At 44.3% G+C, this 144,179-nt stretch overlaps 1 protein-coding gene across 2 annotated transcripts; it reads right to left on the bottom strand.

The window, feature by feature from the left end:
• Positions 1 to 45,607: 45,607 nt before the first annotated feature.
• On the bottom strand, positions 45,608 to 132,463 carry TAPT1 (transmembrane anterior posterior transformation 1). 2 transcript variants are annotated; one of them, XM_056855336.1, is made up of 13 exons: positions 132,335 to 132,463; positions 118,017 to 118,135; positions 86,789 to 86,951; positions 75,947 to 76,082; positions 74,699 to 74,796; positions 74,440 to 74,509; positions 64,696 to 64,776; positions 57,317 to 57,426; positions 53,653 to 53,712; positions 52,493 to 52,561; positions 51,855 to 51,931; positions 49,500 to 49,660; positions 45,608 to 45,992 (listed from the first exon to the last, which is right to left on the bottom strand). In XM_056855336.1, exons 1-13 carry the CDS (start codon positions 132,359 to 132,361, stop codon positions 45,775 to 45,777), a joined length of 1,389 nt encoding a protein of 462 aa, XP_056711314.1. In that variant the 5' UTR covers positions 132,362 to 132,463; the 3' UTR covers positions 45,608 to 45,774. The 2 variants fall into 2 exon arrangements, with proteins under 2 accessions (XP_056711314.1, XP_056711315.1); XM_056855337.1 differs by lacking the exons at positions 118,017 to 118,135; positions 132,335 to 132,463 and adding exons at positions 106,257 to 106,280; positions 111,152 to 111,219.
• Between the last annotated feature and the right edge of the window lie 11,716 nt (positions 132,464 to 144,179).

Here is a 144,179-nt window from a genome sequence, read left to right as displayed (position 1 = left end):
GAGAGCTGATCAGGGCAAGGCCTCCTTATATGCAAGGAAGCCGGATCTTAGTGGAAACACCCAGGTCCGACAAGGCCGGCAAGGCTGCCCATGCATCACAGTGCGAGGAGCCAGCCTGTGGAGCCTTGGTTCCATTTCCAGCTGCTTCCCTCAGTTGCGTGGGGCCTCCAGGCCACATGAGTGGCTGCGGGCCCCAAGGAACTCTGTCTGAGCCACCTCCCTCACCTGGCACTGGCATGCCCATGCCCCCACCCCCCAATACCAACCAGCAAGCTGGAACTCTGCGATGTAAGGCAGAGCCATGCTTCTAATTTTATCTCCCCCTGTTTAGCAGGCATCCTGGCAATTCAAGTCCAGGAAATATTGCTTATAGATTAAAATCCCCAGGTTATGGCAGGGATGGCAAAGTTTTGTGCAGCAGCCTATAAAATCCAACAGACGCTGTTGAGAACGCTGGTATGCCAACAATTTTATTGAGTAGTATAAATAGTTTATAATAATTGTGCAAATAACTCTTTTACAATTTGTGTAAACCTGTGGTTAGAGTGTAATACTAAGGGTTTCTGATGGTAAATTGTGAATAGCTGTGCTGGTCTATGATTGTTTTAATAAAGAGTGATTGAGTGTGACTGATGTTAGGGAATAGGATGGGGAAACAGGACACATATTGTTAAATTTGTCCCTCAGAATACTTACAGAAGTATGTGTCTTCCGTTTTATTTATCTGAAGAGTCTTGGTATCAGAAGAGGCTTCCTAGGCTATCTAGGTCAACCCCTGAGGAATTTAGGAAGCCCAAAGCTGGAACATCACTAAGACATGGCTGTCCAGCCTGTGATGGCAACTTATAGTGAGGGAGAACCATTCTTTTCATTTAGAAGTTTTTCCTAATGTTCAGCTGAAATCTACCCTTCAGTAGCTTAAGCCTGTTAGATCTAGTCTTGCCCTCTGGAGTAGTAGAGAAAAGTCTTTGCCCTTCAGCGGTTTCAAGAATGCGCTCCTGTCTGCTTCAGCAATTCTGAGAGCCAGCATGGTGTAGTGGCTAAGAGGGGTAGTTTGGAGTGGTGGAGTCTGATCTGGAGAACCAGGTTTGATTCCCCACTCCTCCACATGAGTGGCGGAGGCTAATCTGGTGAACTGGGTTTGTTTCCTCACTCCTACACATGAAGCCAGCTGGGTGACCTTGGACTAGTCACCCTCTCTCAGCCTCTCAGGGTGTCTGTTGTGGGGAGGAGAAGGGAAGGCAATTGTAAGCCGGTTTGATTCTTAAGTGGTAGAAAAAGTCGGCATATAAAACCAACTCTTCTTCTTCTGAGCTCCAGGCTAAACATACACAGTGCCTTCAACCTTTCCTCACAGGACTTGTCTTCTAGACCCTGGCCATCTTCATTACCCTGCTCTGAACCAACTCCAGTTTGTCAACATCTTTCTTAAAGTATGGCACTAAGAACTGGAGTATTCATCCCTTAGAGCAAGGGGGGGGGGGTTGAACTCATTTGTTATGAGGGCCGGATGCGACATAAATGTCACTTGGTCAGGCCGGTCCATGTGTACCATAAAATTTAATGCCAGGTTCCAGAGATACAAACTTTATAGAAGACACAGGCAAAGCCAATTAATGATCTTATTTTTTACTTTTTTAAAACTAAAAATTACAAACCTGCTTAAAACAATAACACTCTTATTTTCTTTTATTTAACAGTATTTGATAATTGACACCTCAGGATGGCTGCCTCGGCTAGTGAGCCTGCAGCGGGCTCACTAGCCCAGATCAGGACTTGAGGGAGGAGGTGGCCTGCCTCACAGGCTGGATAACAGCTCTCAAGGGGCTGAGTCCAGCCTGGGGGCCATATGTTTGACACCCCTGCCTTAAAGAGCTGAGAGCTAAGTACATGGGCCCCCCAACAGTCTCTATCCACTTGTTGATCCAGTGTCCAGACACCCACTTATCTTCAACAATGCTACAGCAGCAGTTGCGCCTAATATTATATGTTGTAGATGAGAGGACCCAGAATACATTCTCATTAGACCCCACACCCTTCAATTCCAGATGTACAATATGCTTAAAGCAAATTGGGCGGAGGAGTAAAAGTCTTTAAAAAGGAACTGCACAATGAAGCCAAACAATTGCTGTATATTATTCACCAGATTTGAAGAAGGTAGGAGAATACGGAATCCCTCTGTGAAACACATAGAGTGGATTTACTGGTATCAGAGCTAACTTGCGACCTGCCAGCATATTGTGGGATTAACCTGACAGAGCTCCTCTGAGCTCCAGTTTCTATCTTTAACAGCCTTGCAAGTCTCCCAGAATGAGCTGCCTAAATCTGATGCAAAGCAAGAGATGTGAAGACCTGGGACGGGAGGTGGGGGAACAAAATTTGGGGGAAAGTTTCTGTGGTATGAAGATTTTAATGTAGGACAATCTACAGCATTGGGGAACAGTACTTCTTGTATGGACTATAAACATACACACTGTTTTCAAGGGCTTGTACTTTGTTGAAATGTGACTAATTTTGTCCACACAATATGCTAGAATGTCTACCTGATGATAGACAGTTGAATATTTCAGTGGCTTTGGGCTGGCTGAGAAAGGGAGCAAGGGGTCCTTTTGGACTACAAAATATCTGTACTGAGGATCATGGGAGCTGCATGGGCACAAACCATGTGGGACCAGGGTGGTAGTAATGAGGGGAATTATGTGAGAAGGAGTGAAAAAGCTGGCTAATGTTTTCAGTGTTTTCTGGTTACAGATGGGGGCATGGAATTGCAAATGGGCTGCAGGTAGGCAGGGACGACATTCACACACTGCTATCCCTGTGCCACGACTGGCTGGCACCCCCTGCCCCCCTCACGGCATTGGTGCAGAAGCACCAGGATGATCAGAATTTTGAAAGGCCATCCTGCACCCTTTCCCCCAACAGGTGAGAGGCAGCTCACAGCTGTTTAGGGGGGGACATGTTGGATTTAACGCTGGGGCCTAGTATGATTGGCAGGGGGCTCTGTGCTCCTGTGGAGTCGGCCCCTCCCTTCAGGTGGCAGTTAGTTCTAACGGACTTTGCCAACTGTCACTCAGTCGGATTCACTCAGCACTCAGTCTCAGATGTTTTCAGTTAGAAGTCTCACTCTGTATAACTCTGTGTTCGCTCTCTGCCTCACACACTATGAAGAAGTAACACTGTTTCAGTTAATAGAAGAAAAGTAGTACAAACCCCTTAAGAAAATGTTGTTTATTTACAGAACCTTATAAACTTTTATTAAATACAGTTTTCTTCATTCTAAATATGTGTGCTGTTAATGTTCCTCCACAAAGCTTTTGGCTGTTTTTAACTCTGCTGATTTACACAGGTAAATCCTGCAACAAGTGAGTGCTGGGATATTGTCAGGCCTTTGCTGCTAGCAGGGGTAAAGGCTCTTGACATGAGCAGGCCAGCTTCTGGCTACACACCAAGTCCTTGGTTCCCATTCCTGTAAACTCTGTGTACAGTTTCACTCTTTTTCATTAAACACATCTGCAAACTGGGCGTATTCTACAGGCAGTTGGGGGGGGTATAGGATCCCAATTCTTTGCAGCCATGGCGCATCCCCGAATGGCCACCTCTCTTCAGTGTCGGTGGCACTGTGGCTGGGTGAGAAACCCTGTAAGAAACTCAGTGAGAAGTATGTGGGGCCATTCCCAGTCTTACGGCTCATTAATGAAGTCACCGTGGAACTCAGCCTTCCGAAATCCCTGCAGGGCATCCACCCAGTGTTTCATGGTGGTTCCGGTGGAGAGGACGTAGGAGGCTCCTTATCACAGCTCCGCAAGTTTCACTTTTAAAATCTCATTTTAAAGGCCTTTTTATGTGTTTTAAGTTCTTCCTTTGGGGGAGTAAACCTGAAGGCTTTTAATTAAGCCACAATGGGAGCAAGTAAGAGGAGGAGAGAAAAAGAAAATGGGATGGAAGGGAGCGACGATTGAGTCTGGCCTCCTGCCAGTAAACAGTAAAAAATAATGGATTTTTTCACCAGAAAAGATGCTGTAACATACAGTGTCTCAGTAAATAATCAGTATGCCCCCTTAGATGAATGTCGGGACTTATTATCAAAGCTAGAACTACCAAGTGAAAGAAGTACTCACACTCTGGATAAGCAGCGGAGTGAGGGGTGTGTTCCAGCTGGAATGTCTGAGGAGTGTGGGGAGGACGTAACAAGCAATTATGCAATGTTAACGGCAAAAACAGTCTCCCTGATTTTTGACATGATAAAGGAAATGCAAGCTCGTATTGAGACACTCTCAAGGGGAATGGAAAAAATTAGTTAAAGGAGCCAGGATATCAGCGTCTTCAGAACAATCTTCAAATAGTAACAGAGTGGTTACGCCAAATGTAAAGTCTTCTAATGAGGAGAAACAGCCACACCCTGCAACTAATTACCTTTCCCAAAAGCTTACATTGCAACAAAATCAGATATGCTTAACAGTGTGCCCATTTAGAGGGCAACAAATCTCCTGGAATACTAGAGGAGAAGTTATTAAGCATCTGTCCTGTCTCCTCAGGAGAAGAGTTTTTTCTTCAGACCTGTTGCTATCGAGCCTCTGAATTGTATAAATCAGACTCAAAAGGTGTTACTCTCTTTTAAGTCTTCAGTGCTTCCTGTACTAGTGTTGAGGCAAAAAAGAAGATTAAAACAGATGGGGATTTTCCCCATGCGAGTATTTAATAACTCCATTATAGCGCCACTGTTTGCAAAAGCTTTTTTTGCTGAGCACCTGGCTCCACCCAAAAATTTTTTACCCGAATCCACTCAACAGGTTCTAAGTAGTGTGCCAATTCATCTAGCATCAGCCATGCCTGGAAACATCCACTTGGATAATTCAGTGGAGGAGGACCTACTGCAGTCCTTTAAAGACCTACTTGTGGCGGAACAAACAGCCATGACTAACACTGTTTCATGTCAGTTTGCTAAAGAGGCACGTGCCTGCATCAGATTGGCACCCCGGTCCTACTCTCGAGCTCCCGGTGATGGTAGGGGGGGGGAGGAACATTTTGAAGTGTGCAAGATCCTTGATTCCCGGATCCGCGGTAAAGTGCTTTACTATCTGGTGCATTGGAAGCACTTAGGTCCTGGACACAATGAATGGGTAGCTGAACACCATGTCACCGCCCCCCGTCTGGTGCGCCAGTTTCATGATGCTTACCCCCAGAAACCTCGCCCGATTGCTGGTAAGGGAGGGGGGCCTTAGGGGGAGCAGAATGTCAGGCCTTTGCTGCTAGCAGGGGTAAAGGCTCTTGACATGAGCAGGCCAGCTTCTGGCTACACACCAAGTCCTTGGTTCCCATGCCTGTAAACTCTGTGTACAGTTTCACTCTTCCTTTCTCCCACAGCTGCGTTGATGTTTAGTCTGCCTGTCCTGGGAATAGCTTACCTTGGGGATGCTTAGCCATGTTTACCATCATAGCCTGTAATGCTTTTAAACATGTACTCTGCCAATGTTTCGCCATTACTAGCCTTACCTGCGTGTAAGGCAGTCAGTTCTTTAATCTGTCTTTTTTCTCCTAATAAAGTATTACTGCTTCAGGACTACCTGCCTGGCTGAGTTTGCTTATGGGATGCTAGGGACAAACGCCTGATCCTGACAGATATTGCCACACTTAAGGGACTAGATTAATTTCCATTTCCCCCACTACAGGGGAACCCCATTAATGAGATGAAGGAAGGAATGTAGCCTAGCACTTCCATTTGAAAGCTCTGCCTCCTGTCACCACTTGGCTGCAGTTAGAACTCTCACATGGAGGGTTAAAAGGGAAAGCCCTGGGAGCCCCACAAACTCTGCTCAAAAACAACCTGGCTGTATGTGGAAGCTCCTAAGTATGTGGAAGCTCCTAAATAAAAGGGGACCATGATGGCAGGGACAGACTAGAAGGAAAAGGGCCCCATCCGCTGGCCCACCCCCATGAGGGAGGGAGAAGGAGCCAGCCAGCAGGGCACCCCACATGGCTCACCCAGGCTAAGAGCCGCCTCCCCTGGGCTGGGCACTAACTGCTCTGGGCTGGGCCAGCCCACCAGGAAATTCCCCCATGGCTGTAATGGCCAGTCCTCCCCTGCATGCCGTGTTCCATCTAGGGCAGGGGTGGGGAACTTTTTCCCCGCCAAGGGCCATTTGAATATTTATAACATAATTCGCTGGCCTTATAAAATTATCAACTTAAAAATTAGCTGACCAAGCAGGCGGCTGCCCCAGATAACCCCCCCCCCCATGTGCGGGCAAGCAGGCATCCAACCAGTGGCACACTCGCCCACCTGGTGGCACAGGATGGTCTGTAGCCATCCAGCCACATGCTGGAATTACTCTTGCTCCACATGGTCGGGGCCGGATTCTACAGCAGGCTCCTGCTACCTCCGCCTGCAGGGATGAAATGAGGACACACTGGCTAAGAACTCCCCCACCCCGCACATTCTGGCCCTGCCACATTGTTGCCACTTCCGCCCCCAGCCCTCTTGTAGTACAGAGGGAATACATTTCTCCATGGCCCAGGTGGGAAAAGGTTAACACAGTTTCTTGGGTGGTCCTAGCAGCTCCATAGCTAATGACTCTTCTGCAAGGGGAGGAAAAGGTTCCTTTTCTCGGCAAAACAAACTCACATCTGCCTTGAATAAAGGCTATTCCTGTCCGCGGGAGGGGGTGGATCTCCAGTCTTCGATCCTTCTGAGCTAGAGATTTGCCAGACTCATAACACTTCCTAACACTCTTCCTACAAGCACTAATTGTTTGTTTATATTCCTCTTTGGTTATGTTCCTCCTTCCACTTCCTAAATGAGTCTTTTTTATTTCTCAGATCTTGAAAAGGCTGTTTATGGAGCCACCCTGGCCTCTTTAGACTCCTCTCATTTTTTCTTCTCATAGGAATGGTTTGTGATTATACCTTTGTCAGGCTCTCACCAAACACATTTTTCCTACCCTCATGAGGTGCAAACCTGTTGGTTTGCACCTCATGGTTTGCACCCAATAGAAGAGCTTCTTCTTGAAAGTGTAAGCCATGGTCCAGAAATCCAAACCTTTCTTTATGACACCATCTATGCAGTATTTGTAGTATTCTTCTTTCCCCTCATAAGCCACGACCTTCAGCAGGCAGAACTGATGAAAACGCAACCTGCGCCCCCACGTCCTTCACCTTCTTACCCAGCGCCGCATAGTCTCTTTTAATACGTTCTGGGCTGTGTTGGACAATATCATTTGTTCCCACATGAATGAGCAAGAAAGGGTAATAATCTGTAGGCTTGATGAGTCTTCCTACCCTTTCTGTCACATCCTGGAATGCTTACACCTGGTAGACAGCAGACCTCTCGAGTCGACAAGTCCGGTCGGCACACTTTAGATTCTACCCCTCTCAATAGGGAATCCCCAATTACCAGAACATGCCCCTTCCTAAATTGGGGAGCAGAAGCTCAAGTCCTCTCATTCGCAGGAGTCTGAGAAATTTCTTTCAAGCTTTGGGGGTGGGGTAGCCCTTGTTTCAGTGGTCCAGAATTAGTATCTATGGGGAGATCCTGGAACCAATTGCTGAGCAACAGAGGATCAGAATGAGTCCTGATTTTCCTGCTCCTGTGGGTCACATTCTTCCATGTACCCTCCTCCTGTGTTGGTTGCACCTCTATTTGTTGAGATTCCTTACTCTCCTCCTCCTGTTGCCCCCTAAAGAGTGCTTAATGCGTTCTGTCCATGAACTCTTCACCAGCCTTTATGCTTTCACTCTGTCTTCTGTCAGACTTTATCCATTTTCACCCAACAATGGGCCTATGGCCGTCTATCCCAATTCTTAACTAGCACTTCCCAAATCGGGTTGAAGCCAATAGCTCCAAATCTATTTACTTTTATTTTATTTTTAACAAAATTTGTTTTCTCTTTTCACCTTTTACTTTTTCCTGCCTCTCAGTGCAATCCTGTGCAGCATTACTCTTGTCTAATTTCATTAAAATCAACATGCTTAGCTCTGCATGAGTAGCTCTGCATAGGATTACACTGTTGGGCATACTTTGAAATATGGCAAATAGTATAATTGTATATGCTCAGTTGTAAAGAATATGTTTTATGTACTTAAAACTTTAGAAACTAAATATTGCATATATTTCATGGCCCTCTAAAATTCCTGTTTCACTCCCAATGACTCCGCAATTTCCATAAATTTTACATGTCTATAAAGCAGATTTCCCCTCTTTATTTTATGGGGCCATTCTTTTAGGAACATTTGCTTCTTGGACTTCAAAAATTCAGGAAGCAATCAAGAAATTATAAATAGTTTTTATTGTGATTTACAAAGGTATATTTTCTTCCTGCTCTTTAGCAGCATGGGAATAGGACAAATAATAGATTTCTTGAATATGAATACAAACAAAAAAGCAATGTATAACTTTAAAGGCTCATACGGAAAGCAGATACTATAAAAATCAAAGCAAAAGCCAAAACAAAAAGCCTCTCTTGTCTTACTGTATGTACTTTCCTCCTCAACATGCATTCTGTTTCTGTACTAGGTCTCTGCATGGGTATAGTAGCTTGGCTGTATATGGTGCACGAAGGTTTGGTGTGCCTATTAGGGTTGCCAACTTCCAGGTGAAGTGTGGAGATCTCCCTGAATTACAGTTGATTTCCAGATGACAGATATCAGTTCCCCTGGGAAAAAATAGCTGCTTTGGAGGTTAGATTCTGAGGTCCCTCCCCTCACCCACTCAGACCCCACTCTACCCAGGATACATCTTCAAATCTCCAGAAATTTCCCAACCCCGAGTTGACAACTGTCTGTGCCTTGTAGCTTTGCCAGTTTGACAGGCCACAGGCAAAAAACGACGACTGTGGTGAGAACTGGCAATCTAGTATAATATATTACATAATCATAAAGGTCCACTGTGCAAGCATCTGGTCATTCCTGACCCATGGGGTGATGTCACATCCCGACGTTTACTAGGCAGACTTTTGTTTATGGGGTGGTTTGCCAGTGCCTTCCCCACATGTAATCATAGCATAGCAATAAGTAGTTCCTGTTTGTTCAAATGAACCTATTTGTTCAAGTTTGTTCACATTGATCTTGTACTCTTTTTGGAAAAATCACTGCAAGACAGAGGCCATTTAAGCATAGCTGTTTCCTTGTGGTCTCCCCACCGACTACGTCGGGTCTTTGCTTGGATTATGCTTGCATTTTCCAACCGTCAGAGGTTGCCTCCCTCTCCCTGCACATTTCCATGCATTTCCCCCATGTTTTCTGGGTGCTGGCTTAACATGAATCCAGAAAATGTGGCCAAAACGTGCAGAAATGCACGGGGAGAGCGAGGCAACCTCTGACGGTCAGAAAATGCAAGCATAATCAGAGCAAAGCCCCAAAGTAATCCTCGGGGTAACTGCAAGGAAACAGCCATGCATAACTTGCCTAACAGATTCCCCTGAAATAGCCTCTTGGCAAAACACGTAGGGAATTTTGGGAATTTTAACTGAGTTATAAAATATATTGATGCCTTATTTTGCATCATTGGCCTTGGTCTTATTTTTTTATCTCCTCTCCTGTGACTGCTGCAGCCGTTTTATTTTTCCTGACTATGCAGTTGCCCTATAGTCTAGGTGCCCTAATCTCCATGTGTTAGAATGGCAGAAGATCCCCACCCCAGCTCCACCCCTAAAAACCTCCTGCTGGAGGAGAGGGGGGACCTGGCAACCCTATGTCAGGGAGCAGTGAAACCTTTTATCCTTTCAAGTTTGACTGAGCAGGAGTCAACTTCAGATGTGTCTGCAAGGGCCCGTTTACAGAAAGCAGGCCAGACAGAAAGAGATATGGGTGGATGACACATTTGGTGGAGGCAGGGTATACCTGGTTTCTGGCTTAGGACCCAGCTGGGAGCCCCATGGGTTTGGCTGGTGGGGTCCAGCAGAGATCATGGTGGATGCACATGGCAGAGTTGTGGAGTACCTACAGTCATCACCTGGATCAGGGTCCCTGACACAACCACCTTGCTGCTTTGGGTTGGCAGGGTCTTGCATGGATGTGGGCCATGCTGCTTTCAAGGGGATCTGCAGCATGGCCTCTTTCGGGGGCAGGGGTTGACCAAGCAGTGAGGTAGTCCCCTCTTGTGGCAGTAGCAGTGCAGGTCAAGTTGCTTGAATGGTATTCAGTATACCATTTAGATGGTGAAGGTTTAACCCTTATACCAGGGCTGGGACCTCAGTGCCTTCATAGACCTAGGACAGGAAGCCCTTCAGGGGTGTCATTATCTTCAACCTATAGACTCTGCAGCTAGGGGGACAGGAAGTAGCACACCTCCCTCAAGCATCATGAAGGCTTGGCAAGGAGGAACCTGAGCTGTATGTATATGATGACTCAAGACTCGGAGCTGGGGTGGTCTTACCCATATATACAGGGATGCACAAACAAGAGGCAGCCTGACTCTTCTGCAGCACACACTGGAAATGGTTTTGGAATGGGGGTTTGGCCTGCAGATGCCACAGATCCCCTTTGATCAATGTAAATGAATGAATTAAATAAACTTGGCCCTTTTTCTTACCCAACTGAAGGTGTCGGCTGTCCTTATTCCACATCTGCAGGAAATATGAAAGAGGCAATGCTTGAACTGGAGACTTTCTCATTCCACAGCATTAGTAGGAATGTAAGAGGAAACGTTATCATCTTGTATTGGATAATTAGGAAGAATTAAGCAAGCCTGCCTCACTGCATACATGTTTTGTTTAGTGAAAGAAATAATCAAGTTGGCTGGCAGCTCAAAGCGCCTCTGCCTCTTGCATGAGAGAATCTTTATCCCCACAGTCCATTCCGGGAAGGCCTGTAATGTCATTCTTGATTGGCTTTTCCAATACCTCTAAGAGGTTTACAAAAGCTTGTTTTTAATCTAAGTTAACCTTCAGGTCCCCACACTGCAGTAGAAGCATGTGAGTGTACATGGTGTCACTGCTTGTAATCGGCTGGGACAAAATTGAGTCCCGATTCATGGTTCCTTGGGTCACAATAGAATTATTAAATTGTTGTGAACCAAACTATGTCCAAAAGTAAACTATCTCCCAACTAATTGGCTTCTTATTAGCCTAATTGGAGGATTTTCTCTCTCCCTTCTGTAATGTCAACTAATTACATTAATATTACTAATTCAACAAAAATAGGCTATGAGATGCGTGAAAAACTCTGATATTTGATCAACACTTCCTGTATTATAAGAGGTGCCTTCCTGATCAGACCAGTCTTTGTGCAGCAGCCAACCAGTTTCCATCCTTCCCCCAAGAAACTCAGATTGATTCACATGGGAATTTCCACATTTTTCCATCATATCAGACCTGTGCAGCTTTTTAGGCTGAGATACCATGGCTTTGCAGCTGAGCAGACAGTTGAACCTGGCTCTTCACAACAAGAAAGGAAGAACAAGAGATCTGTTCCACAGGATCCAAGAAATCAAAGGGAAATTTAAAGCAATTTTAGAAAGTGAAGTGAAAGCTGCACTGAGAGCAATTAGGAGAAACAAATCACCAGGAACAGATGGGAATATCAAAAGAGCTACTCAAAGCCACAGAAACAGAGTCGATCAAAATCTTGCCAACAAATATGGCCCATGGACTGGAAACGGTCAGTTTACATTCCAATTTCAAAAAAGGAGACATCAAAGACTGTGACAACTGTCAGACCATTGCATTAATTTCTCATACGAGCAAAGTGATGCTCAAAATCTTACAACAAAGACTGTTACCATATATGTAACAAAAATGCCAGATGTTGAAGCTGGATTCGGAACAGGAAAAGGCACTAGAGATCATATTGCAAATTTATGTTGGCTACTGGAGCATATGAGAGAATGTCAGATGAAAAGCAGCTTGTGTTTCATAGATTACACAAAAGGCTGTACTAGCACAATTTTCAGTGTATATAATGGGTGACAGGAGAGGAGGCCAGGGCCTCACCATGGACCCTGCTAAGATACAATCTGTGCTTGATTGGGCTCATCCCTCCACCTGCAAGCAAGTGCAGCAGTTTCTTGACTTTGCCAATTTTTACCGTGGTTTCATTCCCAACTTTGCTCAAGTGGCACTGCCACTCACCGACCTCCTAAAGACCAAGGGTAAGGAGGTCTCTGCCACGTTGCCCACCGCTAAGATTCATTGGACAAATCAGTGTCAAACTGCCTTTACAACTCTCAAGCAGCTTTTCACTTCAGGAGATGGAACGAAAGTCGGGGAGAACGAGGGAAAATCATAGCCCCCGGGGTGTCGGGGGCATGTGCCAGATTGTGCCCATTCGGCAGCCAAGCGTTCCTTCTCCTCCTGTTCAGCCCGAGCCTTGGCCGCGGCATCCGCCGCTGCCCGCGCCTGATCTTCAGCCCTCTTGCGTTCCGTCAAGGCCTGGTCGGCTGCAAGCTTAGCGGCGAGGGCTGTAGTAATCAGTGGGAGAGCCTCCAGTTCCAAAGCCAAGAGGAGTTCAGAGGGATCGGTAAGATCCAACATCGGTTGAATCTGCACCGCCAAGGCCGCCGCACCAGCACCGAAGCCAGGGGTCAGAAGCTTTGTGATTTCAGCCACAGAAATCGTCGCCGAGGTCTTGTCCTGCAAGAGCACAGCCACCCGTGTTGCCACCGCTTTTGCCTCCGTTTGGCAAAGCTGGGGGTCCAGTGTGGCTGGAGTCACCATGCCTGGTGATGCAGCAGGACTGATCGGGACCCCTGCCTGATCCAACTGCATGTCACTGGAGGTTAGTCCCGCCAACAGGCTAGTTAACAACTGTAAATCCTCCGCCGCCAATCGAGCGTCCTCCACCAACCAGTCCAAGGTGTGGAGGTCTTGGCGGGCACTGGCGTCCGCGACTTCAGACGTCCAGGGAACCGTTGCGGCCAGAGAACGCCACTGAGTTCGAACAAGTCCAGTCAGGCGGTTGACTTCCGCGTCAGTACGATGTATCTCAGCTAAAACGTCCCGTGCAAAGTTGGGGTCGTCGTCAGCTGTCCCCAAGGGAAGGAACCAAGGATGGGAGCCTTCCAGGGCTCCGGGCAGGAACCCACCACCCGGGGAGCGAATCTGCTCCCACCCGGGTCCCGGGCGAACCGCACGGGGCTCCAGCCACGGGTAGGTAACTCGGAGAGCACCGTCCCAGCTCCAATCCGAGCGCCAGGCAAACCCTCCGGGGCTCTAGCCTGACAGGTGAAAGAGAAGGGATTGCTGCCTTAATGTAAGCACTTGTTCCATAGAATTCCCAATAGCCACACCAGGAGACTTAGTGGTCCAAAAGAATTGGTTTATTGGTAACACAGGTAAGCAGAGCTTAGAAATCGAAAGGCAGCAATGAGGGGGAAATGGCATGCACTTGATTATATGAGAACACTAGAAAAGCAGGAGCAATACAGTCTCGTGAGATAATACCAAACAGCTTAGAAACACCAAGGCTTCCACGGGCACCCGCTAGCTTCAAAGGGAACAGGAATGCGATCGTTAGGGAAACAGACCTTGAACAGGAGTCTGTGAGAAAACAAAACTATCTCAGACACAGAGAGCAGGCCTGACAGAGGGACCAATGTGTATAATGGTTGCCATGAGAGTGGGACCAGTGTGTATACTGGCTGCCATGACAGGAGAGACTAGTGTGTATAATGGCTGCCATGATAGGAGGGACCAGTGTGTATAATGGCTGCCATGAGAGTTGGGACCAGTGCCACAATAGGAGGGACCAGTATGTATACTGGCTGCCATGAGAGGAGGGACCAGTTGTCACGGTCTCTGACATAATTATGGTATTTTGTGTACATGTGCAGAATTAATTCCATGTAGAGCTTGAACACAACATACAAACTGAACCACAAACTGCAGAGGTTTGTGTAATGAAAAGCCTGGCAACAGCTTGCAAAATGCAAATGTCCTTAGAACAGGCTGACTGAATTCTCTCAAGGTCTGAATTCTTTCAAGAGCTAACTAACTTACCCTGGTCTTGTCCTTGAAGGGAGAAGAACAGAGTCATTCTTCACTATCTGCCAGAAAGGTGTATCTGAAATTACCCTTCCTGATTCAGCTGCCAGCTGTCAGCTGCTCATGTCTCAAGAGCAGAAAAGTCCTGCTATCCTCAGACCTTGAGAAGGTCTACTCAAAGACCTCAAGGCTATAAGTGCAGTAAGCTTTTTGCTTTCTATAACCTTGCTGAAGGCTATATTTCCTACTGACCAGATGGTTACATGTTACAATGTGAGCAATAATTGTGTTTTATGATTTATATAGTTATATATTGTATTGTAGATTTCTAAAGTCTCATTTAATGCATATTGTACGCATTACAATGGTATGAAAATTGAGTATATGGAGTGATCATGGAGCTCAGAAATGATTGTTTATACTTTAAGCAAAATAGACTGAAAGGAAAGGAAGCCCATATTTGGTCATGGGGAGAAGCTAATAACCTGAACAGCTGCAACTGTACGTTATTGCACTGCTCATGCTATCTGAAAGTGGGGAGGAAGATATCCCTCCTGATGGTAAAATCAACACTCTTAATGAGTCTGAAACAGTATAAATACAGCCACAGTAATCCCAGAGAATCAGAACCTTCCAAAGGCTCTCAAGAACAGGCTGACTGGTATGTATGGCTTAAATACATTATGAATTAGATACTTTGACTATGAATTAGATACTTTGAACTGAATCAGAATAATTTGACTGTTATTTTAGAAGTTGGATTTTGAAACTGAATAGTATGCAAGACTTGCTTGCTTTTACTTCATACATTGTAAATACATACATTGTACTTTGACAAGTTTTTATAGAAGTGTTAAAGACTTGATAATCTGCATTTACACATATTTTACTAGAAGTATATCAATAAAAAGACTTGCTTTTTAAAAGTAGGTAAAGTTGTTGAGTCCTGCTTACCCGATTACTGGCTGAATAAGATAACTTCACTTCTCAGTAAGTGATACATTCTAAGAGCCTGTCATCTGAACAGCACGACCTGCTTCACAGTGTGCATATTGGCTGCCATGAGTGGACAGACCAGTGTTTAAAATACCTTCCAGGAGAGGAGGGACCAGTGAGTATAATGGCTGCTGTGAGAGAAGGGATAGGTGTGTATAATGGCTGCAATGATAAGAGGGACCAGTGTGTATCAAGGTTGCTATGAGAGGAGGGACCAGTGTGTATAATGGCTGCCAGAGGGGAGGGACCAGTCTGTATAATGCCTGCCATGAGAGGAGGGACCAGTGTGTATCATGGCAGCCATGAGAGGGGAGACCAATGTGTATAAGGGCTGCCATGACAGGAGGGACCAGTGTGTATAATGGTGGCCAGGAGAGGAGGGACCAGTTTGTATAATGGTGGCCGGGAGAGGAGGGACCAGTTTGTATAATGGCACCCATTACACGAGATACCAGTGTGTATAATGGCTGTCATTATAGGAGGGACCAGTGTGTATAATGGTGGCCAGGAGAGGAGGGACAAGTTTGTATAATGGCTGCCATGAGAGGAGGGACTGGTGTGTATAGTGACTCCCATGTGTGGAGGGAGCAGTGTGTATAATGGCGGCCATGAGAGGAGGGACCAGTGTGTATAATGGTGGCCAGGAGAGGAGGGACCAGTTTGTATAATGGTGGCCAAGAGAGGAGGGACCAGTTTGTATAATGGCTGCCATTAGATGGGGGACGTGTGTATAATGGCTGGCATGATAGGAGGTACCAGTGTGTATAATGGTGGCCAGGAGAGGAGGGACCAGTTTATATAATGGTGGCCAGGAGAGGAGGGACCAGTTTGTATAATGGCACCCATGACAGGAGATACCAGTGTGTATAGTGGCTGTCATTATAGGAGGGGCCAGTGTATATAATGGCTGCCATGAGTGTAGGGACCAGCGTTTATAATGGCTGCCAAGATAGGAGGGAGCAGTGTGTATAATGGATGCCATGACTGGAGGGACCAGTGTGTATAATGGCTGTCCTTATAGAAGGGAAAATGGTGAAGGGGGGAGTGAGGTGCAAAGCATGGGAGGGACAAAGAAATTGCTAGTGAGGAAGGGGACATTTGTTTGGAGGTGATTTCCCCTCCCCTGGGGGTCCTTGAGCACTCCCTTTTAGTTACCATCTTTATTAAGAACATCTCAGAAGCAAAAACCGATCTCCAATTTAGAAGATTCAAAGCAACCCAACAGCTGGCTAATGCTTATTTCTGTAAATTAGTTGTACTAATTAGACTTTTACTTAAGGCTCTCCACTCTCATGTTTTAATTTGCTCAAGGACTAAAAAGGAAAGGGAAACAAAATTAAAGGAGCAACATTTTGAAAAATGGGTCTGCTGCTAATATTGCCATTGGAGAACAACACACATTTGCAATTACAGCAATCTGTTTATTATTGTCAGGTTTCTCGGTTATTATCTCGGTTTCTCTGTTGCCTCTCTTCCTTGGCTGAACCATTCAGACTTCAAGGACAACTTCACATACCAAAGCCTGGGAACGGTACTTCCTGGGAAAGTGTGCTCTGTTTATGCTTTGTGTGTTCTGTAATCACCCGCCTTTTTCAAGCCTTATATTGCCAACTAACGAGCAAGACCCTCATAGCTGTCATTTTATTCTATATGCACTGTAATACCTTTTTGACCAGTAAAAGCCATCTGCTTGGACTCTGACTGTCTCTGTGGTGATTTCTGGTTCATTGGGTCAAGAGCTGACATTATGACAGCTATCCCCTACAATTCTTCTTCAACGATCCCCTAGTCAGGCTAGAGCCCTGGAGGGTTCGCCTGCCACTCGGATAGGAGCTAGGAGGTCGCTCTCCGAGTGAACCGGGACTACTACTTCCTGGAACCCTGGAGTCCTCATGTGGGGATCCTACCCTTCTACAGGACATAGTCGCTGAACTTTTTAGGACTACTCTAGAGGCTTGCCGCTTGGAGGGACTAGTACAGACACAGTGGCAATCTCTAGTGACAGTTCTCTGGATGTTAACCTCGGATGATACTAATACTCGTTTAGATCTCCAGGATTTTGATCAGTTGCTGGATGATGCCCGGCTGGCAACTGAGGACTTACAGGTACTAACCGGATTATTGGACGAACTTATTGCCCGTGAGTCTCTCCCATTCACGGCCCCTACTACCCGGGGAAAAGGTACCATGGCAGGAGCCTCAGGTCTTTCCCTGATACCCGATGCAGCTAGTTGTCAAGCTGAAGCCAAGCGGGTCGCTGTCCAGACGGCCCTCCTCTTTGCGGATTGTACAAAGGATACTACGGTAGCCACCTTGGCCCAACGTTTGGCCTCGACATTTGGGGCCGACGCACCCGCTATCGCTGTTCGGATACAACCATTGCTGGGCGGGGAACCCGACCCCATACTCTTGCTCCTGGAAACAGAACTTTTACCGCACGTTACCGCAACTGAAGCTCTGAAACTCGAAGCCCGAAAGGTTCTCGAGGATAAAGAAGCTGCAGAAGCGGCTAAGGCAGCGGCCGAAGCCCAAGCCGCAAGGGATAAGGAGTTACAGTTGGCTGCGGATCGTGCGCGAACCGGCGGTCGCCCTAAGGACACTGTAAAGAGCGGCCCTCCGTTAGGTCTGTCTTTCTCCCCGGTGTTTGCCCCGTCACGCACGACCCAACGCGCACGCCGCCTTGCAGACCGACGCCAAGACTCCGGAGAGTCTGCAGACGAGAACCTATATGGGGACAGTTCTCAATGGGCCACGAGTTTCCGGACAAGTAAACCTCATCGTACCGGCGGCCCAGGAGAGGATGTTCACCTGTTACGAGCCCAGAATCGAGAGTTATCCGACCGTGTCGATCAACTCCAAGAGTTAATGGAACAAATGCTGCAGGACAACAGGCAGTTGCAGCAAGCCCTGATAGCCCAAGCACAGCCCGTCCCGGGTCAGGGGGGTCCAGTCCAACCTCCTGCACCACCTCCACCTCCCAGAGCTCCCGTTCTACCTGCACCCGGAGCTCCTGTGCAACCGGGTCAGCCTGTGCCACCGGGTCAACCCATACCCGGTCCTTGGAAACAGCTCAAGTTGAAAACTACGTATGATGGATCTCTTGAAGCTCTCCCCTGTTTCTTGCACCAGGTGGACAGTTATATGCGAGAACAGGGACAATTATTCCCTACCGAGGACAGCCGGGTGCGCTACGTAGCTTCCCTTCTGACAGGCAAAGCGGCCGACTGGATAGTGCTCCAATTCGACACCCGATCCCGCTCTATCCGTTCCCTCAACAATTTCATGACTGCTCTACGTAGGAGGTTTGAGGACCCCTTTCTGGGGGAACGGGCAAAAACCGAACTGCTACAACTAAGACAGGGCTCTACTCCAGTCCGAGAGTTTGCCGATGAATTTCAAAGACTGGCGAGCAAAATTGTGGGCTGGCCCGAAGCCACCCTAATTCACCATTTCAGAGAAGCCCTACACCCCGACGTCCTGAACTGGTCGTACATGCGGGGCGATCCCGATACTCTCGAGGATTGGATTCTATTAGCTGAAGAAGTAGAAAGCCGCCGGCGCTTCGTTTTCCTTGTCCGCCAAAAACACAAGGAGAAAAGCGCCCCAAAGCCCCAACCCAAGGCACCACCCCCGCTATACGGAAGCCGACGCGTCCACTCCAGGATCGCGAAACCCGATTTCAAAGGGGTGCCTGCCTCATTTGTGGAGAACAGGGCCACTTTGCAGCGGTCTGCCCTTACCGCCCTGAACCTTTTCGTCCCAGCACGGCAACTCGAGCTAGGGGACGACCGCAACGCAGAGGCACCGCGGCCACCCGCAGCGCAGCGCCGGGAAGACCCACACCCTCTGCACTTCACACTGGAGACTCATCCGTTCTGCCTGCATCAACTGACCCAGCCGGGTCTCGGATTACAAGTGCCCCATTGGGGGACAACTTTCCCTCTTCGGACGAAGAGAACCCATGGACCTCTCCTGCTTTAAACCTAGAATCTCCCCTTGACTTGTCAAAAAACGGCTCCGGTCTGTGGTGAGTGGAGCGTCTCCACAGACCTCTGCAGATTCTCCTGCTAAACCGACAGCTCCCACTAAAGTAAAGGAAGTAGAAACCACCGTTTATGTAGATGCCATTCTACAACATCACGAAGGTGGCCCCCAACTACCCGTTAAAGCACTTATTGACTCTGGTTGCAGTCGCACTCTCATAAGTGCAGCCACATTTGCAGCACTCAAAGTCGAGTCCGAGGCTTTACCAGCTCCCGTCCAATTTTCCCAAATGGATGGGAGCCATTTCAAAGGGGGACCAGTTGACCATCGCACTATAGGGGTGGCAATGGGAATTGGCTCCCACTAGGAACAAATCGACTTTACCATAGCCCCTATTCGATTCGAGGTGGTCCTGGGAATTAACTGGATTAAAGGTCATTGTCCCAGCATCGATTGGGACACGAACACAATTTCCTTTAACAATCCCAAATGCGATCAACACCGACAACAAGTTGCGATGCTGTCTCCACCCGCTCCGGCATTACTCTCCGAGATCCCATCAACACCAGCCCTCCCTGAAATATGCCAAGACTTCGCGGATGTTTTTAACATTAAAGAATGTGATGCCTTACCCCCTCACCGGGCTACCGATTGTGCAATTGAAGTGGTGAAAGACTGCACATTAACCAAAAGTAAAATCTACCCAATGAGCACTTCCGAGCGCACTGTGCTTCGGGACTTTTTGGACAAAAACCTTGCTAGAGGGTTCATTCGCCCATCGAATGCTCCCAACTCAGCCCCCGCATTTTTTGTTCGAAAGAAGGAGGGCGACCTACGCCTTTGCATTGACTTCCGAAAACTCAATGCAGTTACTCAAACCAACGCCTATCCTATACCATTAATTTCAGATATCTTGGGACAACTACAAGAAGGACGTATTTTTTCTAAATTGGACCTGGTAGAAGCCTACTATCGCGTCCGCATCCGAGAGGGGGACGAACTACTCACTGCCTTCTCTAGCTGCTTTGGAATGTTTGAATTCCTTGTGATGCCCTTCGGGTTAAAAGGGGCCCCGGGGGTCTTCATGCAACTCATCAATGAAATCCTTCATGATTTGCTGTACCGCGGGGTGGTGGTTTATTTAGACGACATTCTCATTTATTCAAAAACCATGGACGAGCATGTCACATTGGTCCGAGAAGTTCTACGCCGTCTACGCACCCACCAACTCTTCGCAAAGCTGGCTAAATGCGAATTTCACCAAAGCAAAATAACTTTCTTGGGATACATAATCTCCCACCATGGCCTTAGCATGGACCCAGACAAGGTCCGTTCCGTCCTCGAATGGGCACCTCCCTCCAACCGCAAGCAAGTACAACAATTCCTGGGCTTTGCTAATTTCTACCGCGGATTCATTCCAAACTTCGCCCAAATAGCACTGCCCATCACCGACCTTCTAAAAACCAAAGGTAAAGAAAGCTCGGCCACATTGCCCTCCGCTAAAATACTGTGGACTGATCAATGCCAAGCCGCTTTTGTGGCTCTCAAACGGCTTTTCACATCAGAACCGGTGCTAAGGCACCCAGACCCTAATCGAATGTTCATTGTGCAGGTCGATGCCTCCGACGTAGCCTTGGGGGGGGGGGCCTGCTGCAAAAAGGACCTAATGGTCTCCTTCATCCTTGCGCTTATTTCTCTAAGAAGTTTGCGCACTCCCAATTGAACTGGCCTATTTGGGAGAAAGAAGCCTCAGCTGTTCACCATGCTCTTACCCTTTGGCGACAGTTCCTGGAAGGGTCCAAAGTCCCCTTCGAAGTTTGGACCGATCACAAGAATCTGGCCGCTCTCACAGGAACCCATAAATTATCCGCAAAACAACAACGTTGGGCGGAATTCTTTGCTCAGTTTCGTTTTGTCCTGAAGCATGTCCCAGGAAAACAAAACGTTCTCGCGGATGCTCTCTCCCGATTGCCTCAATACCCAGCAAAACTCGATCGGCCAACAGACTCTCTATTTACGCCCGCACAAAGAGAAGCCCTGCCCGTATTGGCTGTACAAACCCGATCTCAAACGCTGCCCCAGCGACAACACACAGTTACCAGCCGGCAAACTCCTCCAACCCTTCCGGCCACTCTCCTACCTCCGCGACGGGACGCCACGATGGCCCCGGCTCCGACTCCTCCAACTCGACCGGCCGCCCGGCCGCCTGAAGTCTACGCACCGCAACACGTAAGCATTTCCCCCTCGCCAACCCCCCTACCTGCTCCGACTACTATGTTAAACGAGGGGGGGGGTTCCCATCTCTGATTCTTTCATGGAGTCCCTGCGGGACCACTGCCTTATGGAACATTCTAAACAAACCCTGCCTCCTGGTGTTATTGAACAAGGGGGCTCTTGGTACAAAGACTCAAAATTGTATGTACCCAAAGCGCTCCGTAAAGACGTCTTACACTTGGCCCATGGAATGAAAACCGCAGGGCACTTTGGGTTTCTAAAAACCCTTCACTTGTTGCGCAGACAGTTTTGGTGGGGGGGAATGCGTTCTGATATTGACTCGTTTATTCGCAGCTGTCCTATTTGCGCCACAGTCAAGCGATCTCAAGGCAAGCCCCCAGAACTACTGCAACCGCTTGAAATACCCTCCAAACCCTGGGAAGTGATTGCTATGGATTTTATGATGGATCTCCCTCTCAGCGGGGGAAAAACTGTACTATGGGTTATCACTGACTTATTTTCCAAGCAAATACATTTGGTTCCATGCGCAGGGATCCCCTCCGCTCAGAAATTGGCCCGCCTCTTTGTGTCACATGTCTTTAGACTACATTCGTTTCTGCGCAAAATAATCTGCGACCGCGGCAGTAGCTTTGTTGCAAAGTTTTGGAAAGCTTTTCTCAAATTGGTGGGGGTGGAGCAGGGATTGTCTAGTGCATACCATCCCCAAACGGATGGCCAGATCGAACGTGTTAATGCTGTACTTGAATGTTATTTGCGCTGTTATGTCAATTACCACCAAGATAACTGGGTAGAACTGTTACCTTTTGCAGAATATGCTTATAATAATGCTGTACATCAGTCCACTGGTTTCAGCCCGTTTTATGCGATCTATGGACAGGACTTCGGTCCTATCCCCCCTGTGGAGGATGTGGAAGGGGAGGGGGATGCCGACATTGCCTCTTGGGCACACACCCTCCGCACTACGTGGCCCTGGCTGATTAGCAATCTTGCCCGAGCCAATCGCTTATACAAAGCACAAGCCGATAAACATCGGTCCCCCGGTGGGGATCCACAAGTAAGTGACCTGGTCTACCTATCCACCAAGAATTTGCGTTCCACCCGACCGTGCCATAAGCTCAACGCTAAGTACATTGGCCCATTTCCTATCACTCGCATCATAAATCCTGTCACAGTGGAACTATCTCTCCCCAAAACCTTAAGACGTGTGCACCCCGTTTTCCACATCAGCCTCCTGAAACCCCATATTGCTTCTCCGCAGTGGCATCCAGAACTGCCTCCCGAGCAGCCCATAATGGTGGGGGGGGGGAGAACATTTTGAAGTATCCAAGGTCCTAGACTCCCGTATTCACCATGGAATTTTACAATACCTAGTTCGCTGGAAACACTTCCCCCCTGCCTATGACGAGTGGGTTCGTGCACGAGATGTCTCCGCCCCCAAGCTCGTCAACGCCTTTCACGTTGCCTACCCAGACAGACCAGCCCCCTTGCAGGATGGGAGGGGGCCTTAAGGAGAGCAGGATGTCAGGCTGTTATCTCGGTTTCTCTGTTGCCTCTCTTCCTTGGCTGAACCATTCAGACTTCAAGGACAACTTCACATACCAAAGCCTGGGAATGGTACTTTCTGGGAAAGTGTGCTCTGTTTATGCTTTGTGTGTTCTGTAATCACCCGCCTTTTTCAAGCCTTATATTGCCAACTAACGAGCAAGACCCTCATAGCTGTCATTTTATTCTATATGCACTGTAATACCTTTTTGACCAGTAAAAGCCATCTGCTTGGACTCTGACTGTCTCTGTGGTGATTTCTGGTTCATTGGGTCAAGAGCTGACAATTATGTATACAGAGTCACCTCGTCATAGACTGTAGCATTCTGTTTTCATTAGACAATTACCCCAAATTAAAGTGGAGGATGGGAAATCCTTTTCCTTCCTTTTGATGAATGGGGTTTTTGGGGGAACCTTGCGTAGCTTATTGGGTTGGTGACCATCATTACTAAATATTATCATCTGTATAAATTCAACGAGGCTCAGCTTTGCCAGGGTTGTTTGACTCATCCAGGAGTCAATGCTGGTGGAGAAAAAAGGCTTCAAGATCCTCCCTCCCTGGAATGCCCCATGCCCTCATGACCTAACTTTGGACTCTGGATGTAGATGGACTTCAAGATTTGTTTAATGCAGAGTTGCAAAGTATACGCTATATATAGTTGGAATGCAAGGTTTGTTTAATGCAGAGTTGCAAAATATACTCTGGATTTTGTTGGAATACAAGATGTTGGGTTGTAAAGTATACTATGGGGTAAAGTATACTACAGGGTTGTAAAGTATACTATGGGTTTAGTTGGAATACAAGTTTTGCTTAAATGCAGGATTGTAAAGTATACTCTGGTTTTAGTTAGAATACAAGTTTGTTTAAATGTAGGGTTGTAAAGTATACCAAGGTTTTAGTTGGAATACAAGATTTGTTTTAATGCAGGGATTAAGTTGAAACACAAGATTTGTTTAATACAGGGTTCCAAAGTATACTCATTCCATGTTCTAACATAGTTATTTTGAAATAACATACAATCCTTATCTGTCAATGTAATACCAAGATATTTCACCGTTTTTCGACTTTAAAACCTGTTTCCCCCTCCAATTCCCTCTGTTGTTGTGAATTCATATTTTGTTATTAACTCTCTCATTTTCTGTCTATGAATTTTAAATCCTGCCACAGCACCAAATTCATTCAATTTCATCATTAGAGGCCCCGCTCCCATTAATGGGTTCTCTAAAAAGATCACTAAATTATCTGCAAATGCTCTTGGTTTGTATGTCTCCTTCTTAATCTTAATACCCTCAATTCTGTCGTCTGATCTTACATTTCTGTTGAATACTTCTAATGCTAAAATAAACAAGAGTGGTGAAAGCGGGCAACCCTGTCTTGTTCCCTTCTGTACTTTACAGGGTTTTGTTAAATCTCCATTGACTATAATTTGGGCTGCCTATTAGGGCTGTGCAGTCAGTAAAACCAGAACCGAAAAATACCGAAAAAAGCCATTTTGGTAAATTTCGGGTTCGGGTTTACCAAGTCCACAAAACCATGGAGGTCGGCAAAGCCAAATTTGCAAACCCCGAAAAAGCCAGAATGGCTTTCCGTGGCTCCTGGGGGGCATTTTTGCAGGTAGAGCCCCCAGGTTTTCAGCATGGCTCTAAGGGACTCTCCTTGCAAGAACCCCCACGTTTGGTGAAGATTGGGTCAGGGGGTTTGGAGTTATGGGGACTGGAAGGGGTCGCCCCCATCCTCCTCCATAGAAAATAAATAGCAAAGTGGCTGCATTCCATTTCCAATGTGATCTTCGCTATGTATCTCAATGGAGGAGCTGGGCTTTAAACAGTGGGAAAGTTCACCCCGCTCCTCCATAGAGATACAATCTATCCGGATGGGGGCTCTACCTGCAAAAATGCCCCCCCAGGAGCCGCAGAAAGCCCCATAGGCTTTATTGGACCTGAATTTTTTTGGAAACCTAGAAAAAAGCCGAATTCCAATATTTACCAATATAAGAATTCGGCTTATTTCGGGTTTTCTGAAAAAAATTGGGACCAATAAACCCGAACCTGAATTTTGCCAAAAACCCTTTGCACAGCCCTAATGTCTGTATTGAATAGATGGATTTTACCCATTTTATGAACTTCTCTCCAAAGGCCATATTTTTCAGAAGCTTAATCAAGAAGGGCCCATTTAAGTTATCAAACGCTTCAACAATGTCTAAAAATATCAATACCGCTTGTTTTTCATTATGTTTCTCTAGGTATTCCAAAATGTCCAGCACCATTATCATATTGTCTTTTATTTATCTCTTTGGTAAAAATTCACTTTGATCCTCATGTATAAATCCTTATAATATTTTCAATCTATTTGCTAGAATAGCTGTGAATAATTTATAGTCACTGGTAATAATGATATTACCCCAATTATCCTCTTTGGTGTTGCCATCTGGATAACAGTCATCAATGAATCTATAGATCGTCCACTGCTTTAGTTCTTACGAAAACTCCTAAATGCCCCTCAATGTGTTGCTGGCGTTACTCTTCGTTCCGAGTTTGGCCAAATGTCACTTGAAGCTAGGGCGTGGTTGGCCGCCTTTAAACTACACCTTAAACTGTGCTTTAGCACTGAGGGGTTCCTAGCTTCTCTGAAGCATGACCCTTTCAAATCCTCATGGCAAAAAATCTTAGATGAGAAACTGGCGTTGCTGGGCTTCTCGCAGGATATAATATCAGATCTTGGGAAAACTGAAGCTTTTACCAAAATTAAAAAGCGCATTAAAGAGCTCGATTATACCAGCACTACTTTTCGTGCTCGTTGCGTCTGTTCATCCCAGTTCTTTGGAATACCCTCTCCACATGGTCTACCTGCCTATACATATTATCTGACAACTCCTCGTCTCTGTAGAGCTTTTTGCTTGGCTAGATTGAATGCTAACCCTTCTATGGTAATGCAGGGCAGAATTCTGAATATACCATACTCAGACAGGATCTGCCCTTGCTCTTCTGGCTCTATTGACTCATTAGCCCATGCCCTTTTGGAATGCCGCTTTTACGAGGAACTTCGATCGCACTATATTTCCCCCCTTTTAATATACAAATCCAATGCCTCTGTGACTGACATAATGCCTTTTTTACTAAGCGATAGGGATCCCAAGGCTACATTGTCAGTGGCAAGATTTGTTTCAATCCTTATATCCCTCCAACACTAAATATATACTGCTCAAGATCAATTGATCAAGGAGCTTCTAAGGGATAAAAGGAAAAGGTAATAATGTTTTGGTCTACAGTTTTGTCAACATTAAATCTTGGCCTTCTTTAAGAATTAGTGTAATATTAGCTTCTTTCCAGGAATCCGGCATTCCTGGAAAGAAGCTAATATTACACTAATTCTTAAAGAATGGTACTTCTTTTGTTTGTAAGTAAAGGTTACTCCTTCCAGTTTTCCCCATTGAAACATACATTTTTTGTTTTAATTTATCAATAAGGAAGTTGTAGTCTTTTCTTTTAAGTAAGATTCTAGATGGAATTTCTTTCCGGATCATTATATCCATGTTATCTATTTTCAACTTGGAGATGAAGTGATGTTGCAAAATTGAATCTCTAATTTTCTTTCTGGTAAAATGAATCTCTCTTGGTACATTACTCTTTGAAGTGAACCTAGAATTGATTCTGTAAGTGCTGTCAATCTCCCTTTCCATCTCCTCCTCTAAAATCTCCACAGATTCTTTTTAAGGTGTGGTGACCAGAACTGTACACAGTATTCCATGTGGTTTCACCATAGATTTGAACAAGGGCAGTAAGCAGCAGTTTTATTCTCTATTCCTTGTATAATTATGGCCAGCATGGAATTTGCCTTTTTCACAGCAGCCGCACACTGGGTTGACATCTTCATCGAGCTATCCACTTACCACCCCAAGATCCCTTTCTTGGTCTATTGCTGCCAGCACAGATCCCATCAATGTATGTGTCAAATAGGGATTTTTTGCCCCAATGTACATCACTTTACACTTGTTCACATTGAATCTCATTTGCCCATTCCTCCAGTTTGTAGAGATCCTTTTGGAGCACTTCATAGTCCAATTTTGTTTTAACCACCCTAAATAACTTGGTATCATCTGAAATCTTGGCCACCTCACTGTTCACCCCGAGCTCCAGGTCATAGATGAACAGGTTGCAAAACACCAGTCCCAACACAGATCCCTGAGGGACCTTACTGCTCACGTCTCTCCATTGGGAGAACTGATTCCTATTTTTCAGCCAGCTCTCAATCCATGAGAGGTTTCGTCCTCATCCCATGACTAGGAAGTTTGCTTCATCGAAATCAGAATAGACTACCACACCATCAAATTACAGTAACAATAATATTTATCTGCTCACGATAATATGAGAAATATACATGTATCACATATCTATAGTTTCCTACAACCTAAACAATGTGTTCCTAAATTGTACAATTTTTAACACAATGAAAAAATCATAACATCCTTAACTCATGCTGAATGCATGTACATTTCACTTCACAGCCAAACAGACATATAGTCATATTTCAACTTCGTTATTGAAGCAAACTGGAGAGTCTTCTTGTCAATCTAGATAAGACCATAGACATCCTTTTCACACACAGAGAAACGGTTCTTCTAGATATGACACTGTTTCGAGAAGAAACTTCTTCAGTGTGCTAATTCCATGCTTATCTTTACAATAAATAAAAATATAACTACACCAATATATGCATATACAATATTATTTTTATAATCAAACCGTAACATAGGCTTACCTCACCATCTCCTATTCAGCTCATGCAAAAGTGAAACTGACAAGCACTCCATGCATTCAAAGGCATATGAAAGCTAAGGATTGGTTCATCACTTAACTTCTATATCATTTGCAGGTGTGTTCTAACAGAGCATCAGAGTACCTAATCCTGAAGTAACTTATAAACCTATACTACTTACAGAAATCAAGAAAAATCTATTTCGGCATTGAGCCTGTGAGGGCTTACCATATTCAAAAGGTGAATAAAGAACGCCTCCTTCTGAAGAAGTACATGTTCCACATCGATATGCCTAAAGGGTTTATCAACCAAATGCCATAAAATAAAAAACCTGATATCCAAATCTCTATGTTTGTGATGTATAAAGTGTTGTACCAAAGGGGCTTCTATATTTTTCTGCCTGATACAGGATCAGGGTTCAATGATTCAGGTTCTTACTGATCTCTGAATGAATCCGATGTACATCTTGTTACATGGGCACAAAACACAATACATAGCCCGTTTGGTACCGCAGTTGGTAAAGTTCTTCAATTTGAACCTAAACTCTTGAGTCTGTCCGCTGAAATGCTTTGACTTGTAAGACCAAGGGACAGACTGAGCATCCGTGACATTTATAATGACCGGCTGGTAAATTCGAAGCTTCACTCTGCATCAAGTCTGTACTTACTAAGCTGTCCCTAAGTGATGAAGTCCTGTGCATCCCAATCATGGGTGGTTGCTGGCATCCTGGAATATCTTGCACCACATGCCAGTGTCTCCTTATCACCAGTTGTATATGATGGGACAAATGGGTGTATTCAAATGAGCATACTATAGTGTCTCCGAGGTTTCAAAGTCTGTGTGAGTGTTTGCCTTCTCACAGTACGCCTCGCTCGTGTTTCAGCTAATTGAATGATAGGGCTCTTGTCAATTCCCTGGCTGCAGACTCAAAATCAGATGAGTTAGTGGAATTACATTTCAGCCATAGAAATTGACCATATGGTAAATTAGATCTTAAGTGTAATGGATGAAACGAAAAATAGTGGAGCAAGGAATGTATAGCCATGGGTTTTCTATAGGGTCAAACTGCCAGACCTCCCATGGGAAGCTTATACACATTGACATCCAATAAAGCAATCTTTCTGTTGTTAAATGTGCCAGTAAACCTAATTGATGGTGAACACCCATTCAACCTCTGAATGAAGGGTTCAAAATTGGACTCATGGTCAAAAATAAAGAATAGGTCATAAATAAAACTTCTGTACCCTAGGATGTGAGCTGAAAATGGATTATTGTTAAAAAAATAAATCTTTTCTCAAATGAAACATAAAAATAATCACTATGGATGGTGCTCAGCAAGACCCCATCACTATTCCTTTTGTCTGCAAAAAAAAATTGATCAAGAAACCTAAAATATATTTTTGAAAACAATATCTATCAAATCCATAAGAAAGTGAGTAGGAGGATTCAAGTTGGGGCGCAAATTTAACAAACTCTCTATTATTGCCCGTGTCTCCATTAAAGGCACATTTGTATAGAGTGCTGTCATCATCATCATCATTTGTTTATTACGGTCCAAGACCAGCCTGCACAAAAAGAAATATCATAAGTAATTAAAAACAAAATGTCTGAAATTTGCGCAATAAAACGTAAATTTAGTTACATCAGCTCTTGGTAAAATAGTCTGTTTAACATGAAAAGTCATTATAACAGCTTCTTCTGCCTTATAGCGCATGCCCTGGCACAGAATCTTGCAACCTGATATCTTTAACAGAATCATATAATAATAAAGAAGTATAACTAACTCTGTCTCTATCTGGGAAGCTAGACAAAATTGGATCAATGAGCGTTTTACGTATGTCTTGATAAAATGGGCAGTGTAATAGAACATGTGCAACTGTTTCCACCATTCCAGATTGACATGGACAGAGGTGGAATTCGTAAGGGAGACGGGCGTATCTCCCATCAAGAAGAGCGGATGGAAGGGCATTAAAACGGGCTAAAGTGAAGACTCTCCGTTATTTAGGGTGATCTAAGGCATAAAGATAATTTGGGGGAACCGAAAATTTAATACGGTTCTAGAGTGCTGTCACATCCATAGTGGCTAGCACACAGGTAGATGGGACCTGAATATTCTCAACAAAGTTTATAAAGTCTACTGTATCCTTGATATATGAATCAGTCTCACTACTATAAGGTCTCAAAAAAGAATCTAAATATTTCATGAGGGGGAGTGGCCTGGTTTGTGTACCTTAAGCAAGGTATAAAGAAAGTCCAGGATTGCCTCCGCTCTGGTTAGGTCCATGACCAACCAGAGGGTCATTAAGGATGTCTAGAAATTGTATATATTTGGCTTGACTGGCGCATGAATTTAACCAGTCAATATGAGGGTAGTTAAAGTCTACCATTATTACTACTTCATCACCTTTGGCTGCTTCCCTGATTTCATTCTCTATCTCTAGATCACCCTGAGCCTTTTGGTACCCAGTGCTAAATAACTTTGGGGCCTGGAATCATCACCCACAAGGATGCTGTGGATGAGTTTGCCCTTTTTATGATTTCTGGTTTATTAGACATGCCTTCCTTGATGTTCATAGCAACATCCCCTCCAATAGGTCCTTCCCTGTCTTTTCTATAGAATTTGTATCCAGGGATGATTGTATACCTTCCACCAGATTTCTGTAATGCTCACTATATCTATGTTTTCCCTTAAAACCGTGCTCTTGAACTCCCCCATTTTTGCTTGGAGGCTTCTAGCATTAGCATAGAAACACCTCCACACTGTCTCATTGTCTCTTTCTTTCGAAGAAATACCTCTACACACCTCCACACTATCTAGCTATGGAAACCATAGAGTTTTAGGACAAGCTCTAGAGCATTGCCCCAATGCAATGCCAGTGCTTCTGGCTCATGCCAGAAGTGATGTCATCACACAGGGACAACAATAGCAGCCCCCTCCAGTGCTGCCAGCCTGTTTCTGCCTGTTGACCAGCTAAGCATCAGCAGGCAGCAGCAAAAATTGCCAGGAGTTTGCCTACAAAAGGCGAGCATCTTCACAATGTAAAGGTGTCCGGGGTCGCCCTCCCGCCCGGGCTCCCGGGCCATCCCAACCTCCCCAGCCCCTGGCAGCAACCCCCAAGAGGGAAGGGAAGGGCTTGGGGAGCCCCACTTACCGGGGAAGGGGGTGAGAGGGGCGGCATGCCGAGGCGGGCCCAAGCCTTCCCCCCGCGCCTTGGCAAACGGGCCGGATGCCCCTGCAGCCGCTGACGGCCCCGCGCATCAGCTGGGGAGCGGGAGGAGAGGCGCAGACAGACCCCGCCCAGTAACCGGCGCAGGTTGGCAGCCGTGGCGCTATGAGGGGCCCGGGCCAGCCAGAGAGCCGGGGCCCCAGGAGAACTCCCGAAACCCCGCCCATCAGCTAGCCGGCAGGGGGAGGGCCACGGGAAACGGAGCCCCTAGGGCAGCGCACGGGCCAACGCGACTCCCGGCCCAGAGCCTGAGGGGAGTCGGCGGAGGAGAGGGGGAACAGAGCGGGCACGGGGGAGGAGAACTGGGGAAGAAGGCCCACCCCGAGCACGACCGGCTCAGGGCGGGCGGAAGAGCCAGGGCAGGGCAGAGACAAGGGCTGTGCCCGCAGGAGGGACTCTCCGGCGGAGGAGGGAAGAGGAAAGTGGGAGGTGTCATTTGTAGCCTCGGGTTGAGGCGGATGGGATGGAACACAGGTGGTGGCGGGGTATAAAGCAGCATGGGTGGAGGCCAATGAGAAAGGCTGGTGTATCACACTCCCTGCTTACGGAGAGCGAGCAAGCTGGCCAGCTCGGGGGAGGAAGGGTCGTCCTCCTCCTCTGAGTGGTCTGAGGCCGAGGAAACCTTACCTGCCCAGAGAGGGGTTCAGTCAGGCGGTGCCTCAACAGGGGAAGTCCCACCCAAAGGGGCCGCAGCCTCGGCCGGGACGCGACAAAAGGTCTTTATGAATGACTCAGCAGAAGATCCATGATCAGGTCCCCAACGTATGTCCCTGTGGTTTAGGGGAGATTGAAATTATGGAACATGTTTCACTTCGTTGCCTTTTATATCAAGAGGTTCATTCTAAGTCTATTCTTCCCTTGCTTAGTAGGCACCTCGGTCGATCAGACAGTTTATGCCTGTATGTTACTTATCAATGAAAAACCACTGGTTTCGGCATGAACTGCGAAGTTCTGTGCAGCAGTTTGTAAAAAATGCCAATCATATTTAAACTGTCAGTTTAAACTTTTAGTTATATATTATAGAATTTTAAAATAACCCCTACCCTTTTTTCTCTCCTGTTTTGAACTTTGCTGTAATTTGTGCTGGTCTATGACCAGCTTAATAATGATTGCTGATTGCAGGTCCCCAAAGCCTTTTTTCAAAATACCAGCCACAGCACATAGGATTTAGGCCACAGTACTATAGAGTTTTTATTTGTTTTATCAGCTTCATTTATTTTATTTATCTTCAAATGTAGTAGGTCCTCCTCATCCTCCTCTTCCTTCTCCTTGAGTGTTTTGCACAATCCATACTAGCAGTGCCTGCCAAATCTCCAGTCTCTGCCAAGACATGTTCAGTAGTGGACCACTCAGTTCAAGATTTTTTCTATGCCTTTTCCCTATTGCATGAGTAATTGCAGTACTTGCCTAGGTTTGCCAGCTTGGGAAATATTTGGGAATTCACAGGTGGTGCCTGGGGAGGGCTCAGCAGGGATGTGTCAGGCCCCGGCCTGGTACTGAGTGGCTTGGTAAGCCAGATGGTATCTCAAGGTCGAACTGTCTAAGGTTGTTATGTCTGCCCTCCCCTGAGAAAGATGCAAATAAAACAGTAGTAGGCAAAATTGAATGAGGCAATAGGCAATGGATAGCAGGCAGCAAAACAGCCAAGGCTGTAACTATATTACAAAGAAATTAATATCCAAATAAAGCTAAGCAACAAGGGTTACAAAGCAAGGAAATAACAACGTCAAGAAAAAAATCAGCTGGAGTTGCTGATAATGAGTGCAAAAAGGTTCATATAAGACAGAGTCATATTATAGTCAATTTCAATGTCAATGTGTCTTCAGGCAACGGAGATAGATGGTAACGCGGCTCCGGACGTATTCCAGCGTTTTCACTACAAAAGTAGCTTCATCAGCCTGATTTAAAGATATATACACACATCTAGCTCAAGTAGAAACAGGTGCAGAGCAAAGCATGGCTCTTAAAGGTATATTCAAATGAAACAGGACTAATCAAACTCTGTATTTAATCCTTTTGGGGTAAGGGTATTAAATAAAAAAATGAAGCACATTTCATTCTGTAAAAGAATCTTATGAACATCGCTGGCATTGTGAGGGTGGTCCCTATAAACCCAGAGGACAAAGATGTTCTCACAGTCATTCCCACACAAGATTTATCAAGATAGCAGCCCATCAGGGAGCTCCACTTTAATCCTAGGAATAGTAATATTAAGCCTTTTGGTAAGTTGCACGTTTATGCATATTGTAGTTTATTATAGAGGTTCTTTTGTATTTTTGTAATTTTGTATTATTGTGTGTATATATCTTTAAATCAGGCTGATGAAGCTACTTTTGTAGTGAAAACGCTGGAATACGTCCGGAGCCGCGTTACCATCTATCTCCGTTGCCTGAAGACACATTGACATTGAAATTGACTATAATATGACTCTATGTCTTATATGAACCTTTTTGCACTCATTATCAGCAACTCCAGCTGCTTTTTTCTTGACGTTGTTATTTCCTTGCTTTGTAACCCTTGTTGCTTAGCTTTATTTGGATATTAATTTCTTTGTAGTATAGTTACAGCCTTGGCTGTTTTGCTGCCTGCTATCCATTGCCTATTGGCTCATTCAATTTTGCCTACTACTGTTTTATTTGCATCATTACTATTTACAGTAGAGTGAGTTATTGGCATAATTCCCCTGGGACAGGGCAAGTCCTATCGAGGGGTTGCTGTAGCAACCAGGAATCCTCCCGAAGATTCATTCTCCAGAATGTTCACCCTTACTATATATCCTCTGTACCCTTAGAGTTTTCCCTCATTAGTGTCCTTGCTTATTTACATGTCAATTTCTGCATCTCGCTGTATATTTCTGAATAAATCATCTTTCTACGGAAAACCTGCCTGGAGGGTGATTTTTGGGTTTTGTCAAGCGAGCCCCAGACTCGACATTAGGACACTAATCACAGTTTCCTTTTGTACTTTTATTTCTTTGATTTGTTTTGTGGGGAATGGGGCTTGTGCCTCTTTCCTAAGATCTGCATGGCGGCAGCGGCTGAACTCCCCCATTCCTCGGGAGAGGGGATGGCAGGTTGTCCCAGGAAGAGAGACCAAGAACAGCTACTGCCAGAGAAGTACTCCGCCAACTCCTCCGGGAGGAGGTTAGGATACAGACCCTGCGCGCCCAAGAGGAGGCAGCGGGAAGGGGCCTCCAGTGACCCATCCTGGAGGAAACGTCCTTGCAGTGGGCTGTGATCACGAGAGAGGCCGCAGTCATGGAGTCGGATTGCTGGTGGTGCCAAAGCCTTGACAGGAGCTCCCGGACCCCACAGTGGAAGGAGACCTGCCGGCAGCGCTGCGCAGAGAGGTTGAGGGACAGCAGGGACAGACTGTTGGATTGTTACCACCACGTAGGTGAGAATGCAGCCAGAGTAAATGAGACTTTCCTGGGGGGACCCAATCCCGTACCCTTCTCCCTCCTGGAGGAAAGATTGGAGACAGCAAGTTCTACTGAACCCTGTTTTCGCCTGGAGGCAGAAAACACCACCGCCAAAGCGGTCTTGCAGCTACTTGATGTACCGGCGGGTACAGCCACCGATGCCATGGTCCTGCAAATTCTTGAGCCTTGTTTTGGTTGCCCTGTATCCATAGAGCTCGCGTGGCGGGTGATACCTTTGCTCCCTAGTCGCGGAAAACTTTTACTCTTGCTGCAACAGGAGGCGGAACAACTTTTCACTGCAGCGGCCGATGCTCCGGCCGCTGAGCTAGCAGAGGCGTGTGCGGCTGAGCTCACGGCGGCCGCGTCTGGAGCACGGCCCAAAGTTCTTGCAAGACCTGACAGGGATGAGGAGGATTGGTCTTTACCCTCCCTACCCTCATTTTACGAACTCCCGAACAGAGCGACGACTCGCCTTTTGCAGCTGGCAAGAGCTGATCATCCCAGCAATTTTCCACAAGACAGTGGGGATTACCCGCCGAGGAAGACCTCAGTGATTGGATTACAAATGTCCAAGAGCCTCGACCCGGGGGGCCACGGACGAAATCCAATGTCTGCAGGACCGCAACCAGGCGTTGGAGGAGCAACTAGCTAGGATTCGAGATCAAATGGATGTTATGTGGCGGGAGTTTGACAAGCTGCAACGGGCACAGCAACAGCCTGCACTGCCCCCGCCGCCCCCAGGGCAACCAGTCCAGCCAGGACAGCCTGCCCTGGGTCAACCCGGTGCCCCCGTTCCAGGGGACCCAGGGGGACCCGCGCCGCTACCGGTATGGCCTGCTCCGCAACCGCACCCATACACCCCGCAAAGAGACTTACGAGCAACATTTGACAGGTCCGCAGAAAGGCTGCCTTACCTTTTGCATCATGTGGACAGTTTTATGAGAGAGCAGGGACCCACCTTTCCCACGGAAGACAGTCGGGTCAGATATGTGTCATCCCTACTGGAAGGAGAGGCAGCAGAGTGGATGATTCAACAATTTGACACATGGGCCCGATCCGTACAAACTCTAAATGAGTTTATGCGAGCGTTACAGAGACACTTCGAAGGTCCCTTCCGGAGTGACTACTATCCTACAACTACTAAGACTACTATCCTCCAACTGCGCCAGGGCACTAAGTCAGTCAGGGAGTACACAAGTGAGTTTCAATGGCTTGCCAGTACGATCGAGGCCACACGAGTACAGTATTTTCGGGAGGGGCTGAATCCTGAAATTCTGTATTGGAGCTTTATGCAAAGAGACCCGCCTAACCTTGAGGAATGGATTCTGCTGGCAGAAGTAGAAAGTTGTAGGCAACTCCTCTCCATCTCCAGGCGCAGGGCCAAGGAGATGGGGCCGCAACAAACCCAAGCCGCCCCAAAAGCATCCCAAAAGGTACCCGCTCCACCACCACAGAAACCGGCGCCTGAAACAAACCGAGCTAAACAGTTCCAAAGCGGAGCCTGTCTCATTTGTGGGATGGTAGGCCACTTTGCCGCGGCTTGCCCGTTGCGCCTGGAGAGGCCAGTACCTACCCCCCGCCCTGGGAATACGACTCGGGTGGGCGGAGACAGCCGGCGGAGAAGCATGGTTACCGGGCGCACTGCGAGACAGAAGGGTCCCTCCACTCTCAACCTCCATGCAGAAGTCCCTCCAATGGATTTCACCGCCCCACTACCCGGCCCCTCAGGGTCTCGGATTACAAATGCCACCACCCAGAGTGAGGACAGCAGACCCGGCTCATCAGAGGAGGAAGAGGATTGGGAAACCTCAGCGCTGAATTTGACATCCCCTGACCTGACAAAAAACGGACTGGGTCTGCGGTGAATGGAGCACCACTGCAGACCCTTGCTCCTGTTCAACCTAAAGCTCCACTAATGGTGAGCGAAGTGGGGGACACGGTTTTCTTAGATGTTATTTTGCAACATCACAAGGGGAGTCCCCAGATATGTGTTAAGGCCTTAGTAGATTCCGGTTGCGCCCGTACCTTAATTAATGAAGACACCTTTAAGGCCTTAAAAGTAAAGTCAGTGCCTTTGCCCCAACCTGTTCAGTTTGCCCAAATGGATGGTAGTGATTTTCGGGGGGGGGGGGTCCTGTAGACCATCACACCGGCAGAGTGGCCATGGGTGTGGGCCATCACTGGGAACAGATACGATTCACAATAGCACCGGGCATAAGATATGCAGTGGTCTTGGGGATGAATTGGCTGCATGGACATAGCTCCACTATTGATTGGGCAGCCAGAACCATTCAGTTCACTCAGCCACAGTGCGACCGTCATCGCAAAGAGCTAGCAGTTAAGACACCTGCCATGGCAGCGCTACCCGACAGCGCCTCCAAACCCCCCCCCAACTCCCTCGTGAATATATTGACTTTGCTGATGTTTTTGATGTGAAAGAGTGTGATGTAGTACCCCCCCACCGCCGGACAGACTGTGCTATTTAGGTAGTTGGGGAAGGCAAATTACCCAAGAGTAAAATTTATCCAATGAGCCCCAAGGAGAAGTCTGTGCTCAGAGACTTTCTACACATGAATTTGGCTCGTGGATTCATTCGACCCTCCACTGCACCTAATTGCGCCCCAGCCTTCTTTATATGAAAGAAAACAGGTGATTTACGCTTGTGCATAGACTTTCGCAGGCTCAATGCAGTCACCCAAACCAACGCGTATCCCATCCCCCTGATCTCTGATTTACTGAGTCAGCTGAAAGGAGGGCACATTTTCACCAAACTGGATCTGGTTGAAGCGTATTATCGGGTGAGAATCAAGGAGGGGGACAAGCCTCTGACTGCCTTTTCCAGCTGTTTTGGGATGTTTGAATACCTAGTGATGCCTTTTGGATTAAAAGGCGCCCCGGGGGTCTTCATGCAATTAATTAATGAAATCCTGCATGACCTATTGTTTAAAGGAGTGGTGGTTTACTTAGATGACATTCTGATTTACTCCAATACTTACGAAGAGCATGTTGCCATGGTCAGAGAAGTGCTACGACGCCTCAGGGAGAACCAACTCTATGCTAAGGTCTCCAAGTGCGAGTTCCACCGAGACCAATTGACTTATCTGGGATACATAATCTCTCACCAGAGACTGGCTATGGACCCCGAAAAGGTGCGAGCAGTGGTAGACTGGGAGCCGCCCTCGACCCGGAAGCAAGTCCAGCAGCTTCTCGGGTTCGCAAATTTCTACAGGGGTTTCCTCCCCAACTATGCCCAAGTGGTGTTACCCATAACCGACCTCCTCAAAACCAAGGGAAAGGGGCGTTCGGCAACCCTGCCATCCGCTCGGGTGGAGTGGACGCCGGAGTGTCAAAGGGCTTTTGACACACTTAAATAGTTGTTTACCTCTGAGCCTGTGTTGAAGCATCCGGATTGTGGCCGGTCTTTTATCGTTCAGGTAGATGCCTCTGAGGCCTTTTGCAGCGGGGGGAGGATGGTCAGCTACACCCCTGTGCTTATTTTTCCAAAACAATTTCCTAATCCTAGCTGAACTGGCCCATATGGGAAAAAGAAGCTGCCGCAGTGAAACATGCTTTAATGGTGTGGAGACATTTTCTAGAGGAGGCAGACACCCCCTTCGAGGTTTGGACTGATCACAAAAACTTAGAAGCCCTAACGGGGGCTCGCAAACTTTCAGCCAAACAAGTAAGATGGGTGGATTTCTTTTCTAAATTTAAATTTGTGCTATGCCATGTTCCCGGGAAGCAAAACCAGCTGGCGGATGCTCTATCCCGCCTCCCCCAATACTCAAGCAAAGTGGAGTGCCCCACGGAGTCCCTTTTCACTCCAGCACAGAGGGGTCTGACGCCTACATTAGCCGTACAGACCCGTGCCCAAGCACAACGGTCCCTCGAAGTTGTGGACGTGCAACGCTCCAGTGAAATGCTTGCACCCCTCCCTCCGCCACAGCAGACTGAAGTGTCAAGGGAACCCGCGAGTCCTACTTCTGAGGAGCCTCCGGATTCCCCACTTCCTCTCCCAGAGGGGCTACCTGATTCCTTCAGAAATGCGTTGACCTAGGGTTACCAAACGGAACAGTTATCCAATGCCTTTCCTGCAAATCTTGTTGGGGGGGGCTGTGGTTTAAAGACACCAAGTTATATGTGCCTGAAATGCTTAGGGGGGAGGTATTGGGGCTTGCTCATGGGGCGAAATCAGCAGGACATTTTGGTTTTCGTGAAGTCGCTACACCTGCTCCATAGACAGTTTTGGTGGCCTAAAATGCGATTGGACTTAGACGCCTTCATACGCGGTTGTCCCACCTGTGCCATCGCCAAACGGTCCCTGGGAAAGCCCCACGGGTTGTTGCAGCCCTTAGAAACACCTTCGAGATTGTGGGAAGTTATTGCCATGGATTTTATGATGGATCTCCCTCTCAGCAGGGGAAAGACAGTACTCTGGGTGGTTACTGATTTGTTTTCCAAACAAGTACATTTGATTCCTTGCGCAGGCTTATCTTCCGCCCCAAAATTGGCCCGTTTGTTTGTGTCACGTTTTCAAATATCACGGATTTCCACGCAAGGTGGTCTCGGACCGCAGGGTTCAATACGTTGCCAAATTTTGGAGGGCTTTTCTCAAATTGGTGGGGGTGGAGCAAGGGCTGTCAAGTGCTTTCCACCCTCAAACCGATGGACAGACTGAACGAGTAAATGCTGTTTTGGAGTGTTATTTACTGTGTTATGTTAATTACCATCAAGATGACTGGGTTGACCTCTTGCCTTTTGCCAAATATGCTTATAATAATGCTGTGCATCAGTCTACAGGTTTTAGCCCGTTCTACGGAGTGTATGGGAGAGAGTTCGGTCCCGTGGGCAGTGTTGACGTCTCGGGGGAGGAGGGAGGTGCCAATATTACAGAGTGGGTCCAGGCCATTCAAACCACTTGGCCCTGGTTACAAAAGAATCTAGAACGGGCTAAACGGAAATGCAAAATCCAGGCAGATAAGCATCGTTCGCCTGGTTGGGATTTTAAGGTGGGGGATCTAGTATACCTGTCCACAAAAAACCTCCGATCCCTTCGCCCGTGCAGGAAACTTACTGAGAAGTTTGTGGGACCTTTTCCCATATCCAGAATAATCAACAAAGTGACTGTAGAACTCTCCCTCTCCAAAGCTCTGAGAAAGGTCCATCCGGTGTTTCATATCAGCCTCCTGAAATGACATATGCCCTCGCCCGAATGGCATCCAGAGATTCCTCCGGAGGTACCTAACATGGTGGGGGGGGGGAGGAGCACTTCAAAGTTTCAAAAATTCTTGATTCCCATATCCACAGGGGGGTGCTCCAGTACCTTGTTCGCTGGAAGCGCTTCAGTCCTGCTTACGATGAATGGGTGGCTCACCACCACGTCTCCGCCCCCCGACTGGTCCGCCAGTCCGCTCCCCGACTGGTCTATGTGGCATACCCGGATAATCCCTCCCCGTTGGACATGGGAGGGGGAGGGGGGCTTTAGAGGGGGCAGAATGTCAGGCCCCGGCCTGGTATGGAGCGGCTTGGTAAGCCAGATGGTATCTCAAGGTCGAACTGTCTAAGGTTGTTGTGTCTGCCCTCCCCTGGGAAAGGGCAAGTCCTATCGAGGGGTTGCTGTAGCAACCAGGAATCCTCCTGAAGATTCATTCTCCAGAATGTTCACCCTTACTATATATCCTCTGTACCCTTAGAGTTTCCCCCCATTAGTGTCATTGCTTATTTACATGTCAATTTCTGCATCTCGCTGTATATTTCTGAATAAATCATCTTTCTACGGAAAACCTGCCTGGAGGGTGATTTGTGGGTTTTGTCAAGCGAGCTCCAGACTCGACAGGATGCTTCTTCCATGGGAGAAATATCTCCTAGAGCCTCTACTCTCCGAGACCACTCCAGAACTTCCATTTCTCTGTTCTACAAAAACAAGAAAGATCTCTTCCTTGCCCCAACCTGACCACCCCAATCTACATGGATGATAAAACACAATGACTGAACTAACGAACAAACAAACGGTAACAAGGATTTCTCCTAGGAAATGTCCCTATGGAGGAAAGTCATTGTAAGTTGCAAGCCAAACTTTCAGCATTCTACTTCCAAACAAAGATCCCTGTCAGTACTAAAAAATGTTATAGACCATACAAAGGCAGAAGTAAGAAGCTTAAAACACTTCGTTGTTATTTGTTCTTGTCATTTTCCTCTAAAGGAAGTGTTCCAGCCACTTCCTCTAGAGGAAAAAAAAATACTACATTTCCTTTCATTATTACATTTTCCTGTCACTTCCTCCAAGCAGCCTGACCAATGCAGCCTTGTCATCAAACATGTGTTTGATGTCCTTAAGACTCACACTGAGGTCCCTGAGGTCCATAGACTGACACTGTGGAAATTATCTGAGCATTAAATCTGTAAATTGGGAGAAATTTTTAGTGCACCAGGCAAGTCCAGAGGCTCCTTACACCAGTGTGCTCATGTTTAAAGCTACAGGTAGCTCCAAAGGTGAGATGCCTTTGCAGTCCTGGCAGCTGGTTTTCCACCTCCATTATCAATCCATTATTAAGTGTTTAGACAAGGTTTCTTTCTGTTGTCACAGGTCAATTTTGCACAACTCTAAGAGTAATACAAAGAAGTGACCGGATTAAGAATGGGTTAGAGGAAGTTGGGGGGGAGTACAAATTGATATATGTATTTTACTATGAGGATATCCATTCAGCATTGTACTATTATTGTTTATGTATGGAAAAATAAGCTAGATGGTATATCGAATGGGATTATTGTATCAACTTTATGGAAAAAGCAATAAAAAATTTATATATAATTTTTTTTTTGCACAACTCTGTTCTGTGGGCAGAAAGAAGCTAAAAAAGTTGCTGATTTCTTGAAAACTGTGTGTGTAGGAATATTCTTTGACCCCAGTACTTTGCACATTTACTTAAGAGTAATGTTGTTGGAAACAGGGTGATTAAATGAAGAATGTGTGAACTGGTTCAGTGTAAATTCTTGGTGAGCTCATACAAGAGGTCCATGATCAATTAAACTTTAAATCAACTGGAATTATTTCACCTCTAGTACTGAGTCATTAACCAGTAGCAAGATACATTCCCAGCCATGCAGATATTGCTCTAAAGATACAGTCCTTATGCATATGAGAAGAGGGAAGTAAGAATGAGCACTGAATCATGGTGAAGCTTAATGAAAAGTTGTGTATGGGAAAGCAAGAGACATTCAAAAGTGGTTTGCCATTGGCTGCCTCCACACGGACTGAGAGAGTTCTGAGAGAACTGTCTGTGACTGGCTCAAAGTCACCCAGTAGGCTTCATGTGGAATGGGGAATCTACCCAGTTCTCCAGATTAGAGTCCATCGTATCTTCGGGACCGCCTCTCCTGGTATACCCCCCAAAGAGCATTACACTCTGCTGATAATAATCTGTTGGTGGTCCCCGGCCCGAGAAATGTGCGGCTGTCCTAGACCCGGGCCAGGGCCTTTTCGGTCCTGGCCCCGGCCTGGTGGAATGCTCTGCCGAATAACATCAGGGCCCTGCGGGACCTGAAGGAGTTCCGCAGGGCCTGTAAGACAGAGCTATTCCGCCAGGCCTATGGTTGAGGACGGCCGCAGGCGAGATTAAGTAAGATCTGTGCTGGCCTCCTTACTACCCACCCTCAGTTTATGACCTATTTGAGGGTGGATAGCCAAACCAATTACATACTATGGTTGGCCTTACCAGCTACAGTATGCACTTATATACGGTGACCATCTTTTAAATTAATCGGGTTGTTCTGTGGTTTTATATATTTTATTATTAGTAGTATATTGGAAATTTTGATGTTGTAACCCGCCCTGAGCCCGGCTTTGCCGGGGGAGGGTGGGCTAGAAAAACAAAAATAAATAAATACATAAATAAATCGCTCTTAACCACTGTACCACGCTGGGTCTCCCTCTTTAGAGCAGACTAATTGAACAGGCTGAATGGAATGCTGAAGAAAAAAAATCCTGAGAGAGTTTAACTGGTAACAACCAAAGACAAAAAGAGGAGTTGGGTTTTGGAAGGAGAAGAGATAGGCGGTATCCTGGACTAGGCAGGAAGTTCACTAGGGACTGCACTGTATGACTTTTGACAGGCAGGGTTTGGGTGTTGTTCCTGGATAAAAACAGTGAACTGTAAAAACTGTCTAGTTATTGTCTTTAATTCTGACACTGAAAGAACCAACATTATAGCTATTAAATATAACACACCTCTCAGCTCTGGCAACTTTGTCACCTATCAGGCTACAGTGGAAATGCATTACAGGTTACATTTATCAACTAAATAAACTGTGTTTTATTATATATATGCCTCCTGTGTATATAACCTACTACACACAATGTAGGACTCAAAGAAAAAGGGTCTTGATTTGTAGCTGATACACTTTCTTGTACAGGATTAAGGAATCCTGTGTGTTTATAAAATGAGACACTAATAAAAGAAATGCACCTTGCCTCACACATCCAAAGTTAACCGAGACCTGGATGGGTGAAGATGAAGTAATTCCTCTCACCCAGTTTACTCCCCCAGGATACTCGATCATCCATCAAAATTGAACAGAGGGATGGTTGTGTGTGGACTGTGTGTGGACTGATGATTTTAATCCCAGATTGTCTTCCCCTTCAGAGGACTCCTACATCTAATATCACTGGCCTTGAATGCGTGGGTCTGTCTTGGGGTATTGGGGAGAGGATGGGAGTCCTGCTGGTGTATTTGTCTGGATTGTTTGTTTTCAATGCCTGTCATCATGTATATAAGGTTGTATATAAGGATGTAGTGGTGTGGTAACCAGATCTGTAACCTGAATCCCGGGCGGGAGTTGGGAATGTGGAGCTGTGTGTGTGTAGGGGGAGGGTATGAAGAATTCACACAGCAAGGCAGAAGAGCGACCCTGAGGGGAGATAAGCCTCCACCTGGACATAAAGGGGGATAGGAGCTTGGCCGACTATAACTGGAAACCACTGGAATGTATGCTCATTAAAGTCTTAATGCTGTACCAAGAGCCATGAGATTTTCTGAATGCTCCCTGAAAATACAATAAAACCACTGGTTACTGCAGAACAAATACTGAGTGCCTGGAATTATTGGAATATTGTCAGGACAACGAGAAACCTCACAGTATTGTTCGCCCAGCTCACCTGTGGATTCCCAGCTGAGGCTGCCAGAGGCGGTAGCCAAGTGGACACTGTGTATCCCTAAACAGGTTTTAGGGGATCTTAAAGTCCATGCCAAGACTCTCTTATCTAGTGCAGCCTCAGACTTCATGGCTGCTATGACAACATTGGGATTATCCCAAATTGTGTCAACCCCCATGTGCAAAGCAGGCCACATGCTAGATTTGATCTTTTGTGCAGGGTTTGATTTGAATAGTACAGCTATGTGTGAACTGGTGCCGTGGTCGGATCATTTCCTTGTAAGGGTTGATTTGAGAGCGATCATTCCCCTTGCAGGGTTGATGAGCATATTTATGCTTGCCCACGGAGACTTATGGATCCTGACAGTTTCCAGAATGCTCTGTGGGATTTATCTGGACCTGCCAGCAGTTCCCTCAACAAGATGACTGAGATTTTGAATAGAGGTCTTCAGGAAGCCATCGATCGGATTGCTCCTTGACACCTTCTGCGCCCTTAGGTGTCTATGGCTCCTTGGTATAATAAAAGCCTAACAGCTCATTCCTGAGAGGCAGCGGCTGGGGACGGTGTGGCCGTGGCGGCTCCGTGGCACCTCCAAAGAGGTACGGTCTCTGCAGCGGGGGGCTGGGGGGAGGGAGTTTTAAAAAAAGAAAAATAAGAAAAGGGGGGAGGGGAAAGCCCCATTGACAACAGTGATGCTGCACCAACAAAAAGCTGGCACAGCACCGCTCTTGCTAAAGGGGTGTGTTCTCGGGCTGAAAGGGGTTGTAAAGCTGCCCTGGGAACTCCTCCTGGGACTAGTTTCTTCTTATGTACAAATGAGCTTGGATCCTAGCAGTATTCAGTTTCATTCCATCAAAAGATGCGGAGCCTTGGAGTTCTGTTTTTTAAACAAAGGTTACAAAATTGAATTTTTATTGTGTCACACAAGATGCACTTATAAAATTGGTACAGAATATAATTTAACAGGGAAAAAAATCATTCCAAGTTTCCTTTGAGCAGTGGTTAAACAAAAATTAAACTACATCAAATTCGCAAATACTTTGAATGACATTTTAACGAGCCAAATTTATCAAAATAAAATACATTCAAAATAAAGGTCTCCCTGCCTGTTTTTGAAGCTCCTACTCCCTTAATGTTTCCAACTTTGGCCTTTCTCCAACTGAAGGGAGAAAGATTTAGATAAAAGGGAAGAAGCACACCTCCCAGATCAGAGAGCACCAGCCTAATTTTTATTTTCAAAGACTGCTCAATCAGGACGCCATTTCTGTACATTCAACTCAGTAACAGTGATGGGTGACTTTTGAGGAATAAACATGGATTCGGAATTATAAACTTTAATATTTTTCCATTTTTACTTGGCCAGTCTGTGATTTGCTACTAACCTGACAAAGATCTGCAAATCATTCAGCATTTAAAAAGTCATGGTTACAAATATGTCAAAGTGCCTGAGACTATGGCACCCTGTCTCACACCCAGCTAAAATGTCAAATATTTATTTTGGGCTCTTCCAGAGCACCTCTTTGTCATTCTTCCAATGCTTTGGATACCCCGAAATAAAAACTGCTGTATACTTCAAAGCCCAAACACTTCATAATACATCTACATTCATTCTACTTAAAAGTTTCTTTAAAACCCACCCTATTCACCGTCCTTTTCAGGCTTTCTCTGTTTTTAGCCATGTGCTTGTTCAAGCCAAGACAGAAAAATGCTCATTTTAAGCTGATTTTTGATACACAAAATGTAGACAGTGTTTCTTCAACACAAGGGCTCACAGCTGCAAGTAAAACGCTTATGTGCCAATTGGAATCCCGCATCTTGATTCTGCCCCTTCCACCCTCAAGTGTGGATGTGTTCACATTTCACAAAGTCATTTAATTTTTCATTTTTAAAATACAGTGCAAACTGGAGAGAAAAAAGCTCTACTTGCCTAGTTAATGGGCATACTCTACTACTCCATTTTTCTTATTTTTTTAGTAGCTGGCTTAATATTTAGACAAAAATATTATGCATTAAATCTTTCATTTAAGGATAATTTATTTGGATTATTTGAAATTCATCTTGAACCATCTTCTGGTGGGCAATATCTTGATTGTTTATTGTAAGGAAAGTTTGAAAAAAGGCTCATGGCAGGTGAAGAATTTGGAGCTGCTTATGAAAGCCGGTAGAAAGAGGTGCTTCTCATTAAAGATGCAAACGCATTTCCAAAGTTTCCTTCTGGTGAAGGGATCTTGGCAAAAAGTGATATATTTTGGAAGCACAGTTCAAAGAGCATAAATGAATTAATTTCTTTCTCTGCACGTTATTTCCAGGAAAGCGAGGCTGTAGCTCTGCTAAGCTGAAGATTTCTTCACACTAATCACGTTTTCCAAAAACTCCAAGCTGAAACCTGACCAGTCCTGAAGCCAAGTTATTCATCACAATAGGGTTGCCATTAATAACTTAATTTTTAAATAAATATTTTAAGTGCCTATTTGGCAAGTGTCCCTCTATCCTGGTAGCATTTGCTGTTCCAACAGCTCAGTATCCTCAGCACATTTATTTACAAATGTTCAGTCAATTCTGTTTCCACAAATTGTGAACCTGTCTATCTCCAACAAATCTTTCTTTGCAGATCTGTATTTTATCTCTGAATTGTCCAGGGAAATATCTTTTTCATCCTCATCAGGAGTTGTCAGGAACTGATCAGAGCTGCTTGTCACAAGCTGTGGTGCAGTGTTTTCCTTCTGGTGCACGGGCTGACTGGTCACTGATGCAGACATGTTTTCATCTGTAAAAATCCATGCATAAAAAACCAGAAATTAGGACAAGGGGTGAGGGGTGGGGGCAGAGTATTTATGACAGCTCTGGACATGATAATTATTGCAAAAATATGTTTTAGTCACTGCACTGCCTGGTTGTCAGGTTCTTAACCTATGATGGCTGCTGCCACGTAGGCATCTTTTGATACCTTTGCATTCAAACGATAAAATCTGCACAGAGGCCTTGTCCATCAACCTTGGCAAAGACCAGAGCTTAGCAGTGGGAGAAGCTGCAGTGGAGTTTATCTAATGGTTTGTTCTGATACACACCTGAAAGCTCAAGAGTACAATGTCAGCTTTGCTAGAATACTTAAGCAGGCTTTTATAGCAAATTATTTTTAAGTTTTCAGAAACATTTCTGATAAACCAGCAGGTTGCAGATCTGGGCTCCCTCTCAGATATCATGTGAGGAAGCAACACCAGCCCCAAATTTTAAAGTTCTATCTCTGACCAAATTAATACAGCTAAATAATAAAATGGTAATTGATGACGAGGAGCAGAGAGGACAGTGAATGGAAAAGCCCCCCTGGCCCCAGGGGACACTCTGACTATTCCATGGCTGGTGGGAGCAGACGTTGGGCCACCCATTCCTCTCACTGTTGTGTGTGGGGTCGCTTAGATGAATTTTGCATGGCATGAAGAAGAAGAGTTGGTTTTTATAGAGAGTCAGCGTGGTATAGTGGTTAAGAGCAGTGGTTTAGAGCGGAGGACTCTAATCTGGAGTACTGGGTTTGATTACCCACTCCTCCACATGAGTGGTGCACTAATCTGGTGAACCGGGTTGGTTTCCTCACTCCTATACATGAAGCCAACTGGGTGACCTTGGGAAAGTCACAGCTCTCTTAGAGCTCTCTCAGTCTCAGGTGATTGTAAGCTGGTTTGATGATTCCTTAAGTGGTAGAGAAAGTTGGCATATAAAAACAAACTCTTATTATTATTATATGCCGACTTTCTCTACCTTTTAAGGAGAAAAACTGGCTTACAATCTCCTTCCCTTCCTTTCCCCACAACAGACATGCTGAGGTAGGCTAGGCTGAGAGAGTTCGGACAGAACTGTGACTAGCCCAAGGGTCACCAAGTAGGCTGCATGTGGAGGAGTGGGGAATCAAACCTGGTTCTCCAGATTAGAGTCCACCGCTCCTAACCACTACACCATGCTGGCTTTCATGCCAGAACATCTGACAATAGGCCACGAACAGAGTCCTGGGAAGGAGATAATCTGTCCCTTAAAGGGAGAAGAGGTCCTGCTAGAGTAGTAACCATATAGACCAGTGGGGTCCTAGACTAAGGCAATCCATTCTAATAATGGCAGTGAAGGGCAACGGCAGCATGTCTTTGGTCAAGCAGTTTTCCAAGAAAGAGATCTTTAGGGGGTACACAGCATACACGCTACCAAGTCCCAATGCTTGTGGCCTCCTTTTTATCTGATCGTGGGCAGCTGGGGTTTAAAGAACCTATACACCAGAGTGGGGAACTGGGCATTCTCAGACCACAAGGCAGTTGCCTCAGAGTCTTCCTCTTTCTCTCCCTCTCTCACCCCATATCAGCCATAGGGGTCCCTCAGCATGGAACCTGTGTACACCATGGCACCCACCGACACCACTCATGGCGTCCACATGTTTTTAAGAAGTGGGAGGGGCCAGGTGGGGATTTTTGCCACTGGAGATCAGATTATCTGCAGATTTTTTAAAAGTTGCTTTGACAGCAGCTTTCACCACAGCACAAGGAACTTCACTGTGAGAGTGCAAGTAATCTGTGTGTATGCAAGTCAATATTTTCAAACAACAGTTACAGGTAAGTGCAACCCTGTTTTGCAGAAGGCATGGTTCATTACGTATATGGAAAAATGTACTTTCCTCAAGTAAATGCGAGAAAAAAGAAGAAGAGTTGGTTTTTATATCCCGATTTTCTCTATCATAAGGAGTCTCAAACCGGTTTACAATCACCTTCCCTTCCTCTCCCCACAACAGACACCTTGTGAGGGAGGTGAGGCTGAGAGAGTTCGGAGAGAACTGTGACTAGCCCAAGGTCACCCAGCAAGCTGTGTGTGGAGGTGTGGGGAAACCAACCCAGTTCTCCAGATTAGAGTCTGCTGCTCTTAACCACTGCTACACCAGTCTGCCCAAGAAAACTTTATCAAAATACGGCAACCATACATTCAGCATAAGCATAGGGTTAACCCAGAGGAAAATGTAAGGATTGAGATTCTACACTGTATATGAATTGATATATAAATATGCAAAATCAGGTCAATGTTAAATTGAGAACAAACAAGAGTATACTTGAGGGGAAGGGATGTGTTGCTGTTTTTCCCTCTTTGGTTTTGTTTTGAAGTTGCAGCGTAAAGCTTATATACTTTGATCTCCTGGAATGTATTTTCTTTTTTTTTCTTGTTTAATTAAATAAATAAAATGTTTTAAAAAATTAATATTATTTGAAATATAGGTGCTGTGCAAACTAGAAACGAAGCATAAGAATTAACACTGCAGGCAGGCAACATTATAAAGGTACGTCCTTCCATTTTGTTAAAAAATTGTAATGGAAAATGCACAATATGGCTTCAATCAAGCGGGATCAGTTAGACAACTGGTGGACAGGTCTGGCAAACCTTCTGCCACTTCAGCTAAAAAAAACCCTGTGGTCAATTTTGTTTTTTTAAAAAAATCTGGAAGGACCAAAGTTTGAGCATAAGAAAGTCACATATTTGAACTGCTCACATTAATGATTTAATATGTGCTACAGGGGTCTGCAACCTTTTATAATTCAAGAGCCAAACAATTCAGAGCAAGAGATTAGAAAGTCAGTATAAGAAAGCATATTTCGCTAACTGAAAATATACAATTGAACATTACTGATTCACTGTTTAATTATCCATAAAGTGTCCGCAGCCCAAACTGGTTGTTGTGCGACCTTTATTAGGACTTGGCACACATTTTGTTTCAGTGCACTGGGATACATCAGTACATGCTCCACGTTTGGGTTACTGGCCAATGTTCCCCTCTATCATTTCCCTTTTTGTAAAGCATCTGCAAGAAGCCCTTTATTCCCATAAAAATTTTTGCCTCCCATTTCTGGGGAGTGACTGCCTCCTAATAAATCAGTCAGTTATTCCATCAGTCCATAATTCCCTTCACAGTGGTTATTCTAGCACTTACTCCTCCACTGTATCTTTAAGTTAAGCTCTCATTTTTTTAAGAGGCCTATTTGGTTCTGCACTGAGCCACATTTGGCTCTGGAACCATAGGTGGCAGACTCCTGATTTACTAGGAAAACCACATCTATGATTTAAACACGCAGAAGCATGATTACAGAATTATACCGTGCAATGAGATCAGGTACAGCCAATACAGAGATTTATGAACATAATACTGACACAATCTCATATCTGGAGTTGGAGAGGAACTGCTAGACAGCACTTCCAACAAGAGCACAGGCACAGCAAAGGGGCAGAACATAAGCAAGATGGTTCCACTCACCTTGAGTGGACTTGTACTTGCTTTGCTGTTTACCAAGAGGTTTGCCGGGGGTGCCGGCAGGAGGGGGGTTGAACAACTTCTCCTCCATGTTTGCTTCTTTGACATACTGGCATGACTTTCCCAACAGCACAATGCTGTTAAGGACTTTGAGCGAGATTAACCTGAAAAAAAAAAAGAAGTCCCTGTAAGCAGATTCCATTTCTTGAACAAGAAGCAGCTTAGTTTGATCCCTCTGAGTCAGATCCCTCCAGAGCTCTTGTGCAGTAACTCATAAATGCTACCACCAGCTATCAATGCTTTACTCCAAAACAACCAACTGAAAGGACCGAGGCCAAACTGCTAGGGGTCAACTGCTGCACCGGCAACTGGACAAGCCAACTAAAAACCTGGGAAAGAGGTGACTGAATCACTGCAGGTTCATAATACTTCTATAGCCAGACAGTTACAACAATTTAATATATTGAGGGTCAAAGCAGATGTGAGATTGGTGAACACAATCTCTTGTTATTTCTTTCAGAATTACTATGTTACACGTTGCTTTGAAGACCAGGTAAGGAATTCCACAGGAGGGGCATGCCCCTTCTTCCAATGCATGCCCCTTGCCCCAGTCTAAATCACTCCTTCCCCCAATCTTTATAGCAGCCATGTGGAGGCCAACTAGCCACCCCCCGAATGAGCATTTCAGGAAATTTTGAATCCAGATCTCCTGTGCCAAGGCTAATTTGGCCCTTTTAATAATTTTATGGCTCCAGTACATCTGAAGTCAGACACAACTAATAGTTCAATCTTTTATATGTTTGCTTAGAAGTAAGCCACAGAATACCAGGAGATTCACTCCCAAGCGTGTGTAAGATTGCAACTTTAAGTCTCATTGCCCTCAGTGGAACTTAACCCCCCCTGCCCCCCCCCCCCCACAAGTCCAACAGGATCCAGGCAACAAGCTTTAGTCACAAGCCGGAGAAATACATTTTGGCATTGTGCAAGAGTTCTAGAAAAAAGTGATGTTTTCTTACTAAGGAAAAAAAATCTGAGGAATTTTTTTTTGAGAAAAGATGTGTACGGAAATTTCACAGCATTTCAACAGGGTTGGGACCTAAATCATTTGACCTTTTGAATTACTAATTATGCAGGCTCACTGGAATCAGGTTGCAGAACTAAATATTGCTTTATTTAATCCTACTGAGAAAGCTGCAGAAGAATAAGTTAGCAGAATTGAACCATGGCCAAACTAACTTATTTGATACATGATAGATCAATGTCAGAATTGTAAGAAAAATGTAATATCTTTTTATATTATATAGCTAACAATTAAGAAAAAACTAAATTTTTAAAAATGACTAAGGATATACATAGATTTACAATAAAATTATACTACGTAGGAAGACATGATGATATAGAGGACTGAAATTTAAAGAGGCTGATTATTAAGGTGTAATGCTTTTTTTTAAAAAAAAGTAAGCTCCATGTTAACCTTAATGTGGTAATTGTGTATGTTTATATGTCATTGTGTATGTTTATATGTCATTATATGATGTTATGTTTGTTTGTTAGTTTATAAAAGAAATAAAACTATTTAAAAAGAGAGAGAGAGTTGCTGATTTTTTTTATGCCACTCAAGATGATGACAGCCAGCAGCCTGAACAGCCCAGCTTAGCCTGAGTTCGTCAAAACTTGGAAGCTAAGCAGGGTTGGTCATGGTCAGTACTTGGACTGAAGACCACCAAGGAAGACAGAGGTTGCGGTGCAGACAAAGGCAATGGCAAGCCACCTCTGCCCCTTTCTTGTCTTGAAAACGCCATGGTTGGAGCCACCGTGTATCAGGTGTGACTTGACAGCACATTCTTTTTCTTCAAGATAATTGCAGAAAACAGAACCCCACCGCTCAGCATACACAAGATGTGAATGAGCTAGATTCGAGTCTAGTAGCACCTTACAGTCCCACAAGATTTTGGGGTATACGTTTTTGAGAGTCAAAGCTCCCTTCGTCACATACAATCTGATGAAGGCCGGTTTGATTCTTGAAAGTTTATACCCCTCAAACCTTGTTGGTTTCTAAGGTGCTACTGGACTAAAATCTAGCCCTTCTACTGCAGACCGACATGGCTACCCTCTGAAACATAGATGTAAATAGTGATTTGATCCATGGCAGCACCTTAAAACCAGCACCTTTGTTTTCATCAGCAAACCACCCATTGTAGAAGCCAAAGAAGAGAACATGAGTGAGAACAAGAGTCTTTGAGCTACTTAAACAGCAATTAAAGTTAAAATGTTGTAGATTTTGAGTGGTTTTTTATTTTTTCAGCTGTCTAAATGAAAAGAGAAAATTTCACAAAATGGTCTGAGAGTTGCACTTACCCACAGTAGAAGAGGACAACACAGGCACAAGCCAATACACCTTGTACTTTTACTGAACTGGTAACCACCCTGATGAGCTAGAGAAAAGAAAGGGAGGGCATGTTTTAATAGAAGTTAATAAATAAGAGGAGAGAGAGAAAGAGAGAGAGAGAGAGAAAGAGAGAGAGAGAGAGAAAGTCCAAGTTACCACCTCCCTGTATTTCTATTTGCAATAGGGCCATAACATCTGTGTTCCATACAAGCACTAATATTTATTAGCTTCAACTTGCTGTTGCTTCAGTGTAACGTTATAAAATAATCCCATTTCATCAACCATTCATCATCAGCAAGGAAGGTAGCCTCTTTATCCGAGCTTAAACTGAAACCCATATTCAGATACTCTAAAAGCCAGCAATGTTTAAAATACTAAGGTATTTAAAAATGTTAAAAGCTACATCAACAGCTTATACCATTTTACCCCAACTGTACAATGCATAAAATGGTTAGGTTGAGTGGTTGGCCTCTAAATTTCAATCATTTCCCCTTCAGAGGTTCTCCCCAACTGAAGCTATCAGAAAAATATTTAACATTTCCTCCCTTGGTACATTTTTATCTATTATTGAAGGGCTATGTAATATGGCAAGAAATACATGACTTACTAAAACAGCCAATGGGAGAGGAATAAAGCCCATTCTCCTGGAAACAGAATCACTGTAATCTGTGTATGCCTGGGGGAAAAGAACTGGATTTTAAAAATAAAGTAGGACAAGTTCTATTAGGACTGGCCACATATTCTAAATTGTACCATTTCTAAGGCACCCATTTAAGAAAAAACAAAACTGTACTTCTAACTGGCAGAACCAGCCTTGCAAACTAGCAAAACACCATATGTTTGCCTGTGATTCCAATTAAAATTGATGCAATTTAAATTCACTGAGCTATAAAGGAAGATCAAGTTTTCTCACATTGTTCTAGCAAAATGCAAAGACATTTCACACCATTTCATTAGATAATCTAATGGGAGAGTAAAAATCTCATAAAAATTACAGAAACATGAAACGTGACAGTCATACAAGTATAGGCTATGATACCCTCTTCCTGCCCTAAAATTTACACATCATAGAATCAAAGAGTTGGAAGGGACCACCAGGGTCATCTAGTCCAACCCCCTGCACAATGCAGGAAATTCACAACTACCTCCCCCCCACACCCCAATGACCCCTACTCCAAGCCCAGAAGATGGCCAAGATGCCCTCCCTCTCATGAACTACCTAAGGTAATTGTTAGTCTCAGGTGTCTGCCCCTAGTATCCCTCAAACATACTCATCCAGACAGGTAGATCTGAAGCAGTAAAACTTTATTAGGAACTAAAGAGCAAAATAAAAGAACTGACTGCACGCAGGCAGGCAAGGTTAGCAATAGAGATCCCTAAGAGGCTACTTGCTTAAAAACACTAGTACGGGAGAATAAGATAAACATTGCTAGGCAACAGCGAGAGAAGCAGTTCTCATGAATGGAGACAAAACACGCCATACCTCGCTAGCCCAAATCAAGGACGGATAAGAGCTCTCAAGGGGCAGGATCTGGCCTGCGGGCCATATGTTTGACACCCCTGCTCTAGGATGTCTAGCTTTTAAAACAATTATTCCAAATAATTACTCACATCCATTTTTTATTATGTTTCATTGTAAAGGCTGCCACAGGCAGGTTCCCTGGAGAGGCAGCATGAAAATGTTCTAAATACATAAATAATTTTGAGAAACAAAAACATTAACATTGACCAATACAAGAAACAGAACCTTTCCACCTCCACACTTACATTTTTTTGTCGACTGCTAACAAGATCAAATGCAAGGCTAGCTCTGTATTCACTGTAGACCTGAGAAAACGGTAAAGCACACAGGTCCATTTTAAGATTTTATCAGAATTTATACCAAAACCAGGGTTATTATTGTTACAAACTTTTCACTATAACAATAATTTTCGATTTGTATACTTAATGCATATTACTGATGGTCTTCCACTGCTACTTGACAACCATGTGCACCAATTAGATGGGTACAATATGGTAAGGCAAAAGGTAAAGTTGGAGAATCTAAATGCAGTGCCTCACAGGTATTTTGATATACACAGGAGCGGGGATGGGTGAGTGGGATTCAGCTCTGTTCACATAAAAAACACGGGGCTGTTTCATTCATTGACATGAGCATTCATTGACAAGAACTCCAGAAGTGCATCAGACTCAATCACTCATTGCTGATCCAGCAGTAGGTGGGGTGAGGGCATGAATGCAATCATCAAACTGTTTGTTCCAGAAAAGACACTATTGCTAAGAATACTGATGTTCAAAGACTGCAGCCTGAATAAATGGCTCTTGGTCCAACTACAATCCAGTGCAAGCAGAGCTGAACCGACATGCCCTTTGACACAGATGGGCTACTTAGGTATGTCACTCACACTCATGTTGAGATGCTAGAAACACACTTGGGCAGTGTTTCAAAGCAAACCTGTTGTAAACTGGACAGGGCTTGGCTTATTGAAAATAGCTAAATCTTTCTTCAAAGGCAATGTAGTTAGAAGCAAGATGTCAAACATGTCTTTTGATTGATGCTAATTATTTCAAGCCCTGACCTGGATGGCCCAGGCTAGCCTGATCTCGTCAGATCTCAGAAGCTAAGCAGGGTCAGCCCTGGTTAGTATTTGGACGGGAGACCACCAAGGAAGTCCAGGCTTGCTATACAGAGGAAGGCACTGGCAAACCACCTCTGTTAGTTTCTTGCCTTGAAAACCCCATAAGGGGTCGCCATAAGTCGGCTGCGACTTGACGGCACTTTACACACAGGATTATTTCAAAGGAAAATAAAACCAAGAATGTGGGTAGAAAACAGGAAAGCTACGTACACACAATTTCAAAAAGCTTTAGAAGGATGTAACTGCTTTGAGGCTCATAAACTAGATTCTGCTTCAGCATCTGCAACTCTCACTGAAAACCAGCAATACTATTTTAGGTCAACCCCCCCCCCCAGGGGGTAGGTGGGTTACGCACTACCATTCTCCCACGCTAAGTCTGTGTATCACACCCAAGCAGCATGTTAACAAGAGACCTCATAGGACTTTCCCCATATCAAATCTAGCAGGCTGGGTCTTATGGTACTTTCACTTATCACTTTGTAATGTTTGCACTCTCTATGGAAAAATAGGGCATATTTAAATGCCTCAGGCTTAAGGAAATTGATTACATGCATTTAATAAACTTATTCCAATAATATGATACTGTGATGTTACTTCAAGATGTCAAATTAGCATCCTAAATTTGCTTCCTATACCACTTCCTCCTCCCCAAATGGTTTGGATGACATAAAAATGCTAACTCATCTTTCATCTTGCTTCTAACATCAACAATATAGCTAATTCTCAATGCAGCCAAATTGTGGATACTTATATGTGGAGACTGGAGCCATGAACAGGCAAGACAGATTTTCCTACAAATGTGAAAACTACCTCAGGTTTACAGAAAAATCTGAAATCTTAAAATAACAGGAGGGGTAAACTCCCCCACAAATGACAAGTGCCTGTACCTTTATGAAACAGATGCCCTCAGTGGCCATTGCTGGCAACCACAACAGTATTGCCAGCCTTCAAACTGTGGTTTCTGTCAGTAAAAGGCAGGGGGCGCGGGCAGGGCCATCCAGGGATGTTTTGCCCTTTGAGACAGGGCTCACAAGGGCCAGGCCTGGCAGCAACCACTGGCCAACTTGATACCACCCAACTTGCTTGATGCACCCAGGCCCAACTTGCTTGATGCACCCAGCTTGCTACAGTTCAACAGCAGCCACCCCATGAAAGCCAGTATGGTGCAGTGTTTAGAGTTTCAGATTATGATATAGGTAGACCCAAGTTCAAATCACCGTTCAGCCACAGAAGCTCACTGGGTGACCTTTGGGCCAGTCACAGCATCTAAACCTATCAGGGTTATTGTGAGGATAAAATGGAAGAAAGGAAAATGATTAAAGTTGGTTTGGTCCCCAATGTGGAGAAAGGCAGGGTATAAATCAGGGGTGTCCAATCTTTTGGCTTCCCTGGGCCACATTGTTAGAAGAAGAATTGTCTTGGGCTGCACATAAAATACACTAACACTAATGATAGCTGATTCATAATGTTTTAAGTAAGTTTACGATTTTGTGTTGGGCCGCATTCATAGCTTTCCTGGGCCGCATGCGGCCCAGGGCCCGCAGTTTGGACAAGCCTGGCATAAATGAATAAAAAAATAAATATAGTTTAGGATGGGAGGCAGATAAAAGGTTGGTGGATAGGTAACAAGGAGGCAGGGAAAGGATATGGGAGGCTGCCAGGAAGAAGGAAAGATTGGTGATACAGGGGAAAGTGAAGTGCCCCTTGGAAGTCCTTGCACATTCCCTACCATGCAACTGGACCATAGCTGTCCTGGGTACAGGCTGCTCAGGGAAGGGGCTGAAGATGGGGGGCAAATAAAGGTAGGCTGGCTGTTAGGTGGGAAGGAGAGAAGGAAGGACGCAGGAAAAGGGAAGAGACTATAGGGGTTTTCAGGAAAGGGAAAGAGAAAATATTGGGGGAGGAGAAAATTAGAAACCTCCCTCAAGTCCTTTCAGGTCCCCTGCATGTATTCTTGAAATTTTCAAGGCAAACATAGATTGGACAGTGGTAATGATACCAAGTTAGTCATACAACCATCTTGTGGTTTCGAAGAGGACTACACATTTCATCCTCTCTAAAGAATCATAGTAATGGGATATTAAAGGAGCGCCTACGTTATATTATGTGTGTAGTATGCAGAACCGTTGTTCAATATACTGCAATAGAAAAATTCAACAGACTTTTCAGAAAGGACAGCTTGGGCCTTCTAGTCTGCTTCTTATTCAATCTCTCCCAAGGTGGATGGGGTTATGTGACTGGTTGCTTCTCTCTGACGTGATGACATCATCACATGAGGCAAGTGGTCCTATATGTTATAAGGGAAGAGGAGCAATTCAACACAGGACAGCGGTTTCAGCAGCACTATATGTCACACGTAAAGTATGATCTGTATGATTTTTTTAAAAATCAGCAATTTTCAAGTGAAGGGCATAATCCATTCACAGATTGCCATAGATCTGAAGACAGCCCTTGTAATATTTCCCCCTCCCTGTGAACACACAGGTAACTTTTATCAAGGCAGGAGGGCTAGCTTAATGGGGATTTGGGGTCATGAATATCTTCTAATGGCCTTACATACTTCTAGTGTGCGTGCCAATGCAGGTGAGACTTCTGATACTTATCTCTGTGCAGGAGCTAGGCCCATGCAGGGTAAGCACTGGTAAGTATTTGGATAGGCAACCTCCAAGGAATACCAGTGGTGTGATGCAGAGGCACGCAATGGCAAACCACTTCCAAACACCTCTTGCCCTGAAAACCCTATGGGGTCGCCATATCAGCTGTGACTTGACGGCACAAAAAAAAATACTTACATCAGCTGTAATGTCATTGAATTTCGTTATAAAGGCATGTTTCACAATGTCCACCGCAATTTCCGATGCAATCACCATACAAACATCTGGAAATAATACCCATAGATGGTCTGTAAAGATTTTAAAAAAATGTACATACTTAATATGGTACAAAAAGTAATGATGGAAGAACATAAGCTCTGTTGGCACCACAGCAAAATCCCAGATGTTGTATAGGTCATACGTAACTGAAACATTGAGTAGACAATTGCAGATTTCCCCACAACATACAAGCAATCTTATATGATCAAAAGGATTTAGATCAGGGGTGTCAAACTCAATTGTTACGAGGGCCGGATACGTCATAAATGTCACTTGGTCGGGCCGAGCCATGCCTCGTGAGCCCAGATCGAGAGTGGGGTGTGTGGCTGCCTCGGCAGGCTGGATAAGAGCTCCCAAGGTGGCGGATCTGGCCTGTGGGCCGTATGTTTGACATCACTGGTCTAGATATTCCCCACTACAAAATGGCTTTCTACTGTCTTCTGAGGAAATGTACTCCATATAAATGAAATTATTACTATTAATAACAAAAAGGTACGTTGTTTACTCACCGAGAAGGTCCTTTCCGCTCTGAAGTAGAAGGTCATCTTGAAGCATTGGGTGTTTCTCGCTCCCATTGCTTGGAGAGGCAGGACAAAAGTTAAACTAACTTCCTGTCTTGGGGCGAGGAACGCCCACTGATCCAGTTTTACTACTAAGAGCTCACAAGAGACAATCAAACAAGAAACGATTAAACAAGATAACAGAAGAGACACACGACAGGTTGTATGCTGTCTTCTAAATGTCATAAACTTCTATAACTCATGTAACTTTAAGTATGAATACAGGAAGGTAAGGAAAATGGGCTAACGAACAGATAGCCACCCTTGGAAGATGAGCTACATCTCCGGGTGGGCAAGATGACCTTCTACTTCAGAGCGGAAAGGACCTTCTCGGTGAGTAAACAACGTACCTTTCCCGCTCTGAAGGAAGGTCATCTTGAAGCATTGGGATGTCCAAGAACCCTTAATCTGGGTGGGAAACTGAGTCCTCATCTTCCACTACATGCTGAAGAATGCGTCTACCAAAGGCCGCTTCTGCTGATGCTAGAGTGTTTATGCGGCCTAATGAATGTGGAAGGGTTTGACCATGTGGCGGCCCTACAAATCTCCTCAACCGATGCCTGTTTAAAGAAAGCAGCTGAGGTGGAGGTACTACGTAAGGAGTGAGCTGTGATACCACGCGGGACCGGAATGCCACCTGCTAAGTAGGCTTCCTTAATGCAGTCTCTAATGGTTGAACTAATGGATTGGCGAGACATGGAGAGACCTCTATTGGGACCATTAAGGGAAATGAAGAGAAATTCAGTTTTCCTAAAAGAGGCCGTTCTGGAAATATACACATGTAAGGTTCGCCGTAGGTTGAGCGTATGCCAGGTTGCTTCCCTGGGATTGGAAGGATTAGGGCAGAATGAAGGAAGGTTAATGTCCTGTGTCTGATGAAAGTGAGAGCGAACTTTTGGAGTAAAGGAAGGATCAGTTCGGAGGACGACCCTGTCTGTGGAAAATACATAAGTCGCTGCGCACGGAAAGGGCCTTCAGCTCCGAAACTCTTCTGGCAGACGTGATGGCTGTTCGAAAGAGAGTCTTCATTCTCAGGAACTTTAAAGAAACTTCTTTCAAGGGCTCAAACGGTTTGGAAGTGAGTGCTGTTAATACTGTATTGAGCCTCCAGGTGGGGAAGCGATGCGTCACTGGAGGAGTGGATTGTTCTACTCCCTTTATGAATGCCTTGACCTGTGGATGGGAAGAGATGGAAATTCCGTCGATAGAAGGGCAAATTGATGTAATAGCCGCAACTTGTTTACGAAGAGTAGCAGCTCTAAGGGTTTGGCGGACTCCATCCTGTAAAAATTGGAGAAGCTGTGGTAGGGAGGGGGAGGTAGGGTCAGCGTGTTTGCGGGCGCACCATCTAGCAAAGGCCTTCCAGGTGTAATTGTAGATTCTATTAGTGGAAGGGCGCCTAGCCCGAAGGATTGTGGAGATAACTTCTTCGGAAAGGCCAAGAGCTATAAGCCTGTTCCTTTCAATCTCCAGGCGGTTAAATGGAACCATCCCGGATCTGGATGGTACATGGGACCCTGTTTGAGGAGAGATTGTATGGATGGTAGATGCCATGGAGGACGGACTGACAGCTCCATCAAGGCTGGAAACCAAGGGCGGCGTGGCCAGTTGGGGGCTATAAGGATGATGTCCGCTTTCTCCTGGCGAATCTTCCGTATCACCCTTGGGAGGATGGGGAGAGGTGGAAATCCGTAGAGAAGGCCCTTTGGCCATGGGGACAGAAGAGCGTCCACTTGCTCCGCTTCCCTGTGGAAGAATCTTGAGAAGAAGCGAGGGACCTGACGGTTCTGGGCTGTGGCAAACAGATCCAGGACTGGAACTCCGAAAAGCTCTGCTACTTGTTGAAAAATCTGTGGATCCAAGGACCATTCTCCTTCGATGATCGATTGGCGGCTCAGCCAATCCGCCTCGAAATTGAGGGTCCCCTGTATGTGTTCCGCTTTTAGTGAGAGAAGATGTTTTTCCGCCCATGAAAGGATGGCGATGGCTTCCTTGTTTAGAGATCTTGATCTTGAGCCGCCTTGTCTGTTTATATGGGCCTTGGAGGCCACGTTGTCCGTCCTGATGAGGACATGTTGATGGTGTAGTAAGGGCTGGAACTTTAGAAGGGCCAGGTGGATTGCCCTCAGTTCAAGAAGATTGATATGCAACTTGGATTCCGCGGGGGACCAGATGCCCTTTGTGAAGGTGCCCGATACAGTTGCTCCCCAACCCACGAGGCTGGCATCGGTGAATACTTGAATTGGCGGTGGGTGAATGTAATGTTGGCCCACTGTGAGATTGTTGGGGTTGGACCACCATTTGAGGCTGTTTCTGGTATCTATGGTCAAGTCGATTCGCTTGTCTATTTTGTGGGCGATGAAGAGCTGGAAGGGATGAAGAGCGTTCTGAAGAGGTCTGGAACGGAAGCGGATCCACGGTCCCAAGTCGATGCAGGAAATCATCGAACCAAGGAATCTTGCAAGAGTCATGAGCCGATGATGAGGCCTCATGAGCCGATGATGAGGCCAAGGTTTTTGCTGTCAAGGCCAACTTGGATGCCTTGTCCTGGGGAAGAAACACTTTGTTTAGGTTGGAATCTATTATGGCTCCTAGATGGCGGATGCGTTGAGAAGGGATCAAAGAACTCTTGGATTTGTTGATGATGAACCCATGGAGTTGTAGAGATTTGACTACTCGGTTAGTGTGGTCAGAGGCTAGGGCGGCCGATGGAGCACAAATTAAGATGTCATCAAGGTACGGATGTAATTGGATTCCTTCTCTTCGAAGAGATGCTATGATGGTGACTAATATTTTGGAAAAGACACGTGGTGCGGAAGCTAAACCAAAAGGTAAGGCCTTAAATTGAAGATGTAAGTCCATGTAGTTGAAGCGGAGGAACCTCCTATGGGAGGGGTGAATGGGGATATGAAGGTATGCTTCCGTTAAATCTATCGAAGACATGTGAGCGCCGGGACGAAGGGCCTCAAGAATGGACCGTAGAGTTTCCATTCGGAATTTCTTCTTCTGGACAAAGCGGTTTAGGTATTTAAGGTCGAGAATAGCTCTCCAGTCGCCGTTCCTCTTAGGGACGGTAAAAAATATAGAATATATGCCTGTGGACCTTTCAGGGAGGGGTACATCCTCAATTGCCCCTATGTGTAGAAGGTGTGATATGGCGTTTAGGGTAATTCTATGTTTATCTGGATTTTTGTAAACTGGGGAGGATTGGAACTTGTCCCTAGGAAGAGACTTAAATTCTATGAGATAGCCAGATTGAATGGATTGTATTACCCAGGAGTCAGCCTGGGAAGAGGTCCAATGAGGAAGAAAACCCTGAAGCCTGCCGCCTATAACCGAGAAATTATTGTTTGTTTGGTCTGGGGAACTTGTCAAATTTGTCGAACTTGTCTCCCTTGAAGGACTGGGGGGGAGGTGGTCTTCCAAATCGATTGAATTTGCGAAAGGAACCCCGCTGGGAGGACCATGAGGAACGTCTCTGGTCATGTCTGAACCTAGGGAGGGTATGGGAGGAACGGAATGTTGGAGAGTAATTAGAGTGTCTGTTGTCCTTTCTCTGATTTTTCAGCATGTACCTGTTTTTGTCTTTGGTATCGACTAGCATCTTGTCCAGCCTTTCGCCAAAGAGCTTACCTCCTTTGAAGGGGTGAGCTAAAAGTATGGCCTTGGATCGATAGTCCACCTGCCAAGGTCTGAGCCATAGAGCACGGCGTATAGCCGTATTGGAGGCTATTGCTCTGGAGGCCAGGATAAGAGCATCCAAGGATGCATCCGCCATGAAGGCAGAGGCCTGTAGAACTCTGGATAAGCCTTCAGCAACTCTCTTGTCTGCAGTGGGTAAAAGTTTGATTAATTTCTTGGTCCAAGCATTAGTTGCTCGGGCCATCAGTGCGCTGGTGGTGTTGGCCTGTATAGCAAGGGCGGATGCCTCGTGGACCTTTCTAGAAAGGAAATCCATCTTTCTGTCTAGCATATCCTTGATAAACCCTCCCCCATCCTCTGTGAAAAAATCAGAGGTTTGGAGTGCAGTGACCGCAGCGTCCATTACGGGGAGCTCCAACAACTCCATTGCATAAGGAGCCAGGTCGTAAAGTTTTTTGGCAGAGCCTGAAAACTGTTTATTGTGAAGAGGTTTGTCCCATTCTGTTCTTATAAGATTCTCAAAATGTACAGGGAGAGGAACCTTGATAATATGTGAATCTCCCTGGGGAAAATAATCCTTACACCCCCTGCGTTTTACCTTAGATTGAGGCTCTTCAGAGGGTTCAGGCTCGCTCAGGAGGTCTAGAGCAAATAATGCCTTAGCCAGGAGAGACTGGTAGTCCTCATGGTGGAAAAGCCTAGGCTGCTGTTCCTGAGTGGAGGGGAGTTCTTCATCTGAAATGAATTCTCCTTCCTCCAAGTCCCCTGGTATACACTCCGGGCTAGCCACAGAATCATCATCCCTAATGGGTAGGTTAACATTCTTGGACTTAGCCTTAAGAGCAGCTTTAGTTAGCCATTGTGGGTTAGGTTGGGTGCAGGCTGGATCCTCTTGAGAGGATGTAGAAGATTGGGAGGGTGATTGGGAGGCAGAATCAGAATCCCTGGGGCCCTCAGTCTGGGTGTTAGACTCTCCCTTCTGTGCTTTCAGTACAAGGGCTTGAAGTTTGAGGAAATGATCCTCAAAGGTGTTTTTAATTAAGGTTTGAACTTGTTCCTCAGTCAATGGGGAATTATCAGGGGCCCCACCCTCGGCCGAGGGGGGGTACTTTACCCTTAGCAGCATCTGATCGGTTGCTGGAGGAGGGACCGGCAAGGACCTTAGAGGCCGAGGCAGCGCTCCTCTTAAGATGGCGGCGGCGGGTCGTTCTGTTCCCGCTCTTTTTGTCCTTCTTCTTCCCTGCCGTGTCCGCGGCGCCGCCGCCATTATCGGGCTTGGGGAGGGGTGGAATATCTCCCCCTGATTCCCGAGCTGCTGGTCCGCCTGGGCGGCCAGCAGTGGAAATCACTTTAAGGGCTGCGTCCCTATCAGTGTCCGAGAGAAGTTCGATTTCCTCGGAGCAGGACGTGGAGGCGGCCATCTTGGCTTCCCTAGCCCAGCCGACTCAGCCCTAACGCCGGAGCAATGCAGCCGAAGCCGCGAAGGTCCGGGCGGGCGCAACAAAGTCAAACGGGGGGGGGGACGCAGACGAGAAAAAACAGAGGGAGGGAAGGAAAATAACAATCTTGGAGAAGAGGGGAATAGGAAAGGTCTCAAGTTCCAAGGCTAATTCCCAGCTAATTCCCAGCTAAGGCTGGGACGTCCTCTCTCCGCGGAGGCAGGAGAAAAACTGGATCAGTGGGCGTTCCTCGCCCCAAGACAGGAAGTTAGTTTAACTTTTGTCCTGCCTCTCCAAGCAATGGGAGCAAAAAACACCCAATGCTTCAAGATGACCTTCCTTCAGAGCGGGAAAGACATTATGAAGCTCCTGTGAACGTGGACTTCTCTAGACCATGTGTATAAGTCCACAGCAAGAATAAGATCACATACAAGCAGCTGTTTTTCCAGTGCTGTGCAGATGTTTAATTAATGTACATATATACGTTGGTTATAGCTTTGCCTGCTGGCCCACTTCCATTCCCCGCGTCTTTCAGCCCCCATCTGCACAGGAGCTAGACCAGGAGTCCCCAACGTGGTGCCTGCTAACACATTTCCTGGCACCCAAGGGTTTTTAGGAAGTGGGGGGGCCACTGGAAATCTGACTGGCTGTGCAGATTAAAATAATGTTATTTGGCTGGCAGCTGCCACTACAGTGTTGGTTTTATTCTCTCACTCCTCTTTTCCAGTGTATTTAAAAAAATTACTCCTCTTGTCCCCTGCACTTGGGCTTCTTCTGTCTGTGTTGGCTCCACCTCCAGTGGTGGCCATTTTGTGGTTGCACCCACCATCCCATTTCATAATTTCCTAGGTACTCACAAAAAATACCCCCAGATTCAATAAGGTCTGACCATGTGATCTGTACCTTGCAAAAACCAAAGGTACAAATGGCACACAGGGTGTGGTTGCATAGTTGGCACCCTGAACCCATGGAGGCATGATCTACAGCCTTCCCCCTTGCACCTACACAGAGCTAGGGAGAAAATACAGAGCCTCCCTTCTGCTTATCCTTTCTGCACGTTAAAGGTGCACTCAATGCTTTCTATCTGTCTGTTCTAAAGCAAGGATCAGTCATGGTTGTGTCTAGTCAACTATCAGTTAAGGAGCCATGCTACTATGCTAGAAACAAAGATACTCAAAAGTGCTTCGCTGGAATTATACTACCACTGAAACATCAGCTTCTATACTACTGAATGAGTCTCCCATCTGCTATCATACTCCAATCAAACATTTTCCTGATTTGAAAGAAGAGCAAAAAGCCTTATGTAGACAGCCTGATATAACAGACTTGGTATCCTCTAACAGGACAACAGTGGATACTGGCAGCTTCAAAAAATTAAGTGTGGCAGAGTTTAATTTGTCAGGGTGCCACACCATACAAGATGCATTTATCCAACATGCTTCCAAGAGCATTCAAGCAAATTATTTACAGCACAATGCAAACACAACTCAAACATTGGGCAAAACTCCAACCATCAGGTCTGGTGACACAGCAAAGATACTTACAGTTCCAGCATCAAACATGTACAACCAAAAGATATGTATGCTTTTGGCACTGAATACAAAACAATTGTGTTTGTAGCCCATTTCTATATTTTTTGTGCAGCAGCAGAGATTACCTGGATTCCACGAAAACTGCTCCATGTTTCTTAGACAAACTATCAGTAACAGTACATAGTTGGTAAATCGCTCCTTGATATCTGAAAAGAATAATCAGATCATATATCTGCACGCAAATATCAGTTTGCCTGACAGCTTGTTATACTGAAGGCGCACTAGACAGACAGAGAGAAGTTAAACCAAGTCAGTTTCCCAGATGTTGTTTCACTGTTAGGGGCAGGAAAAGAGAGACACTATCTCTTTCACCACTGTTGAGATTTCTTCTGTTTTCATTGTGAAACAAAACTACAAGCAGGTTTAATGTAAAGGGCAATGCACCAGATAATCGTAATTATACAGAAATGACTCTTGCCGGACTACTGGGACCTCTGCATAATTTATGGTGCAATGTCATAAAATTGACTGCTGGTGTGACTCTCCCCTTCCTGCCCTGCATACCATGTGTAGGCAACCAAGCCCTGGTAAACCTTAAGCATAGCTTATTCTCTCTCTGCGGGTGTGTGTGCATGCCTTGAAAAGTACAGACATGGAGTCTTAGGAACTTGTCTAGTGTCTCACTGCCCTCTGCAGTCTGCACATTTTGCAGCTGGTTACAGCAAAACTAAAGCTGGAGGTTCAGAACTAAAGCTGGAGGTCAGTAGAGCTTAGGATAAAAAATGCAACAGAAAAAAGACTAAATTCAGCTTGGGCCCAATAAATAACTCCTCTTGGGTTTATTACTAGAGTGATCAGGTTTAGATAATGATAATTATGAGGAGTGAAATAAATAAAAATAAGGAATCAGCGGAAAATGCTTGGGCACTTTAAGAGACTGAAAGAAAAAGAATTATGGAACTTGAAAAGAGGAGCTTTGATCCCCACCCCCATCCCTAGGTTTAAATATCAATTAGCCAGCTAAAACTATTCAGCAAACGTTCAAGGTTGCAAAAAGGAGTGCTAAAGAAAAAAAATCTCACATTTGTTTGTATCCTACCACTTTCTCCAGCCTATGGAACCTTCCTGTGATGGAACAAAATTTGAGTCCAGTAGAACCTCAGAAACCAACAAAATGTTCTAGGGTACAAGCTTTTGGGAGCCAAAGTTTACTTTGTCAGATACTTGTATCTGATGAAGTGAGCTTTGGCTCACAAGAAACTTATGCCCTGGAAAATTATTGTTATTATTTATTAGATTTCTACCCTGCTCTTGTTGGTTTCTAAAGTGCTACTAGACTAGTTTTATACTGCTACTACAGACTAACATGACTAACCACCTGCAACTTCCTCTGATGGAATTGGCTCTTCCACTGGGGGTAGAGCAACTTCAGTTGGAGGAAGGCTTTAAACTTTGCTGAGCCGTGTGGTAAAATGCAGACTACTGTGAGGAGTTTATTTAGTTTTTAGATATAATCTGATCTTGGGTTAAAATCATAACTGGAAAATATTTCTGGCTCTTCCTGTGCCTCCAATCCTGCATCACAGTATGCTTGATTAAAATAAATACAAGTGTGTTGCAATCTTAGTGCTCTTTTGATGCCAATGCTCATAGAGATTTCCCTTTGACAATATCAGCAAGCAAATATTGTACATCAGTGTGTGTTTGTCTACTTTACTGACTCACCACTACATTTGTATCAGCACTGACTCTGCAGGTCGTGTCACTAAGTTTCATCATTTAATAACTCTACAACTCCAACAGTATAATAAATACTGTTTTATTGGGGACGCTCCTAGACCAGATCACAAAGTTCTCAAAGAGACGGGACATGGTGGTCATGGGAGATTTTAATTACCCGTATATCTGTTGGAAGTCCAACGCTGCTAAAAATGCAAGATCCAATAAATTCCTGACTTGTCTTGCTGACAACTTCCTATTCCAGAAGGTGGACAGAGTAACAAGGGGGTCTGCTATCTTAGCCTTGATTCTCACCAACAGGGAAGAACTGGTTGATGAGGTTAAAGTAGTAGGCACCCTGGGTAGTAGTGACCACGTACTCTTGGAATTTACAATCTTGTGGAGAGGAAAACCTGTACGTAGTCAGACATGTAGGTTGGACTTCAAGAGAGCAAATTTTAACAAACTTAAACTTATGCTAGGTAGAATCCCATGGTCAGAAATACTTAAGGAGAAGAGAGTTCAAGGGTGGGGATTTCTTAAAAATAAAATACTGAAGGCGCAATCCCAAACCATTCCTATGAGAAGGAAAATGGGAGGAGCCTAAAGAGGCCAGGGTGGCTCTATAAACAGCTTTTTAAAGAGTTGAGAAATAAAAAAGACTCATTTAGGAAGTGGAAGGAGGGCCTTATAACCAAAGAGGAATATAAGCAAACAACTAGTGCTTGTAGGGAGAGTGTTAGGAAAGCTAAAGCTCAGTATGAACTTAGGCTAGCGAGAGATGCTAAACGCAACAAAAAAGGGTTCTTTTCCTATGTACAGAATAAGAGTAAGAACAAGGACAAGATAAGCCCATTGCGTGGACTGGACAGTGAAATTGTAACAGGAGATGAAGAGAGAGCAGAACTCCTCAATTCCTACTTTTCCTCAGTTTTTTCTCATGAGGGAAGTGGTGCTCAACATGGCATAAACAGAACATGTGATGAGGGAAGGGATTTTCAGCCTAGAATTGGCATTGGGTATTACCTGAAGAAGTGAGCTGTGGCTCACGAAAGCTCATACCCTACCAGAAAATATTTTTGTTAGTCTTTAAGGTGCTACTGGACTCTTGCCCTTTTCTACTGCTGTGGACATAGTTTATCTTGATTTCAGTAAGGCTTTTGATCAGGTTCCACATAGTATTCTAGTTGACAAATTGGGAAAATGTGAGTTAGATCCTATTATTGTTAGATGGATCTGCAACTGGTTGACAGATCGTACCCAAAGACTGCTCTTTGATTTGCTTACAAGAAACCCACATTGCTAGAAAGGATAAAAAATATTTGGAAAGGAACTCCTCGGGTCAATGTTTTATTTCTTCTTCAAAAACAAAAACTAAAGGATTAGTTATTTATATACAGACTTCATTTGCACCAGAACTAGTCTATAACAATGAAGAAGGCAGAATATTGGTGATTTCTGCCAAAATCTTTGGCCAAAAAACCTTAGTGGTAGGTATTTATGCACCTAATGAAGGTAAAGCTCAATTTTACAAACAACTCCATGATATCCTGTTACAGCATGTAGACAAACAAATATTACTAATGGGGGACTTTAATGGAGTTGTAGACTGTGTGATTGATAAAAAAACTAAAGCTGAAAACGAAGGCTGCCAAATACAGGACATCTGGAGAACAAGAAACACTTCTTCTAAGGAATATACGTTTTATTCCGCAAGACATGGATCACATTCCCGTATTGATATGATTTGGGCAAGTAAATCAATATTTACACAGTTGTGCAAAATACAAGTAGTCCCTAGAACATTTTCTGATCAGAATCCGGTCTCTTTTGAATGGAATAACAGACAAGCATTCAGATGGAGATTAAACGATAGACTCTTATGAGCTGAAGATATAAAGGAAGAACTGTATAAACTTATTAAAGATTATTTTGAGATAAATATTAATGGAGAAACTAGTTTAAATATGATATGGGATGCTTTTAAGGCTGTGCTGAGAGGATTCATGATTCAGAAACATACTGCGTGGAGGAAAAAACAATTACAACAAACAAATGATATTCTTTGGGAATTACAAAATTTAGAACAACAACTCGTTTCGGAATCTGTTGAAGATTTAAGGAAAAATATTCTGTTAAAGATTAAGATGGTTAAACACCAATTAAACCTGGTAGTCATGGAAGAAATGAACAAAAATATCAGATATGCTAAACAGAGATATTTTGAACATGCTAATCGACCAGGTAAGCTTTTAGCTAGCCAACTTAGAGACTCCACACAGAAGAAGATAATTAGAAAAATACAGTTGACAAAAGGTCCGGTTTACACTACAATAGATATTCAGAAAGAATTTGTTTCTTTTTATACTAAACTATATCAAAAAGCTATGATATGAGAAAAAAGATGGCTCAGTATCTGAAAGCAGTAAACATTAATAAGCTGACCTCAGAACAACAAAACGTGTTGGATGCTCCTATAACTACAACAGAACTGGAAGATGCAATATCTAGACAAAAAATTGATAAAACTCCTGGCCCAGATGGAATTACAGCATTGTTCTTTAAGATATTTAAAGAAGATTTGAGGAATCCTTTCCTGAAGGTTTGTAATACAATACTGGACACGGGACTTTCTCCGGAGACTTGGTCTCATGCTTATATTTCTTTAATACATAAAGCAGGGAAAGATCAAGAAAAGGTAACCAACTATAGACCATCTCATTGTTAAATGTGGATTACAAAATTTATGCTTCAATACTATCCAATCGTTTAAAACAAATTATAAAAACATTGATCCATGAAGACCAGGCAGGTTTTGTTCCGGGAAGACAAATAAAAGATAATCTGAGAATCTTACTAGATGCAATGGAATATTATGAAATGAATAATCAAAGTCAAGCTACTTTTATCTTCCTGGACGCTGAAAAGGCTTTTGATATGGTTTCTCGGGATTTTATGAAAAAGGTATTAGAAAAAATGAACTTTGGTATAAGATTTAGGACTGGTATTGAAGCTATTTATAACAAACAAAAGGCCAAAATATTGGTTAATGAATCTATGTCTGAAAACTGTGAGATTCAAAAAGGAACCAGACAAGGATGTCCACTTTCTCCCCTGCTCTTTATTTTGACCCTGGAAACATTGTGTTGTAAAATAAGAGAGACTGAAGAAATTCAAGGGCTTAAAGTAAAGAAGCATGAATTTAAACTCAGAGCATTTGCAGATGATATGTTAATTATATTGGACAATCCAAATCAATCTATTTCTAAACTGTTGGAGATAATGAAACAATATGGAGAAGTCTCGGGTTTCAAGATCAATCAAGAAAAAACGCAAGTATTATTTAAAATTTTTACAAAAGAAGAACAAGCTGAGTTTACAAACATTTCAGGATGGGAGAAAACTAACAAAGTAAAATACTTAGGTATTTGGATTACAAACAAAAGTAAAGAGTTAATATTTAATAACTACCGTATATTCCGGCGTATAAGACGACTTTTTAACCCAGGAAAATCTCAAAAGTCGGGGGTCGTCTTATACGCCGGGTGTTGTCTTATAGGGCGGGTGCTGAATTCCAAGCCGGACTGGAGAATCTGCCTGGGGAGCCGCCTCCGCTCTGTCCATGTTCGCCGGAGGAGAAAGGGGAGGCGAGGCCGGCGAGGGTGCTCGCTGCCCGGCTGGGAGTCAGAGCCAGGTGCGCCGGGGCGCACGGAGGGAAGCGCTCGGCCGCGATCCGGCGGCGGTGCAAGGCAGGCAGGCAGGCGGCTGGCTGGCCGGCTGGCCGGGGCGGCCGCTCTCCCCGCGTCCTTCTCCGCCTCCTGGCTCCTGCCCACCCACTCTGGCGTCGCGACTGCAGCCGCGCCGCGCTCCAGCCCAGACTGAGGGTGGTTCAGGGCTGAGCGAATGCGGGCGGGCGGCCTGCGCGCTCCTTCTCTTCCTCAGCCCCCCCGCCTGCACGTTGGTGCGTCTGGCTCCGCTCTTGCAGCGCGGCCAAGAATGTGACCAACTCCCCAGGCGGGGCTCTTCCAGGAACAGGCGCCGCCTCCCCCCGGCCCGGCCAATTGTTATTTGGTGTGCGTTGGAAGAGGGGTAGTCTTATACGGCAAGTATATCCCAAACTCTATATTTTAACTGGAAAAGTTGGGGTCGTCTTGTACGCCCAGTCATCTTATACGCCGGAAAATACGGAATGTTAAATTATGGGAACAGGTGAACAAGGAAATGATAATGTGGTCCAATAAAAATATTTCTTTTCTGGGACGTATTTCAGTAACTCAAATGAACATTTTACCAAGACTGTCGTTTCTATTTCAAAATTTACCTATAATCACACAGAAAAAGTACAGTGATGTTTGGAGGAAAGACCTAGAATTGCCTATAAATACTTAGTGGACTCTAAAGAAAGAGGAGGATTTGCTTTACCACATTTTCAACTGTATGCGGAAGATTCAGCTATGGTATGGATAAAGGATTGGATACAAATAACAAACACGAGATTATTGGATTTAGAAGGTTTTGACAACAGATTTGGATGGCATGGTTACTTGTGGTATGATAAATTTAAGAATCACTCAACTTTTCAACATCATATTGTTAAATCTTCTATTATAAAAACATGGTTAAAGTACAAGCATCTTTTGGAGACTAGAACACCTTTATGGATCTCTACCAGATACTATAACAACTCAGAGAACTTTTTTGATATATGCCACCACAGCAGCAAGATTGGTGTATGCAGCAAAATGGAAAATGTCCGAAGTACCGGACAAGATGGACTGGATAAATAAAATGATGGAACTAGCAGAAATGGCTAAACTGACAGCATTAATAAATCAAGAGGACAATAGAGACTTTATGGGGGAATGGGAGGTATGGAGAATGTACTGTGGAAATGAATTTAACCTAGCAAATATCCAAGGATTTGAATTAATCTAAAGGTAAAGTTTATATAAGTGTGTTATTATTAGCTTCTAAATGCTGAAGTATATGATATAATCTTAGGATAGTGAATGATTCAAATTAAAAATATATGCAAAGGGGAATATTAAGAGTACAAACGGATAGAGGAGGATGGAGGGGAAGTCAACATTTTTTCTTTTCTTTTCCTTTTTTGGCATTGATTAAAAAAAATAAACATTACTAATTTAATCAATACAATGCATATTGTTGGGATATTATTAAAAATAATAAAAACTTTTTTTTTTTTAAAGGGATCTGTGCTGGGCCCTGTGTTGTTCAACATCTTTATAAGTGATCTGGATGAAGGAATAGAGGGGATGCTTATTAAATTTGCAGATGATACTAAATTGGGAGGGGTAGCAAATACGGTAGAAGACAGAGCCAAGATGCAGGATGATCTTGACAGGCTGGAGAAATGGGCTAGAACTAATAAAATGCACTTCAACAAAGACAAATGTAAAGTTCTGCATTTAGGTAGGAAAAATCAAATGCATAATTATAGGATGGGGGAGACTTGTTTGAGCATTAGTATGTGTGAAAAGGATCTTGGGGTCTTAGTAGACCAAACACTGAACATGAGTCAGCAGAGTGATGCTGTAACTAAAAAGGCAAATGCAGTCTTGGGCTGCATCAACAGAAGTATAGTGTGCAGATCACGCGAAATGATGGTATCACTTTACTCTGCTCTGGTTAGACCTCACCTAGAGTACTGTGTTCAGTTTTGGGCACTGCAATTTAAGAAAGATGTAGACAATCTGGAACGTGTCCAGAGAAGGGCAACAAAGATGGTGAGGGGTCTGGAGACCAAGTCCTGTGAGGAAAGGTTGAAGGAACTGGGTATGTTTAGCCTGAAGAGGAGAAGACTGAGAGGGGATATGATAACCATATTCAAGTACTTGAAGGGCTGTCATATAGAGGAGGGTGCCGAGTTGTTTTCTGTTGCTCAAGAAGGTCGGACCAGAACCAACGGGTTGAAATTAAATCAAAAGAGTTTCCATCTACACATTAGAAAGAATTTTCTAACAGTTAGAGCGGTTCCTCAGTGGAACAGACTTCCTCGGGAGGTGGTAAGCTCTCCTTCCCTGGAGGCTTTTAAGAAGAGGTTAGATGGCCATCTGTCAGCAATGCTGATTCTGTGTCCTTAGGCAGATGATGAGAGGGAGGGCATTTTGGCCATCTTCTGGTCACTAGGGGTGTGTGGGGGGGGAGGTAGTTGTGAATTTCCTGAATTGTGCAGGGGGTTGGACTTGATGGCCCTGGTGGTCCCTTCCAACTCTATGATTCTATGAAATATATCTTTACTCCGCAAATTTATTGGGATAAATGTGCCTACCTAACGTATTGGGGTGCTGGCTTTAAAGCTCTGAATATTTAAAACTGGTTTTGCTCTGCAACCACTGGCTTTCATCTACCAGAGATCCTCCATAGGCAGGAGGATCCATTCCAGCCATGCAGCATGACTTCCCCACTCTCACTGAACCAAAATATTAAACATCTAAACAAAGACTTGGGATTTCTAACTTATGGCTACTGGATATCTTAGCTAAACACACAGAATCATAGAGTTGGAAGGGACCACAAGGGTCATCTAGTCCAACCCTCTTCAGATTGCAGGAAATTCACAACTCCCCCAACCCCCCCGGTGAGCCCTACTCCATGCTCAGAAGATGGCAACAAAAACCCTCCAGGATCTCTGGTCAATCTGGCCTGGAGGAAAATTGTTTCCTGACCCCAAAGTGGCAATCGGCATTACCCTGGGCATGTAACTTGTGACTACAGTACTCTTTTAAAGGCGCCAGCTTGTTTTGCTTAGCCAGTGTATGCCACTTTACACCCTGTACCTTCACTGAATAGAACTGAGTGTATATTGGTCCTGCTTTGCCAGTTCATGTTCACCTACTTGGAACAGATACTACAATTTTAATTGGATCTTGCTTTATCTGTACCCCACCCTGAATTGGATGAAATCAGGCCTGACAAATTCCTTCAACAGTTAATCGCTCTGTGTTTGCAACCAACTTTCTAAAATAGTCCAAAACAACTGCCCATATTTTTAGGCTTTTCCAGGTAGGCTTACTAATTGCCTGAAGGGGGAAAAAATCCTGTCTTTTTAACAGAGGGTTAATGAGATGTTAATACCCAGTGATATTGTTTACCTCCATGCCACGGAAATGTTTAACTGCCCAGTTCTACTCATTAAGCTTCTTATCAAAGGGGCAGGACATTTTTCTCCAGGCCTGCTGGCAACCCTATTTCCGGGCCATCAGCTTCATACGTAATTTTTAATCATAATTTAATGTTGCATTGAGATTCCCCCACCCCACAGCAACATGGCACAAAAATAGCCATTTCATTGCTTACTTCTTCCAGTGGAAGAAGCACTGGAAAAATATTTCTAATGTATCACTAACTGTACAAAACTAATGCTCCATGGATGCCTGAGTTCGTAACAACTGTATTGGGGGATAAGTATTACTTATAATGAATTCTCTCTTTCAGCAAGAGAAGGAAACAGATAAACAGCTGTTCTGTGGTTTCATCAAACACCCGCTACCAAGCTGAACTCAGGGAAATAAACTTGCTTCATCTATGTGTGTCTAGAATAACATGGTTTTATTCTTCCTCGGGGAAGGGCATATATTTGAGTCAAGTTCTACAATATGAGGTTGCGACATGGATTGTATTATTACACGTCTTATTACTGTTGGCTGTAGTTTCTGGAGGAGAAATAATCAGGAACCCACAGCCTCTAGTTTAATGGGGAAAAGGGAGCCGTTTGTCTTCAAAGTTCCCAGAAATGTTTAAGATATCAGAGCAGCAACAGAGTTCCAGCTATTTTTAACAGCACAATGCATTCATGAGTACAGTGAATTATTAAATCTGAACACATCTACCATATTGATCTATGGCTTTCATTTTTGGTAGCACTGTTCATGTGAGACAGTTTCCCATCCAACTAGATTATTTTCTAGTAACACTCCAGATATCACAGAACAATAAGTCATGAGAGGATCTGAAGCTAGAAGGGGCACAGAGGAGAGAGCAGGTGGGACAGCTCTGAAAGTCTCAGATCTATATGAATCTACAGATCTACAACATGGGCCCTACATTTCTATTAAAATCCACAGACTACATCAGACACAACGGATCAGCAGTAACTACTGAATTAGAAGGACATGTAATATACATACCGCTGTTTGACATCTGAAACAAATTGTTCTTCTCAAACTTCTTGAAAACACTTCCTTTTATTTCAACAAACTGTAATTGAAAGAAAGCAGCATTGCCATACTTCAGATTTTTTTTTAAAAAAAGATATATTTAAAAGAGTCAAACTGTCTTTGATAACGTATAACTAAATTATTAGAATATAACTGTTTCTCAGAAAGGCAAAAGCATACACAGTGACATATTGTTAAACTGAGATGCAAGTATCCACTTAACACTTACGTTGTTCGACATCATGATAGTAAGAAGTGATTTATTGTGGGAGTTGAAAGCTACATTGAGCGTAGTTGCCTGGACCATTATAAGAATAGCATGCAAGACTGTGCTCAGATGAGTTAAGGAAAAAAGCTATTAAGGAAAAAGAATAGTTCGCCACACATATTCTCCTGTACCTTCAGATGTCCCCTACAATACAAAAAACACACTTTCAGATTTCACCACATTATTCCATTCAACTGCAGTTGACTGTCTGATTCCAGTTCTTCTGAGAGAAGATGCGGCAATCTGTAACAGTAGGTGTGCTACCACTTAGGTCCCCAAAATGCTACCAAACCCACAATCATGTACATTAGCTGTACGTTTCTTCCATTTACATCACAAGGTTTAGAACTCATTTCATATTGGCAGGGTAATTCAAGGCAATGTGGCATTTTCCTCGCCCCATTCCCACTTACAATACTATTTCAAGTAGAACATATGGTTATTTTACATGAATTGGCTTTCTTCCAACAGCCCAATTCTGGGTCTGAAAAAAGACCTCTTTGTACAGTCTGAAAGAATCATTAATATGGTGAGAAGACTAGGGGGGGGGGGACTGAAAGAATTGCCGTTTCACATACTGTTACCAACTAGCTAGCAGTCTGAGACTTGCCACTACTGTTGATCTTGGAAAAATAAAATTCTTACTGCTTTGCATACAATGAGAAAAATAACCCCAGGCAAGCTACCAGGATGAAAGCCACTGGAATAGCAGAAATCAAGAAGAAACTATCCAACATTAAACACAGGCAAGAAAACATATGGATTTCCCAGTCACCAAAACATGTGCTTTTTGGAGGTCAAATTATTAGACCAGGGGTGTCAAACATCTGGCCCCTTGAGAGCTCTTGATTGGCCTGTGAGCCAGCCGAAGCAGCCACCCCCACCCCCTTGGTCCTGATCTAGGCTGGCAAGGCATGGCTCGGCCTGATCAAGTGACATTTATGTTATATCCGGCCCTTATAACAAACGAGTTTGACAACCCTGATTTAGAACCTTCTTCTGAACCATGTTAGAGTGATCTAGGCATTAACTAGAGTCCTTATTTTAGATCTGGTCAGATAAAAGCTTCTAAAAATCATAAAACCACAAGCAAGAATTCAGTTCTTATGCCAATTGTTTTAGATCCACAAGCACAATCAGATTCATATATTTTTTGAAGAACTGACTTTAACTGGGCACCATAATCACATTTGTGACACAGAAGGATACAGACATACAGCACGGCCATGAAAAAGTGGGGGATCACACCTATGTGTGCTCTTTTCCTCTCCTTTGGTTCTGTAGCTGTCCAATAAAGAGCATCCAGGATATCTTGCCCGAAAGATGAAAAAAGACGATCAGCTACCTAGAAAAAGAGAAAATGAATTTTAATTTTGTAAAACTGTGTTTCTCTTACACGTTACTCATTTGACTTTAATTCTATATAAAAATTCATCGCAAAATCACTTTAGGGTCTTCCATTTATCTCAATAAGGATACAAGAACAGCCAATTCAAAGGCTTGTGAATTTAGAGTTCTGAATTACTACAATATCAGAAACTGCAACATTATATATTTTACTGAGATGACAATCATAACTATTTATAACTTAAAGCCATGGCTTTATACGTGAATCCAAGGAATTTTTCCCATATCAATTAGTTGCTGAGGAACATCTATCATGGAATTCCTGCATAACGGGAAAGATTTTAGGGGCATTTCTCAGTTGGACACTCAGGTTGGGAGGAACAGTACCTGGGCTTTGGGCCTCAGCACTGTTCTGAACGTGCACTGGATGTACTCACTACCATACACCCAACACCTTGTAACTGTGTTTTGCACAGAAAAATCAACAGTGATGGGTAAGCTGTATTTCAACAGTGTCCCCCGTTACTGATCTTTCAATAAAAAACCATTAATAATTTTCCAAGGGGCCCCACATTTCCCCAGAATACAATCTGAAATCATGCTTTTAAATTACACAGAAATATTTGTGTGCTTTCTAATGGATGCTTTCTTTAGCTCAATACTAAAAAATGTTTAAAAGCTGACACAGTAAGTTTTACGGGCATAAATTTACCATATGGCCCTCCCCATAGCTGTTGGCTGCAATGTCGCATAATCTTTATCATTGCAATAAATGCAGAAGAGGAACAGCTGGCCACTCGATGCAGCGACGGCTACAAGAGCACCAAAGAGCTTTCATTGGGAAAATACTCTCAAGGAACAGGAAAAAATTGTCAAGGCACAGGAATTACATGTTGTGCAAAGAGAAGGGAAAAAGAGGGAGAGAAGCTGTAAGGAAAACATTGTGAACATACAGGGCCTCTTAAAGGAGAAATATAGACAGTAAACAGCAAAGGAGGGACTTGAGCATAGGCGAAGGAGAGGAAGAAGTTGCAGGTGACTAGGAAGGAAAGGGGAAGAAGGGCAGCTAAGAAGGCAGGCTTAAATTTTACATTTTGCTTGGAAAATGAAAGACAGCCACCTATTTGATATGAAGGGTGTCTATCTCTGCAGGGCCCACTGGCTCAGATCTTGCAGGTAACATCTCAAGGTCACCCGATTTACTACTTTGCAATAGCTGACAACTGCATTTCACACTGAAGATGCAGAGGAAACCTCTTTATGACATTCACAGTACTAAAATGTTGTAAACGTGGTTATCAAATTGGACTACTGTAACTCGCTCAACGTAGGGCTGCCCTTGAAGCTGCTCTGGAAACTTCAGTTGGTCCAGAATGTGGCAGCATGGGTCCTTACTGGGACCACATGGAGAGTGCACATGCAACCAGTGCTCTGCCAGCTGCACAGGCTCCCAATTGAGCAAGGTTTTGGTGTTAATCCTTAAAGCCCTAAATGGTCTGGGGGCAAAGTACCTCCAGGATCACTTCTCCCGATACAGCCCCCCAAAGGGCATTACGCTCAGCTGGCAACAACTTACTGGTAGTCCCTGGCCCAAAGAAGTGTCCAGCTGTCTTCAACTAGAGCCAGAGCCTTTTCAGCTCTGGCAGAACTCTCTGTCTAATGAGACCTGGGCCCATTTTATAAAGGAAGGTGAAGAGTTCATGGACAGAATGCATGAAGCGCTCTTTAGGGGGCAACAGAAGGAATCTCAACAAATGGAAGCACTAGCAACACAGGAGGAAGGTACATGGAAGAATGTGACCCACAGGAGCAGGAAAATCAGGACTCATTCTGATCCCCTGTTGCTCAGGAATTGGTTCCAGGATTTCCCCATAGATACTGATTCTGGACCACTCTAGGTAGTAGTGACCATGTAATCTTGGAATTTACAAACGATTTACAAACTTAAACTTTTGCTGGGTAGAATTTCATGGTCAGAAATACTTAAGGAGAAGGGAGTTCAAGAAGGGTGGGAGTTTCTTAAAAATGAAATACTGAACGCGCAATCACAAACCATTCCTATGAGAAGGAAAAATGGGAGGAGCCTAAAAAGGCCAGGGTGTCTCCATAGACAGCTTTTTAAAGATTTGAAAAATTAAAAAGGCTTATTTAGGAAGTAGGAGGGCCTTATAACCAAATATGAATAAACAAATAACTAGTGCTTGTAGGGAGAGTGTTAGGAAAGCTAAAGTTCACTATGAGTTTAGGCTGGCGAGAGATGCTAAATACAATAAAAAGGGGTTCTTTTCCTATGTACAGAGTAAGAATAAGAACAAGATAAGCCCATTGTGGGGACAGGAAAGTGTAATTGTAACAGGAGATGAAGAGTGGGAAGAACGGACCCCTGATTACTTACCGGGAGGGTTCCTTCTACTCTGAGGTAAGGAGGGCACCTGGAGAGATGGGTGATTCCCCTTCCTGTAGCCAGGGACAACTTTCACTTCCTGTTCCTGCCCAGAATCGGACGTTCCCTTCAGTTTTTCTCCTGCCTCGCACAGGGAAGGCAGTAGCTGCGGTTGCTTCAGAGAGCAACCCCACGAGGAACAGATTTTTCTTCCACTCCACCTGCCCCTCCTCTACCGGGTAGGGACACGACTGGAGATGAAGAGAGGGCAGGACTCCTCAATTCCTACTTTTCCTCAGTCTTTTCTTGTGATTGAAGCGGTGCACAACATTGCATAAAGAGATGAGGGAAGGGATTTGCAGCCTAGGATTGGCATTGGGGAATTGCACAAATACCTAGTTTCTTTAAATGAAACTAAGTCCTCTGGGATAGATGAATTGCATCCAAGGGTACTCAAAGAACTTGCACATGTAATTTCTGAGCCTCTGTCCATTATTTTTGAGAAGTCTTGGAGAACAGGTGAGGTGCCAGAAGATTGGAGGCGGGCAAATGTTGTCCCCATCTTCAAGAAGGGGAAAAAGGACAATCCGGGTAACTACCAACCCATCAGCTTGACTTCTATACCGGGAAAAGTTTTTGAACAAATCATCAAACAGTCAGTCCTTGAGCATTTAGAAAGGATAGATTTGATCATTAAGAGCCAGCACGGGTTTCTCAAGAGAAAGTCATGTCAGACTAATCTTATGTCCTTTTTTTGAGAAAGACTACCTTGCTGGATCAGGGGACTGCTGTAGACATAGTTTATCTTGATTTCAATAAGAAAGATGTAGACAAGCTGGAATGTGTCCAGAGAAGGGCAACAAAGTTGGTGAGGGGTCTGGAGACCAAGTCCTATGAGGAAAGGTTGAAGGAGCTGGGTATGTTCAGCCTGAAGAGAAGACTGAGAGGGGATATGATAACCATCTTCAAGTACTTGAAGGGCTGTCATATAGAGGACGGTGCCGAGTTGTTTTCTGTTGCCCCAGAAGGTTGGACCAGAATTAACGGGTTGAAATTAAATCAAAAGAGTTTCTGTCTAGATATTAGGAAGAATTTTCTAACAGTCAGAGCGGTTCCTCAATGGAACAGGCTTTCTCGGGAGGTGGTAAGTGCTCCTTCCATGGAGGTTTTTAAGCAGAGGCTAGATGGCCATCTGTCAGCAGTGCTAATTCTGTGACCTTAGGCAGTTCATGAGAGGGAGGGCATCTTGGCCATCTTCTGGGCCTGGAGTAGGGGTCACTGTGTGTGTGGGGGGGGAGGTAGTTTTGAATTTCCTGCATTGTGCTGGGGGTTGGACTAGATGACCCTGGTGGTCCCATCCAACTCTATGATTCTAAGAATAACCCTTACGCCCCAGAGTGTCTAGTTTTTCCCCTTCCTTGTCAGATGTGCTTTGGAATGGATGACTCCTGGTTTGCATCTCATTTGTGATCAACGAAGGAGAAGGAGGGTGTGTGGTTGGGAAAGGTAAAGAATCTTTCTGAATTTTATAAAAGCCTTTTACTCTCCTGGCAGTTGCAGGAGCAGAAGCTGGCTTCTGTCAGATCTTCAGGATGAAATCCAAAAGGTCTTGTAACAGAGGGAAGGCTACTACTTGTGGAGATTCTGCATACAATCTGCCCAGGATCTTATCCATAGGATGGTGAGTGGTAGCTGAAACCTCTACGTCTAACGCCTTAGCCATTCTCAACATCTGCTCTGCATACATGCGAAGATCCTCCGTGGGGGATGCATTAAGAGATCTACTAACGGCCTCATCTGGGGTTGTATCCGATACCCCTTCAGAACTGATCTTGGAACCAGGGGGGAATCCTCAAAAATGTCTCCACCAATCTCTTGTACAGAAGACAAAGGTCTTTTAGAGACACTAGCTGGGGCAGACCTTGATGCCGGGAAAAATGACTCAGAATGTCCAAAATGTCCAGGGTGATCTCTGTAGCAGTCACCCCAATCTCTCATGTCCACTGGGGACATGATAGGTGTGTGAGGAGGCCATATGGGATCCTCTCCGCAACAGTCGGATCCATGCCCCCATCCAAGGGAACGTCCCAGCCAGGATCTACCTTACCATCAGAAAAAGACATTTGAGGGGACTCGAGTCTTGGGGAGGGTGTTTTAGGATAGGAAATTATCATCTCCTGAACCTCTGGTGATTCCCCTTTATTTGAATCCAATTGACGAAGGTGCATTGGTTCTGCGTGTTTTACCTTCTTTTTCTCATTTTCTTTCTCTCTCAATTTAGGCTTTTAGTGGATGGTTCCGAGGAGCCCCTTGGAGCCGGGGAAGTGGAACGGTTCCCATGCTTCGGTTCCAATCCCTGGACTGATGAGACCGATCTGACAGATGCCGACAAAGAGTCCTTCAAAGAGTGGGTCGATTCCGAAGCAGATTACACCAGGGGTTCTCATGCTCCCAGGACTTGTTGCCAGAATGTGGCTTTTAGTTTTAGCGCTCTGTCATACCTTGCCTTGTTAGTGAATTTTTGGCAAGCTTTGCAAGCTGCAACGTTATGCCCTTCCCCCAGACAGAGTAAGCATCGCTCATGCACATCAGTCTGAATTAGTTTAACACTACACCGAGTGCACTTCTGTAAGCTCTAGCCCTGCGGCGAACCCATAAACAGATTTCAGCAGACGGCAAATCCACGAAAGCAGTTTTATTGGTTAGAATCAACAGGTTTCAGAAGCCATATTCAAAAGGACACTAGTAAGGGGCAAAGGCAAGGTGCATAGTATATATGGAAAAGCAAAAGGAGATAACTGGTAACCTAGGCAACCCCCCTCCCAGAAGCAGGAAGGAGCACTTGGCAATTCCCACAGTATGGGAATCTATGAAGACTAAACAAGGGGCACAGACTGGCCTTGGACAGAACAGCACAACAGCACCTGGGAGCAGCACAATCGCACTACCGCATACCATCCTCATGGCTTGCTCCTGACAACTTCTTAAACAAGCTCTTCTGAGCCATGTCTGCTGTCACAACGACACAGAGGGAGAAACTCCCAACTCTTCTCTAAATTCCTTGAACTCAAAACTTACAGAGTTTGGCTAGATGCGACTGACTCTGATAGTGGCAAAAAAGGAACTGAGGGAAGGGGGTACAGAATGCTGGGAACACGTGGGTTGTGGTTGGAATGGCCACATGGGTACAACTTGTGAAACCTCCAGTAGCAGGCCTGCGCAAGCGCTGTCTCATTATGTGGGAGTGTACTTGAAGACCGAAGATGAAAAACAGTGTTGCACTTGCCTGTACCTGTTGTTCACTGAGTGGTCTTCTGTGCAGGCATGCATGGGATCTGCGCTTGCGCAGGCCAGCCGCAGAGAACTGACTATAAAGCTTTTAGGAGTTTCAGAGCGCTCCCCCTCCCCTCCATCCCAGGCCGAGAGCAAGCTGGCTTCCCACCCAATGGTCACATGATGGAGGGGGGAAGAGCGCTCTTCCCTCAGTTCTCCCTTTGCCGTGGAAGAACACAATAGCCACTAAACAGTAGCCCACAGCGGGGAAAGGAGGGAGGGATGAGTGCCTGCATAGAAGACCACTCGATGAACAACAGTTACAAGCAAGTGCAACACTGTTTTTCATCTTCGTGGCTTCTGTGCAGTCCGGCATGGGAGAATAGCAAGCTCACCTACCTTGGAGGAGGGTGTGGGCTTGTCACCAAATTAAAAGACAACTCTCCCAAACAGCTGCTTCCCCCCTGGAATCCACACCTACTGTCAGGACTGATCTGGCCTGAGAACGGAGTATTGTGGTTTAGCCAGGTGCTAACCCAAGGTTGCAACTGTTATGTGTAGTCTAACTTCTGTGAGAACTGAATGGTTACCCTAGCAACCAGGGGTGGCCTGACTTTGTAGCCTTTCTTCTTTATATACGATCCTCCGTAGCCTGCATCCCCATTAGAGTCCTTCTAAGTTTTCTAGCTTCTGCAAATTGTTGTATATTTCCAAATAAACCAGCTTTCTTAGGATTTCCTGCCTATGGAGTCTGTTTATGGATTTGTCAACGAACATAGAGCTTACATTAGGACTCTAATCGGGATGCAGGCTACAGAGTATACAGAGTATATAAAGAAGAAAGGCTACAAAGTCAGGCCACCCCTGGTTGCTAGGGTAACCATTCAGTTCTCACAGAAGTTAGACTACACATAACAGTTGCGACCTTGGGTTAGCACCTGGCTAAACCACAATACTCTGTTCTCAGGCCAGATCAGTCCTGACACCTACATGGTAATGCCAGAGGAATGTGGACAGGAGGACCAGGATGCCACTTACAGAAGTATTGGAGATCTGTAGTGGAAAGGAAAGCAGCAAGAGCGGCATGAGCCCTGTTGAAAAGGGCCTCCACATGGAGTGGACAGTTTAGTTCAGCATTGCTATAAACACAAAGTCTTACAGCGTCCACCCACTCAGAAGCAGTTTCCAAAGAAGCTGCTGCTTCTGCCTTCTATGCACCGTAAAATAGCTGTACTGAACCTGAAAGACATGGTCTTCTGGCACTGAGTGCATGAAGCAATTGCTCAGTTAGCGACTGAGGATTCAGAAGAAAAGAGGTTAGGCAATGTCCCAAACATGGAAATGCGACACTATCCTAGGTCAAATTCCAAGCTAGGTAATACCACATTAACCGGATGTAAAGTGATAACAGACCAATAAGTCCCCCATTGTTTTGGTCAAAATGATAGCAACCAGAAACATCACCTTACAGGATGAAAGAAAACCAGGTCAGATGTTGCCACTGGACAGAAGGTTTTATGCATAGCTGGCAACAGCACTATATAAACTTCAAAGAAGAATAGGGGGCATTAACACAGGAAAAATAGACTAGCCAAGCCTCTCAAAGTCATTAATGCTGCAAATATTGAGTAAGAATTAATCAGGACATGGAGGACCGCCATCAACCAGGCACATGTAGGGAGAAAGTCAGGAAGGCTAAAGCACAGAGTGAGCTTTAGCCAGGGAAGTTAAAAACAACAAAAAAGGGTTTTTTGGTTATGTCCATAACAAAAGGAAGATCAAGGTAACCATCGGATCATTGTGTGGAGAGGATGGTGAGTTATTAACAGGGGAGGCAGAAAAGGCAGAATTACTTAACTCCTTTTTGTATCAGTCTTCTCCCAAAAGGGGAATAGTGCTCAACCTGGGAATAATGGAGCAAAGGATGCAATAGGGGAATTACAGCATAGTATAGACACTGAGATAGTACAGGAATACCTGGCTACTCTTAATGAATTCAAGTCTCTGGGGCCGGACGAACTGCATCCAAGGTTGTTAAAAGAACTGGCTGAAGTGATTTCAGAACGACTGGCAATAATCTTCGAGAATTCATGGAGAACAGAAGTTCCAGCAGACTGGAGGAGGGCAAATGTGGTCCCCATATTTAAAAAGGGGAAAAAAGAAATCCAGAACAATTATTGCCCAGTCAGCCTGACATCAATATCAGGTAAAATACTAGAGCAGATAATTAAACAGATGGTCTGTAAGCACTTAGAAAGAAATGCCATGCTGACAGTCAACATGGGTTTCTCAAAAACAGGTCATGCCAAACTAATCTCATATCTTTTTTTGAAAGAGGGACAAGTATGGTAGATGAAGGGAATGCTGTACCTTGATTTCAGTAAAGACTTTCATAAAGTCCCCCATAATCTTCTTGAAACAAAGCTAGTAAAATGTGGGCTGGACACTGCTACTGTTAGGTGGATTGGTAATTGGTTGACCAACTGAACCCAAAGGGTGCTCATTAATGGCACAACTTCATCCTGGAGAGAAGTGACCAGTGGGGTGCCACAGGGGTCTGTCCTGGGACCGGTACTATTTAATATTTTTATAAATTACTTGGATGATGGAACAGAGAGCATGCTAATCAAATTTGCAGATGACACCAAGTTAGGAGGGGTAGTTAATACCCCGGAGGATAGGGTCAGAGTTCAGAATGACCTTGATAGACTGGAGAGCTGGGCCATAACCAATAAAATGGATTTCAATAGGGAGAAGTGTAAAGTACTTCACCTAGACAGAAACAACATAAGGCACAGGTACAGGATCGGAGAGAGTTGGCTTGACAACAGTACATGTGAAAGAGATCTGGGAGTCTTAGTGGACCACAAAATGAACATGAGTCAACAGTGTGATATGGCGGCTAAGAAGGCCAATGCAATTCAGGGCTGCGTCAATAGGAGTCTTGTGTCTAGATCAAGGGAAGTAATACTACCACTGTATTCTGCATTGGTCAGACCTCACTTGGAATACTGTGCCATTTTGGGCTCCACAATTTAAGAAGGATGTTGACAAGTTGGAGCGTGTCCAGAGGAGGGCGACCAGAATGATCAAAGGTCTGGAATCCATGTCCTATGAGGAGAGACTTAGGGAGTTGGGCTTGTTTAGTTTGGAGAAGAGAAGGTTGAGGGGAGACATGATAGCCATGCTTAAATATTTGAAGGGATGTCATGTTGATGAGGGAACTAGCTTGTTCTCTGTTGCTCCAGAGACTAGGACACGGAGTAATGGATTTAAACTAACAGAAAAGTGATTCCATCTAAACATTAGGAAGAACTTTCTGATGTTGAAGGCTGTTCGACAGGGGAATGTGCTGCCTCGGTGGGTGGTGGAGTCTCCATCTTTGGAGGTCTTTAAGCAGAGGCTACATGGCCATCTGTCAGGTGTGCTTTGATTGTGGGATCCTGCATGGTGGGGGGAGGGTTGGGGTCACTGTGGATGTGGGGGGGAGGTAGTTGTTAAATTCCTGCATTGTGCAGGGGGTTGGACTAGATGACCTTGGTGGTCCCTTCCAACTCTATGATTCTAAGCAGAAAATTGGGGCCCTGGTGTTGTCCTGTGTAGCAAATAGGCCCTCCTCCAGGTATCTCCTACACCTGAACATGGACTGGATGTAAATATCTCTGAGTGACCACTTGTGGTTGGACATGAATACTCTGAGTAGATCAGCCTGCATGCTCTGCGCACCAGCCATGTAATGAAGACTGATATCTCAAAGCCAGCGCCATGCTTCTGTGGCCTCTAAGTGTAGGTGTTTGGAACTCATGCCGCTCTGCCTGTTTATGTAAAACATGGCTGAGATGTTGTCCGTCAGAATAAGAATAGTCCTCCCACGCAAGATAACTGAGAAAGAGCTAAGGGCATATTGTACAGCTCTCAACTCTAGGACACTGATATGCAATTTCTTTTCTGGGGCAACCAGGTGCACTGAACCAAAATAACCTTCACAATGAGCCCCTCCAGCCCAAGAGGGCACCATCCATGGACAGGACCACATCCTACTATCTGAGACCAAAGGGGGTATCCACAAAGAGGATACTGTCTGGGGTCCACAAGAAGAGAGATTTAACATCTCTCAGTAAAGAAAAAAACTGGTGTGGGGAGGGAAAACCCGGCTTAAACCAGGATGGAAACCAGAAGTGCTAAGGTCGCATAAAAAGTTTCATTAGAGGGAGAACCACTGTGGTGAAAGCCATCAGACCCAACAGCCTCTGAATAGAGCTGGTCCGATGGAAGGGATTATGCAAAAAACATTTCTCTCTATCTGTTGTTTCTCTCTCTCTTTCTCTTTTTAAACAAACCCAGTCAAGAGCTGAAGGATTCGAAGAAAAATACCTTAGATGAACCAAGAGAACATTCAAGAAATGGTCGAAATGAGTGAGATAATCACATCAAACTAGAAAGGCGCCACCTTCCGTCGGTGGCTCAGGTTTATCTGAGGGAGTAGGGGTGCTTCTCCCTTGGAGCTCATGACCGTTTGGGTGGGAAAATGTGTGACAACAGCTCAGAGAGGCGCCCCCTTGGTGAGTTTTAAACTGGGGAAAAAATTCTCCACAGCAGGTCTGCTCATGCGCAGTCATAATGTGGGACTGCACAGAAGAACGAAGATGAAGCTTGAATATTAAAAAAGGTGATACACAAACATTTTGACTGCTTTCTGTTGTCCTAAATAAAATGAAGTGACATGACTGGACAGGATTACCAGAATTTCAAAGCCCCAAAGCACTGAAATTGTTATGCAATGTTTAGTGAAAAAAAGTTGGTTTTTATATGTTGACTTTTTCTACCTTTTAAGAAGACTCAAACCTTACAATCTCCTTCCCCTCCTTTCCCCACAACAGGTAGGTGGCGCTGAGAGAGCTCTTAATATAACTGTGACTAGCCCAAGGTCACCCAGCTGGTATCATGTGTAGGAGTGGGGAAACCAATCCGGTTCTCGAGATTAGAGTCCGCGGCTCTTAATCACTACACCACGTTGGAAGGAAGTGTTCTGATGTGGATGCACTTACCTCAAGCATATTATAAATGATGTAGAGTTTGATGACAGACTGTCCCCTTATCAGGTGGTACATCATGGAATAGTCAACATAGTGCATCATGAAGTAGCAGATCACCAATATGACGCCTTTGAAAATATCACACACCTGAGCAGGCTGCAGCAAACGCCGGTCACTGAAATACATCAAGCAGACAAAATAACAGCAGTTTGCAAACTATAGCTACGCACTGCCAATATGAAATTCTTTACTTCAAGTAATAATGAAGCTCCCAAGCCATCTGTTACAAAGCTACACTGGCTAATGGTATAGGTTCTTCACTGTCTGGCCTCCAGCTAACTTCTCACACGTAGGACAGGTAGCTTATTCTTAGAGCTCAAGTATGGGCCTCTCAACATATTTCTTTTACAATAAGAAATGGTAAATGATGTTAAAAGTGATTTGAAGAGAAGAGCCAGTGAACAGCTTTGGCACATCCAAGATGTGATCAGTAAGTAGATGCTTAACAAAATTTCATTTGTGGCATGTGAATTATAGATTAGGGAAACTAGATAAATTTAACCAGTTACAGTGAGGTAGCTGTGGTAGTTTAATATTCTCAAAACAGATCCTAAAGTAAAGCCGGGGTTCTCTTAAAAAAAAAAATCTGGAAATTAAGGCTGTTAGACGTCCTACAAATTAATGCAACTGACATAATTTGGGGGGCATCTTCACCCCAGTTGCACTTTATTTAGTCTGTATTTTCCCCGTTTTGTCTGTGGCTGAAAACAGCTGTTTGACCAGTTGCAGCTCACTGGATGCACATTATGCCCCCCCACTCCTGTTCCCCTCAACCCCCCCCCCCCAAGCTAAAGATGTAAGAGCCTGGTTCTTCCAGTGTGGGTATTGCCGTGTTTCACTAGCACAGAAGACTACAATAGCCTATGAAGGAGTGAAAGCCCTTGCTGTTTCATCCATTTTCTTCTTCTGCAAGGACCATTCAGCACTATTTACTACTTCTAAATTAATCTCAATCACTTAATTCCTTAAATGTGGAAACATGAACAGTGTATACCTATACTTGGCCTTAAGTTTAATTTTTTTTTAAAAGACATGATTCTAATATGGCATACATAATAATCTGCCCTGTTTATAGTAACCCTCTGTAAGGCTACATGGAAGCCTAGTTAAATTTTCTGTTATGCTTTGTAATGGAGACTGGCTTAACCAAACCATAACATGGATAGCTCAGGACAGATGGTTCATCTATGCCTATATTCTATAAGTGTGACAATACATTTATTAGCAGAATTCACTAAAAATTTATTAAAATCTGACTTGGACCTATACAAGAAAAGATATGGACAAAATCCTTTGAGACCAGAAGTGTTAACAAACAGCAATTCAACAAAATATTCAAATACAAAAACCTTTCATTTTTAGTAATTGTTGTTATTTAAAAGCAACGAACCAATGCAAAGTAACTCAGCACAGTCATAAAAGTGCAAAAACTGCTACAATCTCAACGTCTTGCTTAGCATTCCAGCATGTGATCTTGCCTTTTACTAAGGAAGAGCACTTTTTCATCAAATGCATTTTCTTGCCTTAAATATTAGTATAAAAATTTAACTTAGTTTAAATTAGTTACAAACATTATTTATTTTAGTTAGTTCCGTTTTCAGTTTCAGTGTGGTGCAGTGGCACTGGACTAGGATCTAAGCAGTTATTGGTTGTAAGCACTTGCTCTTGTTGCACTCGCTCAAGCAATACTCGCAGACAAGCAGTCCAAAGAAGAGTTGACTTTAATGGAGAACAAACAAGTATTCAGAGCTTGCAGAAATAAAAAGGCAGGAATGGAGCAAAAGGAACATACAACAGAATATATGGGGGAATAGTTCTAATCACGATAGCACAGGTTGGCATGGTAATCCTTCAGTCCGACAGGGCAGGCTCCCACGAGCTCCCCCGAGCTTCAAAGGGAAAAGGAATGCGATCGTTAGGGAAACAGTCCTTGGACGGGGAGTCTGTGAGAAAACAAAACTATCTCTAGGCACAGAGAGCAGGCCTGACATTGGTTCAAATCTACAGTCTGCTCCAAAGCTTGCCAGGTGACGGTGGGCCGGCCAGCCAACCGGCCTGCCTCCCCTCTCTATAGCCACCTTCACAGGATTATAGTGAGGATAAAATGAGGAGAACTATGTATGCCGCCCTGAGGTCCACAATGGGAGTTGGGATTGAAGCGTACTACATGGAACAAACTCACTTGGCCGTCAATTCCCCCCCTCCTACCAAACTATCATGAACGTCATAGGGAGGATAGCCCTCACCTGAGAGCTCCTCTCTTCCAAAATTCAGACAGACAGGAGAAAGAATCCCAATTAAAATTATCAGTTTAACAGGGAAGTGCTGGACAACCCAAGAGAACAGATTGTGCGCACAAACAATATAATAAAAAGGAAGGAGCATCCCTGGTACAGGCATACCTTATTTCATTGTGCTTCGCTTTATTGTGCTACACAGATATTGTGTTTTTTACAAATTGAAGGTTTGTGGCAACCCTGCGTCAAGCAAGTCTATCGGCACCATTTTTCCAACAGCATGTGCTTGCTTCGTGTCTCTGTGTCACATTTTTAGTAATAAAGTATTTTTAATTAATTTTTTAGACATTTTTAATTACTTTTTTTAGACATAATGCTATTGCACACTTAATAGACTACAGTAAAGTGTAAACATAACTTTTATATGCACTGGGAAACCAAAACATTTGTGTGACTAGCTTTATTGTGATATTCACTTTATTGTGGTGGTCTGGAACTGAACCAGCAATATCTCTGAGGTATGCATGTAGATGTATACACAAATGAACAAGTTCAAAGTCAGTTGGTGGAGAAGTCTATTTTAAAATAAAAGGGGAGTATGGAAACTAGGGGAATTGTGAAAATATACCATGATTCCCCTCCCCTCAACAGTAACATCTAATTTGGCACTTACACCCCATTCCTGAGAAATGGTCTGGAAGTGCATAGGAGGTGGCATGACCACATCACACAGGGTTCCATGATAAGAGACACTTGTGGTAGGGGCAGTTCTGTTGGCGCCTGGGCGTCGTGGAGCTGCACACTGCTCCCCCAACTCTGCAGTCTCTCTGGGACCTAAATCCTGAAAGAGAAATGCGACGCCAGGGTGGGGTGGCATTCCCGGGGGCGGAGCTGATGGTAGTCAGCTCTCAAAGCCCCACCAGCCCAGGAACACCCCCTCCTGCAACAGCGTTGCTGTGCCAGGTTTTTCCTGGTGCAGCCTCAATGTTCTCTATGGGGAAAAATGCCCCATTCTCCTTAAAAGCCTTTTTAAAAGGGTTTTTTAGGCCGTTCGGTGGCCGGGGAACGTCTTTGTAGGCGCCACTACGGTGCCTTGGCCATACTGTCCCTGGCCGCAGAAAAGCTCAGAAATGAGCTGCCCGTTTAATTGATTTTTAAAACATTATCACTTCATTCCTCTTCTGGGGCTGCTAGCAACCTTTAAAAAAATGAAACAGAAATGAAGCAAACTAAAAACATCGAGTGTTCTTCTGTGCAGGAACACATGGGGACTGCGCAGGCCAGCCACGGAAAGATTTTCTAGCTTTCAGCTTCCAGAGGAGTAGCTCTACAAAGCGCTCCCCTCCCCCTCTGCCAAGGGCTGCAGTTTTCCTGCCCAAACAGTCACCTGATCAAGGGGGAGGGGCGCTCTTCCCTCAGTTCTCCCACCTGCCGCCGCGGAGACCAATGGAGCTGTCAATTAGTCCCACAGCGGGGTAGGAGGGAGGGATGTGTGCCTGCACAGAAGAACACTCAAATAACAACAGCTACAGGTAAGTGCAACTCTGTTTTTCATCTTTGTGTCTTCTGTGCAGTCCCACATGGGAGAGTAGCAAGCTCACTTGCTGCAAAAAGGGGGTGGGGGTGGGACTCCTTCATCAAAAGAGTGACTGTAACACTGCCTTCCCCACAGCAGCATCTTTACTGGAGTCCACATCCATCGAATAATGTCTAATGAATGTCGATGGATCGGACCATGTTGCAGCTTGACAGATGTCTTGGAGACTGACCCTAGAACAGAATGCTGCAGACGCTGCCTGAGCCCTGGTGGAATGCACGTTCACCTACAGTGGACAAGGCACCTTGGCTTTTTCATAGGCCAATCTGATCGCCAAAGAGATCCACCTGGACAGAGACTGGGAGGAAGCACTGCTTCCTTTATTAGAACCATGAAAACAAACAAACAAACAAACAAACAAACAGGTTATTCTCTAACCTAAAGTCAGCAGCTCTATGCAAATAAAACAACAATGCTCTTCTAATGTCTAGTGTGTGCACTGCCTTAGCTGCATCCGATTGTGGGTGGGGTAAATACAATGTCCTGGTTCATGTGAAATGAAGAAACTATTTTAGGTAAGAATGTCACACTAGACCGTAAAACAACCTTGTCCTTGTGAAATTTTATGAAAGGTTTATCCCACCGCAAAGCCGAAATATCGCTGACTCCTCGCAGACTTGACTGCAACAAGAAAAGCTGTCTTATAGGAGAGCACCGAGAGGTCGCAGGATGCCATAGGTCAGTGATGGCGAACCTTTTAGAGACCGAGTGCCCAAGCAGCAACCCAAAACCTACTTATTTATCACCAGGTGTCAACACGGCTATTTAACCTGAATACTGAGGTTTTAGTTTAGAAAAAACAACTCATAACGCCTGGTCTCCCGGAGCAGGGATCACTTGCTTCTCTCTCTCTCTCTCTCTCTCCTGGGGGCCAGGTCTACCAGCCCGGATGACCTGGCCGCCAGCGGATGGCTTTTCCCAGGGGCCAGGTCTACCAGCTTAGATGACCTGGCCTCCCGGAGCAGGATGGGGGGGGGGCTTTCAACCGAGCGGTTCAGGGAAGGGGGGGAGCGGTTCAACGGGGAGTCCAGGGAAGGGGAGGGCTTTGAACCGCTCCGGTTAAGGGAAGGAGGGAGCGGATGGCTTTTCCTGGCTGGCTGGCTGGCTGGCTGTTGATTCTCCCTCCCCTCCTTAGCTCACCTCTGCCTCTCGAAGACGCCCCGGCTGCGGGCTTCCGACGGCCGCCCCGGCGCAGAACTGGACAAGAGGCAGCCAAAGCAGGCGCCTGAGCGGAGAGAGGGCCATCGCCCAGCCGGCGCTGCTTTGCCAGCCCGGCCGAGTTGCAGGCTCCCCTCCTCCTCCCCATCCAGCTGGGATGGCTGAGCACGCCCCATCGGGGACAGGAGGCAGGCAGCGGGTGGAGGGAGAGGACCTCTCCCTGCCGCCTCTCCCGCCTCCTTCTGCAATCTCTTTTGGAAAGTTGCTTTTTCTCTTTGGGGAAAGAGCTCTTCTTGGCGGGGAGTCCAGGGAAGGGGAGCTGGGCAGCGGGGAGTCCAGGGAAGGGGAAGGCTTTGAACCGCTCCGCGCTACCTGCAGGCAGCGCGGAGCAGTTCAAAGCCCTTGCCACCCAGCTGCTCAACTTACCCACGCGTGCCGGCAGAGAGGGCTCGGCGTGCCGGAAGTGGCACGCGTGCCATGGGTTCGCCAACACGGCCATAGGTTCAAACAGAGGTCTCATTAATCGTGAGAGAATCAAAGGGAGACTCCACTGTGGCACTGGTAGTCTTACAGGTAGATAAACATTATTGAGGCCCTTCAAAAACATTTTGTAATATGGGTTAGAAAAAAGAGATCTAGAGTCAATACCAGCACGGAAGTAAGATATCGCAGCCAAATAAACTTTAATAGATGAATTCGATAAACCCAAGTCTTTTAAACCCAACAGAAATTCAAAACCAGATGGTAAAGCTACTGGTCCAGAGACCATCTTATATGTCTGATACAGAGTCAACAGATTCATTATCTGTCACTCTGTACTCCACGTCAAGGGCCTTAGCCATCCTGATGATCTGATCAACAAAGGCCATGACACTTTCCGGAGGAGACGTCCCCTTTGCTTCCTCAATGATGTCATCGGGGGATGGAAGCGATGCCTCAGATTCATCCTAAGAATCAGGACAAAATTCCTGATCAGAACCCACACTAGGAGATGCAGTGTGGTACCTTCTCAGTTCTGATGAGTCGTGTTGGGTCTGATCCTTCAACTCCGGTGGGTCTTGATGCCGGGGAGAGCTATGCCTTGAGTCAGAAGATTCTTGGCGCCGATGCAAATCACCTTTCGGCGCTGATGCCATCCCATGAGCTGGTTCTGAGCGATGAACGGACCTTGAAGAATGTCCGTGGACATCATGGGAGGTTCTAGATGGTCTATAAGAAATTAAAGCGAGCAGGTATAGTGTCCAGATCATGCGAAGTAATGGTATCGCTTTACTCTGCTCTGGTTAGACCTCACCTAGAGTACTGTGTTCAGTTTTGGGCACCGCAATTTAAGAAAGATGTAGACAAGCTAAAACATGTCCAGAGGAGGGGAACAAAGATGGTGAGGGGTCTGGAGACCAAGTCCTAAGAGGAAAGGTTGAAGAAGTTGGGTATGTTTAGCCTGAAGGGGAGAAGACTGAGAGGTGATATGATAACCATCTTCAAGTACTTGAAGGGCTGTCATATAGAGGATGGTGCCGAGTTGTTTTCTGTTGCCCCAGATGGTCAGACCAGAACCAACGGGTTGAAATTAAATCAAAAGAGTTTCCGTCTAGACATTAGGAAGAATTTTCTAACAGTTAGAGCAGTTCCTCAGTGGAACAGGCTTCCTCGGGAGGTGGTAAGCTCTCCTCCTTCCCTGGAGGTGTTTAAGGTTAGATGGCCATCTGTCACAATGCTGATTCTATGACCTTAAACAGATGATGAGAGGGAGGGCATCTTGGCCATCTTCTGAGCATGGAGTATGGGTCACTAGGGGCGAGGAGGGGAGGTAGTTGTGAATTTCCTGCATTGTGGAGGGTTGGACTAGATGACCCTGGTGGTCCCTTCCAACTCTATGATTCTATGATTCTAGGTACCTCGACGGCAAATAGTATCATGAAAACAGCAAGCACAGTCATGATAATGATATCTCCTATGACTTCTCCAGCCAGGAGAGATTGAGTGACAATCTGATTGTCTGTCGTCAGATCATGCTGGTGGTGAATGAGGAACCTCAACAACATTGCCCTCTGAAGCTATGGGTCATCTACTCCTCTGGGCAGGCAGAGTTCTAGGTTTAATCAGAGACCGACTCCTTGACAGCCTTTCTTCCCGATGCCGATGATCATCTCGACATCTAAGGGTGTCTACACGTCGGGGCGAGACATGATGATCAGAGCCGGACTGACCTGAAGATCGACTTCTCCTAGGAGAAGGGATTTCCCGAGGAGAGTGCAGCCGGCGTGGGGGGGGGGGGGCGAAAGGTTCTCTGAAACAACCCTCCCCTCATTTTGGAGACAAGGGCGTTTCTTATGTTCTTAACATTGGTCTGCAGTTTAATAAGTGGACGACTGACCATCACACATTCCCCCCCCATGATCTTTCTACATTAAGCAGGAAACTAAATACATGGGATTGCTGCTGTGACCTCCAGTTCCACCCCATGTCCCATCACAAAGGTCAGGAATGATCTAGAGCCCCCCCCTCCATCCCAGGCCTTTCATCCATGGGCCACTGAAAAACAACCAGGCTATGCAGAGTAGTGCTATTAATAGACATTCCCCTAATTCACAATTACATAAGAACATAAGAAAGGCCCTGCTGGATCAGACCAAGGCCCATCAAGTTCAGCAGTCTGTTCACACAGTGGCCAACCAGGTGCCTCTAGGAAGCCACAGACAAGACGACTGCAGCAGCACCATCCTGCCTGTGTTCCACAGCACCTAATAGGCATGCTCCTCTGATACTAGAGAGAATAGGTATGCAGCATGACTAGTATCCATTTTAACTAATAGCAATGAATACCCCTTTCCTCCATGAATATGTCCACTGCCCTCTTAAAGCCTTCCAAGTTGGCAGCCATAATCACATCCTGTGGCAGAGAATTCCACAATTTAACTATGTGCTTTGTGAAGAAATACTTCCTTTTATCTGTTTTGAATCTCTCACCCTCCAGCTTTAGCAGATGACCCCGTGTTCTAGTATTATGGGAGAGGGAGAAAAACTTCTCCCTGTCCACTCTCACCAAACCATGCATAATTTTATAGACCTCTATCATATCAGCCGTCTTCTTTCCAAGCTAAACAGCCCTAAATGTCTTAACCGCTCCCCATAGGACAGTTGCTCCAGTCCCCTAATCATTTTGGTTGCTCTTTTCTGCACCTTCTCAAGCTCTATAATATCCTTTTTCGGTGCGGTGACCAGAACTGTACACAGTATTCCAAGTGTGGTCTCACCATAGATTTGTACAAGGGCAGTATGATATCAGCAGTTTTATTCTCTATTCCTCGTCTAATTATGGCCAGCATGGAATTTGCCTTTTTTACAGCAGCTGCACACTGGGTTGACATCTTCATTGAGCTATCCACTACCACCCCAAGATCCCTCGGTCTGTCGCTGCCAGCATAGATCCCATCAGTGTATACGTGAAGTTGGGATTTTTTGCCTTTCTTGGTCTGTCGCTACCAGCACAGATCCCATAAGTGTATATGTGAAGTTGAGATTTTTTGCCCCAATATGCATCACTTTACACTTACTCACATTGAATCTCATTTGCCATTTTAATGCCAATTCTTCCAGTATGTAGAGATCCTTCTGGAGCTCTTCACAGTCCGATTTTGTTTTAACCACCCTAAATAATTTGGTGTCATCTGCAAACTTGGCTACTTCACTGTTTAACCCCAACTCCAGGTCACTGATGAACAGGTTGAAAAGCACCAGTCCCAACACAGATCCCTGAGGCACCCCACTGCTCACATCCCGCCATTGGGAGAACTGACCATTGATCCCTACTCTCTGCTTCCTATTTTTCAGCCAGCTCTCAATCCCTAAGAGGACTTGTCCTCTTATTCCATGACTATGAAGTTTGCTTAGCAGTCTTTGGTGGGGGACTTTGTCAAAAGCATTTTGGAAATCCAAATACACAATGTCCACAGGCTCATTCTAGTCCACATGCTTATTGACGCTTTCAAAAAACTCTAATAGGTTAGTGAGACAGGACCTACTTTTACAGAAGCCATGTTGGGTTTTGCTCAGCAGACCTTGCCCTTCTATATGCTTGACAATTCTATCTTTAATAATGCTTTCCATCAATTTACCTGGAACAGACGTTAAGCTAACTAGCCTGTAATTTCCTGGGTCCCCCCTGGAGCTTTTTTTATAAATGGGTGTTAGAAAGACAGACAACCTTTATTCGGTATATAACCAGCAAAAATGAGTGTTACATTGGCCATTCTCCAGTCCTCTGGTACAGGAGCTGATCGAAGGAACATATTACATATCTTTGTTAGAAGTTCAGCAATTTCCCATTTGAGTTCTTGAAGAACTCTAGGATGAATACCGTCTGGTCCCTGTGACTTGTTAGTTTGCAGTTTGTCTAGACGTTCTAGGACTTCCTGCCTAGTTACCATTATTTGCCTCAGTTCCTCATTCTCCTCTCCAAAATCTCTGTTCAGAAGGAATCTGCCCTGTATCTTCAACAGTGAAGACAGATGAGAAGAATTCATTTAGTTTATCAGCAATTGCTTTATCCTCCCTTAAGAGTTCCTTTACTCCCATTGTCATCCAATGGTCCAACTGCTTCCCTAGCTGGTTTCCTACTCCTAATATACTTAAAGAATTTCTTATTGTTTGTTTTGCTGTGTTTAGCAATATGCCCCTCAAAATCTTTTTTTGTATCTCTAATTATCTGCTTGCATTTCCTTTGTGCAAGTTTGTGTTTGCTTCTGTTCGCCTCGTTTGGGCAAACCTTCCAGTCTCTGAAGGAACCTTTTTTTTCTCTAATTGCTTCCTTCACCTTACCCGTTAGCCAAGGTGGTGACCTCTTGGACTTATTACTACCTTTCCTGACCTGTGGTATACAATCTAGCTGAGCCTCTAGTAATGTGGACTTGAGTAACCGCCAAGCCTTTTCCAGAGATTTAACCCTCCTAACTGTTCCTTTCAACTTCTTCTTTACCAGTTTTCTCATTTTAGAGAAGTTCCCTCTTTTAAAGTCAAAGGTAATTGTGTGGGATTTCCCAGTCACTTTCCCACTTACATATAAATTAAATTTGATGCTATTGTGATCACTATTGCCAACTGGCTCAACTACATCCACATCCTGCACTAAGTCACTGGCAGCACCACAGAGTATTAAATCCAGCATTGCCTCCCCTCTGGTTGGGTCTATGACCAACTGTTAGAGGACACAGTCATTTAGGATGTCTAAAATTTCTTTCTCTTTGGCTTGACTGGAGCATACATTTATCCAATCAATATGAGGGAAGTTAAAGTCTCCCATTATTACTACTTCATTACCTTTACATGCTTCCCTAATTTCATTCTCCATCTCAAGATCACCCTGAGCCATTTGGTCAGGGGGCCGGTAGAAAGTCCCCAGTACTAAACCACCTTTGGGGCCTGGAATCATCACCCATAAGGATTCTGTGGACAAGTCTGCCCTTTTTATGGTCTCTAGCTTATTAGACACTATGCCTTCCTTGATATACATAGCAACACCCCCTCCAATACGCCCTTTCCTGTCATTTCTATACAGTTTGTAACCAGGGATGACTGTATCATACTGGTTCTCTCCCCTCCACCAGGTTTCTGTAATGCTCACTATATTTATATTTTCTCTTAAAACCATGCACTCTAACTCCCCCATTTTTGCTTGGAGGCTTCTAGCATTAGCATAGAAACACCTCCACACTGTTTCTCTCTTTCGACTTGCCTGGCATGTGCCTTTGGGTATCTTTAAGTGGCTATCCAGCATTTTTTCCCATCCTCTTTCATGTCTAAGTAATTGCCATGTGGGCAATCTGAAGCAATTTTCCCTTTGTCCGTGTGCACTGAGTTTGCCCGAACCGGATGCTTCTCAGCTCCTGTTGGCTTTCCCTCCAGGTTTAGTTGAAAAGCTGCTCTGCCACCTTTTTTATATTATGCGCCAGCAGTCTGGTTCCATCCTGGTTCAAGTGGAGCCCATCCCTTTTGTATAGGCCCAGCTTGTCCCAAAATGTTGCCCAGTTCCTTACACATCTAAAGCCCTCTTCCCTGCACCACCGTCTCATCCACACATTGAGACTCACCAACTGTGCCTGCCTAGCTGGTCCTGCATGTGGAACAGTAGCATTTCTGAGAAAGCTACCTTGGATGTCCTGGCTTTTAGTCTCCTGCCTAGTAACTTAAATTTGGATTACCAAGTTCTCCCTCCCCCAGAGACTTGGGAGTTGGATCCAATCAGTTTTTCCACTGGCAAAGAGGAGAGAAGAGGGAGCCCTTTTCCCTTCAACAGTTATGCTGGGGATCATGGGATCTGCATGGACAAAAGCCATGTGGGATAGGGACTATAGTAAGGCAAGGAACTAAGTGACATTGAATGAAAAAGCTGGCTGGATCCAGCCCTCAAAACCCAAGCACCCTGGTACCCATCCTACATGATTTGGGTTAATCTACCAGGTGCTTAGCAGTTTTTCTAAACGGATATTGAGGGTTGTTAATCCTGTGCCACCTCACTAAAGCTTTAGGAATGGGTGAAGTTAGAAATCCAAACAAATGTCATCAAGCTGCTCTCTAAGGAGGTGCATGAATCCACTAATCTACTGATCTACATGGCTGGTTTGTGATGTAGATTAAGGTTTCAAACAGCTCGTTACTGTGTTTTCTATAAGCTGACACCAGAGCTACCTTTATTATATACGTCTGTTTTAAGTAAATGCCGGGCATGCATCACATAAGAGTTCTATCTCCATCTGCTGGCTAAGAAGAACATTTACACCTGCAGTAATGAGGAAACATAAGACTAAGGCTTGAAGAACACATGACATGACTCACAAACCATTTTCCCCATTTTATTTTTATTTATTTTAAAGCTTCTTCCCAGGACAACGTCTCTAAGAGGGATCAGTTTTTCACCTACAAATCATCCTCCCTGATGGCTTGGGGGACAGTTTGGAGAGGGGGCATTTTAATATTTATTCATTCAATAGATTATATCCCATTCTTCTATCCAAACTATCCACAGGCTCACAACAAAGATTAAGTCATCAACAACAATACAAATCATGGAAGCGAAATAAGTGATGCATCACAGTGACAGAAAAAGTCGCAGTCCTGTCCTGCAAGGAATATAAGCAAAGGAAACTGCAGAACCTTTGCACTCAAAATGGGACAAGGGGTGGTGGGGAGATTTCATTAAACCCCCATACTTTTTCTGTTTGTTATAGGTCTGCTGCCATTAGCTGCTGTGCTCCCCACTGGGGCTGGGTGACATTTCCCCCCTTTATGCAGTAAACATCACAATGAAAGCTGGACAAAAATCTCACTGGCTACACAGTGGTATTATTATGCATACAATGTTATGACCAACAACACAATGGGGTTATTTCCCACTTTTGCATCTTTGGGGCAATTTTTTTAAATGGTGCAGTAGCAAGATAAACAATCAGCACCTTTCTGGCATCCTAAAAAAATCATTTCATGGGAGGGGGAGTTATTGCTGTTTACCACTAGAAACAGCTCAGAGGCCCTTCAGAAGAGAACTGGTGTAGCTCTGTTAGAAGGCTAGCAGTAAAAGGTGTGAGGTGACCCCCCACACACACACACACACACAGTCAGGGAGTTCTGTGGTCCTGGTAACACTGGAGAAGCCCTTATTTCACGTGTTGATCCGCCACCCTGCTACAGATGATAGGATCATAGAGTAGGGGACTCTAGAGCTTGTGAACATAATGTATAATTCAACCCTTACAAGAAAACAAGTAGGGTCATATGCCGTGGTGATCAGCAAAACAGCTGTGTCAAAGGCATCATCAAAAATAAGAGAACTTCCCGGCTACTGGTATAAAAAAGCATTATTGTTTAGACTTTTACCAATTTCATAGCATGAAATTCCTCCCTAGCTGCACTTTTCTGGGCAGAATGCACACAGAAATGGCTCAACAATTTTTTCCTTTCAGAATATTGTTTACTGTAATGTGCAGGTGACAATGTCCCTAAAGTACAATCACTTACCTCTTATAAATATACATTGGTTTTGCAACCGGGGAGGGGTGGTCATACAGGCAACAGAAGAAACTTAGTTGCACTTACCTGTAACTGATGTTCATTGAGGTCTTCGTGCAGACACACATTGGGGCTGTGCCTGCGCGCATGCCAGCTACCAGAAAAGACTTCTAGCTACTAGCCACAAGGGGGTGCCTGCGCCCAGAGCTAGCTAGACGTTTTCCCGCCCAAGTGTCACATGCTCCGGGGAGGCGCCAGCCCCTCAGTTCCTGACCACCACCATCAGACCACACCTGGAAAACCAAAGGTAAAGAGCCAACTGTGGGGCAGGAGGGAAGGAATGTGTGTCTGCACGAAGACCTCAATGAACAACAGTTACAGGTAAGAGCAACTGAGTTTTCATCTTCGGTTTTGTGCAGCCCCACACTGGGATTATAGCAAGCACTTCTAGCTACTAGCCAGGAGGTGGGTGGCAACCTTACTGGAACAACGAGTGTTGAACGGCTAGACTGACCTCCACTTCCCTTCTCGACTGCAGGTCCAAGGCATAATGACGGATGAAAGTGTCACCACTGGACCACGTAGCTGCTCTGCAAATGTCTGCTAAGGGGACTCTCCAATGGAAGGCAGCCGAAGATTCTCTGAATAAAACCCACAGATTGATAGTGGTTACGCCGAATAGTTTCTACGGACAAACTTAACATGCATAACCTGTCTGGAGGCAGAAAAGCCCTCCCCTTACTGGAGTCCAGGATGGCACCTACAAAATGGAACCCATTGTGAAGGAAATAGCTTGGTGGAAAAGAGAGTGAAGCCTTCGAAAGGCAGATCCTCCACCTGGGACCAGATGTCTACCAACAGACCAGTGTTACGCAACCAGGAGTGTCTTCTGATAGTAACAATGGTGGCAATCCCTCTGGCCGAGGTCTCTGCCGTGTGTTTGCCAGCTGCAATCTCCTGTTTGGAGACCTTGAGGGCCTCAGCCTGAAACTGTTGGATCTGATTCCTAGAAACCTCAGTAAAGGGGTCTAGGAGTGGGCTAAGCTTTTTCCAAAGATGAAGCTGATATCCTGCCATGATGACCTGATAGTTCACAATCCTATAGTTTAGGGAAGAAAAAGTATAGACCTTCCTTCCGAGGGTAATGATCTGATGACTCTATCGGAAGGGGTCGAGTGTTGGCCAAATCTCTGCCGAGCCTGCAATTCCGTAGCTACTATGGAGGACAGCGGTGGGTGCAGAGATAGGAATTCTGCCGATTTTTGCTTGATGCAATAGAGATTTTCTAATTTTTTTGACGAAGCAGTAGCAGAGACTGGCTTATTCCAGATTGGAAGGGCCAGGTCGGAAAGTCCCTCCAGCAGCAGGAAAGACACAAAGGATGGTGAGAAGACAATTTAGGATCTTGTATTGAGGTTTATCATGGGAGGTGGATACCTCAAGCTGTAAAGCCTGAGCAATCCTAAGCATTTGCTCTACGTGGAGCTTAGAATCCTCTGTGGGAAAGCTAGAGCCCGGCTCAGCAACCTTGTCATGGAGTAATATTTCTGATCTACTTTCCGAGCTGTAGATCGAAGGATCGACCTCTTCCTCCTCCTGATCGGAACCGAACGGGAGGTGGACGGGAAAGCCTGCATGGAACCTAAGAATGTAATAGGTTAGGTGGAGGACCTGGATGCTCCATGCACCTGCTTGCCAAGTCAAGCTGGCACGACTGGCAGAACTCGATCCAGTCCTGAATCTGTTCTGGCGCAAGATGGGAAAGGGGGGCTCCAGTGGTTGTCAGGGAGGGAACTCCTGAGTGTCAAAAGGAGGTTCTGGGCTGAACTGAGCCAGTTGGGGTTCCAGCTAACATTTGGAGAAGGAGGGTGGAGAGGCTGAACCTAAGGATGGCGACTTAGGCGGTTTGCCAGAACCAGCGGGTGGAACCGGCTTCAGATCGGAGGGCTCAATGTGCTTGAGCTTCTGTTTGTGCTTTTTGGATGAAGGACCCTCAGTGGAGTGCTTCTTGTCCGACGAATGGCGCTTATGTGAAGCTCTTGAAGACACCGAACCCTGCTCTGTTCTGGTAAGTGGAGGAGTGGGTCGGGAAGGTCGTGGATTGGTCGGAATCGAGAGAGCCCCTGGAGAGACCATAGGAACTGCTGAGGGAACCAAGGTTGTAACAGATCTCGACGTGGATGGTAAACCCGGGGTCCCAGGAGCCGACTAGGGAGAGAGGAAGAGAGGGCTCTTTTCCACAGTTCAGCCTTGAGTCTAGCCTCTCTATCACCCCTGGCCTTGTTAGTGAATTTCTGGCAGATCTTGCAGGCTGTCACATTGTGGGACTTGCCCAGGCATACCATGCAGCTCTTGTGCTCGTCGGAGTGGGGCATCTTGGTGCTGCACCCAGCACATTTCTTAAATAAGGGCTTAGGAGACATAATGAGTCAGCCCCTCGCTCCCAAGAGGGAATGGTGAAGGAAGAACTGGAGGTTGGGCGAGTCAAACTACCCACACTCTCATGCTTGTACAAATAAAATGGCTAGGAAAGAATAACACGTCCGATCTCGGCGGCAGCAAAGAAGGAACTGAGGGGAAGGGGTGGTGCCTCCCCAGAGCGTGTGACGTTTGGGCAAGAAAATGTCCAGCTAGCTCCAGGCACAGGTGCCCCCTTGTGGCTAGTAACTAGAAGTCTTTTCTGGCGGCAGGCATGCACGCAGAAATGTGGGGCTGCCCCAATGTGGGGCTGCACAAAACCGAAGATGAATACTGGGTTAAAAAATGTTTAAGTAAAAAAGGTAAAGGTCCCTTGTGCAAGCACCACATGATTCCTGACCCATGGGGTGATGTCACATCCCGACATTTATTAGGCAGACTTTGTGCCTTCCCCAGTCATCTTCCCTTTACCCCCAGCAAGCTGGGTACTCATTTTACCAACTTCGGAAGAATGGAAGGCTGAATCAACCTTGAGCCGGCTACCTGAAACCAACTTCTGTTGGGATCGAACTCAGGTCGTGAGCAGAGCTTTGACTGCAGTACTGCAGTTTACCACTCTGCGCCACGGGGCTCTTAAAAAAATGTTTACCAACCAAAATAATTTTCAACATTGTTAATTTGAGGACTACCACCTTTCCGTCTGCTCTCATCTACATGAACAGAAGTGAGTTCTATCTGGTGTTACAGAGACGCTTGATCAACTGCTGGTTGTTATATTATCAGTGAGATGCTTCCACTTTTTGTTTCTTCTTCGCAGCACACTAAGGGAGAAATCTGAGACCAACTAGTCACACCCTGTACACATTAAAGACAGCTAAATATCCTATAGGATGCAATAGAGTTGCCAGCTCTGGGTGGGGAAATACCTGGAGATTTTGGGGGTGGAGCCTGAGGAGGGTGGGGTTTGGGGAGGGGAGGAACTTCACCAAGGTACAATGCCATAGAGTCCACCCTCTAAAGCAGCCATTTTCTCCAGGAGAGCTGATCTCTGTTGCCTGGACATCAGTTGTAATTTCAAGAGATCTCTGGCTGCCACTTGGAGGTTGGTAACCCTAAGAACAAATCATGAGACTTAGCCTTTGAAAGCCACTGTGGAGTAGTGGTTAGTGTGTTGGAGTAGGATTTTGGAAACCCAGGTTCAAATCCCCACTCTGCCATGGTAGCTTGCTGGGTGGCCTTGGGATAGTCACACATTCTCAATCTAACCCCAGCGTTGCCAGCTCTGGGTTGGGAAATACCTGGAGATTTTGGGGGTGGAGCCTGGGGAAGGCAGGGTTTGGGGAAGGGAGGGACTTCAGCAGGGTACAATGCCATAGAGTTCACCCTCCAAAGCAGCCATTTTCCCCCAAAGGAACTTATCTCTATTGCCTGGAGATCAACTGTAATAGCAGGAGATCTCCAGGCCCCACCTGTGTTGGGGAGGGAGTTGGCAACTCTGGGATGCAAAGAGACTTTGATATCCTGGCTCTGAAAGATGTGTTATCCTTCCCCCCCTCCCTCCCACCGCAACCACCACAATTTGTTTTGTTTTTTTGGACTTGAACTGATGAAAAGTTCTAGAGAACTCCAAAATTTATGTGTCATTTTCAGTTGGTCCTAATAAATGCTATTATACGGCTTTTGGGTCATTTCAGATAGCTTGATGTATTTACCTCTCCTAGTGCCTACAGCCTACATAGAGCATACAAGCTTTCGAGATCTCCAGAACTCTGAATCAGGTTGGATAACAAAATCAAGCCAATTATGTGATGCTTGCTCTGGTGTCTCCTGCTCCATCTGTGGCCCTATGAGTTCATCCACCTCCTCTATCAACTGTTCTCCCCAAAACATAATGTAGCAGCCAACCATAACATCCACAACATCACCCCCCACACCCAGCACAGAAAGGGGAAAAGGGACACATGAACACATGAAGCTGCCTTATACTGAATCAGACCCTCAGTCCATCAAAGTCAGTATCGTCTACTCAGACCGGCAGCGGTTCTCCAAGGTCTCAGGCAGAGGTCTTTCACATCACCTACCGTACTTTGCCTAGTCCCTTTAACCGGAGATGCCGGGGATTGAACCTGGGACCTTCTGCATGCTAAGCAGATGCTCTACCACTGAGCCACAGCCTCTCCCCTATCATCTTCAGTATTAATAAAGTTGACTTGAATTTTTAAAACTTTAGCTATCTGTTTAAGAAATGTAACAGTAAGCAATATTGTGACTTGGGGGAGGGATGTATTAGGACAATTATTAGATTTTTTTGTTTATTTTACAAAATTTATACCCTGCCTTTCTGCCCTCATAAAGGCCACCAAGGTAGCTAATAAATTAACCTATTTAAAAGTGCAACAGCGCAAAAGGGGGGAGCCAACTACCAACTAACAATGAAAAAATATGAGAAGTCCATTTTGAAAAGCATATACAGTTAAGATAGACAAAATACATACATCAAGAACAAGAAAATCCAACGGTGACGTGCACGAAAACAAGAATGAAAAAATTATACAAGAACTGAATGACATCATTGAAGTCAGCCACCAATCAAAAAGATGGAAGCCAAATGAATAACATATTACAGCTGATAGCAGGATTTTTCAAATTATCTACAGATAAATTAATGTTATTCTTTTCTTTGAATAAGAAGTGTGCTTCTTTTGCTCTTGCATGAAGCCATGTTATTCATTAGGCTTCTGGCTGTATGTTCTCCCTTCTGAGCTGTATTTGTAGGTTGTTTAGAGAGTCTGCCATTTTCTTTACCTAGCTAACAAATCAAAACAAATAAAACCACCTCTTAAAGAACATGTCCTTAAAACAACAATCAGATCCAGAGCTTAAATGCATACAAAAACATTACAAAACTGAAACGTGCATTAAACAATCTGTACTTTTATTTCAAATGTGGGAAGTTAGGTATGAACAATATTAATAAGGTGTGGAAAAATGCAGATGCAACATGCCAACCCCGATCCACATTGGCCGTTATTGGGACCACTATCAATGGCTGTGCAGAAGTTCTGCATCCCCTAAGCCGTACCAGCTGGGAACCTTCTTTCCTCACTTTGCCTCCAGTTGCTGCGTGGTCACCATGCCTAGTTAACACTAATGCTGCCATCTCTTCCCACAGCAGGTATCTAGAAAATCTATTATTACACTAGGCGGGAAAGTGGTCAGAAATGCCTAGGTTTTGCATGGTCTCAGAGAAATGGCAGTCAGACTGTTCTAAACGTGTGGTTTGAATGCTTCCTGCTTTGCTTAAACATGCTTTCAAAGGCTGCCTCATTTGATTCTTTTCTCAGACAATTTTTAGATGTAACCTATGCTTTAATGGCACACTGACAATATAATGGGCTTTTCTGCATTGTCATTATTCTCACTTCTAAGTTGCTTCTTCTCAGTTCCTGTTTCTTTGGGGGGGTGGTTGTGTCAGGTTCGTACATGTTTTGCTCCCTATAGCAGTCAATTCAATATCACACATCTTTAAATCCAGCATATCTCCCTGCAGATTAAACTACAGATTTTTATATTAGACATAAAACTGTGTGGTGTTGAGTCTCCCACTAAAGGGAGCAAAACACAGAAATGAAACATCCCCCCCCACCACCCAAAAAACCGGAATGTACAAGCAAGAAAAATGAGAATGTAGAAAAGCCCAATGTGTGAATCAGACAACCTCTTGTTTAGAAACACATGCATCATACACGTGTAATCACCGCTGGGTCAGGATTGTTCCACCTTGCAAAATGTAAACTCAGCTACAAACTTGAGTTTGTAGCCAGAGAACACATTAAATGGGCCTTTTAGAGCAGACTTCTTGGTAGTCTGACATTTAAAGCATGTGCACTGTGCCAGAAATATTTCAAACAAGGAAGCTCCTTCAATTTGTTTGCATATTGATTAACAAAACTACATGCACACAGACAGCACACGTACATGCTAAGAAAGAAAAATCACCACCAACCTCATTCTTAGGCCTTGCTGAGAGCTGTCTCAAAATAAAAAAATACATATATAAGGCAAAATGAGAATATGCACAATGACTTTTGAAGGTCATTACTTCATAGGGTTGCCATAAGCCAGAAGTGACTTTTTGGATTACAAATAAAAGTAAAGATTTAATAATTAATAACTATGTTAAACTTTGGGAACTGATAAAAAAGACATGGCATCATGGTCCAATAAAAATATTTCTTTTCTGGGTCGTATATCAGTAATACAAATGAATATCTTACCAAGACTGTTGTTTTTGTTTCAGAATTTACCTATAATTACACAAACAAAATATTTTGACATCTGGAGGAAAGACTTGTTGAACTTTATCTGGCAAGGGAAAAAATCCAGAATTGCATATAAATACTTGGTTGATCCTAAAGAGAGAGGAAGGTTTTCTCTTCTGAATTTCAGATTGTATGCGGAAGCATCGGCTTTGGTATGGCTAAAAGACTGGATACAATTAAAAAATACACGTTTATTGGACTTGGAAGGTTTTAATAACAGATTTGGGTGGCATGGTTACTTGTGGTATGTTAAACTTAAAAATCACAAGGCATTTCAGCATCATATTGTAAAATCCTCATTGATAAAAACTTGGTTAAGATATAAACATCTGTTGGAGACTAGGACACCGCTATGGATCTCTACACAAGAAATGTTAACATTACGCCCACTAAGACCATCCCAATTTATAACATACCAGGATCTCCTAACCTGGGAAGATAAAGAAGTGCCTTAAAAGACCATGAAGATCTTAAAGAACATCTAATTTGGTTTCAATATCATCAAATAAAATCTGTATATATACAAGATATGAAGATAGGCTTTCTTAAAGATAAATCAACATTACAACTAGTTTTACTGGAGAATAATGGCCATTTAATTTCGAAGATGTATAAGATGCTGTTATTAATATATACAGAACAAGATAGAATTAAACCTACAATGATAACTTGGGCACAGACATTAGGACATGATATTTTATTGAATAATTGGGAAAGACTTTGGACAAGAGGTATGAAACTTGTGCTTTCACAGTCGTTGAGAGAGAACATATATAAGATGATCTATAGATGGTATTTGACACCGAAAAAACTAGCTAAAATGTACAGTACAATGTCACCAAACTGTTGGAAATGCAAGGAAGAAGTTGGCTCCTTTCATCATATACGGTGGCTTTGTGACAAAGTTAAAAACTTTTAGGATATGATTTATAATGAACTAAGACTAATTTTACAGCGAAATATCCCAAAAAACACCGGAAATGATGCTGTTAAGTATGATACCAGAACATATTTTGACACAAAGAACTTTCTTGATATATGCCACCACTGCTGCAATATTGATCTATGCAGCTAAATGGAAAATGTCTGAGATACCAGACAAGAATGACTGGATAAATAAAATGTTTGAATTAGCAGAAATGGCTAAACTTACTGCTTTAGTAAATCAAAAAAACAATGAAGAATTTGTGAGAGAATGGGAGGCATGGATAACATATTGTGAAAATGAATTAAATATGGGAAACGTTAAAGGCCATGACTTAAATCTAATTCAATTGATTAATGTTAAATGGATGAAGTATTTAACAATTAAAGTATATAGGATGATAATATGTAGTTTATTGAAATGATACAATGAACTATAATGAATCAGAAAACAAATACAGAGGGGATTACATAGATATTAATTTGATAGAGGAGGGGAGAGGGGAAGTCAGAAAAAGTCAATACTGATTAGGTTGATTAGTTTGAAACTGATTTATTTTATGTAACTCTGAAGATGACAATATTGAAACTGTATGTGACTTAATAAGAAAATTAAAAAAAAAAAAAAAAGCCAGAAGTGACTTGGCAGCTCTTCACATGCACAGTGACTGCAACGTACAGAAATATATCTTAAAACCAATCAGGTGATGTAGTTTGAGGGCACAGTAAGGTCTGCTTCCATCACCATGTTTTAGTATTCTATGCACAGTATTTTTATTTTTGTCATGTGGAAAGAAGAGCCACATATTCAAGAATAAAAAGAAAACTACATATTATTATCCAATGTGGTAGAAATATTCTGTGATTTAAATAATAAGCTTTCCAGTTAAACTGTAATTATTTAAATAAGAGGAAACATTTGTTTAAAACATAGTTCCACAGCATTACAAAAAACACCTTTAACAAAAAGTGTTCTAGATATTCACCAGTACTATGGGCCTGCACGAGAAGAAGAGTTGGTTTTTATACCCTGCTTTTCTCTACCGTAAGGAGTCTCAAAGCAGCTTACAATCACCTCCCCTGCCCCACAACAGACACCTTGTGATGTAGATGGGACTGAGAGAGTTCAGAGAGAACTGTGACTAGCCCAAGGTCACCCAGCTGGCACCAACGCAGTTCACCAGATTAGAAGAGGAGGAGGAGGAGGAGGAGGAGGAGAAGAGTTGGTTTTTATATGCCGACTTTCTCTACCACTTAAGGAAGAATCAAATTGGCTTACAATCACCTTCCATACCCAACAACAGTCACCCTGTGAGGTAGGTGGGGCTGAGAGAATATGACTAGCCCAAGGTCACCCAGCTGGCTTCATGAGCAGGTGTGGATAAACAAATCCAGTCCACCAGATCAGAGTCCGCCCCTCTTAACCACCATACCACGATGGCTCCAATATGTGGGACGCTGTCTTTTTGCATATCAGCTTCTTAAATTCACCTTTATTTGCATTTGAACTACATCCTTAACCCTCAATAATATGTACTACCACAGATGTTAGCAAATCCATGTTACTCTTTAGGAAATCAAAACTCTGAGACACACAACCCCAATATAGAAAGTTTCCTGACTGATCACTAGAGACGTTTCTATATTTTGCTCCCACCCCATAGGACTCCCCCACCCCAGTTTTATCTACGAGTAAAACTGGAATTCTAGGGAAGACTGAAAATCTCCAATAAAATATTCTCTTTCAGAATGAATGAAATGCTTTTTTAGAATAAGGTTTTACTAACTCAAAATGTGAAACAATATAAAATTCCAATACGTACCATACATACACAACACATCTTAATGGGACTAATTTTATTCACAATCAATGTGCTATGAAGATAGATCACGATGGGTTATGGTTGCCAGGCGCCCGGTGGTGGCAGGCAAACCCCTGGCAATTCGCCCCTTTGCCCACCGAGCACCTGAGGGTCGGCAGGCAAACGTGCGCGCACGCACACGACGCTTCCGGTTTTTCCTCTTAGTTTAAGTGGTAAAGGGCCGCTTTACCACTCAAACTAAGAGGAAAAGGCCCCTCGCGAGGCGACACCTCCAGTTTACGAACGGAAGTGACGAGCAATCCCGAACGCAGCCCCATAGCCTCCCGCCTGAGGAGAGAGGGGACCTGGCAGCCCTACGATGGGTAGCTGTGTTAGTCGGTCTGTATCAGCAGAAATCAGCAAGAATCTAGTAGGACCTTAAAGATTAACAAAATTTCTGGCAGGTTATGAGCTTTTATGAGTCACAGCTCACTTTTTTAGATATCTTCAGATATGTTATGAACTGTGTGATAACTCTCTCCCCAGGGAAATCTGTCTGCCTACCTTCTGTTTGCTGCTTTCCACCAGTGGGTAAAGACTCTTTTGTTTCCCTTGGCATTCCCCCCCCCCTTCCTCCTCAATGTTTTAATTGATGTTTTTTAATCTTTAGAACTTATTTAAAGTTCTGATTTTAACTTGTTTTAATGACGTGTTTTTGTGTTGGTTTTAATGGCTTTTAAGATGAGATCTTAACTTGTAGGTTTTAATTTGTTAGCCGCCCTGGTGGCCATAAGGGAATAAGGCAGGGTAAAAATCTTGTTGAAAAAATAAATAAATAAACCTATTATTGAAGACCATCCTTATGAGCAACTGCACTTCGTTTATTACAAATGTGGTCATTATGTTTTCAATTTTATTTTTCCTGTCTCCCTAATAATAAAAACTAAGACAAGCGTGCAAACAAGGCGCAGAGCGTGCAGCAGTTTACGCCTCCTCCCCCCCCCCCTTTGATACTGGATCTATTTTGAAAATTTCTTAAAGAAAACTAAGGGATTAAATTTAAAAGTATAAACAGTTAATTATATATACAGCGTTATAAAAGATGCATTTTACCTTACTAAAATGTTTAATGTTGACAAGAAAGTAAGGATTGCATACATTTCAAATTTCTTCAGAAAATAGCTTCACAATTTCTAGAAATTTCATCTTTCTATGTTCCTGGGGTTGATGTGTTTTTTTAAACCTAAATAGTCATAGCTTTGAGACCAGGCTATTTACGAGCCAGGTAGGTATAACCCCAGGGTTGCCAACCTCCAGGTAGCAGCTGGAGATCTCCTGCTATTACAACTGACCTCCAGCAGATAAGAGATTAGCTCCCCTGGAGAAAATGGCCGCTTTGGCAACTGGACTCTGTGGCATTGAATCCTCTCCCCTCCCCAAACCCCGTCCTCCTCAGGCTCCGCCCCAAAAACCTCTCGCCTGTGGCGAAGAGGGACCTGGCAACCCTATATAACCCTCGAGAAGATTTCAAAACACAAACTTCCAGTAAAACAGGAAAAATTACATGGCTTTTCTAGAAATTTGGATGATACCCATTCCTTAAACTTAATATGAGTACATCCTATGATTGAACCATTTATTTCTACATTTGGAGGGAGGGCGAAGACAAGCTCTATTGCAATGGATGATATTGCTTTCCTCTAGTATCACTGGTAGATTCTGGAGCCATTTATAAATACAAGTATATCGGTGAATAATTTGATTTTTCTGTCTTTTGAACAGAACAATCTATGAGTTTATGTGGAGATGTCATTTTAGCAGATAGGATAAAAGAAAAATCAGGATTTACTCACCATGGAGAAGTCCCATGTGACATCAAATTCCATCCTATAAAGGAACTGAAAGTGCTCTTCCCTTCAGTCTGATTTACAAGAAATAAAAGAGAAAGAGAGAGAAAGAAGGTTGTAATGTTGCTACTCTACGTACGTTGACCATCATGGAAAAAAAGAGGGAAAGTGTTTCTGAACGTTTTCTTGTTTTTCCCTCATGTAAAACATACAGTGGTAGCAGGAAAAGTGTATTTTTCCCCTTTGTGTTGAAAGAAATGACTCTTCTGCCTAATCAAGAACTTTTGGGACATAAATCCTAAAACTATACCCTCAGCAAAAAGAAATTAGATCTAAATCCAGCAGAACCTCACATTTTCTTTTGTCCAAAGTTGAACTATGAGACACGGGGGGAAAGAACCACAGAAGACTGTATTTCGAAAAAGGCTTACGTTTGTTAAAAGCCTCTTACTACCATTCCTCTGTGGAATGAGCTGAATAGAACATGTTCATATTATCTGCTGGAAGTATCAAAGCCCTGTGGCCTCTAACAAGGACAATATGGATATACACACACAATATACTGCCGCAGACAACAGTATACATGCACTTGCTATAAAGGATGTAGAACTGATCCAAATAAAGGATTACAAAAATTAATTTATGGCTTTGGGATCACAGTAAAATTAACATAACCTGTATTCAAACGTACTTAAAGGAAGACAATCTTAACATGAAGAAAAAATAATCTTAATTAAGGAATACCTTTTCCTTGTTAGAAATAACAAAGGGGTTTTGGGGAGGAGGGGGGTTTATCATTTGCTTGCTACCATCTGTGGCGGTTAATACCCAGTTTCACCAGCTCCATGAGCTCCAAGCCCCAAGAGAGGCCAGGAGCCCCCGCTCCCCACCCCTTGATATACTTAGACTTGCACAGAGCCAGCAAGTGCTTTCTAAAGTGAGTCCGCCTATGAGAGTGGGATTGTGAGTCGGGTCAAGGGACCTCTGACTTGGCTTGTGGTGCTTGCATCCTTTAACCAGGCCCGCTGAGTCAGCGCTTCAACATATTCACCTCTAAGGTTTCAGAAACTCTGCAAGACTCTAGTCTGATATCTAAACTAAGCAGGATTGGCACCGGGTCAGGGCTTGAGGAACTCAGATGTGTTGAATCAGCATACTCTATACACCATGGCTCTGTATTTGGTAGTGCCTTTACATTTTTAGGCAACAGAAGACACTTGTAAGTCTTTGTTCCATAATTTCAGTATCAAGAGACAAGCCACTAATTCTGGCACAAGAGAACCTTTCTTGAAACTAGGTAGCATACATACACAGCTAGCTCAAATGACCTAGATGTGTCTTTCTGGCAGGCTTGCCAAAGTCAAATTAAGCAACCAACCAACCAAAAATAAAGCCAAATTCATACAAAGAGAAAAGAAAAGGAAACAATCCTGACTTATTTTTTGGGGGGGGGTGTCCTGGCCTGAGAGATGACGTGCTGAAATAAGACTCCGTGCTTGTGTTTCACACCATTCATGGTGCCATGAATAAAGATTAGTGTAGAAAGGGAAAGGATTTTAATGCTTTCAAAGGAATAAGGTCTGATGGAATATCATCTCTATTTTGAACAATTTAGAATAGAATAAATGAAGCGCAAAACAAAGGATGGAGATATATAAGACAGTCTCTCTGTTGAGATCTTGAAACAAAAACAGAAGGAAGGGAGGAGCACTTTTAGTTCTACACAGAATGGAATATGATGCAGCAGCTATAGGAAGACCTTTCATACAGCTCAAACAAGTCAAAGGGAGGAATACCCACACAGAACAGGCAGAGGAAGGCCAGCAACCATATGCTGTCAACAGGCTTTTGTTACTTCAGCACTTCTCAAGAGTGGCATTTTGTTCAGCATACCTACGTGTGCTTGAAATGAATACATCTTCCTTCAGCATTTTTACTCTCAAAAACATGACAAACTGACAACCCTAAAAGCAGCCACTTTTTTTACTATAGACCAGCATATGTAATTTATAATGCATAACGCTGAAGAAAACCACCATTTAAAAGTGAGAGTCAAGCAAGTAGCTAATTAGAGGAAAGCAAAAAATGTGTCTAGGTTAAGGAGTTCAAAATGCACAGTGCAGTCCTGAGTATAGTAACACCCTTCTAAACCCCTTTACTTCAATGGACTAAGGAGGGTGCGACTCTGCTTAGGAAGGCACTCTAAACTGACTTAAAAAACCTAAATGGGAAAATTAACGTAAACGGGAAAGTTTACACCAATTGTAATACATAAGAGCATAAGAAAAGCCATGCTGGATCAGACGAAGGTCCATCAAGTCCAGCAGTCTGTTCACCCAGTGGCCAACCAGGTGCCTTTAGGAAGCCCACAAACAAGATGACTGCAGCAGCATTATCCTGCCTGTGTTCAACAGCACCTAATATAACAGGCCTGCTCCTCTGATCCTGGAGATAATAGTTACACATCATGACTAGTATTCATTTTGACTAGTAGCCATGGATAGCCCTCTCCTCCATGAACATGTCCACTCCCTCTTAAAACCTTCCAAATTGGTGGCTATCATCACATCCTGGGGCAGGGAGTTCCACAATTTAACTATGCATTCTGTAAAGAAATACTTCTTTTTATCTGTTTTGAATCTGTCACCCTCCAGCTTCAGATGACCCCACGTTTTAGTATTATGAGAGGGCAAAAAGCTTCTCCCTGTCCACTCTCCATACCATACATAATTTTATAGACCTATATCATGTCGCCCCTTAACTGCCTTCTTTCCAACAGCCCTAAGTGTTTTAACAGTCCTAAGTGTTTTAGCCACTCTTCATAGGGCAGTTGCTCTAGCCCCCTGATCATTTCGTTTGCTCTTTTCTGCTCCTTCTCAAGCTCTGCAATATCCTTTTTTAGGTGTGGTGACCAGAACTCTACACAGTATTTTAAGTGTGGTCTCACCATAGATTTGTACAAGGGCAGTATGAATAGCAGCAGTTTTATTCTCTATTCCTTGTCTAATTATGGCCAGCATGGATTGTACATCTGGATTGTACCCACAACCTTCACATACCCTTGAGTATACTGAAATCTTATCTGTTGACTTCAGTAGTAGATTGATGTTAACTCCTGTGCAAGTAGTGACTTGCAAACCCAGTGTTTGGCTGTCTGCAGTACGATATTTAGATCATTTCTGTTTCTACAACCAGGATTATGAAAGACAATTAAAAAACCCATCTGTAACTTAACCTTTCTGCTGCAGTGGCAATGAGAAGCTGAATACAATCAAACCTTTGGCATGAAACAACTTTCCCACACAGTGGGAAAGGGAATTTTATCATACTTCTGCTCCCAATGAAAATCTGAAAAAGTGGGAAGAAGTAAAATTTAAACTGCGGCCAGCTGCTGCTTCAAGAAATGGGTGTTTTTATTCATGATGCACCAGAGGCATAGACTTTCCAATTTCCGGGGGGGGGGGGGGGGGCTGAGTCAGATGTATTGTTATGACATCATAGGGAGGAGCCAGTGATATCACAGGGAGGGGTCTCTATGGAGGCAGGGCCATGGGGATTTAGGGAGGGGCTCCCCAGAAATTTAGGGGGGCTTCAACAAATGATCTTCAGACAGCTGAAATACAACTTTAACATTTAATTAACAATGCAAACTGTTTATTTATGTTTTTAAATTACAGTAAAGTCAAATATTCCCTAATCCCCTATTACCCCTTCTGCTGCTCCCACAAGCATCCTCTCCTGCCATATCCCATCTATCTTTCCCAATTTCCCTTCACCTCCCTACCTCAATAGTTGGCATGTGTTGGTATGATTAGTGCAGAATCAAGGAGCTCTTTGATGAAACTGTAATTACATTTCTGAAGAGCTGTGTTTAATGTGTCCAAATGACCAAACAAAAGCAGCAGTAACTGTAGCATGAAATATGTAGCAAATCTCAACAAGCTTTCTGCATATCCATCTGCTTTTGCTCCAGGATCTCCTCACTCCTCAGAAGATTCTATGCTGGCCATAATTAGACAAGGAACACATAATAAAACTGCTGCTATCATACTGCCCTTGTACAAATCTGTGGTGAGACCACACTTGGAATACTGTGTAAAGTTCTGGTCACCACACCTAAAAAAGGATATTGAAAAGCTTAAGGGGCAGAAAAGAGCAACCAAAAGGATCAGGGGACTAGAGCAACTGCCCTATGAGGAGTAGTTAAAACACTTAGCTTGGAAAGAAGGCAGTTAAGGGGAGATATGATATAGGTCAGGCTTCTGCTTCATATTAGAAGCTCTCTTCTCTGAGGAGGGAACTGTAACAATCCAGCTTTGCTTGTAGGTTGTTAATAATACGTTGGACTCGTCTGAGTTGTGAGCGGTACATGACCACCAGAGGTAAAAAAATAAGAAAGGCCATACTGGATCTGACGAAGTAGATCAAGTCCAGCAGTCTGTTCACACAGTGACCAACCAGGTGTTTCTAGGAAGCCTACAAACAAGACAACTGCAGCAGCATTATCCTTCCTGTGTTCCAAAGCACCTAATATAATAGGCATGCTCCTCTGATCCTGGAGAGAATAGGTATGCAACATGACTAGTATCAATTTTTACTAGTAGCCATGAATAACCCTCTCCCCCATGACCATGTCCACTTCCCTCTTAAAGCCTTCCAAGTTGGCAGCCAGCCATCATCACATCATCCTGCGGCAGGGAATTCCACAATTTAACTATGTGTTGTGTGAAAAAATACTTCCTTTTATGTTTTGAATCTCTCACCCTCCAGCTTCAGCAAATGACCTCGTGTTCTAGTATTATGAGAGGGCGAAAAGCTTCTCCCTGTCCACTCTCTCCAAACCATGCATAATTTTATAGACCTCTGTCATATCTCCCCTTAATCGCCTACTTTCCAAGCTAAACACCCCTAAGTGTTTTAACCACTCCTCATAGGGAAGTTGAACTAGCCCACAATCATTTTGATTGCTCTTTTCTGCACCTTCTCAAGCTCTGCAACATCCTTTTTTAGGTGTGGTGACCAGAACTGTACACAGTATTTCAAGTGTGGTCTCACCATAGATTTGTACAAGGGCAGTATGATATCAGCAGTTTTATTCTCTATTCCTTGTCTAATTATGACCAGCATGGAATTTGCCTTTTTCACAGCTGACACACACTGGGTTGACATCTTCATTAAGTGATCTACTACACCCCAAGATCCCTTTCTTGGTCTGTTGCTACCAGCACAGATCCCATCAGTGTATATGTGAAGTTGGGATTTTTTGCCCCAATATGCATCACTTTACACTTGCTCACATTGAATCTCATTTGCCATTTTAATGCCCATTACTCCAGTTTGAAGAGATTCTTTTGGAGCTCTTCATACTCTGATTTTGTTTTAACCACCATAAATAATTTGGTGTCATCTGCATACTTGGCCACCTCACTGTTCACCCCCAGGTCATTGATGAACAGGTTGAAAAGATGTTCTATTGTCATTTTCTTTGGGTTTGTCTTGTAGCAAGCTGTGCCTGGGTATCATTTTGGCCTTTCCAATCATCTTTTTTTTACCATATAAGCAGGATATTGTAGTTGCAAAAATGCTCGCTTTAGCTCCTTCAAGTGAGTATATCTGTTTGAGGGGTTGGAGCAGATGTGACTATAGTGTAGGGCTTGCCTATATACAATGGACTATGATATGGTTGTGGTGGTACCTGGAGGCATGGGGATATGTTTGCTGATCTTAATAATTCTTAATAAACACACAAATACATACTAGCAAACAGGAACAAAGCCCCAAAGAATCATGGAAATTGTAATATGATACAGCAGGAAGGTAGGACAGGACTGTGCTTCAGCTGCCACTGTAACTGAGCCCCTCATATGGGCACTGGTTGCCTGGGGGGGCTCAGCCCTTCTGGCCCAGTTTGGGGGGGGGGCTCGAGCCCCTCAGACCCCCATAGTTTACGCCTATGTCATGCACAATTTCTTGGGAAATCTGGAGGAAACTGTCTACAAGATCTTTATGTTAGCTTCAGACTAGTTAAGTACACACACAATTCCCATTATAAACAGAAATGTATGCAGGTGGCTGGGTTAGTCTTCTAGATCATCACAGACATTAAACTAGCTTTCTGAAAATACTTCCTAAGCACTTCACATTGGGTAAGAAAAAGAAAGAGAGAGGGACTGCTCCCTAGTATCCTGCTCAATTGTTTTCCACCTCTCACTGTCATACGGGACTGAAATACAAGGGGAAAACTGATAAGCTGTGAATGCTGTTATACCATTTGCTCTGAAAAGGTATGTTCCAGAGTTATCTCCACTAGCAAGCAACTACAAATACAAGTCACTGGGAAGCTATAAATGGTTATTCCCAAAATCTTGCATTAAAGTCATTTGTGAGCTACAGCCTATCCATAATCATTCCAAACACTTGCTAGTGTGTTTTTACCCACTTTCATTTTCTGTATCAGAGAAAGAAGAAATAATCTCTGAAGTCTGAAAGTCTTTGCACCTGCGTCACCAGTAAAAAGCCATGTGTCTAGCTAGCATTTAAGGTATAAATAGATAACTTGATTTTGTTTCGGTGCCGTAATTTAACAACTTGAATCCTAGTACATAATGTTTCCAACAAGTCCTTGGCTCACCTTGTGGAATCCAAGTTCTATCACTTCTCTAACCACAGTTTGATGTTACATACCATGTGGAAGCACATGAGGATTCAGAAATTAAAGCCAAGTTTGAGGATTCTCGCTTGTGATCAACCTGAAACTGTTTGTACTTTCAAACAAAATCATGTATAAAGAGTGACATGGTTACACAGGCAAATGTAAATGTTATTCTAGAAACCACGTCAACTCAGTTATTGCAAAGAAAAGGGAGCTTACCGTAGGCCATAGCAAGGCAATGTGATGAACCTGAACATTGCCAGAAAAACTCTTAATGGAAGGAGAGTGAACACGTAGAGAAAAGCATCCAGGCACAAAAAGATTCCAAAAATCATCAACTAAACAGGAAAAAGGGGAACAAAACAAAAAAGATAAATTAAGAATGCCACCTTTTAAACATTGCTTCCAATTAATACAATACTAATCATGTTTGTAAATTGATTATCCAAAAGTCATTCACTGAAGATAAAGAACACAATAGCATCCAAATTATCTAGCTCAGGTGATGTCGAACTCAATTGTTACGAGGGCCAGATATGACATAAATGTAACTTGGTCGGGCCGGGCCATGCCTCGCCAGCCCAGATTGAGTGTGTGTGTGTGTGTGGGGGGGGGCCTACCTCGGCTGGCTCATGGGCCAGATAAGAAATCTCAAGGGGCTGGATCTGGTTCAGGGGCTGTATGTTTGATACCCCGATGTAGATCAGCCTCAGTCTGAATTCAGGGATCTAAGAATGCTTCAGTTGGTCATGTTAAAGACCTTTGGCAGGAGACACTGAGACCTCTCAGAGGCTTTCCATACCATAGGCCATGTTCTCCTCTTGAGTCTGGGGCACTGATTCACAGTGCTTCAGCTCCTGTATCATGTGTGTGTGTGTGTGTGTGTGTGTTAGTGTGTGTGTGTGTGTGTGTGTGTGTGTGTGTGTGTATCAGAAGGTTACTTTTTTCCAGTGCAAGATCCTCCCAAGTCTTTCAGCATCTATAGGCATCCACTCCGGAAAGTTGTCTTACGTTTTGGAATGGACTGTCATAGCCTCTATTTTTCCTTTCCATCTAATTCAGCTACAGAAGCTCCTTCCTGTGACTCATGCCCAGGTAATTTCACATTTAGCATACTGTAATATCATTTCTGTGAAACTGCCCTTGAAAAACTATCCAGAAATTTCAACTTGTAGAGAGTGCAGCAGCAGCGGGCCCGTTTTTTGTTTTGTTTTGTTTTTACTGCTTTTAGAGGGAAATACAACATCAATTCTCCACGAGTCCTTTTGAGGAGAAAACCAGGACAAAGCATTTTAAATAAACTTGAGTTTCTTTACTATTCGTTTTTACTGGTTTTATTATTTTATTCTCCACCTTCAAAGTGTTTTATTAAAAGGCAAATTTATCTTTTTCTACATATAAATAAATTGAAACATCTATATCATTAAAAGCAAAATATAAAACTCTACAGCAAATGGTTCACTCCGATGTTATGAGCAAACCACAAGTGTTCATGATGATAAAAAGCCATGGAAATCCATGTCTCGTGCTCTTCCACCACCACCACAACCCTTCTGCATCCTATACCAAGACTGAAGACTTCCTGGTTTAGTTGTGACATCCAAATCAGATGGTTTAACAAACCATATTTTGAATCTAAAGAATCCAAGTTTGCAGGAAAGAAAACACACTTAATTAAACCACCTGATTAGGACATCACAGCAAATTCTGTTTAAAACTACAAAGTCTTCAATCACAAGACGGTACCTGAGAAGAGAGGGAGGAAGTTTGCAAGTCAGTTTTATTTTGGGCTTCTCCTGACCATGAGAAAAATATGGCTTGTGGTATCTGAATACAGCCAATGGCTTGGATCCAAAATTGCCATTCCATTGAAGCCACAGCAGTTGTTAATGGAATGGCATTTCCATCTGCAGAGAAAGGGATGGTGATTTCCCCCTCGCAATGCAGACCTCTATACATATTGCCCCCCCACTGTAACAAGTCATCTACTCACCACAGGAACACATTCAGGGGGCACAAAAGGGGGAGGCAGGGAATTTACCTTCCTTTAAACATGCTGCCCAGGATTCAAGTCAGTATCTCTTGACGCCTAGTTTCCTAGTAAGGATGGAAGGTATCCCAATGTTGTGGCAAAGACCTCCAAGTAGAAACCTATAAGAATACTGTGAAGCAGTATCTTCCCAGTTCAGATGTTTGAAGGGAGCTCTTGCAAGTACTATTTGTTTAGCTTGTTGAACCCTGTGAGCACCATACAGTGCATTTGTAAATTATTTGGCAAAATTCTATTTCAGAACATTCCATATTTTGCAAATTTTCATGACTCAACTACTCCATTTTTTTATTGCTGGATTGTCTTCAGAGGCAATTTCAGATCATCAGTTCCACCCTTCTTTCTGTTAGACTATAATTTTTTAAAATTTAAACCAGCCAACATTTGCTGACCTCATTTTAATTGTAACTGTAGCTTTTATTTTATTTTTTGCAATTTCTCTTCATATGACTACCTAAGCTTTTATTATTGGACACAATAGATAATTTAACTAACAGAGTTGTCAGATTTGCTTGGCTATTAAAATACGGAAAAGCAGGACGAAATCTATGCAATAGCCAAGGAAGCATGGGATCTTTATTGTCCGGAACCTTTCAGATTAGTTTTATATGAATCTTAAAAATATTTATGACTTGAGTGTTTTTGTAATGTTTTGTCATTTTAAGTATTGTAATTTTAGCCATATTTTGTCTACGTGCTCTACTATTTATCAATCAATTCTGCAATCCTGTTTTATTTGATGGTCTATCACCGTATAAGAATAAACTGAATTGAATATGACATAAACTAAGGAATTCAGCTTTGTCAATATCAGACATTTCTCAACTGTGTTCCAGGCAAAACTAGTGTTCACCAGAAACCTATTAGGGAATCCAGACAACTGTCCCATCACTACACAACTTCCTCTGTACATTCAAAGTATTCTAGAGCAGTTTCCCAAACTTTTTGAGTCATAGAGCACTTTTCAGGAGAGAAATTAGTCACGAAGCACTAATTTTCACCTAGTACCTAAATACTAAACCGAATGACAGTAGTATTTTTCTTTCCAATCTCTTCTTGGAGCACTAGGAGATGTTTCATGAAACACCAAGCACTCCTTGGAGCACAGTTTGGGAACCTCTGTTCTAGAGCACTGGTTCTCAGCTGGTGTTATGCGTGCCACTGGTGGGACAGAGGGTTTGAATAAAAGCTACTAAGAGGGTTTTAATGGCCTTTATTAACAATAAGCTCCTTCGACCAGAGGTCTTGAGCCGTACAATAAAATCACAGTTCATATATCGATAACAATTACAAATTAAATGATAAAAGGAAACATCATGCCACCAATAAAATAACATCGTGAGATTGTCATGTTAATATGTAGCAGGGGAGTGTCTCAAAGATATTATAAAAGATGACAATTTGGCCACAGATCGTGTAACTGCAGGCCTAACATCAGCCAACAAAAAGGAAACTACCTGAGTTTCGACGTCAAATTGGTAGTTGCTCAAAATGGGAGAGATTCAAAGTTCTTGCAATGAGGACCACAGATCACAAAATAACAAAATGTAATCAATGGTCTCAATCATGCTAGAGGCATAACAGAGGCAGCCAGAAAAGGGAATATTAGTAAATTGCCCCTTCAATTACGCATAGGCAAAGCATTCAGTCCATCTAGCATAAATGCACAGTGGTTGCTAGGAACAGAAAAGCAAGTCTTCCTCCATATTTTAAATGGGGAAGAGATTCCAAGGGCTAGGACAGAGCATACACGGTGAGCTCAAAACTCTGTACTAACTCTGTCAAGTGTGATTACTCTCCTTTTGATCTCTCTCAGTGCTTTGTAATAGCCCCTATTTTGGATCACAGTAAGAGAAAGATCAAGACACTCAAATTCACTATCCACTAACTACCCTCAGGCACTTTTATAAATATCTTCCCTCAGAAGATGTAAAAGAGAGAGATCTTTTTTGATATATGCCACTACAACTGCAAGATTGGTTTATGCAGCAAAATGGAAAATGTCTGAGACACTGGATAAGACGGACTGGATTAATAAAATGCTGGAACTAGCAGAAATGGCTAAACTTACTGCATTAGTAAATCAAAAGGAGAATATGGAATTTGTGGGAGAATGGGAGGCATGGACAACATACTGTGTAAATGAATTTAACTTGGGAAATATAAAAGGTTATGTTTTGATCTAATTCAACTGATTAAACTAGAAATAATATTAATGTTAATATTCAGAAAAGTCAAAAAGATATGTAATTAAATTTATAATTGAAATGCTATAATGAATTAGAATTTAAATACAATGGGGAGAACAGATATATCAAATAGATAGAAGAGGGGAGAGGGGAAGTAAAGAAGTTAGAATTTATATTGTTTAGATAAACATTGTTTATGTTGTACAATTATGTTAAATTGAATGATGGAACTGAATGTGATCTAAGTAGAAAATAAAAAAAATATTAAAAAAAGATGTAAAAGACCTGCACAGGGGCTTGATACTGAAAAAAGGGGATTTCAATCTCATATTAAAAGCACAAAGCCAAGCCCTAAATTCCAGTGAGCATTGAGCAAACTCCATTAGTCCAGTTACTGCAACACAAGATGGTACTCCAGCTATTCGACAGAGATACAGTAAGACTGGGTAATAGAATCAGAGCCACCATTTATCCCAATAACTGCATCATATAAAATTTGTGGAAGCATCATTGCATTAAAGTTCTCAATAGCTTCAGGTACATATTGCCCTCCTTTGGAGTAGAAGAAAGCATACAACAGCGTTTCTATCTACTTTGGCAATTTTTTAGCTAAAAAAATATGATATTTCTGTGTCATATTGTGACTGAATGTAATGCTCAGATATGTGAAATGGGCCATTTGTTCAGTTTCCCTCCCATTTGTAAGACCAAGTCTAACAACTACTAAGAGGGTTTTTAATAACAATTACCAACAATTTGCTCTCACTCAACCCCCATGTCCACCGGCAAGTTTGACATGCTGTCTCCAGTCAACTGTACCTGTCACAGCAAATCCATCTGTGATCTTTTGGCATGCTAATAATAGCCTTTGGCATGCTAGTAGTCACTCCGTAGAAGTAAAAAGAAGAAGAGTTGGTTTTTATAGCCCAATTTTCTCTGCCTCAAACCGGCTTATAATCACCTTCCCTTCCTCTCCCCCAACAGACACTTTGTGAGGTAGGTGGGACAGAGAGTTCAGAGAGAACTGTGACTAGCCCAAGGTCACCCAGCAGGCTTCATGTGGAGGAGTGATGAGTAACCCACTCTAATTCCCCATTCCCCCTACCCACCAGCTACTTCCTGCTCACCCTAACTGCCAGGGATTATCCATTGTGCTTCTGCAAAAAAATAATAAAATAAAATAAATTCTATCCTTAACACTTATATAAATGATAAATATAAAAGCTTCAATCAAGACTAAATTCCACAGTCACCAGGACTTCTGCTCACAGTGCAATTTTCCCACTTCTCCCCTCCCACAACAGCTTGCAATCCGGTTCTTAGAGGAGAGGGGACCCACAGGAACAAGATTTCAGGGGGCATTTTTCTGTGATGGTAGGAAACAGGAAATCTTTGACAGAATGATTGGTGGGATGTAAGATAGAAAAGACTGAGAACCCCTCTTCTAGAGTTTACATTGGAGTTCATGCAGAGAGACAGTGAAATTCAGCAGTCCCGTGTGAGCAGAGCCCTGACCTGGACAGCTCAGGCTAGCCGGATCTTGTCAGATATCGGAAGTTAAGCAAGGTCAGCCCTGGTAAGTATTTGAATGGGAAACCACCAAGGAATACCAGGTTTGTTACACAGAGACAGGCAATGGCAAACCACGTCTGAATTATCTCTCGCCTTGGAAACCCTACAGGGTCACCATAAGTCAGCTGTGACTTGACAGCCAAAAAAAAAAAGTGAACAGAATAAGCATTCTACAACATGCCTCAGAATCTTTGGCAACACACAAGGGGTTCCTCAACAGACAAGAAGAGGTCAGAATTGTTGTCTAAATGTATATACTATTTGAAAACCATTGATTTATTAAGGTTGTGCATATCAATAAACCCTAACCAAAAATAAACCTGAAATTATCCGTTTCAGCAATATTCAAGTTTTGTTTTTACCAAATATCAAAACCTAGGAATAAAGTCAAAGCCGGATAGCCAATTGCCAAATCAGCTAAATAGGTTTGGCTTTCCCCTATGGGATTTTTAAATGAGCACTAAATGATTTTTAAATGAGCACTATGGGAGGCATTTTTAGGTACCGTTACCAAATTTTCAGGGGAGCTTCAAGGGACTCTATTTGCATGAACCCCAAAGTTTGGTAAAGACTGGGTCAGGGTGTCCAATTTTATGGTATCCCGAAGGGGTCACCCCCACTCCTCCATAGAGTTTACACTGCTTCTCTATGGAGAAGGGGGTTGACCCCTTCAGGACCCCATAAAATTGGACTCCCTTTCTGACAGTGAGGGCGGTTCGACGATGGAATGCGCTGCCTTGGGGGGGGTGGAGTCCCCATCTTTGGAGGTCTTTAAGCAGAGGTTGGATGGCCATCTGTCAGGAGAGCTTTGATTGTGGGATCCTGCATGGCAGGGGGTTGGACTAGATGGCCCTTGTGGTCTCTTCCAACCTTGTGTGGTTTTTGTGATTTTGTCCAACATGCTTTTTTGCAAACTGAGATCTTTTGCACTAGGCACAATCTAACCCAACTAGTGTGCAAAGAACTTCACTGTCTTTAAATGTAGCGTACGGTAGACTGAACTTCTCCCAAGGCCTCTACCAGCAGTACCCTTCTTCTTCCCCTCTCTGATTTTTATTTTAACTCTGAGCCACAATAATTTTTTTTAATTTTTAATTAGTCCTAATGAAGGTGGTATTTGCTGTCCCAGTTTGGATGGATAACAAGGCTGCCAGTATTTGTGTGTGTGTACGTGTGTGTAAAGTGCTGTGAAGTCACAGCCGACTTATGGCAACCCAGTAGGATTTTCAAGGCAAGAGATTAACAGAGGTGGATTGCCATTGCCTGCCTCTGCATAGCAACCCTGGAATCTGGTCATCTCCCATCCAAGTAATAACCAAGGCCCACATTGCTTCATTTAGGTCCTGTTTGAAAGGTTCTCTTCCCTTCTAAATAAACTCAGCTCTGCAACGTTGATCCATGCGTTGGTCACCTCTAGGCTTGACAGCTGGAAAGCTTCCGCCATCGCAGAAAGCAAATACAGTGTTGTTGCCATATTCAGCTGTCAGACACTATTCCAACATCAGTCCTCGTCTTTCAATTTGGTTCTGAGATTCATCGGGGATGGTGTCAACCTTTAAAGGATTTCATGCTTTATCAACCACATACCCAAAGGTATGTGCATTTCAACAGAGATAAAGTGCATTTCAACAGAGATAAATGTAAAGTTCTGCATTTAGGTAGGAAAAATCAAATGCATAATTATAGGATGGGGGAGACTTGTCTGAGCAGTAGTGTGTGTGAAAAGGATCTTGGGGTCTTAGTAGACCAAACACTGAACATGAGTCAGCAGTGTGATGCAGTAGCTAAAAAGGCAAATGCAATCTTGGGCTGCATGAACAGAAGTATAGTGTCCAGATCCCGCGAAGCGATGGTATCGCTTTACTCTGCTCTGGTTAGACTTCACCTAGAGTATTGTGTTCAGTTTTGGACACCACAATTTAAGAATTTAAGAAGGATGTAGACAAGTTGGAACATGTCCACAGGAGGGCAACAAAGATGGTGAGGGGTCTGGAGACCAAGTCCTATGAGGAAAGGTTGATGGAGCTGGGTATGTTTAGCCTGAAGAGGAGAAAACTGAGAGGGGATTTAATAACCATCTTCAACTACCTGAAGGGCTGTCATATAGAGGATGGTGCCAAGTTGTTTTCTGTTGCCCCAGAAGGTTGGACCAGAATTAACGGGTTGAAATTAAATCAAAAGATTTTCTGTCTAGATATTAGGAAGAATTTTCTAACAGTTAGAGCGGTCCCTCAGTGGAACAGACTTCCTCGGGAAGTGGTAAGTGCTCCTTCCCTGGAGGTTTTTAAAGAGGTTAGATGGCCATCTGTCAGCAATGCTGATTCTATGATTGTAGGCAGTTCATGAGAGGGAGGGCATATTGGCCATCTTGGGCATGGAGTAAGGGTCACTGGGGGTGTGTGGGGGAGGTAGTTGTGAATTTCCTGCATTGTGCAGGGGATTGGACTAGATGACCCTGGTGGTACCTTCCAACTTTATGATTCTATGAGCTAGGTTGAAGAAGAGTTGGTTTTTACGTGCCTACTTTCTCTACCACTTAAGGGAGACTCAAACTGGCTTACAATCACCTTCCCTTCCCCTCCCCACAACAGACAAACCACCGCTCTTAACCACACCATGCTGGTTGGACTTTTTCAATAAACTCTGCCATCTACATTCCTACATGGCCAGTAAGAATTTGAAAACCTCCTCAGTGTTCTAGAAAGCCTCCTTCCTATGCACTACAGTATTTTCTGCCCTAACTGAGCTAAGACTGTGTGGTACCTTATGTGTCTCTCTCCTACAGCCTTGCCTTTTCTGCAATGCTTGCAGGGCCTCTTGTGTGCTATTGGCCTTATGTTTGACACCCAAAAGGTAGACTTCACTCCGTGGAGTGGTAGGGTAGAGACCTGCAATACTATTTACACTGAGCTGCCACTTTAGTAGTAGCCTGTGTGGCTGGGTCTGCTCCATGCATGGTAATGGGGGATGATGAAGAGAAGGGGTGCGCCATGAGCAGCAGCCTCTGAGAATACCACATCTTCATCATGAACCTTTCACTCATTTAGCCTTGTGACTGTGTGGTTAGACTGTCACTTTCTGGAGTGGGAGAGTTTTCTTCTGTCCACATGCCTCCAGGCACCCAGACATCAGGTTCTGCTTTTGCAGCATGGAACTCCAGCCCTGTCCCTTTACATCTACGAAATGTCTCTCTCATCACTGAGCCACAAGTGTTGTGATGTTGTAGCTTCCATTCTTGACTGTCTGAGTGGCTCCTTCCCCTTGCAAATCACTTGCTGCCCTCACATGACCTTTCCTACAATGAGATTTGAAGCTATCTCCTAGGAGGAGGAGGAACAGGTTCTCCTTGCACACCTTTTCCTCAAAATCCCTGGGTTGCAAGCACCAGCTAAGGCATTTGACATACACACTGTGACATCTTTCAGGTTGTGCCATGTATGAATGGAGTAGAATGTACGGAATGATGTTGCTATGAGGTCCCTAGCATTGCTTCTTCCTGATAGGTGTCTCCCATACATGGAATTGTGGGAGTGTCATCAAGAATGTCACTGCGATTGGAAGCTGGTGGCTGTGATGCTAAAGACTCTTTGGGAATGGCTGTCATAGCTATATCAGCATACTTTTTTACTTCTTTACTGAGAGAGTATGGAACTGAGTAGTTATGCCAGCGTAAGTTCAGACTCAGCATCGGGCATCTTTGCCTGCAACACAGAACAGACCTGTAAATTCTTTAATTGGCTCACAGCCCTACAAATTCAGACTAGCTTGCAGTGTTCTGGCTTTCCATCTTAAACAAAAGTAAGAAAGCTATATTCTACCATTTCCCCTTGAAATTCCTTTACAGTCAAGGGCCAATAACAATTTTGAAAGGAGTTTGGCTTCCCATCAGGCACCTAAAAGCTTTTCTAAGCAGTATCTTTTTAAATTAAGAAATAGAAATGAAGAAGTATTCCCCCCCCACTCTAGAGGCATCTGCATTGCAGCCATTATCTTTCCAGCTAATTTCTTAGCATTATTCTTCCAAAGATAGCCATATTTCCTGAACCGTCAGAGAACTGATACAAAAAAGAACACACATGCTGCTTCCTCTAGGAGACTACGCCTATCGCTCTGCTATGGCATTCTAGGTTTACCTGGCAAATGCCTGCTACAATTATTACCACCCTTGTTTTTAAAAAGTATTTTATCCTCCTCTTCTACTAGGTTTCCTCTGAGTTATTTTCAAGACCCTTACAAAACCCATCAATTTGAAAGAAGAAAATCAAATTGCTATGATTATGAATAAAGTGTGCTTGTTGCTGGCACCCAAAAGATGCTGTTCATTGTCCACTTACTTGTGAGTAAGTCCCACAGAGCACAGCAGAACTTACTTTCAAGTATATATGCACAGGTCTGGGCAGCACAAATTCACCATGGGCATATGTATGCTCAGCCTTCCATTGCTGTGAAAGAACACGTGCTTATTACAGATATTGTTTCTAGACACACTGCATTCTAATGAAGGAAGCTTTGAAAGCGTGTGTGTGTGTGTGTGTGTGTGTGTGTGTGTGTGTGTGTGTGTGTGTGAAGGGCCGTCAAGTCGCAGCCGACTTATGGCGACCCCTTTTGGGGGTTTTCATGGCAAGAGACTAACAGAGGTGGTTTGCCAGTGCCTTCGTCTGCACAGCAACCCTGGTATTCCTTGGTGGTCTCCCATCCAAATACTAACCAGGGCTGACCCTGCTTAGCTTCTGAGATCTGACGAGATCATACCCCAACAATCTTGTTGGTCTCTAAGGTGCTACTGGACTCGAATCTAGCTGTTCTACTGCATTTCCCAGAATCTAGATTTTGATGATGCTTGCATATTTTAATCTCACAAATCCATGACAGGTTGTTTACATTTTGTTACTGTTTAAGCAAAGAAAGTTCATCAACCTGACGTTCTAGTTAATGCAGATCACCTTTGGATCAGGGTGGATTTGATTTAAATTGGGATTTACTAGTAAGACTTGATTTAAATCATGTTTTTTTTCCAGAAAGACTCATTCTTGTTGGTATAATCTTAATATTTACAACCAGATTAAGGTTTCATTTTTGGAATAATAAAATTTCAGAGTAGTTTTTATAGTTATAAAAATTACTGATTTGGTGATACTATTAGAAATACATAGACAGATAATTATGAAATTATTGTGAGGTGAACTATGTCCAGGGCATATTGGAGGGGGTGTTGCTAGGTATATAAAAAAAAGGCATAGTGTCTAATATACTAGCAACCATTAAAAGGGCAGACTCATCCACAGAAACCTTGTGGGTGATAATTCCGGGCCCAAAAGGTCATTTATTACTGGGGATGTTCTATTGGCCCCCTGACCAAAAGGCTCAGGGTGATCTAGAGGTGGAGAATGAAATCAGGGAAGCGTGCAAAGGTGATGAAGTAGTAATAATGGGAGACTTTATCTACCCTCATATTGACTGGATAAATGCATACTCCATTCAAGCCAAAGAGATAAAATTTCTAGACATCCTCAATGACTGTGCCCTCGAACAGTTGGTCATTGACCCAACCAGAGGGGAGGCGATCCTGGACTTAACACTCCTTGGTGCTGCCAGTGACTTAGTGCGGGATGTGGATGTAGTTGAGCCATTGGCAATAGTGACCACAATGGCATCAAATTTATTTTATGTGTATGTCAGAAAGTGCCTGGGAAATCTCACACAATTACCTTTGACTTTAAAAGAGAGAACTTCTCTATAATGAGAAACCTGGTAAAGAGGAAGTTGAAAAGAACAGTTAGGAGGGTTAAATCTCTGGAAAAGGCTTGGGGGTTACTCAAGTTCACAATGCTAGAGGTTCAGCTAGATTGTATACCCAATGTCAGGAAAGGTGATATTAAGTCCAAGAGATCACCACCATGGCTAACGGGAAAGGTGAAGGAAGCTATTAGAGAAAAAAAGGCTTCCTTCAGAAACTGGAAGGCTTCCCCAAGTAAGGCAAACACAAACATGCACAAAGGAAATGCAAGCAAACAATTAGAGATGCAAAAAAAGATTTTGAGGGGAATGAAGCTGCCTTCTACTGCCTTGGTCCCTCAAAGTCAGTTTTGTCTACTCAGACCGGCAGCGGCTCTTCAGGGTCTCAGACAGGGGTCTTTCACATCACCTACCTTAGTCCCTTTAACTGGAGATACCGGGGATTTAACCTGGGACCTTCTGCATGCCAAGCAGGTTTGGAGTCCACTGCTCCAAATCACCACTCTTAACCACTACACCACGCTGAGGGGAGTGGACATGTTCATGGAGGGCTATTCATGGCTACTAGTCAAAATGGGTATTAGTCATGATGCATACCTATTATCTCCAGGATCAGAGGAGCATGCCTATTATATTAGGTGCTTTGGAACACAGGCAGGATAATGCTGCTGCAGTTGTCTTGTTTGTGGGCTTCCTAGAGGCACCTGGTTGGCCACTGTGTGAACGGAGTACTGGACTTGATGGACCTTGGTCTGATCCAGCATGGCTTTTCTTATGTTCTTAAAAGGGTCCTATTTCTGTGTTTTAAATATCTCTGCTTGATGTTTATGTGGGGAGAGCTGGTGCCTTCTTTTTAGAAGATACAAGCATCATTAAGATATTCTTGTAATACTCCGGGAAATTAATGCTTTTCCCAATTTGTTATTAGCAGTCATTAAAAAAAAGGAACTATGTAGGTCATTCACATACTCTAAATCTGCCAATTCAGTTTTACTGGTATACTCCTGTATGTGTGTAAAGTGCCTTCAAGTCGCAGCCCTTTTGGGGTTTTCATGGCAAGAAACTAACAGAGGTAGTTTGCCAGTGCCTTCCTCTGCACAGCAACCCTGGTATTCCTTGGTGGTCTCCCATCCAAATACTAACCAGGGCTGACCCTGCTTGGCTTCTGAGATTTGACGAGATCAGGCTAGCCTGGGCGATCCAGGTCAGGGCGGTATACTCCTAGCAGTGGTAAAAATGTTTATATGAGAGTAATTCTTTAGCACATTACTTACTAAAAATAGCACCTACTATAGATCACAGTTTAATATCCTACATCTAAAAGTAGCTTAGAAAGAAAGAAATAAGAACAAAGCAACTAGTGCTTATAAGTGGTGTGTTCCACCTCTTAAGGGTTTAGGTTGACACTAAAATGTTGACCGAATCTTCAGTTTTTTCTAAAGAACTTTTATGCTTTACTTCCATATGGCAATTTATCTGAAGAACTTTTATGCTTTACTTGCATACAACAAGAGTAGGGCAACTAATCACTGTTCAATTACTGCTTCATTATTATGGTAATAGTATAAACACATCTGGTCCTTTCCATTGCTAATATTTTAGATGGCCTGGGATGCATACCTTCCCCTCTCCCTCCCCGCCCCCCGCAAAAAAACCTGGCTCATCAAATCCACTGTTTGCAAGATATTTACATTCGGGCAAGTCACAAAGAAAATGCACAATTTTAAATGTTTTAATGATGTGTGCATTTTGGAGAGGCTGATTTTAATGGTTTTAAAATGTGATTTTATCACGCATGTTTTAAATTGTTTAGCTGCCTTGGTGGTCCTTGTAAGGGCAGAAAGGTGGGATATTAATGATGTAAATAAAAAGAATTTTTAAAAGCAATTTTGCCCCCTCAGCTGTCAGTGATATCCACAATAACTCATTCTACTGTCATCCCTATCCTTTCATTCTAGATAAATGCCTCTTTCCCCTCAGAGTATTTCTTTTTTGTGTTATTTAAGTAGCAAAATCTACAAACAGCTATTTTTAGTTTTTGAAAGTGAGGCTTCATAATTAATTCAACATTCCAGAGAAAAATTGCAATATTAAAGCAATCATGAAACCTGTAACAGCTAATGTAACAGACACTTGTATTATAAAGTTATACTTATCAGGGCACCAGGATTAACTGTAGCTCATTGTGAAGTGAAAATTCAATATGCTTACATGGGTTTGACTTTTGAAATTGCCCAAATTAAATGCTCTTGAACATTGGGAACACCAATCTTAACTTTGGTTCAGCTTCACCCAAGTGACTTCAGAAAGTATAACTTCTCTCTCCATTTTTTAAAAATTAGCACACAGGCTTAAATTAAGTAGTTCTTAATTACTTAAATTTCTCCCCCCCCCTCCCGCAAAAAAAGAAAATCATTTATGTAAAGAATTTGCAACCACCCAAGGAATTTCTCACTTCATAGCCACTTCTTAGTCATCACACTACACTTATCGCTACGGCTGGCATCCATTTGCTATGTTCTCTTGCGGCATCTTCCACTGCCAGAGCCAAGCCACATTTAAATCAGACCACTGCTTATCTCTTTGGCGGTAGAGCCACTGCAGAAAAAAATAACAAATGATGCTCTGGCTGCACATGATGTTCTCCTTGATGCAACACCACTTCTTTGGAATGCAGCCTATACATTTAATAATCTTATAAAACAAGCAAATGCCATAAAGTGTTCTTTCATGACTCAAAACTGAAGCAGAACAGTAAGGTGCAAGATACAGTCTTGCCATTTGCCTTTTATGAACTCCCATAATACATTTTGTTCTTGTATAGCATCTGTTTATATTATCTACATACACATATTTATGAATTAAAAAGAAAGTCAAAGTGAAACATATCAACTACTCTTCAATTACAAATTATGCTTATTCTAAAACGCTTGTTTTGCAGTAGCTACTTCTGTATAAAATCATTAAGCCAAAAAAATTGCTATGTTTACCTTTTCCAGTTCTCTAGGTATTCGCATGCATGTGTATACCCTTTCTCTCCGTTCTGTGTACTTTGCTTCATTATGTTCAAGGAAGTATCCCCTGGTTAGCTCTGCGTTGATGAACCGGAATAGTGAAAGATCTGCAGGAGAAGAGCACAAAAAGACAAAACTGAATAAAAAGCAAATCTAAATCTTCTAAGTGAGTTTTTCAAATTTCAAAAAAAATTCTCGCCCTCCCTCAAGGTTACATGGTTATTACAAGCAAATTCCCAAGTGGACACAGTTTTACTTAGCTTTCACAGAAATAAGCACATCCTGCAGTCTTATCTGAATCTGTGAGCTCCAATATGTACACATTTTATGAAGAACAGCTTCCTTTTTCATTGCACTGACAAAAGCTCATCCTCTCCTGCTTTCCCTGACATACACAGGAAGAAAACGAGGAAATCAGCATACCCCCTCCAAAGCCCTCACACATACAGTGGAACTGTATGCAGGTTCCCAATCAGGATATACGTCTTCATTATCAACATTAAAAAGGAAGCCCAATGTTACATTTATGGCTAACTGGTAATTTCCTGGATCATACTCTTAAATTCCATCAAAAAACAAATGGGAGAGAGGAGGGATGCTTTCTGAACTCTGTAAAATGCTATTTCTGGCCAAAATATATGCATGTGGTGGTAGAAAGTGCCATCAAGTCAGAGGTGATTTGCCATTGCCTGCCTCCACGTGGGCTGAGAAAGTTCAGAGAGAACTGTGACTGGCCCAAGGTCACCTAGCAGGCTTCATGTAGAGGAGTGGGAAATTGAACCGGGTTTCCAGATTAGAGTCCATCACTCTTAACCACTACACCATGATGGCTCTCAGTAGTGAAAAATACACTACTGCTCATATTCCTTAAGTTGTTTTCTGATACAATTATGTTAATTTGAGGAATTCCCTGCATCCCCTAGTCACATCTCCATTTTTCTAAATGTCACACCATTGCCTCATTCTCTCTAAATCCTTCCTTCCCTCCTCATTGCTCAGTTAATTCTCAGCACATGCAATTTCTAACGCCCCCCCCCTCCAAGTTTGCTCAATTCCTGGCGCAATGGTAGCTTCATGGCTGAGTTTATGTGCAGTTCTCAAGTGGTCACGCTTTGGTTCAGTGAAAGACCATTTAGATTATGAATTATATATATACTCCTTGCAGAGGCAGCAGGAAAATATACTACAGCAACATGGCGCAAAGGTCAGAATTCCAAACTAGGATCTGGGAGACCCAAGTTCAAACCCCTACTCTGCCATGGAAACTTGCTAGGTGACTTCTCTCAGCCTAACCTACTTCACAGGGTGGCTGTAGTGAGAGGACAGGAGAACGATATTATAAGCCATCCTGAGGGGGGGAAATGGGGTATAAATATCTAAATAAATGTTTTTGGCTGTTGCTGGTGGCCACCACACATAAAAGATACTGGCCCAACACAAGGGGCTTAACAGATCTGTGAAAGGCTCTCTTCCTACTGAAAAGTGTTCTTCTCTGTGTCACATTTGATAGTAACAATGCAGATCCTATTGAGTCTAGTCAGTCCAGATGCAGGCAATAGGCTTTGCACTATCCACCCCATTTTAAGAATTGGGACATCAGGTAGAAGTGGTGTGCTGACAGTTTGGAGCCAGTTTGGTATAGTGGTTAGAGTGCTAGACTAGGATCTGCATACTATGTTGTTACTTTTCAGGGCCCAAAGGGCCAACTAAAGCACCTCAAGATTATTTACGTAAACTGCCCTCTTAATGCATAATAGGGCATGTGAACTAAGATTAACCAGAGGTTAGCTTTACGCACGAGATACATATTTAAGAGCTTCTGCCTGCAAAATGAAGAGGGAGGTTGAACTATGAAATAAGGTAAGCCATGGCAAGACTGCCAAGTCACAACTCTACAAGCTCAAGTTCACAGTAAGTGGCATTAAGTCCATAACTGGCAACGATACTCAGGCTAAAGTGACCTGAGCTAAAATTATCGTACTTTACAAAGTGTTCTATGATTAACGGGATGCGTAATAAGAAAGTACAGCTTCACTGTACCAAAAAGGTACACAAGAGAGATGGCAGCCATGCATGAAATTTGTAGTCTCATCCAACACAGCATTTGCTAAAAGCTTCCACCAGCAAGGAACTGTTCAGAGACAGGTTTTTCCAATACAGAATGTACCTCTGAAGTATTCTTCATAAACTGAGGGCTTTAATTTTCATCTGAGGGATCTGAAAAACCAAAAATGCATGCCATTTTTTCAACAGAACCTGTGAAGAGCCCTCAACACATGTTGTTGTGAGGGATACTGGGCCATGAACCAGGGACCATGCCTTTGACTGTGGAGTTCATGGTTTCACCTTGGCTTCAAAAATCAGTCTAGCAGGGCTTCAGTACAGCATCATTGCCACTCCGCAGGCCCTGCCAAGGCAAGCGATTGGTCCCAAGGCAGGTAACCAATCCCTGCCATGTATAAATAATCCCAGGACTACTTAAACCAGGGGTGGGGAACCTCCGGCCCGTGACATCATCTTATCTGGCCCGCGACCCACCTGCCTAGGCTCCACAGAGCTAGTTGTCGCTAGCCAGGCTTTGCTGGGAAGCGAGAGCACGCCTCTGCATAGCCCTCCCCCTGCTCTACCCCATGCGTCGCTAGCCTGCACGCTGGATGAGCCATCAGAGGTTCCCTGCCCAGCCCTCCCCCCGATGGATCCCCCAGCCTGCAAACTGGACGCGCCGCGGGAGGTTTCCTGGCAGGGGCTGTGGATCAGGGGTAGAGCATCTGCTTGGCAGGGGCTGTGGATCAGGGGTAGAGCATCTGCTTGGCAGGGGCTGTGGATCAGGGGTAGAGCATCTGCTTGGCAGGGGCTGTGGATCAGGGATAGGGCATCTCCTTGGCAAGGGCTGTGGATCAGGGATAGGGCATCTCCTTGGCAAGGGCTATGGATCAGGGATAGGGCATCTCCTTGGCAAGGGCTATGGATCAGGGATAGGGCATCTCCTTGGCAAGGGCTATGGATCAGGGATAGGGCATCTCCTTGGCAAGGGCTGTGGATCAGGGATAGGGCATCTCCTTGGCAAGGGCTGTGGATCAGGGATAGGGCATCTCCTTGGCAAGGGCTGTGGATCAGGGATAGGGCATCTCCTTGGCAAGGGCTGTGGATCAGGGATAGGGCATCTCCTTGGCAAGGGCTGTGGATCAGGGGTAGGGCATCTCCTTGGCAGGGGCTGTGGATCAGGGGTAGGGCATCTCCTTGGCAGGGGCTGTGGATCAGGGGTAGGGCATCTCCTTGGCAGGGGCTGTGGATCAGGGGTAGGGCATCTCGACAGGGGCTGTGGATCAGGGGTGGAGCATCTCCTTGACAGGGGCTGTGGATCAGGGGTGGAGCATCTCCTTGACAGGGGCTGTGGATCAGGGGTGGAGCATCTCCTTGGCAGGGGCTGTGGATCAGGGGTGGAGCATCTCCTTGGCAGGGGCTGTGGATCAGGGGTGGAGCATCTCCTTGGCAGGGGCTGTGGATCAGTGGTGGAGCATCTCCTTGGCAGGGGCTGTGGATCAGGGGTGGAGCATCTCCTTGGCAGGGGCTGTGGATCAGGGGTGGAGCATCTCCTTGGCAGGGGCTGTGGATCAGGGGTAGGGCATCTCCTTGGCAGGGGCTGTGGATCAGGGGTAGGGCATCTCCTTGGCAGGGGCTGTGGATCAGGGGTAGGGCATCTCCTTGGCAGGGGCTGTGGATCAGGGGTAGAGCCTCTGCTTGGGAGGGGCTGTGGATCAGGGGTAGAGCCTCTGCTTGGGAGGGGATGTGGATCAGGGGTAGAGCCTCTGCTTGGGAGGGGATGTGGATCAGGGGTAGAGCCTCTGCTTGGCAGGGGCTGTGGCTCAGAGGTAGAGCATCTGCTTGGCATGCAGAAGGTCCCAGGTGCAGGATGGACTACCAAATGTGCAGCATCTCTCTCTGTGTACTCTGTGCCCTTCCCCAATCTGGACCCTTGTAAATTCAATCCACGGAATTGCCAGGTTGGGCAAGAAATGAACAGAGGTGAATTGTCATTGCCTTTCTCTGCAGAACGACTCTGGTATTCCTTGGTGGTCTCCTATCCAAGTAAGCTTAGCTTTTGAAATCTGATGAGATCTGGCTAGGCTGGGCTGGGCCATCCAAGTCAAGATCCAGGCAGCATGTAAAATTTCTTAATAAATATAGATATATAGATACAGATATATATAGATATATAAACTATGAAGTACACTGTAACTATAACTATAACTAAACTATATAGATATAGATATAGTTATATATATATTAGTTATATACCGTATTGTCCGGCGTATAAGACAACTGGGCGTATAAGACGACCCCCAACTTTTCCAGTTAAAATATAGAGTTTGGGATATACTCCTCCGCAGCCGAGGCCTGCCCCTTGCGAGCTCCCCTGCCGCCCCCCTTCGCTCGCCTTTTGCACAAGGGCTGGGAGTCGAGCCGGGGGGCTGTTCCTGGAAGAGCCCCGCCTGGGGAGTTGGTCACATTCTTGGCCGCGCTGCAAGAGCGGAGCCAGACGCACCAATGCGCAGGCGGGGAGGGAGGCGGGGAGGGAGGCGGGGAGGGAGGCGGGGAGGGAGGGCCGAGGAGGAGGAGGAGCGCGCAGCCCGCCCGCCCGCATTCGCTCAGCCCTGAACCACCCTCAGTCTGGGCTGGAGCGCGGTGCGGCTGCAGTCACGATGCCGGAGCGGGTGGGCAGGAGCCAGGAGGCGGAGAAGGACGCGGGGAGAGCGGCCGCCCCGGCCAGCCGGCCAGCCAGCCGCCTGCCTGCCTTGCGCCGCCGCCGGAGCGCGGCCGAGCGCTTCCCTCCGTGCGCCCCGGCGCGCCTGGCTCCGACTCCCAGCCGGGCAGCGAGTGCCCTCGCCGGGCTCGCCTCCCCTCCCTCCTCCGGCGGACATGGACAGAGCGGAGGCGGCTCCCCAGGCAGATTCTACAGTCCGGCTCAGAAGTTTCAGCACCCGCCCTATAAGATGACACAAATGGCCCTTGGCCAAAAAAAGGTTCCCCACCCGACTTAAACCCATCCCTGGATACCCTGCCCACACGTCAAGATCTGCTGCCTTTTGCATAAATCCAGTACATCACCTTTCCTTCATGGCCCCTCTTCCTACACACCTTCCATCAGTGCTTCCATTCTTTCCCAACTTTGCCTTTTGATGGCTTCCTTGGCCAACAAACCCCACTTGCCTTTGACATAATCTGTTCATTTTCCAGATGAACCCCGGTGATTGACCTCAGGGAACCTGAGCCCTGTCTCAGTTCTCTCTCTCTCTCTCTCTCTCTCTCTCACACACACACACACACACAGATTTCTTGTCTTGCAAGCCATGTCTACCTCCCACCAAAGACTTAGGTCTTGATCCTACAGCCAGTCACATCTGAAACTACAGGCAGGAGCCAACTATGTTCCAGGTTATGATGATTCAAGAAAGCTAAACATTTTAAAATGTTCACTGTTGTGCTACAACTTGTAAGCTTTTCTTCCCATTATCACATGAGGAAGGGACAAAAATGCATTCTACCCTGAGTTCCTTGAAGTAAGGGTGGGACAGAAATGTGCTAGACAGATTAAGATTAACCCTGAACCCTTCCTTTCCAAATAAGTAAAAATAAATTTTAAAAAAGAGCCACGTGGGGTAGTTGTTAAGAGTGGAGGACTCTAATCTGAAGAACTAGGTTTGATTCCCCACTCCTCCATATGAAGCCTGCTGGGTGACCTTAGGCCAGTCACAGTTCTCTCAGAGTTCTCTCAGCCCACGCAGAGGCAGGCTATGGCAAAGGCCAAAGACCTCCCACCTTCCTCTGAATGTCACTTGCCTGGAAAACACTATGGAGTCGCCATAAGTCATCTGTGACTTGATGGCACACACACACACACAAAGAAAAAGAAAACTGCATTAGAGTACACTCCTATGTTTACTAAAAATGTAAGCCATGGTTTTCTCTTTGGGAAGGAAAATATGGAAAGCTTTCCAGTTATCAGGGTTAAATCTAATTATCCAGTCTTCAGCTTGTCCAAGCAAAGTCTGTGTTGATATTCTTGGCTGAAACAGTGTACAAACAGGTACACTGTTTACTCACTGAGAAGGTCCTATCCGCTCTGAAGCAGAAGGGCATCTTGATCTTTGGGTGTTTCTCGCCCATTGCTAGGGGTAGGCAGGACTAAACTAACAACTTCCTGTCTCCTGGCGAGGAACACCTCCCCTTCCAGTTCTTCTACAGCAAGCTCAAGAGACAGGGAAAGGCACTCACAAACAAGGAGTACAAACAATAAACTGAACAATAAACTTAGAACCATTCTATATGTATTGCCACAATATTATTAGGCCGATCGAATCCGTAGGCCAGTTTGGTGTGCTTCAGCCCACCCTTGTAAGATGATGTTGCCATCTCCGGGTGGGCAAGATGCCCTTCTACTTCAGAGTGGAATGGACCTTCTCGGTGAGTAAACAATGTACCTTTCCTGCTCTGAAGGAAGGGCATCTTGATCTTTGGGATCTCCAAGAGCAATGAAATACCCGGTGGGAACTCAGTCCTCATCATCTTCCACCACGTGCTGTAAAATACGTCTGCCGAATGCCGCTTCGGCGGATGCCATAGTATTGATCCGATAATGTCTAATTAAGGTAGTCATGTCGGACCAAGCAGCCGCTTTACAGATCTCTTCAGTCGAGGCTTGTTTGAAAAATGCGGCCGATGTGGCTGCGCTTCGCAGTGAATGGGCTGTGATCCCATTCGGAACTTGGACACCACTGGCTAGGTAGGCTTCTCTGATGCATTGTCTAATGGATGTGCTGATAGACTGTCGGGACATGCGAAGTCCCTTGTTGGGTGCAGAAATGGAGATAAACATAAATTCCGTTCTCCTAATGGATTCAGTTCTAGATATATAAATATGAATAGGTCCAAGGTGTGCCAACTCCGCTCTCTGGGAGTAGAAGGATTAGGACAAAAGGAAGGGAGGTGAAGTTCCTGAGACTGATGAAACCAGGAACCCACTTTGGGGATGAATGAGGGATCAGTACATAGCACGACCTTATCTTTGTGAAAGATACATAAGTCTTTGCGAATAGAGAGGGCACCCAATTCTGAAACCCTCCTGGCAGAGGTTATGGCAACTACAAATAAGGTCTTCATCCTTACTAATCGTAAGGAAACTTCTCTCATAGGTTCGAAGGGACTTTTGGTTAGAGCAGAAAGTACAGTGTTCGGTCTCCAGGTAGGGAAGCGGTGAGTCACCGGAGGGGTAGACTGAGCTACTCCTTTAATAAAAGCCTTAACCTGAGGGTGTGATGACAGAGGAATCCCATCAATATCCGGACAGACTGAGGCAATAGCAGACACTTGCTTTTGCAAGGTTGCCGCTCTAAGGCCCTGCTGCGCACCGTTCTGTAAAAAGTCCAGTAACTGAGGTAGCTTAGGAGAGATAGGCTTGATCGTCTTCCGGTGACACCACCTGGAGAAGGCTTTCCAGGTGTATTGATATATCCTTGTAGTAGAAGGGCATCTGGCTTTAAGGATGGTCTCCAACACCTTCACGGAAAGCCCAAGGGCTAAGAGCATTGCCCTTTCAACCTCCAAGCGGTCAATTGAAACCATCCAGGATCTGGATGAATCACTGGTCCCTGTTGAAGGAGATCCGAGGATGTCGGAATCTGCCCTGGTGCCCTGGTGGAGAGCTCCATGAGTGCCGGAAACCACAGCCGGCGTGGCCAATTGGGAGCAATCAGGATGACTTCTGCTCTCTCCGCCCTTATCTTCCTGATCACTTTTGGAAGGATAGGCAGTGGTGGAAAGGCGTATAGGAGACCCGGAGGCCACTGAGTCAGAAGAGCGTCCACTTGCTCTGCTTCCAGATGGTAGAACTGGGAGAAGAACCTTTCCACCTGACGATTCTGGACTGAGGCAAACAGATCCACCGTGGGTGTTCCAAACCAGCTGGTGATGGCTTGAAAGACTTGAGTATTCAGGATCCATTCCCCTTCCTGGAGGGTCTGACAGCTTAACCAATCTGTCTGAGTGTTGTGGCAGAGTGTTCTGCCCTCAGAGACAAAAGGTATTTTTCTGCCCAGATCATGATGGCCGATGACTCCTGGTGCAGGCGAGAAGAGCGAGACCCACTCTGCTTGTTGATGTGGGCCTTGGTCACCACATTGTCTGTCCTGATTAGCACATGTTTGTTTCTGACAGGGTCATGGAATTAGATGAGGGCTAAGGGTACTGCCCTGTGTTCGAGGAGATTGATGTGGAGAGATGTTTCTGACTGGCTCCATATGCCCTGAGCAAAGGAGTCTGCCACCGTGGCTCCCCATCCCTTGAGGCTGGTGTCTGTAAACACCTGGACTGGCTGTTCGTGTAGATACGGTTGTCCGACTGTTAGATTGTCGACTTTGGTCCACCATAAGAGGCTCGTCCTGGCCACCAGACTGAGGGAGAGGGTCTTGTCTATCTTGTGTGTGATGAACAGCTGGAATGGACGCAGCGCTGCTTGAAGTGGTTGGAAGTGGAAGAGAGCCCAAGGAATCAGGCCTAGACATGATAACATGAGGCCTAGGAGCCTTGTCAGAGCCATCAGTCGATGTCGTGATGACTTTACCGTGGACTTGGCCACCACAGTAATTTTGCAGGCCTTGTCTGTTGGGAGGAATACTGAATTGGTGGTGGAATCTATGACCGCTCCCAGATGAGGGATCCTCTGCGACGGGCTTAGCAAGCTTTTGGCTTTGTTTATAAGGAAGCCGTGCATTTCGAGTGCCATGATGTCTCGAGTGGTGTGTTGAAGTGCCAGGTTGTATGAGGGGGCACATATGAGTAGGTTGTCTAGGTAGGGATGTACTTGGATTCCTTCCTTCCTTAACGTCGCCACAATAGCCACCATCACTTTGGAAAAAACTCAGGGGGCAGATGTCATCCCGAATGGTAGTGCCCTGAACTGAAAATGAAGGTTCATATAGTTGAATCTCAGAAAGCGCCGGTGGGACTGATGGATGGGGATATGCATATAAGCCTCTGTGAGATCTATGGATGTCATGAAGGTGTTTGGACGCAGTGCCTCTATGATGGTTCGCAGTGTTTCCATACGAAAATGTTTGGCCTGGATGAATCGATTGAGAAATTTGAGATCCAGGATAGCCCTCCAGTCCCCATTCTTTTTGGGGACTGTGAAAAATATGGAGTCAGTCAATTTATTAGAACAGTCCATGACCAGTAAAATATCCATCACATATACAGAATAAAAGGTATTAATTTTTAAAAGGAATTCAAGATGACCCAAAACATATAACTTCTAAAACATTATAAACAATCTTAAACAGATTAACCATTAAAATCCATGGATAATGATAGACACTATAATAAAATTAGAAATGCTATGACATTCAACCTACCTGAGGCCTGTACTGTTTATAAGTGACTTACGTTTGATAATCGCAATATACAGAAATTTAGCCACCAAACATGATACCCATATACTCTTATCCTCCAAGAGGTATCTCAGAAATATGCTCTCTGATTGATGCAAGGAATTTCCGGGTGACCTAAAACGCCTTAATAGGGGTTCAATTAACTATTTTCTCTCCACTTCATACAAAGCACAGTGAAATAAAACGAGTGGAACTGTCTCAACAATGTCTTCCGAGCAGGGGCAAAGTCTCAAAGACACAGGGGTTCGTCGAAATCTACCATAAAGAACCGAGGAAGGTTCAAATCTTGCCCTTGAAAAAGCCCATCTGTGATATGAGTTTGAAATATTAGCCAGGAAGTCAGAGGATTGAAGGGCAGAGATAGGAGCATCTACCACAGGCAATTCCGACATATCCATTGCATATGAGGCCATATCATATAGTTTCTTGGCATTGCCAGAGAACTGTTTATTATGTAGGGGTTTGTCCCATTCAGCCCTAATAACTTTCTCAAAGTAGTCTTCTGGTAAGGGGACCATTAACAGTCTGGGCATCATTAACATCATTAACACCATTAACATCGTGGGAAATATTCCTTGGAACCTTTACGTCTGGATGTAGGCTTAGATTCCTCAGGATCTTCAGCTTCATCAGATAGGTCTAAAGCAAAAAGTGCCTTGGCCAAAAGAGGCTGGAAATCATCAGAACAGAACAGCCGAGGCTGCTGTTCTTGAACGAACTCTCCTTCCTCCTCGTCAGCCCCAGAATCCCTATCCACAGGGTAGGTTTCATTTCTCTGCTCTTGGATAATTGGCACTACTTTCATAGCTGCCTTAGTGGGCCACTGCCTAGAGGGGGCGCTTTGGCTGTAGCCAGGCTCCTCCTGCATGGGTTCAGATACGACTGAGGACCCAGGGGAATATGTCCAACTATATGAAAACCCTTGAGGAAGTGGCTGAGGGAGTCTTTGAGGAGGGAAACCCTGCTGGAAGGGTAGGATAAGAGATTGCAGCCTCTGAAAATGTCTTTCCATGGAGCCCTCTATCATATTATGTATCTGTTCAAATGTGGGGTTCTTGTGGGATCCCCCTTCCTCTGAAGGGTGGGTTACTTTGCCCTCTGTAGGTATCCTGGGCTCCACATCCAAAGGCGCAGCAGAGGATCTGGCGGGGACCTTAGAGGTCGAAGTGGAACTCTGCTTAAGCTGGCGCTTGCGGCTGCCGCTTTCCCCCCCGCCATTGTTTTTCTTCAGCGATTTTCCAGCCGAAGTAGATGGCGGCAGCGACTTTCTGCTCTCCCTCTCCAATAGTCCGCCAGGGCTGCTAACGGCAGGAGCCGATTTTAAGGCCAATTCTTGATCTGCGTCAGAAAGGACTCGATGTCCTCCGATGCAGCTTCTCCGGCAGCCATTTTGTTTGCAGCGTCTTTCCCGCTTCTTAAATTTAAAAAAACAAACGTACCCAAACGAGAGGGAGGGTAGGGAGGGAAAACAATTGGATACGGCAAGGTAAGGAAAAGAATCTATTCTAACCTAATTTCGCTAGACCTAGGCAGCAGCTATGGCTGCAACGCTCTCACCCCAGCGAAGGCAGGAGAAGAACTGGAAGGGGAGGTGTTCCTCGCCAGGAGACAGGAAGTTGTTAATTTAGTCCTGCCTACCCCTAGCAATGGGCGAGAAACACCCAAAGATCAAGATGCCCTTCCTTCAGAGCGGGAAAGCTGTTAGCTCAACCCATTCCAGAATTAAGTTGGTAAACTTCTTTACTAGACAAAAGCTGCAGTTAGACATCAGTGACCCAACTGTTTAATATACTGACAAAAAAGATTGCTGCTGTGCCCAAGTAACCTCTTGATCACAAGTTCTGAACCCCAGTTTAAAAGACTTGTACTATTCTTTTAACTAAAAAGCATCTAAATATGAAACAGTGAATCCATTAGCCAGGAGCATTCACATACCCCATTATCCAGAGGATAGATCAAAACAGCAGCTGTAAGCAAAAATCTGATCCGTCACTACTGCAAAATTTCCCATTGACTTGATATTATAGTGGCTAAACCTGCCAGCTTTTAAATAAAGGAACTTTCTGTATATGCAATATCTATGGATTAAGTAAAAGCCTTAGGCATACTTTTCAAAGTTAGTTTTTGTATCTGGGCACCCTTCCAGCGCACAAAAAACAAACAAAAAGAATCAAGTGAGAGTGTATGTGCATAAACTGCAGCGTTTACTGACAAAATATGCTGGTGCAAAGGCATGACTCTACAGAATATAATCCTGTCAAATAATAAAACATCAACTGACAATATATGCCCAATCAATGGACCAGTGTCCGAATGCTACAAATGATATTACCAATTATATGTAGTCCAGCTTGCTTAGGGAAACCTGCCAAGTT

This window comes from Euleptes europaea, chromosome 9, assembly GCF_029931775.1.
Source record: "Euleptes europaea isolate rEulEur1 chromosome 9, rEulEur1.hap1, whole genome shotgun sequence".
Taxonomy (NCBI): domain Eukaryota; kingdom Metazoa; phylum Chordata; class Lepidosauria; order Squamata; family Sphaerodactylidae; genus Euleptes; species Euleptes europaea.
Note: the sequence above shows the minus strand (reverse complement) of the source record. Positions and strands in the feature narration are given on the sequence as shown.

What these genes read in the sequence shown, in the direction of transcription:
- TAPT1 (XM_056855336.1), bottom strand. Translation starts at nt 132,361, where the DNA reads ATGCGAATACCTAGAGAACTGGAAAAG. An exon ending in TTAGCAGTCGACAAAAAAAT is followed by an intron (nt 52,562 to 53,652) that starts GTAAGTGTGGAG and finishes CTTTTCCCCCAG; the next exon opens with GCATACACAGATTACAGTGA. An exon ending in GTTGTCCTCTTCTACTGTGG is followed by an intron (nt 49,661 to 51,854) that starts GTAAGTGCAACT and finishes TTTTTTTTTCAG; the next exon opens with GTTAATCTCGCTCAAAGTCC.